The sequence below is a fragment of the Citrus sinensis genome, chromosome 3 (assembly GCF_022201045.2).
Source record: "Citrus sinensis cultivar Valencia sweet orange chromosome 3, DVS_A1.0, whole genome shotgun sequence".
Classification (NCBI taxonomy): domain Eukaryota; kingdom Viridiplantae; phylum Streptophyta; class Magnoliopsida; order Sapindales; family Rutaceae; genus Citrus; species Citrus sinensis.
In genome coordinates, this window is record NC_068558.1 from 14,003,773 (window position 1) to 14,116,383 (window position 112,611).

At 34.0% G+C, this 112,611-nt stretch overlaps 6 protein-coding genes, 1 long non-coding RNA gene, 2 other non-coding genes and 1 pseudogene across 23 annotated transcripts; 9 read left to right on the top strand and 1 right to left on the bottom strand.

Annotated features, from left to right (window-relative positions):
* Positions 1 to 6,451: 6,451 nt before the first annotated feature.
* Positions 6,452 to 8,989, top strand: LOC102616978 (protein SRG1). Its single transcript, XM_006477745.4, has 4 exons — positions 6,452 to 6,903; positions 7,794 to 8,041; positions 8,140 to 8,464; positions 8,538 to 8,989. Exons 1-4 carry the CDS (start codon positions 6,667 to 6,669, stop codon positions 8,793 to 8,795), a joined length of 1,068 nt encoding a protein of 355 aa, XP_006477808.2. The 5' UTR covers positions 6,452 to 6,666; the 3' UTR covers positions 8,796 to 8,989.
* A 961-nt stretch (positions 8,990 to 9,950) lies between these two features.
* LOC102613656 (protein SRG1-like) lies at positions 9,951 to 12,473 on the top strand. Its single transcript, XM_052436588.1, has 4 exons — positions 9,951 to 10,381; positions 11,188 to 11,435; positions 11,529 to 11,853; positions 11,932 to 12,473. The coding sequence occupies exons 1-4, from the start codon at positions 10,145 to 10,147 to the stop codon at positions 12,187 to 12,189; spliced, it is 1,068 nt and encodes a 355-aa protein (XP_052292548.1). The 5' UTR covers positions 9,951 to 10,144; the 3' UTR covers positions 12,190 to 12,473.
* Positions 12,474 to 13,749: 1,276 nt separating this feature from the next.
* Positions 13,750 to 14,553, top strand: LOC102617085 (protein SRG1-like; the record flags this gene model as incomplete). The annotated part of the gene is made up of 2 exons (XM_052435744.1): positions 13,750 to 14,043; positions 14,243 to 14,553. Coding segments are annotated over 2 exons (576 nt in total), but the record flags the coding sequence as incomplete, so codon positions are not given.
* Positions 14,554 to 26,612: 12,059 nt separating this feature from the next.
* LOC127900589 (uncharacterized) lies at positions 26,613 to 27,990 on the bottom strand. The gene is made up of 3 exons (XM_052435745.1): positions 27,921 to 27,990; positions 27,322 to 27,809; positions 26,613 to 27,233 (listed from the first exon to the last, which is right to left on the bottom strand). The coding sequence occupies exons 1-3, from the start codon at positions 27,988 to 27,990 to the stop codon at positions 26,613 to 26,615; spliced, it is 1,179 nt and encodes a 392-aa protein (XP_052291705.1).
* Positions 27,991 to 28,239: 249 nt separating this feature from the next.
* LOC112498490 (small nucleolar RNA R71) lies at positions 28,240 to 28,347 on the top strand. Its single transcript, XR_003065802.2, has one exon. It is a non-coding gene; the product is annotated as a small nucleolar RNA R71 (small nucleolar RNA).
* A 2,495-nt stretch (positions 28,348 to 30,842) lies between these two features.
* LOC102616390 (protein SRG1-like) lies at positions 30,843 to 77,688 on the top strand. Of its 4 annotated transcripts, none has more exons than XM_025099445.2 (4): positions 30,843 to 30,956; positions 46,035 to 46,282; positions 46,382 to 46,706; positions 46,785 to 47,283. In XM_025099445.2, exons 1-4 carry the CDS (start codon positions 30,873 to 30,875, stop codon positions 47,040 to 47,042), a joined length of 915 nt encoding a protein of 304 aa, XP_024955213.2. In that variant the 5' UTR covers positions 30,843 to 30,872; the 3' UTR covers positions 47,043 to 47,283. The 4 variants fall into 4 exon arrangements, with proteins under 4 accessions (XP_024955213.2, XP_052292546.1, XP_006477807.2 ...); XM_052436586.1 differs by lacking the exons at positions 46,035 to 46,282; positions 46,382 to 46,706; positions 46,785 to 47,283 and adding exons at positions 76,433 to 76,680; positions 76,780 to 77,104; positions 77,183 to 77,688 and having other exon boundaries at positions 30,846 to 30,956; XM_006477744.4 differs by lacking the exon at positions 30,843 to 30,956 and adding an exon at positions 44,808 to 45,214.
* LOC127900983 (uncharacterized) lies at positions 33,382 to 37,967 on the top strand. Of its 12 annotated transcripts, XR_008052908.1 has the most exons (12): positions 33,384 to 33,803; positions 34,025 to 34,151; positions 34,275 to 34,326; positions 34,412 to 35,173; positions 35,270 to 35,407; positions 35,495 to 36,011; positions 36,107 to 36,285; positions 36,463 to 36,526; positions 36,599 to 36,890; positions 36,975 to 37,112; positions 37,207 to 37,392; positions 37,488 to 37,967. It is a non-coding gene; the product is annotated as an uncharacterized LOC127900983 (long non-coding RNA). The 12 variants fall into 12 exon arrangements; XR_008052910.1 differs by having other exon boundaries at positions 33,382 to 33,803; positions 35,486 to 36,011; positions 36,107 to 36,526; XR_008052916.1 differs by having other exon boundaries at positions 33,382 to 33,803; positions 36,107 to 36,526; positions 37,286 to 37,392.
* LOC102617683 (protein SRG1-like) lies at positions 49,251 to 50,184 on the top strand (the record flags this gene model as incomplete). Its single annotated transcript, XM_015530050.3, has 2 exons — positions 49,251 to 49,544; positions 49,745 to 50,184. Coding segments are annotated over 2 exons (552 nt in total), but the record flags the coding sequence as incomplete, so codon positions are not given.
* Positions 67,289 to 67,395, top strand: LOC112497795 (small nucleolar RNA R71). Its single transcript, XR_003064777.2, has one exon. It is a non-coding gene; the product is annotated as a small nucleolar RNA R71 (small nucleolar RNA).
* On the top strand, positions 71,394 to 73,755 carry LOC127900982 (protein SRG1-like; annotated as a pseudogene).
* Positions 77,689 to 112,611: the final 34,923 nt, after the last annotated feature.

Sequence of the window (112,611 nt, forward strand, 5' to 3'; positions counted from 1 at the left end):
GATCTCTAAATTACTTTTGAGTTAACCCTTAAAAAAAAATTGTAAAATAAAAAAAAAAAAGAAAAAAGAAAAAGAAAAAAGAGTGTGTTGCTACATTTGGAGGCCCATCTAACTAGTAGATATGGAAGATTATTTAGAGCCCTAAAAGACGATGGAGAGGCCATCTTTGATCCGTTTGAGCCTTTCAAGCCATCCCTTTTATTTAATATCCATAGTTAACCCTTTTGAGCCTTTAAAAAAAAAAAAAAACTTTTCTTTGTCAACTTATCATCTTGACCCACTCCGATTTGAAGTATTACCCGATATCTTATAAGTTCCATCACCTATTTATGTTTGAGAAAATGTAAATAATTATTTTGTTCAGTGAAGTTATGCCAAATAAAAGCAAAAAAAAAAAGCAAAAAAAAAAACAAAAACAAAAACAAAAACAAAAGTTGTTGTTTCAAAAGAATAAAAATAGGTGAAATCCACCTTGCAACTTCCAAAAAAAAAAAAAAAAAAAAATTCTCTGCATTTTTCTCAAACATACACTTTGTTTTCCTTATTTTCCTTCTTTGTTAGCCATGTCCCTAGCCTACGTTTCGTCCTAATAAAAGTCCTTCTTGATTTTAGGGAACTATAGTTTGAAGTAGAAGCTAGTTATATGGGCTAAAAAGATGTAGTGATGCATAATTAAAAAAAAAAAAGATAAATAAAGTGGGTTGACTAACATTTTATTTGACTTGAGATCGTATTATTTCTAAGCTGAGGGCATATTTATTTCATCTTGGTGAGAGCATGTGATATCACTTCTTTATTATTTTCTCTCTCAATTACCATTCATTGGAGTGACTATTTTTATTGGGATTAATTTATTTGTGAGAGTGTCACTACTTCCAGTGAGATTTTGGGGTTTGACATGTCATTCTTGAGAGTAGCTAAAACAAAGTCTACTGGGCTAATTCATGTGGATGGTTGATGTGGGTGTGATGTTGCTTTAGACTGGAGATAATGCTTATACTTTTATTTGATTGCTATCATTAATCTGATGGAATAAATACGAGTGTTTCTATTAAAACAAAAAAAAAAATATTTTGAATTTGAATTTTGTTTTCGCTTTATTTGCTAGGGACTAGCAATAAGCTGGTTGGGGGGTGTGTTGAGTGTTAGAAAATGCATATTTATAAAGGAGAAAACCGTCATTTTACATTTTAAGTCTTACTAACAACCCTTACTTTTATATATTTAACCTTCTTGTGATTTAATTACATGTGTTTTATTTTAATTAAGTATTTTATGTATTTTAGGGGCATTATAGTCATTTCACAATAAAGGAGAGATCAGACGGCAAAACAGACATCACTTTTGAACTCAGGACGGTCGAAAACCTTAGGAGGAGCATAAAAGGAAAAATGGCACTATTCACATGTACGGTACTATTCACGTGTAAGCATATCAGTGGACAAAAAATCTCGCGTACGGTGCATGCATCACACAGGATTATTTTCAACCAAACCGCGTTACTGTTCAAAGTCGGGTCAAACAGTGTTACTGTTCATCCGCGTGGTCAAACCGTGGACTGTTGACTGATGACGTGGCGCAATCCTGAGCGTCCAAACTGTTTTTAATTCGATGGCCATGATTTACTCCATGTATCTATAAAAAGGGGGCCTCCCCCCCCTAATTTGATATCTCTGAATCCATTTTTGGGATCCATTTTCTGTAATTCCCTCTCCATCTTGTATTTTCTTCGTATTTTAATAAATTCCCATTTTGCCCCTAGTTCAACTATGAGTGGCTAATTTTCTTTCAAGCTTGGGTTGAAGGTGAAGTCTCAACATGTGTCATGGGCTTAATTTGGTAAATTTATTTTCTCTTCCCCTCTAATTTTTGTGGATGTTTTGACTTCTCGTCGACAAATAATAATAGTCTTGTCTAGATACCGCCTTGGTTACACCGACTCTCTAGTATAAGGTTATTATTATTTGGCACGATAAGCCCTTAGCACCATATTGATTAGAGCGTGGTTCATGAGGTGTGGATTCCCCCCTCATGATTTAATTGGCATTAATACGGATTATTTAGCCCATGATGCATGTTGATACGGATCCAGATACCCAAGTACGTCATTTCAATAGAATTCTCTTCAATTTCTTCTCGCCATTTCAATACCAATTTTAGAATTTATTCTCGCCATTTTAATTTAAGTTGTAGCATATTTCAAATCATTTCCACCATAATTCCAACCACCCATTTACAAAATTAATTCTATATATAATTAAAATCCACCTACTCGTGGGATCGACACTCGTCACCATTGATCTACACTACAACAGATTCGTGCGCTTGCGAGTACATTAAAATTTGCACAACAGCCACGAGTTGGTTCTGGGGTGGGCAAAAAAGTTCGGGCTGGCCCAGACCAGACCCGTAGGCTTTGGCCCGGGCCTCCCACATAAGGGCCTGGACACAGGTTAAAAAAAAGCCCTGGCGAGGTCAAGGCCCACTTTTTTAAAAAATAAATTTATAAATTAGAATAATAAATAAAAATTGAAAAAATAATAGAAAAATAAAAAAGAAAACTTAACTTCTTAATTCATATATAAATAATGATTCAAAAAAGTTAAAATTATAATACTAAACTCTCTTATGCGTTAATTAATTAAGAGAATATTTAAATTAGAGAATCCAATATTAAAAAGTTAAATATCTAAACTTTTATTTGCTTTATTTATTATTTTCTTTTAAAATATTCATTTTCTTTAATTTATTGTTAATTATAACAAAATGTTGATTTGGTAGTGTCGTTAAGGTGCACCAAATTTAAAACCTTACCACTAATATAAATAATTAGTACAGAGCGAGTAAGAATCGATCCCACAAAGACTATGTAGTTATATTTATTATCAACTCTAAAGCAAGATTTAAAATAAAATAATAGTAGTAATAATAATATAAATTAATCTAACTAAAGAAAATGCCAATTATAAATAAAAAGGGGGTTTATGAATTTTTTACTAAATAGTAAGAAGTAAAGAAATTAAAACTACGAACAAGAATTTAATAAAAACTCTAATTAAAGGAGAAAGAAATAATAATGATGAAAACTTTGGTTAAAAGATCATTCGCCACTACTAAACATGCACATAATATATCAATTCTATTATCTATTTATATTGAAACTATCAACCGTAGACAACAATAAGCTCTGTTAGTCTCAATATTTCCTTAGTGTGTCGTTAGACAAAATAAGCTCTTCACCTACTCTAACCATTAAATAATTTAAAACAAGCTCTTTAAATTTAAGATAATGGAAGCATCAAACAAAGAAAGATATTAGGTTGATCTAGGCAATAAACACACAAGCTCGGATTATTTAATCTAAGTTATGTTCTTCAATTGAAATCACTAATTCCAACCTGCTACTAATGATTAAAATATCAAGACAATTACGGATCAAGAATTTTAATCTAGCAATAAAATTTATTCAAGTCCTATCTAATTGGCCACCCAAATAAAACAAGAATAAACCATTAACATTAATTATAGAAGAACATAAACAATCTCAATTAAATAAATTGAATGATATAATTTAAATTTAATTGCATAGCATGTTTAGGGTTTTGAATTCACCCTCAACCAAATAAAAATCTAGCCTAACATAATTGAATTAGAAATAAGAGAATTGACAAAATCAATCATGAAAATTAATTCAAGCGGCTGCCTTTTTCTTCAATTAAATTCCGGCTGCTGATATTTTTCTTCTCCTCTTGCTGCCGAATTGGATCTGCCCTCCTCCTTTTATTCAAAAGCAAAACTCCCTTTTATATTGCTTGGCCACCTAATCCTATTGTGATTCTAATAACTAAACTAACTTTTACAAGTTAAAGCCCTAAGCTTGCCACGTAATTGAAAACAATAAAAGCCAAAAGCTATTGATTTCCTTCATTTATTCTACTTTGACTTTCCATTCAAAAGCTTAATTAAAAGCTTTGTTTTATGTGCTGCCCATTTTAGCTTTAACCTTCTTCTTTGTTTGCACGAACATGGAGAATTCAATTTATTGGCTTCGGTTTCTTCAAACAGAATTTCTTGCACATCTCCTTAATTACTTCCACAAATTGATTTGATCTTCAATGTTATCCAATCGTTATTCTTTACGTACTTTTCATCCATAATCTCTAATTAATTTCCTATGCAATAAAATAATTCAATTAATTAAAAATAACTAATAATTATATAATTATGAGTAAAATATGTATATATAAATTATGCTCATCATGATTATTAACTCATTTCAAATTTACAAAAATTTTAAAAAAAATTAAAGAATAGATGAAACCCTAGCCTGAGCCCGACTCAAGCCCGTTCCTTATGTTTATCCTACAGTGGGTTTTGGCCTGGACTTAGAAAATAATTTCTTTACACCTCTATGTTTATCGGAGGAACAAAAGCTTGATTGGGCTTACACTTTCATCATGAACACACTTCCAACCCATCTGAGGTAACCACACTTATTTTCTAAGCTCCCTCTTTCCCCTCAGGTCTAAAACACTCTTCCTCTCCGTCTGATGGTGATCATGCAGTTTTAGTCTGGATTGAGTCCTTGATTTTGATTTGCGAACAATGAGTACATATCTAACCTTCTAATGTTGCATCTTCTTTTTCTTGTAGAGACACCTTAATTGGAAGTTTACTCAATGAAGTTAGAACCTTTAGCCATGAATCCGATATCGCAAATGGGAAAAGTTTAAATATCAAAGATCAAGAATTGACGGATTTCTCTGAAAATGCAATGCAAACAGTAAGAATGAACTATTACCCTCAGTGTCCATAGCCAGAGAAGGTTATAGGCCTCACACCTCATTCTGATGGCTCTACTCTTACAATTCTACTACAAGTTTGTGAAGTAGAAGGTCTGTAGATAAAGAAGGATGGAAAGTGGACTCCCGTTATCCTACTTCGTAATGCTTCCATTGTCAATATCGGAGACATGTTTGAGGTATTAACTATAGTATATTACCTTAGCTTAGGCATTTACATTTATGACTTATCATGCATCACAATATCAGAATACAGTTTTTAGGTGATTCGTAATAGGAGAAGCAATATAACTAAATTACCCTTCAAAGGCTTGTTTTGACTGTTCGTTTTTCAAACTCCCTGAACTGTTGGCAAGAACGGTGCAATTTGAGCCTCAAGTTCAAGAATACTAATTTAGTAATTAACAATTGAAGAACGGATATGTGATAACTCATATGCTTTTAGAATTTTACATTGCGGTGTATAAACCAATGGGAAATACCGTAGCATCACAAGAAAGAATTTCCATCAGCACATTTTACAAAGCGAGATATGAAGAACACCCAGCATCCAGTTTGATCTCTGAAGAAACACCCGCGTTGTTTAGAAGAGTGACAGTTGAAGAATATCTCAGGGGCCGATTTGCTCGTGTGCTTAGGGAAAAGTCTTGCCTGGATGTCCTGAGAATTCAACATGGTCAAGGCTAGTACAAGTTTATCTGGACAGTGGCTAATAAAAGCGTGAGCAACTGGAAAGAAGAAATAAGTTCTATTATTGTAACCTGCTGCTTAGGTCATAGTGTTTGTGACACATTAATGTAAATTATATTACGTGAAATAATGAACAGACAATGTATAGAACAGGATGATCTGGAGTCAAAAGGCAAACCAGGTGAGGGCTCGCTGGTTATTACTATTAGGTTATGTTTGGGAGTTAGGATTATGTGTAGGATTGGAATAATTATTGAGATAAAATATTAATACCATGTTTGGCATGCTCACTTGGATTGAACTAATAGAATAAATTTAAAATTTAATCCTAAATTAATGGGATTGCTAATCCTAATTTTCATGTGGGTTTAGTTGGGACTAGATAATATCAAGAAAAATATTTGTCCATTTATAATGTCTTCCATAATTTATTAAACCATTTTATTTATAACTTAAAAATTATTTATTTATTATTTTTAATTAAGTAATTTATTTTTATTAATGATTTACTTAAAAGTTATTAATTAATTTATTATTTGAATAACTTTATTTATTTTATTTAATGAAATGATATATCTCATTTGAAATAACCTATAATTTAAATAATTTATACTTCTTTATTTGTGTACGTATATATTTCTTATTAGTTTTATTTTTAATTAATTATATTATTTCTTGTTAAGTATCTATAAATAGTTGATATTTAAATTCAAATATTAATGTAAATATTATTTAATTTTATGTAAATTTAATTTAGCATAATCCAATCCAATACCATACCAAACATAAGTCAGCACTATATATAATCTAATATAATTTAATCTATTTTAATTTAGTTCAATTTAATCCTGCGTGCCAAACATGACCTTAGGTGTAAGGTAACATGGGAATTACAAATAATTAATTGACTAGCTAATTTGTTGCTTCTGATTATCAATAATTGTCTTTCTTTCTCGTGCCCATATTTTACTATCATTTTGAATGGTCCCCTTGAAGTAATCCAGATCAGCCATTTGCATAAAAATATATGATGAATGGTTAGGCGGAGGGTGCTGATTTGTTAGAAAATAATTCTTTTTAACTCTTGCGATTGTCTGCAGTCTGCACCCTGCACTCTTCTCCTATAACCAATACAAAAGCTGTAGCAATCTTGAGAGGATTTTTGGAATAAAAGATGGCCAAGATTGGAGGTTCTCTGCTTGTTCCTTGTGTTCAAGAGTTGGTCAAGAATCCTATGTTAGTTGTCCCACCCAGATACATACGTCCGGATCAAGATTCACCAATCAATTCTGATGATACTTTGATTTCACAAATACCAGTTATTGACATGCAGAGCTTGCTTTCTGAAGAATCAATGGATTCTGAGTTAGCCAAGCTCGACTTCGCTTGCAAAGAATGGGGTTTTTTCCAGGTAAAATGATTTAGCAAAGTTTGAAAATTTTTTTAACTAGAACATGCTTGTCTGTGATTAAGAATAAAAAAAAAATCCTCGCAAAACTCTCAATCACAGTATTTATTTTAGAAATCCAGTCTCCATTGATGTTAGCATATCATGAGTTTTCAGTTTTTCCCATCTTGTTCTTTCGCTGTTTTCAGTACTTTTAGGACTGCAGCAGCTTGTGAGATGTGAAGGAAGTTGTCTCTGTGTTTGTTTGTACAAATTATGAGGAGATATGAGAAGAAAACACCCATCATTTATTTTTGAAACCCAGATTCCATTGATTTATTTGTTTTTGACTTTCTTTATTGCTTTACCTTTCCACCAGAGATGGATTGGGCTAGGATTAATTTGTGATTTTCTCATTCCTAAAAGTAACTGGGCAGTAAGTATGAAAAGATTCTCTTGACAAATTTCACCTACTCTGTCTCAATAACTTTTGGTAGCTAATGAGAAATATGCTTCTGTCAAAATGTGATAAAAGATATACTAATTTTATAAGATTCCTGGAGATTATTTGCTGTTACATGGTTTTGCAAATTCAATTTGTGAACCAAACTAGAAGAACTTCATGCTTATTATTGTTATTCAAGAATATTGAACTTTCTGCAAAACAATGAGTGAAAAACACTTGTAGAAACTAATCATTGGGAAGATATATAAGCAAATTAAGATTGGTGGTTCATGCAACAGCAATGTTCTAGGTTGAAATGCAACAAATGCTTTCAGCCATCTTTGACGGTAAATCTTCTCTAAATCAGTCAAATAAGTTGCAATCTGTCTCAGTAAAACACCTGGACCACTGTGAACTTAGTGGCATGAGTATTAAATCTTAGATGCTGTTCATTCCTGCATCATTTCAGCTGGTAAACCATGGAGTGAGCTCGGCATTTCTAGAGAAATTGAAGAAAGAGGTTCAGGGATTCTTCAATCTAAGCATGGAAGAAAAGAAAAAATATTGGCAGCATCCAGGAGATGTAGAAGGATTTGGACAAGCCTTTGTTGTATCTGAGGAACAAAAGCTTGATTGGGCTGACATTTTCTCCATGATCACTCTTCCAGTTCATCTGAGGAAGCCACACTTATTTCCTAAGCTTCCTCCTTTGCTCAGGTTCTCTCTGTTTGTGCTTGATATGGATTTGCAAACAAAAAGAGCAAATTAAACCTTCTATGATTCTATCTAATGCTTTATCTTCTTTTTTCTTCTAGAGACACCTTGGAAGTTTACTCGATGGAGTTAAAATCTCTGGCCATGAACCTGATATCGAAAATGGGAAAAGTTTTAAATATCAAAGATGAAGAATTGAGAGAATTCTTTGAAAATGGTTTCCAATCAATGAGGATGAACTATTACCCTCCATGTCCTCAGCCGGAGAAGGTTATGGGCCTCACCCCTCATTCTGATGGCTCTGCTCTTACCATTCTGCTACAAATCAATGAAGTAGAAGGTCTCCAGATCAAGAATGATGGAAAATGGATTCCTATCACACCGCTGCCAAATGCTTTCATTGTCAACATCGGAGACACATTGGAGGTAATAATTATGATTACTTTCCTTGGCATTTTTATGTCCCTTCTCATGTGCTCTAATATTTTTAACATTGCAGATTATAACCAATGGGACATACCGTAGCATTGAGCATCGTGCAATTGTAAACTCTTTACAAGAAAGACTTTCCATTGCCACATTTTACACAAAGAGATTAGATGGTGAAATATATCCAGCATCCAGTTTGATCTCTGAAAAAACTCCTGCATTGTTTCGAAGAGTGACAGTTGAAGAATACTTTAGGAACCGGTATGCTCGTGAGCTTAGGGGAAAATCTCAACTGGATGACCTGAGAATTCAAAATGGTCAAGGCTAGTACGATTATTTTGGATAATTGCAGATTTGTGCCTGGAATCTTCTGATGATAATTGTGCTTATTTTGGATCAGTATCTTTCATTTTTGAAATAGAATTTTTGCAGGCTAGTCATGTTTTTATGATATTTCAAGAACTATTTCACTTGCTTTCCGAGTTAAAGATGATTCAAATATGATAACGCTTGCATGTCCAATTACATCCTTATCAACAATATACTTTGTTACAATGTCACTGAAGTTGAATATATAACAACATACTTGGGTTATATGTTGTCATTTGGCTTAACCATCCGTCACATTAAGCAGATTGTTGTGATAATGTGTTTTACAACCTTCCCCAGTAGCATGCATGTTGTTAAAATAAGTAGTTTTTACCGAAAATATTCAGGGCAATAAATTGTAAAAAATTTTGTATTACTTGTAGCAACATTGTTCGAACATATCTTAAATGTTCCATAGCACACATTGCATGAGTACATAAGTTGTAACTTGTTACCAATAATAATAATAATAAATAGTAATAATAATTATCAATAACTAAAAATGAGACAGATGTTACTTACACAAGTGGAACCTCGATTCACAAGCAAAATATGAGGTTTTAATTGGTTGTTATCAGAGAAAAATATAAAGATAATTAATGCCTAAACATAAACAGCTATGAATGTATAAATGACTAATTGGCTACAATTTAAATCCTCTATTTTCTTAATAGTGCACAGTCAATTACAACACAACACCAGATTGCAGCGTGTTAGAAAAAGTTTTAGGTAATCATAGCATACTGTCATTTGTTCATTCATTTCTTATGACATATATGTTTTAATCAATTATGATAATTACCCTTGTAACAAGATTTGCATAGATAAAAAGTCAAGAGCAATGGTGGATGATAATCTTTTAACTGCAGACCCGCAATGGTGGATTACTCTCACAAGTTAAGAGCAAATGCTGACAAGCTCAAAATAATACATTTTAAACTGTTGCAATGCTCCAAGACCAATACCAAGTTGTGAAAGAAAAATAAAAAGGAGAAAAGACAACAAAACGCAGTATTGAAAATACCTTCACCTTTTGGGTTGATGACAAGGTGGGAACCACAAATAATTAATTGGCTGATGGTTTGTTATCGTTATCAATAGAGGATAGTTTTGACCTGCGAATATTTTATTATGCATTCGAAACATGTGCAAAAAATAAAAAAAATACTTCATGAATGGTTAGGTGGAGGAAGCTGATTAATTTCTTGGAAAAAGATTCCTTTTTACTTTTGTGATTGTCAGCACTCAGTCTTGTTCCAAAACCAATACAAAGCTGCAGCAATCTTGAAAGGATTTGAGGAACAAAAGATGGCCCAGATTGCAAGATCTCTCCTTGTGCCTTGTGTTCAAGAGTTGGTCAAGAATCCTGCGTTAGTTGTCCCCGACAGATACATACGTCCAGATCAAGATTCACCCCTCATTTCTGATGATACTTTGATTTCACAGATACCAGTTATTGACATGCAAAGCTTACTTTCTGGAGAATCAATGGATTCTGAGCTAGCCAAGCTCGACTTCGTTTGCAAAGAATGGGGTTTTTTCCAGGTATAATTCTTTAGCAAAATTAGAAAATTGTTTCGCCAGAACATGCTTGTTTGTGAACAAGAATCGAGAAATATGCAAATTCTCAATCAAATAGGCAAAATTAAAATTCATATTTATTTCTTAAACCCACGTATCATTGATGTTAGCAGATCATGGTTTCACTTTTCGGTGTTGTCAGTGGCTTAGGACTGCAGCTTGTGAAAAGAAGAACTTGTCTCTGGTTTATTTATTATTGACTTTCTATACTGCTTTACCTTTCCCCCTCCAGACATGGGTTAATTAGCTATTTCATTCCTAAATGTCAAACACGCAATATGTATTAAAAAGACGGTCTTGAGAAATTTCACCTCCTCTGCCTCAATAGCTTTTGGTACCTTATGAGAAATATGCTTCTGTCAAAATTTTAAAAGATATACTATAGTAAATTGTGTAAGACCTCTTAGAAAATGTACTCATTTCTGTATTCAATGTTGCAAATTTACTCTAATTTAAAGATAATTCGAAGTAACATTGAGATTATTTGCTGTTGTATGATTTTTCAAATTCTAGGTGTGAACAAACCACAAGAACTTCATGCTTATTATAGTTATTCTAGAATAACCGAAATTTCTCCGATAGAATGAGTAAAAACACCTGTGGAAACTAATTGTTGAGAAGATTTAAATGTACCAAATGCTTTTAGCTATCTTTGATGGTAAATCTTATCTCCAAATCAGTCAGATAAGTTGCAATCTGTCTTAATAAAACATCTGGACTCTTGTGAGCTTAGTGGCGCGATTATTAAATCTTTCCTGTATTTCTTTCAGCTGGTAAATCATGGAATGAGCACAGCATTTCTAGAGAAATTAAAGAAAGAGGTTGAGGGATTCTTCAATCTCAGCATGGAAGAAAAGAAAAAATATTGGCAGCATCCAGGAGATATAGAAGGATTTGGACAAGCCTTTGTTGTATCCGAGGAACAAAAGCTTGATTGGGCTGACCTTTTCTCCATGATGACTCTTCCAGTTCATCTGAGGAAGCCACACTTATTTCCTAAGCTCCCTCCTTCCCTCAGGCTCTCTCTCTCTCTCTCTCTCTCTCTGTTTCTACGTCAATGTCATTTTGATTTGCAAACAAATAAAGGATAGTGCATCTTCTTTTCCTGTAGAGAGACCTTGGAAGTTTACTCAATGGAATTAAAAACCCTAGCCGAGAACCTAATATCGAAAATGGGAGAAGTGTTAAATATCAAAGATGAAGAAATGAGAGAATTCTTTGAAAATGGAGTGCAAGCAATGAGGATGAATTATTACCCTCCATGTCCTCAGCCCGAGAAGGTTATGGGCCTGTCGCCGCATTCTGATGCAGCTGCACTTACCATTCTGCGACAACTTAATGAAGTGGAGGGTCTCCAGATAAAGAAGGATGGAAAGTGGATTCCTGTTACCCCACTCCCGGATGCTTTCATTGTCAACATTGGAGACACATTGGAGGTAATAATTATTATAAATTACCTTAACCTGGCATTTTTATGCGCTTGCTTATGTGCTTTAATAATTTTTGCATGGCAGATTATAACCAATGGGACATACCCTAGCATTGAGCATCGCGCAGTTGTAAACTCTGTACAGGAAAGACTTTCCATTGCCACAGCTTACTCACTGAGATATGATGGTGAAGTATATCCTGCCTCCAGTTTGATCTCTGAAAAAACTCCTCCTTTGTTTAGAAGAGTGAGAATTGAAGAATACTTTAGGAGCCGGTATGCTCGTGAGCTTAGGGGAAAATCTCAGCTGGATTCCCTGAGAATTCAACATAGTCAAGGCTAGTATAAGTTTATTTCGGATAACTAAAGAGTTTGGTACAAAAACTCTGAAGGACCTTGCTATTAAGATTGTGTGTGGAACTGAAAATAAGAAATACGTTCTATGAAGACTGTGGTATAACCTGCTATGCTAGGGTCGATGTGTTTCTAATAGCTCTATCATTTGAGATACTGAATAGACCATGTAATAATCTTATGCCTGGAATCTTCCGATGATATATAGTGGTGCTTATATCAGACCAGTATCTCTCTTTCTTGAAATAGAATTTTTACTCCTTTGCCAAGTTATTATTATTTTGCTTTTAAAGGATTTGCATGGAATGAGACCTCATCTACTAAATACCACCCTTTGTCCCATATTGTTACTCGAGCGCAGATATCTGCAAATTGCGAATTACGTTCACAACCAGCTAAGCTACACCTGCCGTGAGGCACCCAAGTTTGTACTTTTTCATTTGGACATGCTTGGTTTGTTAATAGTAGTCTGGCGTCAAGAATTAAGAAATCTGTATACTCTCAATCGAAGAGCACAGTCGATCAAATTCAGATTAGATTGTGTTTCATTCTTATAGGTCAAGTAGGCCACAAATTTGGCCTACTCTGTATCAATGCTTTCTTGCTCTGTAAGTTAGCAATAAGAAAGCTGTAACAAAATTTGAGTGTAGGTAGTCTTAACCAAGCCTGTTTAAGCACTCTTTTTTTTTTTTTTTGTCTGAGAATTGAGGGATGTAACTGACCTTGTTCGATTATGTATCCATCTAACTTGCTTTCTTTTATAGCTGAGACGAAAATCCTGCATTTAAAATTAAATTGTCTTTAATATCTTTCAGATGTGTAGGCTTACGGTAGTTTGAGAAGAACTATAAGCAAATTTATGATGGAGTATAATGCAAATGCGATGCTATTAGTTTATTAAAATCTAACAAATACTTTTATTCATCTCACTCAGTAAATTTTGCCTGAATTAGTCCAATAAGTTGTACTCTGTCTCAGCAAAATACCTTGACCAAAATAAATTTATCAAGCAAATTTATGATAGATTATTAATGTCTTAGCTGTTTTTCTGTTTCTGAATTGTTTCAGCTGGTAAATCATGGAGTGAGCTCTGCATTTCTAGAGAACGTAAAGAAAGAGATTCCAGAATTCTTCAATCTAAGCATGGAAAAAAAAAATTGGCAGTCTCCAGGAGATGTGGAAGGATTTGGACAAGCATTTGTTGTATCCGAGGAACAAAAGCTTGATTGGAATAACATTTTCTTCATGACAACTCTTCCAGTTCATCTGAGGAAACCCCACTTGTTTCATAAGCTCCCTCTTTCCCCCTCAAATTTCTCTCTCTCTCTCTCTCTCTCTAGTCAGTTATTTGATGATTGCAAATGCATTATGTTCAGAGAAAGATCCCAAGTCAGTTATATCTAGTAAAATTTGACAACCACTTATGATTTCGAAAGAATACTGCTAAATAATAACTTATTTAACAATCCACCACAATCATATACTAAACCTTCTAATTGCGTCTTCTTTTTTCTTGTAGGAAATCTTGGAATTTATTCAGTGGAGTTAAAAATCTCTGGCCATGAACCTGGTATCGAAAATGGGAAAAGTTTTAATTATCAAAGTTGAAGAATTGAGAGAATACTTTGAAAACGGTTTCCAATCAATAGGGATGAACTATTACCCTCCATGTCCTCAGCCGGAGAAGATTGTGGGCCTCACACCTCATTCTGATGACTCTGCTCTTACCATTCTGCTAGAAATCAATGAAGTAGAAGGTCTCCAGATCAAGAAGGATGGAAAGTGGATTCCTGTTACACCTTTCCCAAATGCTTTCGTTGTCAACATTGGAGTCGTGTTGGAGGTAATTATTATGATAAGTTATTTTAACTTGATATTCATATGAGCTAGCTAATGTGTGCTTTCATTAATTCCTGTTGCTCCACTCCCTAATGCTTTCATTGTCGACATTGGAGAGACAATGGAGGTAATAATTATAGTAAATTACTTAACTTGGCATTTATATGCGCCTGCTCATGTGATTTAATAATTTTTACATGCAGATTGTAACCAATGGGACATACCGTAGCATTGAGCATCGTGTAATTGTAAACTCTGTACAAGGAAGACTTTCCATTGGCACAATTTACTTAGTGATATATGATGGTGAAATGTACCCTGCGTCCAATTTGGTCGCTGAAAATAATCCTCCATTGTTTAAAAGAGTGCCAGTTGAAGAATACTTCAGGAACCTGTGTGCTCGTAAGCTTAGGGGAAAATCTCCTCTGGATGCCTTGAGAATTGAACATGTTCAAGACAAGTATAAGTTTATTTTGGATAACTAAAGAGTGCAGTACAAAAACCGTGGGGACCTTGCTATTACAATTGTGTGTGGAACTAAAAATAAAAAATGAGTATAAGAATAATAAATCATTTGGTGAAAATCATCACCTAAATTTAGGAATATGCATGTTCTATCACCAAGAATTAATAACAGAATATACGGCAGCGTACCTAAGATCATAATGCATAATTTGTCTCTAGAGTCTAGTAGTTTGTCTTCCAAATTAATAGGTTCTCCTAGACAATCCTTTAAACTTCTCTCTGCACTCTCTCTAATGATGAGATGTCAATAGAGAATAGAACGATATGTGCGACCTAGGGACAATAACTACTTATATAAACAAAATTTCATCTTGTCCTTATGTATTCTTATTCAAACCCATCATGGAAATAGAAATCAGTCTTAAGTCTCTGTACATTAAAGGCCCACAATCGATTAGATACATTAAAGCCCAAATTATTGAAAACCTTAATAGATCATTTTTAATTTGCCTTAATCTTATATAATAGTTCACAACATATAATTTGCCTTAATCTTATATAAACCTCTATTGTTCATGTTTCTTTTATGGATTATGAACTAAATTTATTTGTGGTTGAGTGATAAACGATCTTGATGGTCCATTGACTGTATAAATGTGTTGCTGTATGTTTACTGTAGTATTTTATTTTGATAATATTTATTTATATTCATTATTTTGGCTGACCACCCATTTAATGATACAAGCTAAGAAAGAGCCACAAAAGGGCTTATCTTAGTGTAACATATCAGAGTAATACTTCGTTTTAGATTGGGTTTATTGAGTTGAGTTTTACTTGAGTCCAAAAGGGCCATGCCTAATCCAAAATTAGTGATGAATTAGACAAAGAAATTCACATTGTAGGGTAAATAGAACCTAAATGTGTAATGTTATATCTTATGTTGGCATAACAATTGGTTACTGTTAGGTTGCATAAGGATATAAGACATCTAACATGCGACAGCTGAGGATACAATATAATTTTGCCCAGTGTTGCAACAAATGTTGTAGCAACTGAGCCAAAGATTAGAAGAAACAGTCAAAACCATTAAGAGAGTTTAATCACTCAACTACTCCATTCTCATTGGCTTTCTTCTCGTGTTTGACATGAGAATTTTATTTATTGCCTTTTTAGTTATTACATTTTATAGTTTAATTAGTTGTTTAGTCTCATTAATTATTTTGTCTTAATTTAGAATACAAGCTGCACTGTTAAGGATTGTTGTAGCAATTCTGATAACATCAATCCATGTGGAGACGATCTTCAATATTTATCATTATATTACTTGTTGTATACACTTGCAGATTGATACTAATAATACAAGGAAAAGTTGCAACAGATATCAGTTTTTTAGAAAATGAATTTTCTAGCATTGAAAAAGTGGATAATGATTTTCAATTTTATGAATTAGAAGATCTAAATGGGGTTATCACTTCTAATGTCGATATTGGCATTAGTGCGAATCCTCTAGAGATTGTTACTCTGAGTAGGAGTGAAACACTGGACACTTCGATTCCAATTAGGAAATTGACTCGAAAGAGTAGTCGTAAGCCAATTCCTTGTCGTTATTTTGAGATTGAGGGAGAAGTTTTATGATTACTTCACACGATAGTGAAGAGCCAAATACTTTTAATGAAGCTCTCACATCGTCTACTAGGGATTTATAGATGAAAGCAATTGAAGAAGAGATAGAATCTATGAAAGTTAATCAAGTTTGGGACTTACTTGAATTTCTGCCTAATCGTAAAACTATCGGAAACAAATGGGTTCTCCAAATAAAACGTAAAGTGGATGGGACAATCAAGAGATACAAAGTAAGATTAGTCGCTAAAGGCTATACCTAAGAGAAGGGAATAGACTATAAAGAAACCTTTTCTCCTATGGTAAGGTTTGCTTCTATACAGTTAATTTTGGTCATCATTGTACATCTAGACCTTGAATTACATCAGATGGATGTACATATTGCATTTCTCTAGATAATGGAACTGAGAGGTAGGCAAATTTGGTTTGGATCAGTTTGAGACAAATTATCAAACCTATCCAAACTGATATCGACCTAAATTTTTTTTAAACCAAACCATCTGGATTGGTTTTTTTCTTGGTTTGAGCTTATTAGCTAAAAGCTCACCTCTTTTATATTGTTGTACCTAAATTATTTGTTATTTTTTTGTGTCATAATCCAAATTGATATCTCTTTTATATTATTCGTATTTACATAACAATTCAAAGATACATCCATACAAGTTTATAACAGAATACATCCTAATAAAGAAGTTCTCAACCTGTTCATTCAAAACAAACTCACAAAATTAAAATAAACTTGAACAACATTTGACAATCAAAATATCGTGCATCTTGTCCGTCAAAACTTATGGCCCAATTAATTTTGATTTGTCAAAATCTGCATAAAATGACAAAAAATGATTAGTTAGAATGCTTAACTTAGAAAATAATATAATTATATTATATGTAAAGCATAGGTACCTTGCTCCACAGACGTACATAATTCCAAATCACTAAAGTATGATGATGATACTTCTACATCAAACTTCCTAATATAATTTTCATCCATACCAGTTGCTTTAAGCCATTGTTGACTATATATCAAAGCCTCTACCATTGTAGGGGTTAATGAACTTCGAAATGCATAGACTACACGACCTCCAGCACTAAAAGCAAATTCAGAAGCCACAGTAGATACATGAATTTCTAACACATCCTTTGCAATTTGTGACAGTCCCAAACCTTGCACTATTTGCAATCCACCAACCCAAAACATCAAACCAATCATCAGTTTCATCCTCGCTATGGTAGAACAAATACCTTTCAACCTCATTTTTCAAATAAATGGAATCTTTCTGCACTTTTAACTGCTTATATTGAGTCTTTGTATTAATAAATGCATAGACCTTGCCACTTTTCCTTCTTAAACCCACATCAATTGCGAAAACATCATTAGTAGATTGGCTACCATCACCAGAAGTAGATTCCACAAGACAGTAGGTTTTATATAGCTATGAAAATAAATTTAAGTAAATATGAATACATTTACAGAAAAAAATAAAGTAACTATTGTTATAACTGAATCTAATTTGAAAGTTTAAGAATACACCTTTAAAAGTAGCTTCTTAATGTTTGATGTAATTTCTTTCGCTTTCTCAAGATTATGCAATTTTTTAAAGCAAAATGACACATAATCCAATTTGTACCTTAGACAAGAAATAAATTGGAGTAAATAATTATCACAATTGATTTTATCATAAAAAATAAAAAATTCAAATGAAATAACAGATTTTTACCTTGGATCAAGTACCACAACAATGATCAACAACTGATATGTAGTGTCCACAGAACCCCAATACTTCTCACACTTTATTTTCATTTTTTCTACCCTTTTACTAAGAAGCACCTCCTCTTTTTCAATAAATAAATGCAACTAGGTTTGAATGGTGCAAAGATGATGAAAATACAAGTTAGATGTGACAGATAATGAAGCACTGAAATCAACTGTAACATTATTAAAAAAATTCAAAAACTCAATAAATATTTTAGCACTTTTCCAATCTTCTATTATGGGTAGCCTGATCTGTTCTACTTTCCTCTCATTGAAAAAACTCATATATGGTCCATTATATTCCTCTTCTTCCAAACTTTCAAAAGCTTTTTGAAAGTGTATAGCTCTGGACAACATAGTGTAGGTAGAATTCCTTTATATTCAATTTTCTCTCTCTCAACACATGATTTAAATTTATAATGATAACTCTATGAAATGAGAGTTATCATGGCACTTTGAGACTTAAATCATGATTACTTAGAGAGTAAATGATATGTTTTTATTGCATTTTAGTAATGTTTTGCATAAACATCCATCTTAGTTTACTTTTAATAAGTTTTGTTTGATTCAGAATAAATTGTGTGCTTAAATCATATGCATAATTGTAGGTGACCAGAAGTTTAAATTTCAAGTAAGGAATGCGGCTGCAATAGACTTGTAAAGATAAGGAAAGAACTTAATTAGAGAAGAATTGAAACAAGTCTGGAATAGTGCAGATACTGAAGCCATTGCTGTAGCACTGTTGTTGTAGCATCGTTGCTATAGCAATTATAGAGCATTGACAGAGAAGATTTCGCGCGAGATACTTTGAAGTTTGCGGTCTGGAGTTTCCTAAATTAGAAGCTGAATGCCCTAGGCTTCCAGTTGCCCTAATTTTAAGCTATAAAAAGAGCACACACGCAAAGAAAAGGGAGCTGTCATTGGAGAAGAAAAATAGATAAACAACACAAGAAAAAACAAAGATCAAGAGAGAGAATTGGGGGCTGTAACTAAGGAATTTGAGAAGAACATCAAGCGGATCGCACTCTTATTTTTTGTTCTCTTGTTTCTATCTCGTTATGATGAATTGTTTGATGGCTGAAACTATTTTACTTCTTGTTTTATCACAAATTATTAACTAAATTTACTTGTGGTTGAGTAATGAACAAACTTGATGGTTAATTGACTAATATTATGTGTTGTTGCATGTTTGCTATAGCACGTTGTTTTGATAATACTTATTTCAATTTACTATTTTGGTTGACCACCCATTTAGTGATACTCGTTAAGAAAGAGCCTAAAAAAGGCTTGTCTTAGTGGAACATATCAAAGCAATACTTGGTTTTAGATTGGGTTTCCTGAGTTAGGTTTAACTTGATTTGAAATGGGTCATGCTTAATATAAAATTAGTGATGAACTAGACATAGGGATTCACCTTGTAGGGTAATTAAAATCTAAAATGTGTAATGCTATATCTGATGTTAGCATAACAATTGGTCACTGTTAAGTTGCATTTAGATATAAGACATTCAACTTGCGACAGCTGAGGATACATAAGGATTCTGCCCAGTGCTGTAGCAAATGCTATAGCAATCGAGCCAACATTAGAAAAATAGTCATAACTATTAAGTGAGTTTAATCGCTCAAGTACTCTATTCCCCTTGGTAACATTCTTGTATTTACTATGGTATTTTACTTTATTGCATTTTTCTTATTGCGTTTTTATTTTTATTATTTCATTAGTTTAATAATTTATTTTAATTCTTGTTTAGAATAAAAATTGCACTGATAAAATTACTGTAGCAATTCCTATAACAACCTATTGAGACAATCTTGAGTACTCATCATTGTATTACTTATTGTGTACACTTGCACATTGACATCAATAGCATTAGAAAACCTACAACATGCAACCTCAAACCTGAAGACCTCACATACATAATTGCATTGCGAATGCTAGTAATTGAGTCATGCATCTCTTTCAGCCCTTCAGTCACAATTATATTAAAAATATGGGCACAACACCACAAATGTAAATAATCTCCATCTAAAATCATTGCATCACCCTTCTAATTTTTCAACTTTGTTTTCAAATAATTGATAGCAACATCATTAGCACTCGCATTATCAACTATAATAGTCATCACTTTTTCTATACCCCAATCAAGCAAGCATTTTTCAATAAGGTTGCCGATTAAGTCCCCTTTGTGGCTTGTTATTTGGAAAAAAAATTCAAAATTCTCTTATGCAATTTCCAATTATGATCAACCCAATGGGTTGTCATAACATATAATTAAAATTTTGTATGGAAGTCCAAATGTCTGCGGTAATAGAAACTCTATACTTATTTGCAATAAAAATATTTTTGAATGCCGCCTTCTCAACTAAATACAATTGATCTATATCTCTTACAAGTGTTCCCTTAGAAGGAGGGCCAAATCTAGGACAATGTTTGTCGCACAAAAGATGAAATCCATAAGACTCTACCTTCCTAAATGAACCCTCATTAAGAATAAAATACATACCCATATTCTTCCTACAATCCTCCTGACCAAACTTTCCAGCAAGCCCCAACCCAATACCATACACAATATTCCCAATGCCACTACCACTTGCCATATTAGACTTTTTTTTTCTTATCACGGAAGCGAGCTAGTTTAACTTGAGTCACATCATCTAAAGTAGCCCAATATTTTTCACATTGTTCTCTTAAGTGAGTCCACAAATTAAAAGTCTCATTAAACTTACTATCACACTTATACTACTTCCCACAATATTTGCACTTACATGTCCTATTCACTTAATCTTTGATATAATGAGGCCAAACTTTTGAACCCCTTTCATTGTCATGAAGACGACCACCCCTTGTTTTAGATTTCTTACTTTTAGGTTCTAGAAAATCATCCATCAATGTTTCTCCATCTTCTATGATATTATTCACATTGGAATTATCTTCCATGTTGAGAACTTCTATAATTCATGAAGATTAAAAAAAATTAGTTATGGAATCAATTAATCAAATAAATTATCATCAATTATACCAAAATCCATTTTAACTTTTGACTAAAATAAAATAAAATTGTAGCAAGAAAAATAAAATCAAAACATACCCTTATGTTTTGATTTTTAAAATTATGAATATGAGACTTGAGAATGAGCGATTGAGATTGAAAGAGTTGAGAATGATAGGAGGCACTTGAGGTGGAGGCAGCTGTTAGGTTTTTGTGTTTTTGTTTTTATAATAAGAAGTATGCTATTGTGTATGAAAGTGTACATTTCTTCTGTTAATAATCCAATAATAAATTGACACATCATATGTCTTAAAGCTTTTAAAATTTTATGGATTGGATAGGTTTGCTGAAATCCAAATTGAGTGATATCGGTTTGCAATCCAATAAACCGAAACTAGTTTTTTTACTAATGAAACCGATCCAAATGGTCGGTTTGGATATGTTCAGTTAAAATATGCCCACCTGTAATAGAACCTTAAATTCTATCAAGCTGTAGTTTCTTATAGCTTTAGGATGGTTAAGGAAGACCATTGTGTGTACATTAAGAGATATAAAGACGCTTTTGCGATATTTACTTTGTATGTGGACGATATATTATTGGTAGCAAATAGTAAAGAGTTTGTCAAAATTATTAAAGATTGGCTACATTCAAATTTTGACAAGAAAGATATCGGCGAAGCAACATATATCTTAGGGGTCAAAATTTTTAAGGATCGTTCAAGAAAATTTATGGCTCTGTCACAAGAGTCTTACATTAAGAAGATCATTGAAAGATTCAATGTGGCTGATTGTAAGCACAAGGATACCCCTATAGCTAAAGGACAATCTCTTAGTCTCGATATGTGCCCTAAGACTCCTCAAGAAAAGGAAAGAATAATTAGAGTTCCTTAGGCAAATGCCATTGGAAGTCTTAAGTGAGTCATAATGTGTACAAGGCTTGATATTAGTTATGTTATAGGACTAGTAAGTAGATACCAGTCTAATCCTGGTTAGAAGCATTGGAGTGCTGTTAAAAGGATTTTAACATATCTCAAATGCACTGCAAATTATTGTTTATGCTATCAAGGAGGTGGTTTGCGGCTTGTTGGATATTCAGACGCCGACTAGGGTGGTGATTTGGATTAGCACAAATCGGCTTCAAGATATGTATTCTTGCTAAACAGAGGAACAATTACATGGAGTAGCAAGAAACAAACATGCATGACTTAATCAACGATGGAAGCCGAATATATTGCATGTTCTGCAGCAGTGCAAGAAGTTATGTGACTTAAGAGATTTATAGAGGACTTAGAGATTAATATTAACAATGATAATCTAGTGACTATCTATTGTGACAATCAAGCTACTATCTTTTTCTCTAATAATGCTAAATACCATACCAAATCGAAACACATTGAGACTAAATACAATTTTGTAAGAGATATTTTGGCAAAGAAAGAAGTAGCCATACAATATATATCTACACATAGCATGATAGCTGATCCACTTACCAAAGCTGTAATAAGGGATGTATTTGCCTCTTATGCTAAATCATTGGGGCTGCGTAGATTATAAATTACTATTATTAAGATGTACTTATTTGTTATAAACATTTTCATTGCATAAGTTGTTTGAAAATGTAATAGTATCTCTTATTTCAATTTATTCCATGAAAGACATAATTACACATATATAAGAGTATGTCGTCAAGTCCAGACTAGTTTTCTTACACAAGTAGTCACCTCAATTGCTTTAAGAGCAAGCTGAGATGAGACAAGTAGAATAATAAAATAATGTTTTTGTTTGAGAGCCAAATAAAAAGCGTTATTCTACAAGTTTTGTCGCCTTGACTAGAATCAAGAGGTCTCACACGATTTTTTATTATAGACTGACTATGATATACCCCACCATCATGGAGACTTGATTGAAGTCAGATGTGAGATCTTACTTTTTACGCTAGAGGAGAGCATTCATTCTAAAAGAGTGACTGGACTAAGATCCATAGACCTAAAATGGAAGATTTACTGTAACACGTGCACCATACCACGTGTGCTTGGTAACCAAAATGGAAAATAAAAGAATCTTTCATCTTTCTCATTGTGTAAAAAGTCAATCCCAGTATCCTTATGACTATCAACTATGTTTTTGAGATCTCATAGTGGTGTCTGCTACTTTAGTATGTTATCTATGACCTTGACATTATTCGGTCTATGAAACATGACTAGGAAAGCGACTATTCTGAATTGATGAGCATGAGTGTGATAAGAAGATTTAATTTTTTTTATTTGATTCACTGGTTGACCAATTGTATAATATCTTTGGGATATTACAATTATGAATACATAAAGAGATTGTGCAATTTTAGCATACTAATGAGATTTAGTATGCTTGAGTATTAAAATAAATTAAATCTAGGATACAATGAACATATTTTTAAATTCTCTTGCATACGATTGCAATTGAGACATCTCTTGCCTGAGTTAGCAATCGAGATATGTTTTTGACTCACCAAATGAGTTTTTGGATATGTTCATGGTCACATGATATATCTACTTGTATGATTAAAGATATATGGATGTATGTAATGCTTAACCTTGTGCCCATTAACCTTGAATTCGTGGCCTGTTTGTTCATCTAAAAGATCAACAGCTCTATGAGGGTAGGATTTTAACAGCTTAAACGGGCCAGACCATCGTGACTTGAGCTTTCCCGGAAACAATCTTAGTCTTGTATTGTGGAGCAACACTAATTGACCAGGGGTGAACTTCCTGTGTTGAATATGCTTGTCACGCCAGTGTTTTGTTCTCTCTTTATAAATTCTTGCATTTTCATATGAAAATAGCCTTAATTCATCAAGCTCACAAAGTTGAAGCTTCATTTGTTCTGCTGCAGCATGAATGTCCCAATTTAGTTTCTTCAGTACCCAGTGTGCTTTATGCTCTAGCTCTAGGGGCAAATGACAAGCCTTGCCATAAACAATTCGGTAAGGAGACATGCCGAGTGGGGTTTTGTATGCTGTTCTATAGGCCCATAAAGAGTCATGCAAATGTAAAGACCAATCATTCCTTGTTGGGTTCACCACTTTTTCTAAGATCTTTTTAATTTCTCTGTTGGACACTTCAGCCTGACCATTGGCTTGTGGGTGATATGCTGTTGCTATCTTGTGTCGGACTCCATATTTCATCATTGCTGCAGCAAAGATTTTGTTGCAAAAATGTGCACCTTCATCACTAATTATTGCTCTAGGAGTGCCAAACCTGGAGAAACCATTTTTTTGAAGAAAGGTCACCACAGTTTAGCATCATTGGTAGGTAATGCTGTAGATTATGTCTCCAAGTGGGTGGAAGTAATCTACAGCAACAAGGATATATAAGTTCCCAAAGGATGGGGGAAAAGGTCCTATGAAATCTATTCCTCAAACTTCAAAAACTTCCACTTCCAGTATGTTGGTCAATGGCATCTCATGTTTGCTAGTTATGTTCCCTGTCCTTTGACACCTGTCACAACATTTAACAAATTCATAAGCATCTTTAAAAATAGTGGGCCAATAATAACTTGATTGCATAACTTTGACAGCTGTTCTGTGACCACCAAAATGTCTTCCATATGCTGCAGCATGACATGATTCCAGTATATGAGGTATTTCTTCTGCTGCAACACATTTTCTTATTACTTGATCTGAGCATAGCTTATATAAATGTGGGCCATCCCACTGGTAGCTTCTAACATCATGAAGAAATTTTTTTTTTCTCTTGAAACTTCAGCTCAGGTGGTAGTAACCCACTTACTAGATAGTTAACAAAGTCTGCATACCATGGAGATGCTGACTGCTGCAGTATTTGTGCTTGCTGTATTACCAACAGCTGTTCATGAGGAAAAGTTTTAGTGATGCCCTTCCTTGTCAATGTACTAGTGTCTGCTTCCAACCGTGACAAGTGGTCTGCCACTTGATTCTCAGCCCCTTTTCTATCTTTAATTTCCAGATCAAATTCTTGAAGCAATAAGATCCATTTGATTAGTCTTGGTTTGGCATCCTTCTTTGAAATTAAATATTTGATGGTTGCATGGTCTGTGTAAACAGTTACTTTAGTACCTACCAGGTAAGCTCTGAATTTGTCAAAAGTAAAAACTATTGTTAGCAATTCTTTCTCTGTAGTGGTGTAATTGATCTGAGTTGGAGTGAAAGTTTTGCTTGCATAGTATATGGAATGAAAAACCTTATCATTTCTTTGCCCTAATACTACTCCCACAGAATGATCACTATCATCACACATCAATTCAAATGGTAAATTCCAATATGGAGATATAACTACTGGAGCAGTGATAAGGATTTTCTTTAATTCGCCAAATGCTTGAAGGCATTCTTTGTCAAAGTGAAATGGTTTGTCATGCTCCAGCAATGAACATAGAGGCTTGTCTACTTTGGAAAAATCCTTAATGAATCTTCTGTAGAATCCAGCATGACCCAGAAAACTCCTAATACCCTTTACTGAAGTTGGGGGTGGCAGTTTATCTATTACCTCTATCTTGGCTTTATCTACCTCAATACTATTCTTGGATATTCTTGTGACCCAGCACTATTCCTTGCACCATCAAATGACACTTCTCCCAATTGAGTACTAGGTTGGTCATCTCACATCTTTTAAGAACTTCTTCCAAGTTGTGTAAACAATTACTATATGTTTCTCCAAAAACTGAGAAATCATCCATGAAAATTTCCAAAGTCTGCTCTACCATATCAGAAAATATAGACATCATGCATCTGTGAAAAGTTACTGGAGCATTGCATAGCCCAAATGGCATTTTTCTGAAGGCAAATGTTCCATAAGGACAAGTAAATGTAGTCTTCTCTTGATCCTCTGGTGCTATAACAATCTGGTTGTAGCCTGAATACCTATCTAAGAAACAGTAGTATTGCTTTCCAGCAAGTCTGTCCAGTATCTGATCTATAAATGGAAGTGGGAAATGGTATTTTATTGTGGCTTTGTTGAGCTTCCTATAATCCATACACACTCTCCATCCAGTCACTGTCCTTGTAGGAATAAGTTCATTCTTCTCATTAGCCATTACTGTTATCCCTCATTTCTTTGGAAAACAATGAACTAGGCTTACCCATGAATTGTCTGATATTGGGTATATGATTCCAACATCTAACCATTTGATGATTTCATTCTTCACCGCTTCTTTCATAATAGGATTCAGCCTTCTCTGGTGCTCCACCGAATTGCTGGAATAGTCTTCTAACAGGATCTTATGCATACAGATTGATGGGCTGATACCCTTTATATCTGCCATGGTCTAGCCAATTGCCCTTATGTATTTTCCCAGCAAGTCTACTAGGCTTTGTTCTTGACTTGCATCCAAAGTAGAAGAAATGATTACAGGGAGTGTGTTGTTTTGACCAAGATAAGTATACTTTAAATGTGAAGGTAACAGTTTTAATTCAAAACTAGGAGGTGATTCAATAGATGGTAAAGTTGTTTTTACTTCCCTGTCTGAAAGATTCAGGTGTTCAATAACCCTGTTGTGCCTATTAGATTGCTGTTTTTCTATGCAATCTGTTTGAATTTCTGCAACATCTTCCTCTTCAATCTCTTCAAAGGTGGTGACTTTGTTAAGTACATTACTGCAGCATCTGTCCATTCTATCTGCTACAACAAGATCCACTACACTTAGGAAATTGCACTCTTCTATTTCATCAGGGTTTCTCATAGCCTCTAGTACATTAAATGTGACTTGCTGATCATTCACTCTTATGGCCAGCTCTCATTTCTGCACATCTATCAGAGTCTTTCCAATTGCTAGAAAAGGTCTGCCAAGTATAATGGGTACCTCTTTGTCAGCTTCAAAGTCCAGCACAATGAAATCTACTGGAAAAATGAATTTATCAACCTTCACCAGTACATCCTCTATCTTTCCTTCAGGATATGCATGAAATCTGTGAGCTAATTGCAGAGTGACAATTGTTGGTCTGCACTCCCCTACTCCAAGCTGCTTAAATACAGATAATGACATCAAGTTAATACTAGCTCCCAAATCACAGAGTGCTCTGCCAGCATACCTATTCCCTATTGAGTAGGGTATTGTAAAACTCACTGGATCTTTCAATTTTGTGAGAATTTTACTCTGAAGCATATGACTGCTTTCTTGTGTTAGAGCAACAGTTTCAAACTCTCCCAGCCTTCTTTTTCGTGCCAAGATATCTTTTAGAAATTTCACATAATTTGGTATTTGCTCCAAAGTTTCCACAAAAGGTATGTTTATGTGCAATTGCTTCAGCACTTCTAGGAATTTGCTGAACTGCTTGTCTTGTTTTTGCTTCTGGAAGCTTTGAGGGAAGGGTGGTGGATGTCTAAACTGCTGGTTAGATTCAGGAGGTACCAAACTCTGTTTGTTTAAGTTGGTGCAGGTTGTGGCTACTGGTGTTGTAACTTTTTTTTTCAGCAAGATCTGGTTGAATTTCTTTTGCAGTTACTGTAACTGGGTCCCTTGCATCAGTGTCTTGATGGGGAGTCTGCTGTAACATGCTTCCCTTTTGAATTGGTTTTTGAGCTAAATTGTATTCCATCCCATTTTTGGTCACCTCAACTGGGATATCAACATGCTTTCCAGATCTCAGACTAATCACTTTGCAGTGTTCTTTGCTCTTTCTCCTAGGATCTTCTGTGTTGCTTGGTAAGCTTCCTTGAGTTCTACTGCTCATTGCTGTAGCTAATTGTCCCATTTGGTTCTCAAGATTTCTAAAGGACACAACTTGACTCTGCACAATTGCTTTATTCTTTGCAATGTACTCCTTGATTAACACTTCCAATGAAGTGATTGGATCCTGACTGATATGTTTTTGCCCTTGACTTTGTTGATGAAAACCAGGTGGTTGTGGTTGTGTGTTTCTACTTAGTCCATTCAATGCTGGAGCATTTCGATTCTGATTACTCCATGAGAAATTTGGGTGTTGCTTCCAGCCTGGGTTGTAAGTATTTGAATATGGGTTGTTCTGAGGTTGTCGATTGAAGTTACCCACATAATTTACTGAGGATGGATTTCCAGGACAATTATCAAAATCATGTTATTTACCACAGTAGACACAAGAAAGTTCAGTAACTTGCTTTACTGTTGCTGGAGCAGCTGTCATGGCTTTTACCATGTTAGTCAATGAAGTTACTGAGCTGATAAGGCTGTAATTGCATAAATGCTATGTACCCCTGCTGATCCTCTTGCTACTGGTTGCCTAGCTGAAGGCCACTGGTAATTATTATTGGCAATTCTTTCCAAAATTTCATAAGCTTCAGTGTAGGATTTGGATAACAGAGCTCCATTTGCTGAAGCATCCACCATTAACCTTGTACTTGGATTCAACCTATTATAGAAAGTTTCCAATTGAATGCAACAAGGAATACTATAATGAGGACACCTTCTGAGCAAGTCCTTGAACCTTTCCCAAGCCTCATACAAACTCTCATCTTCTAGTTGATGGAAGGAGGTAATCTCATTTCGTAATTTTGCATTTTTTTCGGTGGAAAATATTTCATTAGGAATTTATCAGCCAGTTCATTTCATGTAGTGATGGAATAAGATGGTAATGAATTTAACCATGCTCTTGCTCGATCTCTTAAGGAATAAGGAAAGAGCCTCAGCCTTAAGGCATCTTGCGTTGCTCCAGCAATCTTGAAAGCATCACTTACTTCCAAGAATAATTTAAGATGGAGATGAGGGTCTTCATTTGGCAATCCATTGAATTGCCCAACTGTTTGCAACATTTGAAACATCATTGGTTTTAACTCAAAGTTGGCAGCATCTACTTCAGGTCTGATGATGCCAGGATGGACAACTTGAGGAGTTAGTCCAGCATAATCTCTTATAACTTTATCTCTGTCATCAGCCATGTAAATAATATTGTTGTTGCCTGGCTGTCTCCCGTTAGCATGTTCATTATGCTCTTGTTGAATGTTGGCTGGTTGTAAAGGCCCGTAAGGGTTCAAATTTCCCTCATCTTGCAAATTATTCATGTCTGAAACAATCTTTGAATTTCTTTGTTCTCTTCACAATCTCCTGATAGTCCTTTCAATCTCAGGATCGAATTAAAATATCACAGATCTGTCCTTGAGCATACACGTACTGATCTGCCAATCAATAAAATGAATCAAGTTTAGTTTAGTGCTATCACGATTTACTTTACACTTAAAAAATAAACAATCTATCCTCGGCAACGGCGCCAAAAACTTGTTGGTTGATTTATATAATCAATTATTATCAATGCCAATGTGCAAATATACACAACAAGTAATAAAGTGATGAGTGTTCAAGATCGTCTCCACAGGGATTGATGTTTACTCAAAATGCTAAAGCAATCGCAATAATGCAAGTCAACTAAAGACCGAAACAAATAATTGCCAAATAATTCTATCATAACTAATAATTACGAGAGATGGAAATAAAACAATACCGTAATAAAATAAACTAAGTTAAATGTGTCTAAGGTTCAATTGAGAATATAGTAGTTGAATGATCAAACTCTCCTAATGGGGTGACTGTTGATTACCGAATTAGCACCAGTTGTTATAATAAGTGCTGTAGCACTGGGCAGAACCAATCTGCATCCGCAACTATCGCATGTTGAAAATCTCATACCTTTAAATCTACTAACAATGACCAGTTGCTTATAAATTTAATGTATGGCTTTATGATCTTTAATCTCTCTACCCTACAAGGTGAACACCTATTTCTATGATATCACAAATCTTAATTCAAGTATTCCCTTTATGGGATTTAAGTTAATCTAATCCAGGAAACTCGATTTAAGAACAAGTAATACTCTAATAATATCCGCTAAGACATGCCCTTTTGCTGCTCTATCTTAACTGAAACTATTAAATGGGTGGTCAACCGAAATAACAGTTATATTCATAAAAACTATTAGAGTATAATGCTACAGCATTATCATAACAACATATAAGAACAGTCAAGACCCCATTGGATTATTTGTCACTCAACTACAAGTAAATTCAGTTCATATTCTGAATGAGAAAAGTAAACATAAATATTCTGATCACAGAATACATCCAATCAATTAAAGGAAGAAAGATAATATGAGTTGAGCACGATGAAAGACTAATGATCCTCCTCGGTTCTTCAATGATGCCGAACAACACTCCTTAATCTTGATCTTCTTATTCTTCTTGCCTTTGTAATTGTTTTTGGATGATAATTCCTCTCCGCTTTCTATGTGGTGCATGCTTCCTTTATATATTGCAAATTAGGTTAAAACCAAAGTCTATGGGCGTGCATGTGTTTAAATTAGGAAACATGCAGATCGTGATTTAATTGCTGACCCGCGCTTATATTTTTTCCCGCATTGCTCCCAGATTGCTACAACACTGGTTGCTCTAACATTTGCAACAGCACTGTATTATTTCCGATTGTGCTTTTCTTCTTTTGTGGCCATCTTCTTTTCTCCTCTTTCTCATCTAATGTCTCCACATCCTTTCATGAATTTAAAACCTACAAATTAAAATATGTTTTTAGCACAAATTTCTATGATTCAAGCAAAACTTGTTAAAACTCAACTAAAATGAATGTTTATGCAAAAGGTCACCAAAATGTAATCAAAACACATTATTTGCTTTCTAAATGGCCTTTATTCACATCTAGAATAGATGTAATAACTCTCATTTCCGAGAGTTATCAGTCCCCTTAAAATAATCCAGATCAGTCATTTGCATAAAAATATATCATGAGCGGTTAGGTGGAGGATGCTGATTTGTTAGAAAATAATTGTTTTTAACTCTTGCGATTGTCTGCAGTCTGCACCCTGCACTCTTGTTCCAAAACCAATACAAAGCTGTAGCAATCTTAAGAGGATTTGTGGAACAAAAGATGGCCAAGATTGGAGGTTCTCTGCTTGTTCCTTGTGTTCAAGAGTTGGTCAAGAATCCTATGTTAGTTGTCCCTCCTAGATACATACGTCCAGATGAAGATTCACCACTCAATTCTGATGATGCTTTGATTTCATAGATACCAGTTATTGACATGCAGAGCTTGCTTTATGAAGAATCAATGGATTCTGAGTTAGCCAAGCTCGACTTCGCATGCAAAGAATGGGGTTTTTTCCAGGTAAAATGCTTTAGCAGAGTTAGAAAGATTTTTCATGCTTGTCTGTGATTTAAAAATCATGAAATCTGCAAAAATCTCAGTCACAAAATATCTATTTTTGAAACCCAGTTTCCATTGATTTAGCATGTCATGATTTCAAAATTTCCCATCTAGTCCTTTTGCTGCTTTCAGTGCTTCTAGGACCGCAGCTTGTGAAATGTCAAGGAAGTTGTCTCTTGTTTTATTGTACAATTTATGAGGCAATATGAAAAGAAAACACTCACCATTTATTTTTCTGAAACCCAGATTCCATTGATATATTTGTTTTTGACTTTATTTATTACTTTAGCTTTCCATATAGCCATAGATTTGTTAGTATAATTTGTATTAAAAGATGCCCATGACAAATTTCACCTATTTTGTCTCAATAGCTTTTGGTAGCTTATGAAAAAATATGCTTCTGTCAATATGTGATAAAAGATATAATTAATTGTATAAGACTCCCACAGATTATTAGCTGTTCTAGAATATTCAAATTTCTCCAAAACTATGAGTAAAAAACACTTGTAAAAACCAATCATTGATTAGATTTATAAACAAAATAAAATTGGTGTTTAATGCAACAACAATGTTTGCAGTTGAAATGTAACAAATGCTTTTAGCCATCAGTAACAACAAATCTTGTCTCTAAATCAGTCAAATAAGTTGCAATCTGTCTTCATAAAACGCCTGGACGATTGTGAACCTAGTGGCACGATTATCAAATCTTAGCTGCTTTTCATTCCTGCATAATTTCAGCTGGTAAACCATGGAGTAATCTCAGCATTTCTAGAGAAAGTAAAGAAAAAGGTTAAGGGCTTCTTCAATCTGAGCATGGAAGAAAAGAAAAAATATTGGCAGCATCCAGGAGATGTAGAAGGATTTGGACAAGCCTTTGTTGTATCTGAGGAACAAAAGCTTGATTGGGCTGGCATTTTCTCGATGATCACTCTTCCAGTTCATCAGAGGAAGCCACACTTATTTCCTAAGCTCCCTCCTTCCCTCAGGTTTTCTCTGTTTGTGCTTGATATGGATTTGCAAGCAAAAAGTGAAAATTAAACCTTCTATGATTCTATATAATGTTTTACCTTCTTTTTTCTTGTAGAGACACCTTGGAAGTTTACTCAATGGGAGCCAGTTTGCCAGTGAGCTTAGGGGAAAATCTCACCTGGATGACCTGAGAATTCAACATGGTCGAGGCTAGTACAATTATTTTGGATAATTACAGATTTGCGCTAGGAATTTTCTGATGATAATTGTGCTTATTTTGGATAAGTGTCTTTCATTTTTGGAATAGAATTTTTGCAGGCTTGTCATGTTTTTATAATATTTCAAGAACTATTTCACTTGCTTTCGGAGTTAAAGATGATTCAAATATGATATTAAATACTTAAGCATGCTATAACCTTTTATTCACATCCTTATCAACAATATACTTTGTTGCAATGTCACTGAAGTTGAATATATAACAACATGCTTGGGTTATATGTAGTCATTTGGCTTAACCATCCGTCACATTAAGCAGATTGTTGTGATAATGTGTTTTGCATGTTGTTAAAATAAGTAGTTTTTACCGAAAATATTCAGAGCAATAAATTGTAAAAAAATTTGTATTACTTGTAGCAACATTGTTCGAACATATCTTAAATGTTCTATAGCACACATTGCATGAGTACATAAGTTGTAACTTGTTACCAATAATAATAATAAAAAATAATAATAATAGTAATAATAATTATCAATAACTAAAAATGAGACAGATGTTACTTTCATAAGTGGAACTTGGATTCACAAGCAAAATATGAGGTTTTAATTGGTTGTTATCAGAAAAAAATATAAAGATAATTAATGCCTAAATATAAACAGCTATAATTGCATAAATGACTAATCGATTACAATTCGAATCCACTATTTTCTTAATAGTGCACAGTCAATTCCAACACAGCACCAGATTGCAGCGTGTTAGAAAAAAATTTAGGTAATCATATATATGTTTTAATCAATTATGATAATATGTTCACCCATATATCAAGATTTGAATAGATAAAAAGTAATACTCGAGAACCACCAAAGTCCTTTTAACTGCAGACACGCAATGGTGGATTACTCTCACAAGTCAAGAGCAAATGCTGACTAGCTCAAAATAATACATTTTAAATTGTTGCAATGCTCCGAGACCAATGCCAAGTTGTGAAAGAAAAATAAAAAGGGAAAAAGAAAACAAAACGCAGTATTGAAAATACCTTCACCTTTTGGGTTGATGACAAGGTGGGCACCACAAATAATTAATTGGCTGATGATTTGTTATCGTTATCAAGGCTGATGCTACAATACCTGCATGTATCAGATACATGCAGGTTTTATGGCCGTTGGATTCAATACAATGAATCCAACGGCCATAAATGAATTTAAACAATAAATAATTAAAAAAATATAAAAAACTTGAAACCTATAGAATCAGTCTCAACACACACCAAACCCCCTCAACACACATCAAACCCAGGCATATATATTTGTTGGGAAAAAAAACAAACAAAAGGCTCTCACCTCACGCGGGAAATCAATTTCTTCTTCCCTCCCTCCTCACTCACGGCTCATGACTCCCTCTCCCTCTCCCTCTTCACTCACCCTCACGGGTCCCTCTCCCTCTCCCTCTCCCTCGTCATTCACTCTCTCACCTGTAGTCCCAACGACGGCGCTTTCCGGCGAGGACACGCGGAGGTTGATCTCTATTGGCGGCAAGGATTTGTAGCTATAGATTCACAACCCACTCAATTCCCGTCAGCCCATTCTAAGTCGTTGTTAGGCCATCTCTGCAGTCCACCTACGGTAATGAGACATGGGTATCATGGGATTTGTTTGGTATCATTATATTTGTTGATCGAGTGTTTTATTTGATGTGGTAAGAAGAATCATTCGCCTCTCATATTTAAAAATTACAGCTTTTATCATGTAAGTTTATTAGTGCGTATTGTTGGGTAATGTAATAATTTACATGGATTTAGAATTCGTGGAGAGAGTTTGATGAAATTATCAGTGTGTATTGACAGGGGACATAATTTTTAGTGTACACAGTATAATGGGTAAGCGTAAGGCCAATGTCGCAGATGACATTAATATTCAGTCTAAGAAGCTGGATCCTCCGAGGCTGGGCAAGCATTCGTACATATACTACTTGTAAGAAACTAATTCATTGTTGAATTTTATTATTGACATTCTGTAGTCATTTCAGTTTAACACTGCAATAATTTTAATTGACATATAAGAAACTGATATTTGATATTATTTTTCTATCTACAGCAAGATAGAATCCCAAAAGTTAAAAGAGGAAGGTGTGAAGGTGGATGAAACGGTTTGTAGACAACTTTTCTATGTTGCAGCCTACTAACTAATAGTTTGGTTGATGATTGGCCAATGAATTTTTTTTTTGAGTGTAGGTTAAGGGGCGTATACGTGACAAATGGTTGAAACTTAGCGTGAAAGATAAAGCCGAATTCATCAACAGTTATAATGAAAAGGCTGAAATGAACTCGAGATTGGCCAGTGGATTGTTAAGTGAACCGATTCCAACAATGGAGAACAATTCTGATAAGGGTAATCACCTATGTCGATGTAGTGTTTTGCGGTTCTCCAACATTGTTTCTTCGTTATCTATTGAACAGCAAGATGCTGTGAGAGAAATTGGTTTTGGAAGCTTGTTAGGTTTAAAATGTGGGCGACTTAGGCAAGATTTATGTAGATTGTTAGTTAAGCAATGTAACGTAGATAAGCGGTCGATAACAGTCCATGGAAAGGAATACAAGCTTACTCCGGAAACTTTTACAAGCGTGATGGGTGTTGGTGACGGAGGAACACCGATTGTGCTTGGTGGTGAAGATAGTGAAATTACTGACTTATGAGCCAAGTATTGCTCAGGAAAGAAAGGCATCCCAATAGGTAGTTTAGATGAAATATTAAAGACAAATAGTTGTGCAGATGAAGATTTCTGTATTCTATTTAGTCTATTTGCGATTGGAACTATTTTGTGTCCAACTATAGCTACATACATCAACCCATCATACCTTTCTGCTTTAAAAGACGTGAGTAACATTCGCGACATAAATTGGGCCAGCTGGTCTTTCAATTTTTTATGGGAAGAAGTTTCAAAGTTCAACGAAAATAAAATTTCCTCGATGAGCGGATGCGTTATATTTTTAATGGTATGATTTATTTACTAATTTGTATTCTCGTTAGTTAAACGATTATGGTATTATCGATTATTATTTCCGTATTAACTAATTTTTTGTTGTTTGCAGTTGTTCTACATGTCATCAACTAAGTTTCAGCTTTCTTCTGTTGCCGAGAATGGATGTCCTCTTAGTGCATGGACTGATAGTGAAATAAAAAGATTCCTCAAGTGGCGACAAAAGTATGGTGACTTTGAGAGCAATGCGGTTTGTTCCCTTCTATAATTGTATAGTGTTTTGTAGTTATGTTATTAAATTGAATAGATTATTTATGGATATTTGTAGTTAATGCAGGTTCTGATGCGAGAAATCAGTTGCAGCTCATCAGGTGCTCAAAGTGAAGGACAAATTGACGATGGTGACGCCGCAAGGCAGCATCCATTTCATGCTATATTAGCAGTAATGGATAGAATGGAGGAACATATGAGAAGAAATAATGATTTAGTATAAAAAAATGGGCTTGAAAATGGATTCTCTTACTGAAAAGGTTGAAAAGTTAGAACGAGCATATTTTCGTCAAGAAGGAGCAAATGTCGCTGATAATAATCAATCACCTCCTACATATACTAGTGCCGAGGCAATTGATGATCCAATCTTTTCCTCTCCGAATATGGAGATGCACCCACCTATCCCTGCAGTTGTCACGCTTTCAGATCTAGTACGGAAAAAGCGTACGCCCATCGAAGTTAAAGAACGAAAAGCTTTGTACCTCATTACATCCACTGATGAAGAGGTTGTCCTAAAAGAAAAGTTGGCAGAAGTATTGCAAGACGCGATGAAGCCTAAATTAGTGCCAGAACTTTAAGATGAGGTATACATAGAGTAATAATTTGTTAACTTTTGTCTAAACTATATATGATTTAGTCTAATATTTTTATTCTTTCTTTGTCTTGAATAAATATGTAGTCTTTCGCGCAACAAGAGAAGAAATGCAACAGCCGCAAGATTTTAATCCGCTGTCTTTAGGCCCTCCTCGGCCATACAGAAATTGAAAACCAGGGCAGTACCAATTGTCCCCGTATGATCAAGTCTCACGCAGTCCAAAGCCAAAATATTGAGCGGGCCCTTTTTTCTTGAATGAGCCGGTAACCCTCGATCAATTGAAGATGCTCCAATATGGATTTGACAAAAGTGCTAGCCTAGAGTAACAATACCTTCATGGCCACTCATCAAGCTCTTTTCGTTTAATATATTGCCATAGTTATTTGATTTTGTTAATATATCATGTGATTAACATACTGTGAAATAATTGTGCGATCAAGTCATGAGGATATCACTTGGCGAGGCTTGTTATCACTTTTGCCCGATGCATCACTTGATGATGAGGTTTGTTCGTAATTTGACTTTAATGATGAAATTGTAATTAATAAAACCAATTATAATTGTTCTTGTGTTTAGATTTTTGCATGATGAGTGATTACCTTACACGACGTGAGTCGTGCAAAAGCCACGGGCAACCAATTAGCTAGTTCCTACCAACAAGATATGCAGTTGCTGATCCGTTCCTGTCTTTGTTTTTCATATCCTTTTTCTCATCATTAACTACGGTAATTTCAGTTGTGTTTTATATGAATTTGATGTGATGAATATGTAGCAATTTGCTACAATGCCAAATGCACATTTAGATGGTTTTAAGGTTGCCTCATAATACCGCAAACGTTACATGTATGACCTGCACCGGTGCCATCAGGTAGCGTGTGTGTTTGTTAAAATGATTTTTCGTTATGTTCGATATTATGTATGGTAAAAGTGACCCAAAGTTGTTCTTGCATAGATCTTTGTTCCCATGCACGATGGTGGCCACCATTGATTTATGTTGTTGGTTAAAATTAAAGACAAACAAGCGGAGATCTGGGATCCACTACCGGATGCACGACGGACACGAGATCGAGAAATCCAAGTGAATAGTATTGTAAGTCCAACTAATGTTTGATAAAAACGATGAGTTTAGTTTTCTGGCTATTGTGTTATTAATACATGTGATGTATTTTTGCACTTGAAAATAGTTACACTTGGTGGATGCTATACTTCATGCCGTTGTGGATGCTACATATTCAGTATCTTGGAGTTTCTTGTCATTTGTAGTGACCCATGGGGAAGGAGTTCCACGGCAATCTAACGGTTTTGATTGTGGAGTTTACGTCATCAAATTTATGGATACTCCTGGAATCATCACTAACAAATCGTATATAGTACGCTCCCTTATTCGCCTTATGTGGTTTCTTGGTTTATTTAACTACTGTTGTTGGGCCACTGACATGATGAAAGTGCATGATTATTTCCGCAGCATGACTCACAGAATGTTCGGGTGCAACTTGCGTTACAACTTATAGACTCTCCGTTCAACGAACAACGCGATCAATTATTGACGTTGGCTAATGCACACTACAGTAACGCTGCAACATACATAAATGAATCGAAGCTTGCATCAACAGTGAAGGCTCGTAATGTGTCCACCAGAAAAGGTCATAAGAACAGTTGCACAAAACGTCGTTTCAGGCAGAAGGTCTGAGATTGTTGTGAACATAGATTATGATAATTTTTTTGCTGACTTCATCCACAACTCTAAACTTTTGCTAAATTTACCTTGTAACTGGATTGACATACGAGTCATGTAAATTGTTTTGATGATCCAAAGGCGTAGAGGGATTAATGGGGCAATTATGATTTTTTCCTTCGACAACTGGTTGTCTTAATTAATACATGTTGAAAGGAAGATAATTGTTGTAAATGTTGCTATTATCACTAAGTACGCAAAATATATTATTACATTGTCATTGTTCACTTCTTACATGATAATATAACTCAATGATTTCCAAAAAGTTCGTTCTGCCCCCTCGGTTCAGATCCAAAAAGTGCATCATTAGCAATCATCCCCCATCCTCCAAGTATGTGTACCGTCCTCAACTAAGCATAATGTAAATTTGAGTTAGTTAAACAACGTAAGAAAGTTTGCCAAGCAAATTCATATATCATGGGAAATCACTTACAAGTTATTATGAGGCCACCAATTATAGTATGTGCTTGCATCGGTTTGTGTATGGGTGCTCACTGGAAGGGAAACGTGTAGCCTCTAAAATTGTGGAGGCTAGCCGTTACTCTATGAGTGCTCACTAGAGGGGAAATGACTAGCCTCTAAAATTTAAGAGGCTAGCCTATTTCGCGTTGGGGCTCACTGGAGGGGAAACGGCTAGCCTAAAAAATTTAAGAGGCTAGCTTTTTTCGCGTTGGGGCTCACTGGAGGGGAAACGACTAGCCTCTAAATTTGTGGAGGCTAGCCGTTTGTGTATGGATGCTCACCATTAGCGAAAACGGCTAACCTTTAAACTTTAGAGGCTAGCCGTTTTCGCTTTTGGTGCTCTTTGGACATTAAACGACTAGCCTCTAAAAATAAAAGGCTAGCCATTTTCTCTTACTAGAGTTTCTGGAACATGAACGGCCACCCTATTATTTTGTAAAGGTTAGTCAGGTTCAAAGCAATAAAACTGTTCATCTTCGCCTTCACAAAACCGGTCAGCCACTTCTATCTCTAAAAGCCGAATCCTCTTTCCCACGTTCTCAACCGAAAGATCCACCGTTTATAATCAGTTCATAGCCCAAATTCAACCTTAGAAATCATATCCCACCATTTGCTCTTGCTAAATTTAACCCTCGAAACCGAAAAACCCTAGGTTGTAAACCCCTTTGACTTCGGCAAATGTTTACCGAAATTGAACCCACTTCAAGGCCATGTAGAGCGAAAGACAAAGGGAAAGAGGCGATTCTAGCGCCCAAACGGACACGGAAGGATGGCGGCCCTATAGAACAACTGATTTTGAATCAAGACACTTCCTGGACAAGCGTTTGGCCACCCGTTTTCGCCAAAGATTCATGACCCATAAGGTACTTGATACGTTCTATATTGTGCCTGATTGTCTTCGTAGCCTTAGTATTAGCAATGGTAATTTATTGCAATTGTTGGAGGAAGTTAGTTGGATTAATGCGCTTACGATTAATGAGAATGTGTATCCTGACTTGGTGAAAGTATTTTACTCGAATATGGATACTTCCGCGGAGAAAGAGAATCGAGTAATCACCAACGTTAGAGGAGTTTTGATTGAATTTGATGATATTGAATTGAATTCTATCCTAGGAACCTCCGAAGATGGGTTAGAAATATATTCTGCTAGGAAAGTTCCTAGTATTGATAACTTTGTTCATGTTGATGCCGTTAAAAACATTTGTAGGCTCATTGATCTTTCTGATGAGGTCTGTACAATTCATTTCTGTGCTCAATGTCTATGCCTTCAATCGCGTATTTTACATCGTATAATTTAGAATATTGTCCTTCCTAGGTCGGGCCACTTAGATGATGTTACCCACATGGATGTTGCTTTGATTGATTCTATCCTCAGGCATCGGTCGGTTAGCCTCGGATAAACTATTATACGCACCATGCTTTCCATACCTAACTTAATCAGTCGTACTCTTCCATATGGAAATTTCATCACGCAAATCCTTAAATACTTTAGGGTGCCCATAAACGAACCGTCTTGTAAACCCTGTAGGAGTATAGGAGATGAGGCCGTGTATGCCTTAGGATTTGAGTGGCGTAATGGAGCATGGGTGAAGTATACTGAAGCTAAGTACACAATGCTTGCTCCGAGTGATGATCGTCCTTTGAATTTTGTAGTTCCTACTGATCAGCTGCCTGATTTTTCACTTCCTTTCCGGGGTTAGCGTAGACGTGAGGACCCTCCTACTTGTGAACCTGATCATGATGCTTCTGCATCTGTCGTACCACCTGCAGAGTCACATGACTTCGGCGAAGTTACTCTTCAACAACTTATGGACGAGGTGAGGACACTTTCTGTACAGCAGACTAGCTTTCAGCATCACGTTCTGGAGGAGCACTGGCGTTTGTCAGAGCAGCATCAGTAGCTCCTTCACGGACAACGCCTCCTGTTCGAGCACTTTGGCATTCCTTATCCGTTTCCACCTCCAACACCACCATCCCCGCCGCCTCAGTAGTTTTCATTTCTTTATGCCATTAGGTATGTTTAGATGTTAGTTTTAAGTTTGGATGATTGTTTTATATGTTCGGATGGTTGTTTTATATGTTCGGAAATTTTATTTGACAAGTTCGGAAGTTTCTTTTATATGTTCAGAAATTTGTTTTATATGTTTGGATGGTTGTTTTACATGTTCGGAAGTATATTTTACATGTTCGAAAATTTGTTTTATATGCCACCATGGCCGCTGCTTATTATAGCAATAGCTACCAGCTGTAGCTGTTGCTGGTTATACAATTGCCTACTGCTGCATAAGCAGCAGCAATAGGCAACTGGATGCAGCAGCAGCTGCTGGCAACTAAATGCAGCAGGAGCTGCTGCTGGTGTTGTTTCTGCAGTTGCTGCTTATGCAGCAACAGCTGGTGCCAGCAAAAGCAACAATTGGTAGCTGCTGTTGTTGCTGAATAAGCAGCAGCTGGATGCAGCAGCTACTGCTTATGCAGCAACAGTAGCTGGTGCTTGCAAAAACAACAGGTACCAGTTGCTGCTGTTGCTGGTTCTGCAGCTGCCTGTTGCAGCAGCAGCTGCTGGCAGCTAGATGCAGAAGCAGCTGCTGCTGGTGTTGTTACTGTAGCTGGTGCCTGCAAAAGCAGCAATTGGTAGTTGCTGCTGTTGCTGGTTCTGCAGGCACCTGTTGCTGCATAAGCAGCAGCTGCTAGCAGCTACAAGCAATAGCATTCCTACTGGTGTTGTTATTGTGCTGCTGCATAAGCAACAACAGCTGCTCGCTGCTTTTGTAGTAGCTGGTGCTTGCATAAGTACCAACTGGTGGCTACTGCTGTTGCTGGTTCTGCAGCTAGTGGCTGTTGCTATTGCTGGTGGCTGCTGCTGTGGCTGGTTCAGCTGCAACTGCAGTTGCTGGCTGCTTATGCCAACAGCAGCAGCAACTGAAATCCCCAAAATAAGCATTATCAGTAGGGCCATTAGTAGCTGCAACAGCTGGCATAATTAATTACACACATTGATTTCAAACCATTTTGCATGCTATTTAATCAGTTTATCTTAACCTAAAACACAATATTTGTTATTCAGCGGAAGCAAAGGAAACTAAATGAACATTAAATCATTAACTTCGAACATGCGATCATTAACTTGCACTATGGAAATCATACAGTTATTGGACCAATAAACATGAGATCAGCACCATTAACTTGATACCGGGACCATTAAACTTGATACCGGGAGGAACCTGAAACTTAGGGCAATGAACATAAAACATGTGATCATTAACTTGCAACCTAAAAAATTATATAATTAATGGACTAATAAACATGAAATCATGACCATTAACGTGATACATAAACCAATAAACGTGAAACTAGTGAACTTGAAACTTAAGGCAATAGACCTGAAATATGAGATCATTAACTTGCAACTATAAAAATTATTAAATTAATGAACTTAAAACTTATGGCAATCAACATGAAACATATGATCATTAACTTGCAACCTAAAAAATTACATAATTAATGGACCAATAAACATGAAATCATGACCATTAACGTGATATCTAAACCAATGAACTTGAAACCAGTGAACTTTAAACTTAAGGCAATAGACCTAAAATATGATATCATTAACTTGCAACCATAAAAATTATTAAATTAATGAACTTGAAACTTAGGGCAATAAACATGAAACATATGATCATTAACTTGCAACCTAAAAACTTATCTAATTAATGGACCAATGAACATGAAATCATGACCATTAACGTGATATTTAAACCAATAAACTTGAAACCAGTGAACTTGAAACTTAAGACAATAAACCTGAAATATGAGATCATTAACTTGCAACCATTAAAATTATTAAATTAATGAACTTGAAACTTAGGGTAATGAACATGAAACATATGATCATTAACTTGCAACCTAAAAAATTATATAATTAATGGACCAATGAACATGAAATCATGACCATTAACGTGATATCTAAACCAATAAACTTGAAACCAGTGAACTTGAAACTTAAGGCAATAAACCTGAAATATGAGATCATTAACATGCAACCATAAAAATGATTAAATTAATGAACTTGAAACTTAGGGTAATGAACATGAAACATGTAATCATTAACTTGCAACCTAAAAAATTATATAATTAATGGACCAATGAACATGAAATCATGACCATTAACGTGATATCTAAACCAATAAACTTGAAACCAGTGAACTTGAAACTTAGGGCAATAAACCTGAAATATGAGATCATTAACTTGCAACCATTAAAATATTAAATTAATGAACTTGAAACTTAGGGCAATAAACATGAAACATATGATCATTAACTTGCAACCTAAAAAATTATATAATTAATGGACCAATGAACATGAAATCATGACCATTAACGTGATATTTAAACCAGTAAACTTGAAACCAGTAAACTTGAAACTTAAGGCGATAAACCTAAAATATGAGATCATTAACTTGCAACCATAAAAATGATTAAATTAATGAACTTGAAACTTAGGGCAATGAACTTGAAACTTAGGGCAATGAACATGAAATATCGAATCATTAACTTGCAACATAAAAAATTATATAATTAATGGACCAATAAACATGAAATCATGACCATTAACGTGATACCAAAACCAATAAACTTGAAACCAGTGAACTTGAAACTTAGGGCAATAAACCTGAAATATGAGATCATTAACTTGCAACCATTAAAATTATTTAATTAATGAACTTGAAACTTAGGGCAATGAACATGAAATATCGAATCATTAACTTGCAACCTGAAAAATTATATAATTAATGGACCAATAAACATGAAATCATGACCATTAACGTGATACCAAAACCAATAAACTTGAAACCAGTGAACTTGAAACTTAAGGCAATAAACCTGAAATATGAGATCATTAACTTGCAACCATTAAAATTATGTAATTAATGGATCAATAAACATGAAAGCATAACCATTAACTTGATACCCGAACCATTAAACATGTTACGAAAGGAACATGAAACAGAGGGCAATAAACATGCAATATGTTATCATTAACTTGCAACCATGAAAATCATTAAATTAATGGACCAATGAACATGAAATCGTGACCATTAAGTTGATACCTTGACCATTAAACGTGAAACTAAAGGAAATTGAAACTTAAGGCAATAAACATGAAACGTGAGATCATTAACTCGCAACCATGAAAATAATGAAATTAATGGACCAATAAACATGAAATCAAGACCATTAACTGAAGGAACATTAAACGTGAAACTGAAGGAAACTGAAGGAACATGAAACATAGGACAATAAATATGCAATATGTTATTATTAACTTGTAACCATGAAAATTGTTAAATTAATGGACCAATGAACATGAAACTGTGACCATTAAGTTAATACCTTGACCATTAAACGTGAAACTGAAGGAAATTGAAACTTAGGGCAATAAACATGAAACGTGAGATCATTAACTCTCAACCATGAAAATAATAAAATTAATGGACCAATAAACATGAAATCAGAACTATTAACTTGATATTTATACCATTAAACTTAAAACTTCTTTTTTATTATTATAAATATTATTTTTTTTGTCTTGTTCTTTAATATTAAAATAATGAATATTTTATTTCTTTTAATTAAATATTATTATTTAATTTATTCAAGGGGCAACCGGTTGCTCCCAGTTTTTTTTTTTTTTTTTTGCAACTGTAAAGATGGACCAACTGTAAACCGGTTGCAAAAACCGTCACATTAAGCAGATTGTTGTGATAATGTGTTTTACAACCTTCCCCAGTAGCATGAATGTAGTTAAAATAAGTAGTTTTTACCGAAAATATTCAAGGCAATAAATTGTAACAAATTTTGTATTGCTTGTAGCAACATTGTTCTCCATAGCACACATTGCATGAGTACATAAGTTGTAACTTGTTACCAATAATAATAATAATAAATAATAATAATAGTAATAATAATTATCAATAACTAAAAATGAGACAGATGTTACTTTCATAAGTGGAACTTGGATTCACAAGCAAAATATGAGGTTTTAATTGGTTGTTATCAGAAAAAAATATAAAGATAATTAATGCCTAAATATAAACAGCTATAATTGCATAAATGACTAATCGATTACAATTCGAATCCACTATTTTCTTAATAGTGCACAGTCAATTCCAACACAGCACCAGATTGCAGCGTGTTAGAAAAAAATTTAGGTAATCATATATATGTTTTAATCAATTATGATAATATGTTCACCCATATATCAAGATTTGAATAGATAAAAAGTAATACTCGAGAACCACCAAAGTCCTTTTAACTGCAGACACGCAATGGTGGATTACTCTCACAAGTCAAGAGCAAATGCTGACAAGCTCAAAATAATACATTTTAAACTGTTGCAATGCTCCGAGACCAATACCAAGTTGTGAAAGAAAAAAAAAAGGGAAAAAGACAACAAAACGCAGTATTGAAAATACCTTCACCTTTTGGGTTGATGACAAGGTGGGCACCACAAATAATTAATTGGCTGATGATTTGTTATCCTTATCAATAGAGGATAGTTTTGACCTGCGAATATTTTATTATGCATTCTAAACATGTGCAAAAAATTAAAAATACTTCATGAATGGTTAGGTGGAGGATGCTGATTAATTTCTTGGAAAAAGATTCTTTTTTACTTTTGTGATTGTCGGCACTCAGTCTTGTTCCAAAATCAATACAAAGCTGCAGCAATCTTGAAAGGATTTGAGGAACAAAAGATGGCCCAGATTGGAAGTTCTCTCCTTGTGCCTTGTGTTCAAGAGTTGGTCAAGAATCCGGCGTTAGTTGTCCCCGACAGATACATACGTCCAGATCAAGATTCACCCCTCATTTCTGATGATACTTTGATTTCACAGATACCAGTTATTGACATGCAAAGCTTACATTCTGAAGAATCAATGGATTCTGAGTTAGCCAAGCTCGACTTCGTATGCAAAGAATGGGGTTTTTTCCAGGTATAATGCTTTAGCAAAGTTAGAAAATTGTTTCGCCAGAACATGCTTGTTTGTGATCAAGAATCGAGAAATATGCAAATTCTCAATCAAATAGGCAAAATTAAAATTCATATTTATTTCTTAAACCCACGTATCATTGATGTTAGCAGATCATGGTTTCACTTTCCGGTGTTGTCTGTGGCTTAGGACTGCAGCTTGTGAAAAGAAAAACTTGTCTCTGGTTTATTTATTATTGACTTTCTATACTGCTTTACCTTTCCCCCTCCAGACATGGGTTAATTAGCTATTTCATTCCTAAATGTCAAACACGCAATATGTATTAAAAAGACGGTCTTGAGAAATTTCACCTCCTCTGCCTCAATAGCTTTTGGTACCTTATGAGAAATATGCTTCTGTCAAAATTTTAAAAGATATACTATCGTAAATTGTGTAAGACCTCTTAGAAAATGTACTCATTTCTGTAGTCAATGTTGCAAATTTACTTTAATTTAAAGACAATTAGAAGGAACATTGAGATTATTTGCTGTTGTATGATTTTTCAAATTCTAGGTGTGAACAAACCACAAGAACTTTATGCTCATTATAGTTATTCTAGAATAACCGAAATTTCTCCGATAGAATGAATAGAAAACACCTGTGGAAACTAATTGTTGAGAAGATTTAAATGTAACAAATGCTTTTAGCCATCTTTGATTGTAAATCTTATCTCTAAATCAGTCAGATAAGTTGCAATCTGTCTTAATAAAACACCTGGACTATTGTGAGCTTAGTGGCACGATTATTAAATCTTTGCCACATTTCGTTCCTGTATTTTTTTCAGCTGGTAAATCATGGAATGAGCACAGCATTTCTAGAGAAATTAAAGAAAGAGGTTGAGGGATTCTTCAATCTCAGCATGGAAGAAAAGAAAAAATATTGGCAGCGTCCAGGAGATATGGAAGGATTTGGACAAGCCTTTGTTGTATCTGAGGAACAAAAGCTTGATTGGGCTGACCTTTTCTCCATGATGACTCTTCCAGTTCATCTGAGGAAACCACATTTATTTCCTAAGCTCCCTCCTTCCCTCAGGTTCTCTCTCTCTCTCTCTCTCTCTCTCTCTCTCTCTCTATGTCAATGTCATTTTGATTTGCAAACAAATAAAGGATGGTGCATCTTCTTTTCCTGTAGAGAGACCTTGGAAGTTTACTCAATGGAATTAAAAACCCTAGCCGAGAACCTAATATCGAAAATGGGAGAAGTGTTAAATATCAAAGATGAAGAAATGAGAGAATTCTTTGAAAATGGACTGCAAGGAATGAGGATGAATTATTACCCTCCATGTCCTCAGCCCGAGAAGGTTATGGGCCTGTCGCCGCATTCTGATGCGGCTGCACTTACCATTCTGCTACAACTTAATGAAGTGGAGGGTCTCCAGGTAAAGAAGGATGGAAAGTGGATTCCTGTTACCCCACTCCCGGATGCTTTCATTGTCAACATTGGAGACACATTGGAGGTAATAATTATAATAAATTACCTTAACCTGGCATTTTTATGCGCTTGCTTATGTGCTTTACTAATTTTTACATGGCAGATTATAACCAATGGGACATACCGCAGCATTGAGCATCGTGCAGTTGTAAACTCTGTACAGGAAAGACTTTCCGTTGCCACAGTTTACTCAGTGAGATATGATGGTGAAGTATATCCTGCCTCCAGTTTGATCTCTGAAAAAACTCCTCCTTTGTTTAGAAGAGTGAGAATTGAAGAATACTTTAGGAGCCGGTATGCTCGTGAGCTTAGGGGAAAATCTCAGCTGGATTCCCTGAGAATTCAACATGGTCAAGGCTAGTATAAGTTTATTTCGGATAACTAAAGAGTTTGGTACAAAAACTCTGAAGGACCTTGCTATTGAGATTGTGTGTGGAACTGAAAATAAGAAATAAGTTCTATGAATACTGTGGTATAACCTGCCATGCTGGGATCGTTGTGTAGCTCTATCATTTGAGATACTGAATAGAACATGTAAGAATCTTAAGAATTGCAGACTTATGCCTGGAATCTTCCGATGATATATGGTGGTGCTTATATCAGATCAGTATCTTTCTTTTTTGAAATAGAATTTTTGCATACCTGACTTGTTTTTAATGAGATTTCAAGGACTATATGACTTGGTTTCCAAATTTTTATGATACATACAGATAATATTACCACAGAACCAGTGTAGTTTCTGTATCAGCCGTTATAGTTTTCAGTTAATAGTAACAAGTTTTTGATTTTTAACAAGAATGTTGTCCTTCCACGTCTTAAATATTCCATTCCATAACACAGAGTGTGACGAATACATAACTTGTTACCATTAACGAAAAATTTTGCCATCAATAGCTGAAAATAGATGTTAGTTACAGAAGCTGCAAAGCTATAACTTTGGATTTCTTATTGAGATTGTCCCTCTTAAAGTTGAACTTGGAACTACGGTTGATGATCTAAGATTTTGCTGAGAAAAATACAAGATTTTGATTGGTTGTCATCAGATAATGTAAACAAAATTAGCATGGGATCCAAATTCTTGAGAGTTTGAGAAGGCAATGCACTATATTTTTTTATAACTCGCAGTAGACAGCAACCTAACAGCAGACTGCAACTGTCATATTCACAAAATATCTATGGGCCAACCCTAGACCCGCAATGGTGGATTAGTCTCACACAAGGCCACAGCAAATAATGACTTGTTGAAAATAATACATTTTCAACATTTGCTTTGTCAATAAAAATCTGTAGCATTATTGTTGAGAGAATTTGTGGAACAAAAAGAAGGCCAAGTTCGGAGGTTCTCTGCCTGTGCCTTGTGTTCAAGAGTTGGCCAAGAATCCTATGTTAGCTATCCCTCCCAGATACATACGACCAGGCCAAGATTTAACCACAATTTCTGATAATAATTTGGATTCACGGGTATTGCAGAGCTTGTTTTCTGAAGAGTCAATGGATTCTGAGTTGTCCAGGCTCCACTTCGCTTGCAAAGAATGGGCTTCTTTCTAGGTAAACTCCCTTGCCAAGTCATTATTATTTTGCTTTTAAAGGATTTGCTTGGGATGAGACCTCATCTACTAAATACCACCCTTTGTCCCATATTGTTACTCGAGCGCAGATATCTGCAAATTGCGAATTACATTCACAACCAGCTAAGCTACACCTGCCGTGAGGCACCCAAGTTTGTATTTTTTCATTTGGACATGCTTGGTTTATTAATAGTAGTCTGGCGTCAAGAATTAAGAAATCTGTATACTCTCAATCAAAGAGCACAGTCGATCAAATTCAGATTAGATTGCGTTTCATTCTTATAGGTCAAGTAGGCCACAAATTTGGCCTACTCTGTATCAATGCTTTCTTACTCTGTAAGTTAGCAATAAGAAAGCTGTAACAAAATTTGAGTCTAGATAGTCTTAACCAAGCCGGTTTAAGCACTCCTTTTTTTTTTTTTTTGAAAATTGAGGGATGTAACTGACCTTGTCCGATTATGGACCATCTAACTTGCTTTCTTGTATAGCTGAGAAGACAAACCTGCATTCTTGAAAATTAAATTGTCTTTAATATCTTTCAGATGTCTAGGCTTACGGTAGCTTGAGAAGAACTATAAGCAAATTTATGATGGAGTATAATGCAAATGTGATTCTATTAGTTTATTGAAATCTAACAAATATGGAAGGATTTGGACAAGCATGTGTTATATCCGAGGAACAAAAGGTTGATTGGATTGACATTTTCTTCATGACAACTCTTCCAATTCATCTGAGGAAACCCCACTTGTTTCCTAAGCTCCCTCTTTACCCCTCAGGTTTCTCTTTTTCTCTCTCTAGTCAGTTATTTGATGATTGCAAATGTATTATGTTCAGAGAAAGATCCCAAGTCAGTTATATTTAGTAAAATTTGACAACCAAACATGAAAGAATACTGTTAAATAATAACTTGTTTAACAATCCACCACAATCATGTACTAAACCTTTTAATTGCATCTTCTTTTTTCTTGTAGGAAATCTTGGAATTTATTCAGTGGAGTTAAAAATCTCTGGCCACGAACCTGGTATTGAAAATGGGAAAAGTTCTAAATATCAAAGATGAAGAATTGAGAGAATACTTTGAAAATGGTTTCCAATCAATGGGGATGAACTATTACCCTCCATGTCCTCAGCCGGAGAAGGTTGTGGGCCTCACAACTCATTCAGATGACTCTGTTCTTACCATTCTGCTGGAAATCAATGAAGTAGAAGGTCTCCAGATCAAGAAGGATGGAAAGTGGATTCCTGTTACACCTTTTCCAAATGCTTTCGTTGTCAACATTGGAGTCGTGTTGGAGGTAATTATTATGATAAGTTATTTTAACTTGACATTCATATGAGCTAGCTAATGTGTGCTTTCATTAATTCCTGTTGCTCCACTCCCTAATGCTTTCATTGTCGACATTGGAGACACACTGGAGGTAATAATTATAGTAAAATACTTAACTTGGCATTTATATGAGCCTGCTCATGTGCTTTAATAATTTTTACATGGCAGATTGTAACCAATGGGACATACCGTAGCATTGAGCATCGTGTAATTGTAAACTCTATACAAGGAAGACTTTCCATTGGCACAGTTTACTTAGTGATATATGATGGTGAAATGTACCCTACGTCCAATTTGGTCTCTGAAAATAATCCTCTATTGTTTAAAAGAGTGACAGTTGAAGAATACTTCAGGAACTTGTGTGCTCGCAAGCTTAGGGGCAAATCTCCTCTGGATGCCTTGAGAATTGAACATGTTCAAGACTAGTATAATGCACAATTTGTCTCTAGAGTCTAGTAGTTTGTCTTCCAAATTAACAGATTCTCCTAGAGAATCCTTTAAACTTCTCTGTGCACTCTCTCTAATGATGAGATGTCAACAGAGAATAGAACGATACGTGTGACCTACGGACAATAACTACTTATATAAACAAATTTTTCTTTTGTCTTTATGTATTCTTATTCCAACCCATCATGGAAATAGAAATTAGTCTTAAGTCTCTGTACATTAAAGGCCCACAATTGATTAGATACATTAAAGCCCAAATTATCGAAAACCTTAATAGATCATTTTTAATTTGTCTTAATCTTATATAATAGTTCACAACATATAATTATTCACATATAAACCCAACATTGGATCAAGGATCTAACAATGCTAGATTAAAGATCCAACAACCTTTCTCTTGGGCTATATATGTAACCTTATAATTATACTTTGCAAAAATAACCATATGAGCTCAACTTTACTGTCATTACTAAACTGTATCTATAGTCAATTCGGTCCATCAATCATATCAACAAAGGATCAAAACGACCTTTGTTACAACTATCGTAACTTGACCCATCAATGCTCACTATGCCAATATAACTGAATGACATAGATCATGATATGGGCGTGTAGGATGGAAATTTCATGTAATGTGATCTTAACATGCCTATTTCCAATTGATCCGCCTTAAACTTTAGTGAGATCAAATCATATAAAAATTAGTGTGAATGAATAAACCAAAACTTTATTTCTACAGAAAATAACCTTAAATATCCCTAAACCGAAAAATGTTTATATCATAAGAACATTTGAAATTTACAAAATCCCATTAAAAATGAATATCCTTTAATGACACGACACCTATATGAACGGTGTACTTATGAAAAATTTTAGATGGTATTCCCTTAGTAAGCGAATCCGTGATCATGAATTTTGTACCATTATGCTTTATAGACAATTTTCCACTCTGAATTCTTTATTTAACAACTAGGAACTTGATGTTTATATACTGTGACTTCGTCGAGCTCCTATTGTTATTGGAATATAGCACTGCTAACTTATTGTCACATAATAACTTAAGTGGTCCATCAATAACATCTAAAATGTGTAACTCTGTGACGTAATTCCTTAGCCATATTCTGTGATTGGATGTCTCGTTACATGCTATGAACTCCGCTACTATAGTAGAAGAGGCTATAAGAGACTGCTCAACAGATGTGGCTCGCTCTAAAAGATAAGTTCAGTGGCACTTCGACTACTAAATTGCGAGGCTTATGACCAAGTTTGATTCTTCTCGGAATTGCCAAAATCATATTATGAGGCAGCAGCTGAGGGAGAGGTCAAACATGATTTGCGAACTTAAGGCTGCTGGACATATTTTGACTGATGAACAACAAGTCCAGGAAGTAATAAGATCTCTACCTGATTCTTGGCTGCACATGATGGTGAATATGACTCATAATGAAAGTATTAGAACTTTTAATGACATAGAACATCACCTAGAATTAGAAGTAAAGCGCCTTGAGGCAACTAAGCTTTTTGATCGTGTTTATATGACCGAATCAAATTCGCACAAAGCTTCAAGCTTCAAGTACAAAAGGGTCATAATTATAACCAGAAGGGTAAGAAATCTGATCCTAATAAGAGGAATTCAGATGCTAAGAAGCGCCCAAGGGGTAGACGCACTAACAAGAAAAATGACAAATCTAAGATGAAATACTATAATTGTAGTGAGCCCGGTCACTTTGCTCGCGAGTGCACTGAGCCCAACTCCACTTTATTAAATTTTGTGTTAGTTATGAGTTATGTACTCCTAATTGATTCTCGTCCTATGTAGACTGTAGACTCAGGATCAACAGACTATATAGCTCGTGATCAAAATGCGTTTGTAGAGTATCACCAAATTAGTCAAGGGACTAAATGGATATACGTGGGCAACAACTCCAGGGTTGAAGCAAAAGGAATAGACACCTACAAATTGACTTTGCATGGTGGACGTATTCTTTTATTACACGATGTCCTATATGCACTAGAGATTCGATGAAACTTGGTTTCTATTCTTGTTCTTCTTGAATTAGGATATAATTTAAACTTTTATGATTTTTTTTTGGAGATTTTCTTAAATTTAGTCCTTATTAGAACTGGCATTTCGTTAATGGTTTTATTATATTAGATACAATACCTGATAATTCAAGTTATGATAATAATTATTTTTCATATGCTACTTCTTTAAGTAATAATAAAATAGATGTTATTACTTGGCATGCTTGATTAGGTCACATAGGGCAAAAAAGAATGAATAGACTTACGAGAAAGGGCATATTGGGTTTACTTACCAAGGTTGAATTGCCCATATGTGAGAATTGTTTAGCTGAAAAAACAACTAGAAAACCATTTGACAAAGGAATTAGAGTTGAAAAATCATTACAATTAATCCATTCTAACATCTGTGATACAATGAATGTAAGGGCTAAACATGGAGCCTCATATTTTATAACATTCATTGATGATTATTCAAGTTTCGGTCATGTCTACTTGATTTCTTATAAATCAGAAGCATTGGATTGCTTTAGATTATATCTAAACATGGTAGAGAATCAAATAGATAATAATGTTAAAGTTCTAAGGACTGACTGATGACATGAATACCTTTCAAAATAGTTCAAGGAACTGTGTAGTGAGAAATGAATAAATAGACAGTTGACTATTCTTGAAACTCTGCAACAAAATGGTATGGCGGAAAGAAGGAATATAACTTTTTTAGAAATGGTTAGGTCAATAATGGCACACTCAAATATTCCAATATCATATTAGGGAGATGCATTGTTAACTGCTGCCTGTATATTTAACCTAGTTCCTTCAAAATCAGTTAGTTCTACTCATATGAGTTATAGACGGCTAGGAAACCTGACCTATTTCATTTGTGACCTTGGGGGTCTGCAGCTTATGTTTATAACTCCATTCATAAGTTTGGGAAATTAGGAGCTAGAAGTAAAAAGCGTATCTTTATTAGATACTCAGAACACTCCAAACAATATGTGTTCATTGGTGAACATGAAAGTGGATTTTTAACTGAACTGGAATCACGAGATGTTAATAACTTTATGAAATGAAGTTATCATTGCATTTTTAGACTTAAATCAAGATTTATTAGAGAGTAAATAATGTGTTTTTATTACATTTTAATGATATTTTGCATTAACAGCCATTTTAGTTTAATTCTAGTAAATTTTGTTTGGGTTTGAATAATCGTGTGCTTAAATCACATACATAAGTGTGGGTAATTGGAAGTTTGAATTTCAAGGAAAAGATGTTGTTGCAATGAGCTTGCAAAATGAATGAAAGAACATGGCTGCAGAAGAATTAAAACAAGTCTGGAATAATGCAGATGTTGCAGACATTGTTGTAGCAATGTTAGAGCATTGACAGAGAAGATTTCATGTGAGGCACTTAAAAGATTGAGATATGGAGTTTCCAAATCTGGAAGATACACACCCTAGACTTTCAGTTGCCCTAATTTTTATCTATAAAAAGAGCACACATGCAAAGGAAGAGAGAGGCCGTCAACCAAGAACAAAAACCGAAAAGAAATAAAAGAAAAACATAATTCAAGAGCAAAATTAAGGGCTGCATCAGAGGAGAATTTACAGAAATCAATCGGGAACTCAGTCTTTCTTAGTCTTCTCTTGTTTTCTTGTTTATTCTTTAATCATGAGAATGCATTTGATGACCAAAACTCTATTGTTCATGTTTCTTTTACGGATTATAAACTAAATTTATTTGTGGTTGAGTGATAAATAATCTTGATGGTCCATTGACTGTATAAATGTGTTGTTGTATGCTTGCTATAGCATTTTATTTTGATGATATTTAATTATATTCATTATTTCGGCTGACCACTCATTTTAATGATACAAGCTAAGAAAGAGCTACAAAAGGGCTTATCTTAATGTAACATATCAGAGTAATACTTGGTTTTAGATTGGGTTTCTTGAGTTGAGTTGAGTTTTACTTGATTCCAAAAGGGCCATGCCTAATCCAAAATTAGTGATGAATTAGACATACGAATTCACATTGTAGGGTAAATAGAACCTAAATGTGTAATGTTATATCTTATATTACCATAACAATTGGTCACTATTAGGTTGCATAAGGATATAAGACATCCAACATGCGACAGTTGAGGATACAATATGATTTTGCCCAGTGCTGTAACAAATGTTGTAGCAACCAGGCCAAAGATTAGAAGAAACAGTCAAAATCATTAAGAGAGTTTAATCCTTCAACTACTCTATTCTCATTGGCTTTATTCTTGTGTTTGACATGAAAATTTTATTTATTGCCTTTTTAGTTATTACATTTTATAGTTTAATTAGTTATTTAGTCTCATTAATTATTTAGTCTTAATTTAGAACACAAGTTGCACTGTTCAGGATTGTTTTAGCAATTCTGATAACATCAATCCATGTGAAGACGATCTTGAATATTTATCATTATATTACTTACTGTGTACACTTGCACATTGATACTAATAATACAAGAAAAAGTTGCAACAAATGTCAGTTTTTTAGAAAATGAATTTTCTAGCATTAAAGAAGTGGATAAGGATTTTCAATTTTATGAATTAGAAGATCCAAATGGGGTTATCACTTCTAATGTTGATATTGGCATTAGTGCGAATCCTCTGGGGATTGTTACTCTGAGTGGGAGTGAAACATCGGACACTTCGATTCGAATTAGGGAATCAACTCAGAAGAGTAGTCGTAAGTCAATTCCTTGTCGTCATTTTGAGATTGAGGGAGACGTTTTATGATTACTTCACACGATAGTGAAGAGCCAAATACTTTTAATAAAGCTCTCACATCGTCTGCTAAGGATTTATAGATGAAAGCAATGGAAGAAGAGATAGAATCTATGAACGTTAATCAAGTTTGGGACTTGCTTGAATTTCTGCCTAATCATAAAACTATCGGAAATAAATGGGTTCTCCATATAAAACGTAAAGTGGATGGGACAATCGAGAGATACAAAGTAAGATTAGTCGCTAAAGGCTATACCCAAAAGGAGGGAATAAACTATAAAGAAACCTTTTCTCCTATGGTAAGGTTTGCTTCTATACAATTAATTTTGGTCATTATTGTACATCTAGACCTTGAATTACATCAGATGGATGTAAATATTGCATTTCTCTAGATAATGGAACTGAGAGGTAGGCAAATTTGGTTTGGATCAATTTGAGACAAATTATCAAACCGATCTAAACTGATATCGACCGAAAATTTTTTTAAACCAAACCGACTGGATTGGTTTTTTTCTTGGTTTGAGATTATTAGCTAAAAGCCCACCTCTTTTATATTGTTGTACCTAAATTATTTGTTATTTTTTGTGTCCATAATCTAAATTGATATCTCTTTTATATTATTCATATCTACATAACAATTCAAAGATACATCCATACAAGTTCACAACAGAATACATCATAATAAAGAAGTTCTCAACCTGTTCATTCAAAACAAACTCACAAAATTAAAATAAACTTGAACAACATTTGACAATCAAAATATCGTGCATCTTGTCCATTAAAACTTATGGCCCAATTACTTTTGATTTGTCAAAATCTGCATAAAATGACAAAATGATTGGTTAGATTGCTTAACTTAGAAAATAATATAATTATACTATATGTAAAACATAGGTACCTTGCTCCACAGACGTACATAATTCCAAATCACTAAAGTATGATGCTAATACTTCTACATCAAACTTCCTAATATATTTTTCATCCATACCAGATGCTTTAAGCCATTGTTGACTATATATCAAAGTCTCAACCATTGTAGGGGTTAATGAACTTCGAAATGCATAGACTACACGACCTCCAGTATTAAAAGTAGATTCAGAAGCCACAGTAGATACAGGAATTGCTAACACATCCTTTGCAATTTGTGACAAAGTCCCAAACCTTGCACTATTTGCAATCCACTAACCCAAAACATCAAACCAATCATTAGTTTCATCCTCGCTAGGTTAGAACAAATACCTTTCTACCTCATTTTTCAAATCAATGGAATCTTTCTGCACTTTTAACTGCTTATATTGAGTCTTTGTATTAATAAATGCATAGACCTTGCCACTTTTCCTTCATAAACCCACATCAATTGCCAAAACATCATTAGTAGATTGGCTACCATCACCAGAAGTAGATTCTACAAGACAATAGGTTTTATATAGCTATGAAAATAAATTTAAGTAAATATGAATACATTTTACAGAAAAAAATAAAGTAACTATTGTTATAACTGAATCTAATTTGAAAGTTTAAGAATGTTAACATATATGTTTTCATAATGTTGATTTTGATGATAACAAACAAGATTAAGAATGATTAATCTTTTAAGCTCAAATTATTTTTTATACATTTTAAATAAATCATTATTTTTACACTATAAAGGTTTTATATTTAATGAAAAAATGATTTTATGAAATTAGTTGTTTTTCAAGTTTATGATTTAATTGAAAGAGTTTTGAAAACTTTGAAATCAACAAGTATTGTTTGAAATTTTAGAGAAAGACTTGTTTGAAAAGTGTCATAGCATTTTAGGCTATACCATAATTTCAAAAAGTTTTGAGATTAACAAAGCATTGCTTAGAAATTCTAAAATTGAACCTATTTGTAAATTTTCATAACGTTTTAGGCCATAATACAATTACGAAAAGTTTTGGGGCCAAACAGTAATTTTAAAAAATAGTTCACTGTAGCAATCATTGTAGCAAGTGCCTTACCGGATATGGTAAACGGCAATCTAGATTTTGGGCAGTAAGCTTCTAGAGCATAAACGGCTATCCGGATTTCGCAAGCGGCAATCCGGATTTCAAAAGTGGCTTACTGGATATGAAATGCGGCTTACCGGATATTTTGAAATTCAAATTTTTGCCTTAACGGTAACATAAAAGCAGCTTACCGGATTCCTAAATGGTAAGCCGGTTATGACCAAAATGTGCATAACGGCTAGTTTTTTGAGTTCAAACTATATAAACTCAAAACCAATTCAATTTTGGAAATCTTGGCAAGCAAAAACAAGTGCACACAACATATATTGAGCTTCAATTTCGTAAATCATCATTTATTAAATCATCTTTGTTCTTCAATTTGTATATCCACTCTTAAAGAGAGTTTCATTGTTGTAATTTTCATTTCTCATCAAATTGTGAGTGTACAAGTGTGAGAAACACTTGGGGTGAAGAGATTGGAGAGATAATATTTTGTTGTAAAGGTTCATTGACACCTTGAAGTCAATTGTAAACATTTGAAGCCTTGGAAAGACTCGGATAGTGAAATCCTCAAGCCCGGTGTGCTTGGAGGCGTGGACGTAGGCGGGGATTGCCGAACCACGTAAAAATCCTTGAGTTTTTTTTCTCTTCCCTTGCTCATTTATTATTGTGCTTTCATTGAATTTATTGTTTTCGAATTTATTAAGGCATTAGATTGGATTGTTGTGTGGTTTGCTTAGCTTAATTTTTAAAATCCCAATTCACCCCCTTCTTGGGTTGCCTAGTTAGTATTTCAAAGAATACACCTTTAAAAGTAGCTTCTTAATGTTTGATGTAATTTCTTTCGCTTTCTCAGGATTATGCAAATTTTCAAAGCAAAATGACACATAATCCAATTTGTACCTTAGATATGAAATGAATTGGAGTAAATAATTATCACAATTGATTTTATCATAAAAAATAAAAAATCAAATGAAATAACAGATTTTTACCTTAGATCAAGTACCACAACAATGATAAACAGCTGATATATAGTGTCCACAGAACCCCAATACTTTTCATACTTTATTTTCATTTTTTCTGCCCTTTTACTAAGAAGCACCTCCTTTTTTTCAATAAATGAATGCAACTAGGTTTGAATGGTGCAAAGATGATGAAAATACAAGTTAGACATGACAGATAATAAAGCATTGTAATCAATTGTAAAATTATTCACAAATTTCAAAAACTTGATAAATATTGCAGCATTTTCCAATCTTCAGCTGTGGGTGGCCTGATATGTTCTGCTTTCCTCTCATTGAAAAAAGCTTTGGTCCATCATATTCCTCTTCTTCCAGACTTTCAAAAGCTTTCTGAAAGTTTATAGCTCTGGACAACATAGTGTAGATATAATTCCATCTAGTGGGCACATCATATGCTAAAAGCCCTTTATATTCAAATTTCTCTCTCTCAACACATGATTTAAATTTATAATGATAACTCTATGAAATGAGAGTTATCATGACACTTTGAGACTTAAATCATGATTACTTAGAGAGTAAATGACATATTTTTGTTGCATTTTAGTAATGTTTTGGATAAACATCCATTTTAGTTTACTTTTAATAAGTTTTGTTTGATTCAGAATAAATTGTGTACTTAAATCATATGCATAATTATAGGTGACCGAAAGCTCAAATTTCAAGAAAGGAATACGGTTGCAATAGGCTTGTAAAGATAAGGAAAGAACTTAATTAGAGAAGAATTGAAACAAGTCTAGAACAATGCAGATGCTGAAGCCATTGTTGTAGCACTGTTGTTGTAGCATCGTTGTTATAGCAATTCTAGAGCATTGACAGAGAAGATTTCGCGCGAGATACTTTGAAGTTTGCAGTCTGGAGTTTTCTAAATTAGAAGATGCACGTCCTAGGCTTCCAGTTGCCCTAATTCTAAGCTATAAAAGGAGCACACATGCAAAGAAAAGGGAGCCGTCATTGGAGAAGAAAAATAGATAAACAACACAAGAAAAAACAAAGATCAAGAGAGAGAATTGGGGGCTGCAACTAAGGAATTCGAGAAGAACATCAAGCGGATCTCACTCTTATTTTTTGTTCTCTTGTTTCTATCTCGTTATGATGAATTGTTTGATGGCTGAAACTATTTTACTTCTTGTTTTATCAAAAATTATGAACTAAATTTACTTGTGGTTGAGTAATGAACAAACTTGATGGTTAATTGACTAATATTCTGTGTTGTTGCATATTTGCTATAGCACGTTGTTTTGATAATACTTATTTCAATTTACTATTTCGGTTGACCACCCATTTAGTGATACTAGTTAAGAAAGAGCTTAAAAAAGACTTGTCTTAGTGGAACATATCAAAGCAATACTTGGTTTTAGATTGAGTTTCCTGAGTTGGGTTTAACTTGATTTGAAAAGGGTCATGCTTAATATAAAATTAGTGATGAACTAGATATAGGGATTCACCTTGTAGAGTAATTAGAATTTAAAATGTGTAATGCTATATCTGACGTTAGCATAACAATTGGTCACTGTTAAGTTGCATTTAGATATAAGCTATCCAACATGCGACAGCTGAGGATACATAAGGATTCCGCCCAGTGCTGTAGCAAATGCTATAGCAATCGAGCCAACATTAGAAAAATAGTCAAAACCATTAAGTGAGTTTAATCGCTCAACTACTCCATTCCCCTTGGGAACATCCTTGTATTTGCTGTGGTATTTTACTTTATTGCATTTTTCTTATTGCATTTTTATTTTTATTATTTCATTAGTTTAATAATTTGTTTTAATTCTTGTTTAGGATAAAAATTGTACTAATAAAATTGTTGTAGCAATTCCTATAACAACATATGGAGACAATCTTGAATTCTCATCATTATATTACTTATTGTGTACACTTGCACATTGACATCAATAGCATTAGAAAACCTACAACATGCAACCTCAAACCAAAAGACCTCACATATATAATTGCATTGCAAATGCTAGAAATTGAGTCATGCATCTCTTTCAGCCCTTCAGTCACAATTATATTAACAATATGGGCACAACACCACAAATGTGAATAATCTCCATCTAAAATCATTGCATCACCCTTCCAATTTTTCAATTTTTTTTTTCAAATAATTGATAGCAACATCATTAGAACTCACATTATCAACTATAACAGTCATCACTTTTTCTATACCTCAATCAAGTAAGCATTTTTCAATAAGGTTGCCGATTAAGTCCCCTTTGTGGCTTGTTATTTGGAAAAAAAATTCAAAATTTTCTTATGCAATTTCCAATTATGATCAACCCAATGGGTTGTCACAACATATAATTAAAATTTTGTATGAAAGTCCAAATGTTTGTGGTAATAGAAACTCTATACTTATTTGCAATAAAAATATTTTTTAATGCTGCATTCTCAACTAAATACAGTTGATATATATCTCTAACAAGTGTTCCCCTAGAAGGTGGGCCAAATCTAGGACAAAGTTTATCGCACAAAATATGAAACCCATAAGACTCTACCTTCCTAAATGAAACCTCATTAAGAATAAAATATATAGCCACATTCTTCCTACAATCCTCATGATCAAACTTTCCAGCAAGCCCCAACCCAATACCATACACAATATTCCTAGTGCCACTACCACTTGCCATATTAGACTTTTTTTTCTTATCACGGAAGCGAGCTAGTTTAACTTGAGTCACATAATCTAAAGTAGCCCAATATTTTTCACATTGTTCTCTTAAGTGAGTCCACAAATTAAAAGTCTCATTAAACTTACTATCACACTTATACTACTTCCCACAATATTTGCACTTACATGTCCTATTCACTTAATCTTTGATATAATGAGGCCAAACTTTTGAACCCCTTTCACTGTCATGAAGACGACCACCCCATGTTCTAGATTTCTTACTTTTAGGTTCTAGAAAATCATCCATCACTATTTCTCCATTTTCTATGATATTATTCACATTGGAATTATCTTCCATGTTGAGAGCTTCTTTAATTAATAAAGATTAAAAAAAATTAGCTATGGAATCAATTAATCAAATAAATTATCATCAATTATACCAAAATCCACTTTAACTTTTGACTAAAATAAAATAAAATTGTAGCAAGAAAAATAAAATCAAAACATGCCCTTTTGTTCCGATTTTTAAAATTATGACTCTGAGACTTGAGAATGAGCGATTGAGATTGAGAGAGTTGAGAATGATAGGAGGCACTGGAGGTGAAGGCAGCTGTGAGTGTTGGACAATTAGGTTTTTGTGTTTTTGTTTTTATAATAAGAAGTGTGCTATTGTGTATGAAAGTGTACATTTCTTCTGTTAATAATCCAATAATAAATTGACACATCATATGTCTTAAAGCTTTTTAAATTTTCTAGATTGGATCGGTTTGCTGAAATCCAAATCGAGTGATGTCGGTTTGCAATCTAATAAACCAAAACTAGTTTTTTTACTAATGAAACCGATCCAAATGGTCGGGATCGGTTTGGATAGGTTTAGTTAAAATATGCCCACTTGTAATAGAACCTTAAATTCTATCAAGCTATAGTTTCTTAGCTTTAGGATGGTTAAGGAAGACCATTGTGTGTACATTAAGAGACATAAAGACGCTTTTACGATATTGACTTTGTATATGGACGATATATTATTGGCAGCAAATAGTAAAGAGTTTGTCAAAATTATTAAAGATTGGCTACATTCAAATTTTGACAAGAAAGATATCGGCGAAGCAACTTATATCTTATGGGTCAAAATTTTTAAGGATCGTTCAAGGAAAATTATGGCTCTGTCACAAGAGTCTTACATTAAGAAGATCATTGAAAGATTCAATGTGGCTGATTGTAAGCACAAGGATACCCCTATAGCTAAAGGACAATCTCTTAGTCTCGATATGTGTCCCAAGACTCCTCAAGAAAAAGAAAGAATGATTAGAGTTCCTTTTGCAAATGCCATTGGAAGTCTTAAGTGTGTCATAATGTGTACAATGCCTGATATTAGTTATGTTGTAGGACTAGTAGGTAGATACCAGTCTAATCCTGGTCAGAAGCATTGGAGTGCTGTTAAAAGGATTTTAGCATATCTCAAATGCACTGCAAATTATTGTTTATGCTATCAAGGAGGTCGTTTGCGGCTTGTTGGATATTCAGACACCGACTAGGGTGGTGATCTGGATTAGCGTAAATCAGCTTCAAAATATGTATTCCTACTAAATAGAGGAACGATTACATGGAGTAGCAAGAAGCAAACATGCACGACTTTATCAACGGTGGAAGCCGAATATATTGCATGTTCTGCAACAGTGCAAAAAGTTATGTGACTTAAGAGATTTATAGAGAACTTAGAGACTAATATTATCAATGATAATCTAGTGACTATCTATTGTGACAATCAAGCTACTATCCATTTCTCTAATAATGCTAAATACCATACCAAATCGAAACACATTGAGACTAAATACAATTTTGTAAGAGATATTTTGGCAAAGAAAGAAGTAGTTGTTGGTGTATAAATACTAATGCTATTGGTGTCAATGTGCAAGTGTACACAACAAGTAATAAAATGATGAGTATTCAAGATCGTCTCCACAGGGATTGATGTTATCAGATTTGCTATAGCAATCTTAACAGTGCAGGTTTTGTGCTAAAATAAAATAAACAATTACTGAAACTAATGTACTAATTAAAATAAAAACACAATAAATAAAATGCAATAAAGTAAATTATCACGTCAAACTCAAGGATAAAACTAATGGGAGTATATAGTAGTTGAGTGAATAAACTCTCTTAATGGTATTGACTATTTTTCTAATGTTTGGCTCGGTTGCTGCAGCATCTGCTATAGCACTGGGCAGAATCCTTATGTATCCTCAACCGTCGCATGTTGGATATCTTATATCTATATGCAACCTAACAGTGATCAATTGTTATGCCAACATAAGATATAGCATTACACGCTTAGGTTCTATTTATCCTACAAGGTGAATCCCTATGTCTAGTTCATCACTAATATTAAATTAAGCATGGCCCTTTTGGGACTCAAGTAAAACTCAATTCGGGAAACTGAATTTAAGATCAAGTATTGTTCTGATATGTTCCACTAAGATAGGCCATTTTGCTGCTCTCTCCTAACTTGTATTATTAAATGGGTGATCAACCGAAATAATGAATAAAATAAATACTATCAAAATAAACTACTACAGCAAACATGCAGCAACACATATATTCAGTCAATAAACCATCAAGATTGTTTATCACTCAACCACAAATAAATTTAGTTCATGGTTTGTAAAAGAAAAATAAAGAACAAAGTTTCAGCCATGAAACACATCCCCATAAATAAATAGAAAATGAGAAAATAAGAGAAGAATAAGAAGGATTGAGCTCCCAATTGATTTCTGCAAATTCTCCTCTTGTGCAGCCTTTAATCTCTCTCTTGAATCTTGTTTTTCTTTTATTTCTTTTTGTTTTCCTCCTTGGGTGACGGCTCTCTTTAATCCTTATAATGTGTGCTTCTTTTATAGTTAAAAATTAGGGTAAACGGAAGCCCAGGGCGCGCATAAGTCAGATTAGGAAACTGCAGATCGCAATTCTGCAAGTATCCCGCGCGGAATTTTCTCCGTCGTTGTTCCAGGATTGCTATAGCAATGGCTATAGTAATGGTTGCTACAGCAACTGTACTGTTCCAAATTTGTTTCAATTCTTTTATAGCCATGCTCTTCCTTATTTTTGCAAGCCTATTGCATAGCATTCCTTTCATGAGTTATAAGCTTCTAGAAACCTACAATTATTCACACAATTTGAGCACAAATTACTTTAAATCGAGCAAAACTTATTAAGACTGACTAAAATGATTATTTATGCAAAATGTAACAAAAATGCAATAGAAACACATAATTTACTCTCTAAGTAGTATTGATTTAAGCCTAAAAGTCCCATGATAACTTTCATTTCATAGAGTTATCACACCCCTAAACTTAAACCCTTACTTGTCCTCAAGTAATGACAATAATGCTAACACTTCAATCACACAATCATGCAACAAATAACTTAGCTCTGTCATCAGATTTGCAAGGATTCTTCCACCCTCAGATCACACTCTTAATCATGCAAAATAGCCATAGCAATCTAGTTCTAGACTTAGGCTTCATTCTGTCCAGAGTGTGTGTGTGCCACTTTGATCAAATTCCAGAGGTGCTACAACATTACATAGACATATAATTCATAGATAGAACCAAAGATATTCACATATAGGGGAGTAGAATTCACAAATAAACTCAAACTGTGCTACAATAATAATACTTGTTTTTTCCAGTTAAACCTTTCAATGCAACATTGAGCTTTCATGTGAATGCCTATCACTTGTAATGACGACACCCAATTACTCATTCAAAGTACATGTCGGAGTTGCTACAGCAACGCATTTGGGATGTTATATCTAGGTCATACCTTTGGACACCTTTGACTCAAGGCTGAACATGGGACTTATGAACAGACCAGGTTACTCAGTATCCTAGGTAGCGGACCTCTTTATCATCATTTTTTTTTTGCTTTTGCTGCAGCACTGCTCGTAGCTCGTGTTGCCTTTGGACTCAAGTTTGCATATAGGGTGCATACTTAACCCTGGTTACTCAGCAACTTAAACCATTGGAGCAGAATTTATTTCATAACAGGCACAGTCCAACAAAAATTTTCCCCCAAACTTGAGATATTTTCTACTCTTTTTTTTTCCTGGTTCTACTACAGCATTCTCATAAAACTCAACCAAAGTCTAAGTGTTGGGACAGAAGTTCAACCTTTATCTATAACTATCTCTACTTGGCTTTCTCATAAATACTGAATAACACTCAATTTATCTTCATTAGGTTTTCAAATCCATACACAAATATTAGATAACAGAGCTTCACACAACACAAGCACATGCACTAAAAAACACAACCCCCCCAAACTTGAGTGGTGTTGTGTCCTCACAAGCACACAAAACAAAACCACATAAACCAGACATGCATACACTAAATAAAAAGACATGCAGAATGAATCAGAAAATTAAAACTAAATTAAAGAAAAGTTTTACAGAAAGAAGTAAAATAAACTAGTGGGTAAGGGTACTCCCCTGTTGCTGGAAGCATTGCTATAGCATAGGCTGTAAAGGGTCACTTTTTCTTTGATATACTTCTCAAACACTCCTTATCATAAAAATCTGATCAATCCATTTGCTGCTGCAAAAGCAAGAAATGCCTCTGTTGTTTGAGAATCTTCTGTTATATGTCATGCTGTAAGTGATGCGGCAGCAATTCCCTCCTGCTCTTTTTGCCCACATTTTGTTTACTTGCTGCAATGTAACATAAAGACATAAAAAATTAAATGCATACTTAAAATAATAAAAAGACAAATTAAATAATTTAAAAGCTAAATTCAATGCCATAAAAACTTAAAACAACTTCCCTTATTGGGTTGCCTCCCAATTAGCGCTTGATTTTAGGTCTTTTAGTCTGACCTTTCTTGTTTGCTCATCCTGAATCATTCAAGAACATATTCGTCTTTAGGTTGTTCACATCATCTCTCATATAGTGCTTCACTCTTGGCCCATTAACCTTGAATTCTTGTTGGTCTGGCGTGAGTTCCATTTGCTGGATTTGCTCGTCAATTATGAGGGGTTGCTTCTCTCCTGACCATGCTATGTTAGCTACTCCATGATCTTCATCATCAAGTTCTTCAAATGTCACAACAATGATTTCTTCCTTACTGCAGCAACTGTGTAATCTCTCTGCTACAACAAAGTCCACAACACTGATAAAATCATAATATTCAATCTCATCGGGACTCTTCATAGCATCCAGCACATTGAATGTCACTTGCTGTTCATTCACCCTCATGGTTAATTCTCCTTTTTGAACATCAATTAAAGTCTTTCCCGTGGCTAAGAAAGGTCTCCCTAGAATGATTGGCACTTCTTTGTCTGCCTCAAAGTCTAGCACAATGAAATCCACTAGAAAAATAAATTTATCCACCTTCACCAACACATTTTCAATCTTCCCTTCTCGATATGCATGAGACCTGTCAACAAGTTGTAAAGTCACTGTTGTTGGTCTACATTCACCAACTCCCAATTGCTTAAGCACTGATAAAGGCATGAGATTGATGTTAGCCCCCAAATCACAAAGTGCTTTGCCACAATATTTAGTGCCTATGGAGCAAGGGATTGTGAAGCTTTCTGGATCCTTCATCTTTTGCGGTATCTTACTCTGAAGCATTCGGCTGCACTCTTGTGTTAGAGCAACTGTCTCAAATTCTCCAAATCTTCTTTTCTTTGTCAAGATATCCTTAAAAAATTTCGCATAATTTGGCATTTGTTCTAGAGCTTCCACAAAAGGGATATTGATATGTAGTTGTTTCAGCACTCCTAAGATTTTATTGAACTGCTTGTCTTGTTGTTGCTTCTGAAATCTTTGAGGGAAGGGTGGTGGGTGTCTAAACTATTGTGCTGCAGTAGGTTGTGCAGACTGCTTCTCTTTTGCTCTACTCAGGTCTGTTGCTGTTGGTGTTGTAGCTTCCTCACTACCAGGTGTTGGATCATAACTTTCTGCAGATGTTGTAGCAGAACTGTATTGATTTGCATTCTGAAAAGTGGAAGATTGTGACTCTTTCTCTACTTGAGTGTCTTCTTGGCCTTGGGTGGACTCAATTCTTCTTTTTGGTACACCAACGGGACTATAAACATCCTTTCCAGATCTTAAGTTAATCACTTTGCAGTGCTCTTTCCCTTCTCTTCTTGGGTTCTCTGTATTACCGGGTAAACTACCTTGAGGTCTGTTGCTCAATGCTGTAGCAAGCTGTCCAATTTGATTTTCCATGTTTCTCAACGATACAGTATGACTTTGGACAACTGCTTCATTCCTTATAATATAATCCTTAATCAAACCTTCAAGGGAGCTGAATTGATCATTGTTGATGCTTCTTTGCTCTTGATTTTGCTGATAAAATCCAGGTGGTTGAGCAGGTCTGTTCTGTCCACTAGGTGCTGCAGCAGTCTGGTTCTAATAACTCTATGAAAATTTTGTGTGCTGTCTCCATCCAAGGTTGTGAGTGTTTGAATATGGATTGTCTTGGTTCTGTCTATTGAAGCTGCCCATATAGTTAACCGAAGCTGGATTACCAGGACAATTGTCAAATATATGCCATTCTCTACAATAAACGCAAGACATATAAGATATTTGGTTAACAGTTGCTGGAGCAGTAGTCATAGCCTTTACCATTTTTGTTAATGAAGTTACTTGGGCTGACAATGCTGTCAAGGCATCTATGTTATGAACTCCTGCTGTTCCTCTTGCTGCAACTTGTCTGGTTGATGGCCACTGATAGTTATTGTTGGCTATCCTCTCCAAAATTTCATAAGCCTCATTGTAAGACTTAGATAACAATGCCCCATTTACTGAAGCGTCCACCATCAATCTAGTGCTTGGGTTGAGACCATTATAGAAAGTTTCCAACTGCATACAGCAAGGAATACCATGATGAGGATATTTTCTGAGTAACTCCTTAAATCTCTCCCATGCATCACACAAGCTTTCATCTTCAAGTTGATGGAAATACGTGATCTCGTTCCTCAACTTTGCATTCTTGGTTAGCGGGAGGTATTTCATAAAAAATTTGTCAGCCAAATCATTCCATGTAGTGATAGAATCTGGTGGTAGAGAATTCAACCATGCTCTTGCTCGATCTCTAAAAAAAAATGGAAAAAGTCTGAGTCTCAATGCTTCTTACGATGCTCCAGCAATCTTGAAAGGATTACTTACTTCCAAAAATAACTTAAGGTGTAGATGAGGATCTTCGGATGGCACACCATTAAATTGCCCCACTGTTTGAAGCATCTGAAACATCACGGGTTTGAGTTCAAAATTTTCAGCTTGAACGTCGGGTCTAACTATTCTTGAATGTATGGCCTGAGGAGTCAACACTGCGTAGTCTCGAATGGCTCTATCTCTATCGTTCGCCATGTGAATAATGTTGTTGTTCCCTGGTTGCCTTTGAACACATTGTCCATTCAGACCTTCATGTACATTGACTGGTTGTATCCCCTCTTTACAGTTCAAGTTTCTCAAATTTTGCAAATCATCCATTGCTACAGCAGCTTGTAATTCCCGATGCTCTCTTCTCAATCTCCTTGCAGTTCTTTCAATTTCTGGATCAAACTGGAAGTCAACAGATTTATATTTGCGCATGCGAGGGTTGCTAGATCACTTATTTCAACAAAATAAACAAATTAAAATAAAATAAAAAATTAGCACTGTTAAAACTAATTTCACAAATCACAATTAACAATCAATCCCTGGCAACGACGCCAAAAACTTGTTGGTGTATAAATACTAATGTTATTGGTGTCAATGTGCAAGTATACACAACAAGTAATAAAATAATGAGTATTCAAGATCGTCTCCACAGGGATTGATGTTATCAGATTTGCTACAGAAATCTTAACAGTGCAGATTTTGTGCTAAAATAAAATAAACAATTAATGAAACTAATGTACTAATTAAAATAAAAACACAATAAATAAAATGCAACAAAGTAAATTATCACGTCAAACTCAAGGATAAAACTAATGGGAGTATATAGTAGCTGAGTGAATAAACTCTCTTAATGGTATTGACTATTTTTCTAATGTTTGGCTTGGTTGCTGCAGCATCTGCTATAGCACTGGACAGAATCCTTATGTATCCTCAGCCGTCGCATGTTGGATATTTTATATCTATATGCAACCTAACAGTGATCAATTGTTATGCCAACATAAGATATAACATTACACGCTTAGGTTCTATTTACCCTACAAGGTGAATCCCTATGTCTAGTTCATCACTAATCTTAAATCAAGCATGGCCCTTTTGGGACTCAAGTAAAACTCAATCCGGGAAGTTCAATTTAAGATCAAGTATTGTTCTGATATGTTCCACTAAGATAGACCATTTTGCTACTCTCTCCTAACTTGTACTATCAAAACAAACTGCTACAGTAAACATGCAGCAACACATATATTCAGTCAATAAACCATCAAGATTGTTTATCACTCAACCACAAATAAATTTAGTTCATGGTTTGTAAAAGAAAAATAAAGAACAAAGTTTCAGCAATGAAACACAATCCCATAAATAAATAGAAAACAAGAAAACAAGAGAAGAATAAGAAGGATTGAGCTCTCAATTGATTTATGCAAATTCTCCTCTTGTGCAGCCTTTAATCTCTCTCTTGAATCTTGTTTTTCTTTTGTTTCTTTTTTTTTTCTCCTTGGGTGACGGCTCTCTTTAATCCTTATGATGTGTGCTTCTTTTATAGTTGAAAATTAGGGTAAACAGAAGCCTAAAGCGCGCATAAGTCAGATTAGGAAACTACAGATTGCAATTCTGCAAGTATCCCGCACAGAATTTTCTTCGTCGTTGTTCCAAGATTGCTACAGCAATGGCTAAAGCAATGGTTGCTACAGCAACTGTACTGTTCCAGATTTGTTTCAATTCTTTTATAGCCATGTTCTTCTTTATTTTTGCAAGCCTATTGCATAGCATTCCTTCCATGAATTATAAACTTCTGGAAACCTACAATTATTCACACAATTTGAGCACAAATTACTTTAAATCAAGCAAAACTTATTAAGACTGACTAAAATGATTATTTATGCAAAATGTAACAAAAATGCAATAGAAACACATAATTTACTTTCTAATTAGTATTGATTTAAGCTTAAAAGTGCCATGATAACTCTCATTTCATAGAGTTATCAGTAGCCATACAATATATATCTACACATAGCATGATAACTGATCCACTTACCAAAGCTGTAATAAGGGATGTATTCGCCTCTTATGCTAAATCATTAGGGCTACGTAGATTATAAATTACTATTATTAAGATGCACTTATTTGTTATAAACATCTTCATTACATAAGTTGTTTGAAAATGTAATAGTATCTCTTATTTCAATTTATTCCATGAAAGACATAATTACACATATATAAGAGTATGTCGTCAGGTCCAGACTAGTTTTCTTACACAAGCGGTCACCTCAATTGCTTTAGGAGCAAGCTGAGATGAGACAAGTAGAATAATAAAACCATGTTTTTGTTTGAGAGCCAAATAAACAGCGTTATTCTACAAGTTTTTTTACCTTGACTAGAATCAAGAGGTCTCACACGATTTTTCGACTTGATTATCAATGATGGTCTATTTCCTGCCCATATTATAGACTGACTATGATATACCCCACCATCATGGAGACTTGATTGAAGCCAGATGTGAGATCTTACGTTTTACGCTAAAGGAGAGCGTTCATTCTAAAAGAGTGACTAGACTAAGATCTATAGTCCTGAAATGGAAAATTTACTGTAACACGTGTATCATACCACGCGTGCTTGGTACCCAAAATGGAAAATGAAATAATCTTCCATCTTTCTCATTGTGTAAATTCTATATAACTTTTTATAAGTCAATCCCGATATCCTTATGACTATCAACTATATTTTTGAGATCTCAGAGTGGTGTCTGCTACTTTAGTATGTTATCTATGACCTTTTACATTATTCGGTCTATGAAACATGACTAGGAAAGCGACTATTCTGAATTGATGAACATGAGTGTGATAAAAAGATTTAATTTTTCTTTTATGTGATTCACTGGTCGACCAATTGTATAATATCTTTGGGATATTACAATTGTGAATACATAAAGAGATTGTGCAATTTTAGCATACTAATGGGATTTAGTATGCTTGAGTATTAAAATAAATTAAATCTAGGATACAATGAACATATTTTTAAATTCTCTTGCATACGATTGCAATTGAGACATCTTTTGCCTGAGTTAGCAATCGAGATATGTTTTTGACTCACCAAATGGATTTTTAGATATGTTCATGGTCACTTGATATATCTACCTGTATGATTAAAGATATGTGGTTGTTCATTATTTCTATGTTCACTGCTCTGCTGTTTCGATGTCATCCCATCATGTACGAATGGGAGATATGGGATGGGTGGATCACCCATGATGGGCCGAGCCAATCCGACCCGCACATGGTAACTACCATGTAGTTACATGTACAGTTTATGGAAATTGAGAGGGAAGTTGAGTTTAAATTAACTTCTTCCACTTTGAATAAAATCTCTCTAATAATAAGAACAAGAAAGACGTAAAAATTGCTAAATCAACTTCTTCTCTTCTTCGTGAAGATTAAAATTAAGAACATTGAACAATCCATAAAAAGGGCATTTATATTGTGATCAGATAAGGATTTCCACTTGCGATTTCTTTTGACCATTAACATAATCCAATATTCGATTACTCCGCTGCTGAATTCAATAAGAAAAATATTTCTAGAATTTTCATTTTTCCTTCAGACCATGTAAGAAGCATACGAACAGGATGATTCGGAGTCAAAAGGTGAACGAGGTGAGGGCTCGTCCGTTAGTACTATTAATGTATTAGGTAATATGGGAATTACTAATAATTAATCGACTAGCTGATTTGTTAGTTGTGATTATCAATGATGGTCTATTTCCTGCCCATATTTTACCATGCTGTTGAATGGTCCCCTTAAAATAATCCAGATCAGTCATTTGCATAAAAATATATCATGAGCGGTTAGGTGGAGGATGCTGATTTGTTAGAAAATAATTGTTTTCAACTCTTGCGATTGTCTGCACCCTGCACTCTTGTTCCAAAACCAATACAAAGCTGTAGCAATCTTAAGAGGATTTGTGGAACAAAAGATGGCCAAGATTGGAGGTTCTCTGCTTGTTCCTTGTGTTCAAGAGTGGGTCAAGAATCCTATGTTAGTTGTCCCTCCTAGATACATACGTCCGGACGAAGATTCACCACTCAATTCTGATGATACTTTGATTTCACAGATACCAATTATTGACATGCAGAGCTTGCTTTCTGAAGAATCAATGGATTCTGAGTTAGCCAAGCTCGACTTCGCTTGCAAAGAATGAGGTTTTTACCAGGTAAAATGCTTTAGCAGAGTTAGAAAGATTTTTCATGCTTGTCTGTGATTTAAGAATCATGAAATCTGCAAAACTCTCAGTCACAAAATATCTATTTTTGAAACCCAGTTTCCGTTGATTTAGCATGTCATGATTTCAAATTTTCCCATCTAGTCCTTTTGCTGCTTTCAGTGCTTCTAGGACCGCAGCTTGTGAAATGTCAAGGAAGTTGTCTCTTGTTTTATTGTACAATTTGAGGCGATATGAGAAGAAAACACTCACCATTTATTTCTGAAACCCAGATTCCATTGATATATTTGTTTTTGACTTTCTTTATTACTTTACCTTTACATATAGCCATAGATTTGTTAGTATAATTTGTATTAAAAGATGCCCATGACAAATTTCACCTACTTTGTCTCAATAGCTTTTGGTAGCTTATGAGAAATATGCTTCTGTCAATATGTGATAAACGATATAGTAAATTGTATAAGACTCCCGCAGATTATTAGCTGTTCTAGAATATTCAAATTTCTCCAAAACTATGAGTAAAAAACACTTGTAAAAATCAATCATTGATTAGATTTATAAACAAAATAAAATTGGTGTTTAATGCAACAGCAATGTTCTCAGTTGAAATGTAACAAATGCTTTTAGCCATCTTTGACAGCAAATCTTGTCTCTAAATCAGTCAAATAAGTTGCAATCTGTCTTCATAAAACGCCTGGACGGTTGTGAACCTAGTGGCACGATTATCAAATCTTAGCTGCTGTTCATTCCTGCATAATTTCAGCTGGTAAACCATGGAGTAAGCTCAGCATTTCTAGAGAAAGTGAAGAAAGAGGTTAAGGGCTTCTTCAATCTCAGCATGGAAGAAAAGAAAAAATATTGGCAGCATCCAGGAGATGTAGAAGGATTTGGACAAGCCTTTGTTGTATCTGAGGAACAAAAGCTTGATTGGGCTGACATGTTCTCCATGATCACTCTTCCAGTTCATATGAGGAAGCCACACTTATTTCCTAAGCTCCCTCCTTCCCTCAGGTTCTCTCTGTTTGTGCTTGATATGGATTTGCAAACAAAAAGAGAAAATTAAACCTTCTATGATTCTATCTAATGTTTTACCTTCTTTTTTCTTGTAGAGACACCTTGGAAGTTTACTCAATGGAGTTAAAATCTTTGGCCATGAACCTGATATCGAAAATGGGAAAAGTTTTAAATATCAAAGATGAAGAATTGAGAGAATTCTTTGACAATGGTTTCCAATCAATGAGGATGAACTATTACCCTCCATGTCCTCAGCCAGAAAAGGTTATGGGCCTCACCCCTCATTCTGATGGCTCTGCTCTTACCATTCTGCTACAAATCAATGAAGTAGAAGGTCTCCAGATCAAGAACGATGGAAAATGGATTCCTATCACACCGCTGCCAAATGCTTTCATTGTCAACATCGGAGACACATTAGAGGTAATAATTATGATTACTTTCCTTGGCATTTTTATGTCCCTTCTCATGTGCTCTAATATTTTTAACACTGCAAATTATAACCAATGGGACATACTGTAGCATTGAGCATCGTGCAATTGTGAACTCTATACAAGAAAGACTTTCCATTGCCACATTTTACACAAAGAGATTAGATGGTGAAATATATCCAGCATCCAGTTTGATATCTGAAAAAACTCCTGCATTGTTTCGAAGAGTGACAGTTGAAGAATACTTTAGGAGCCGATTTGCTCGTGAGCTTAGGGGAAAATCTCACCTGGATGACCTGAGAATTCAACATGGTCGAGGCTAGCATAATTATTTTGGATAATTGCAGATTTGTGCCAGGAATTTTCTGATGATAATTGTGCTTATTTTGGATCAGTGTCTTTCATTTTTGGAATAGAATTTTTGCAGGCTTGTCATGTTTTTATCAGATTTCAAGAACTATTTCACTTGCTTTCGGAGTTAAAGATGATTCAAATATGATATTAAATACTTAAGCATGCCATTCTAACGCTTGCTTGTCCAATTACATCCTTATCAACAATATATTTTGTTACAATGTCACTGAAGTTGAATAGATAACAACATGCTTGGGTTATATGTTGTCATTTGGCTTAACCATCCGTCACATTAAGCAGATTGTTGTGATAATTTGTTTTACAACCTTCCCCAGTAGCATGCATGTAGTTAAAATAAGTAGTTTTTACCGAAAATATTCAAGACAATAAATTGTAACAAATTTTGTATTGCTTGTAGCAACATTGTTCTCCATAGAACACATTGCATGAGTACATAAGTTGTAACTTGTTACCAATAATAATAATAAAAAATAATAATAATAGTAATAATAATTATCAATAATTAAAAATGAGACAGATGTTACTTTCGTAAGTGGAACTTGGATTCGCAAGCAAAATATGAGGTTTTAATTGGTTGTTATCAGATAAAAATATAAAGATAATTAATGCCTAAATATAAACAGCTATAATTGTATAAATGACTAATCGATTACAATTGGAACCCACTGTTTTCTTAATAGTGCACAGTCAATTCCAACACAGCACCAGATTGCAGCGTGTTAGAAAAAATTTTAAGAAGTCCTTTTAACTGCAGACACGCAATGGTGGATTACTCGCACAAGTCAAGCGCAAATGCTCCGAGATCAATGCCAAGTTGTGAAAGAAAAATAGAAAGGGAAAAAGAAAACAAAACGCAGTATTGAAAATACCTTTGCCTTTTGGGTTGATGACAAGGTGGGAACCACAAATAATTAATTGGGATAATTTTTAAAAATCTCCACTGAGGTTTGGACTTGTTGCAAGCAGATAGCGAGAATCTGTTTATTTATAAAAAATCCCTTACCGTCAGTTAATTTTAACATTGACCGTTAGTTGACTGTGCAAAGACAATATTACCCTCAACAATAGCTTGTAGACGGAAATAACTAAAAAAAAATTAAAATTGTTGGCGCGAAAAGCACAAACCCTATTTTTTTACAATTTTATCCTTGTCAATTCCAAAAATTTACAATATCATAGGTAAAGATTATAACTATTTTATTTTCAAGTTTTTAATTTTATCTTTTTTGTAGAAACTTTAAGAAAATATCAATAATTTAAAGAGAATTTTTAAAATTTTTAATTTTATCTTTCTTATAGGAACTTTAAGAAAATATCAATAATTTAAAGAGGGTAAAATAATTAATAATTTTAATTTTTTTATAGTTATTTCTGTCTATAAATTATTGTTAAGGGTAATATTGTCTTTGCACAGTCAACTAACGGTCAATGTTAAAATTAACTTACAATAGAGAATTTTTTACAAATAAATTAATTCTCATCATCTACTTACAACAAACCCAAATCTCAGGAGAGGTTTTTAAAAATTACCCTAATTAATTGGCTGATGATTTGTTATCCTTATCAATAGAGGATAGTTTTGACCTGCGAATATTTTATTATGCATTCTAAACATGTGCAAAAAATTAAAAATACTTCATGAATGGTTAGGTGGAGGATGCTGATTAATTTCTTGGAAAAAGATTCTTTTTTACTTTTGTGATTGTCGGCACTCAGTCTTGTTCCAAAATCAATACAAAGCTGCAGCAATCTTGAAAGGATTTGAGGAACAAAAGATGGCCCAGATTGGAAGTTCTCTCCTTGTGCCTTGTGTTCAAGAGTTGGTCAAGAATCCTGCGTTAGTTGTCCCCGACAGATACATACGTCCAGATCAAGATTCACCACTCATTTCTGATGATACTTTGATTTCACAGATACCAGTTATTGACATGCAAAGCTTACTTTCTGAAGAATCAATGGATTCTGAGCTAGCCAAGCTCGACTTCGCATGCAAAGAATGGGGTTTTTTCCAGGTATAATGCTTTAGCAAAGTTAGAAAATTGTTTCGCCAGAACATGCTTGTTTGTGAACAAGAATCGAGAAATATGCAAATTCTCAATCCAATAGGCAAAATTAAAATTCATATTTATTTCTTAAACCCACGTATCATTGATGTTAGCAGATCATGGTTTCACTTTTCGGTGTTGTCCGTGGCTTAGGACTGCAGCTTGTGAAAAGAAGAACTTGTCTCTGGTTTATTTATTATTGACTTTCTATACTGCTTTACCTTTCCCCCTCCAGACATGGGTTAATTAGCTATTTCATTCCTAAATGTCAAACACGCAATATGTATGAAAAAGACGGTCTTGAGAAATTTCCCCTCCTCTGCCTCAATGGCTTTTGGTACCTTATGAGAAATATGCTTCTGTCAAAATTTTAAAAGATATACTATCGTAAATTGTTTAAGACCTCTTAGAAAATGTACTCATTTCTGTAGTCAATGTTGCAAATTACTCTGATTTAAAGACAATTCGAAGTAACATTGAGATTATTTGCTGTTGTATGATTTTTCAAATTCTAGGTGTGAACAAACCACAAGAACTTCATGCTCGTTATAGTTATTCTAGAATAACCGAAATTTCTCCAATAGAATGAATAAAAAACACCTGTGGAAACTAATTGTTGAGAAGATTTAAATGTAACAAATGCTTTTAGCTATCTTTGATGGTAAATCTTATCTCTAAATCAGTCAGATAAGTTGCAATCTGTCTTCATAAAACACCTGGACTATTGTGAGCTTAGTGGCACGATTATTAAATCTTTGCTGCATTTCGTTCCTGTATTTTTTTCAGCTGGTAAATCATGGAATGAGCACAGCATTTCTAGAGAAATTAAAGAAAGAGGTTGAGGGATTCTTCAATCTCAGCATGGAAGAAAAGAAAAAATATTGGCAGCATCCAGGAGATATGGAAGGCTTTGGACAAGCCTTTGTTGTATCTGAGGAACAAAAGCTTGATTGGGCTGACCTTTTCTCCATGCTGACTCTTCCAGTTCATCTGAGGAAGCCACACTTATTTCCTAAGCTCCCTCCTTCCCTCAGGTTCTCTCTCTCTCTCTCTCTCTCTCTCTCTCTCTCTCTATGTCAATGTCATTTTGATTTGCAAACAAATAAAGGATAGTGCATCTTCTTTTCCTGTAGAGAGACCTTGGAAGTTTACTCAATGGAATTAAAATCCCTAGCCGAGAACCTAATATCGAAAATGGGAGAAGTGTTAAATATCAAAGATGAAGAAATGAGAGAATTCTTTGAAAATGGAGTGCAAGCAATGAGGATGAATTATTACCCTCCATGTCCTCAGCCCGAGAAGGTTATGGGCCTGTCGCCACATTCTGATGCAGCTGCACTTACCATTCTGCTACAACTTAATGAAGTGGAGGGTCTCCAGGTAAAGAAGGATGGAAAGTGGATTCCTGTTACCCCACTCCCGGATGCTTTCATTGTCAACATTGGAGACACATTGGAGGTAATAATTATAATAAATTACCTTAACCTGGCATTTTTATGCGCTTGCTTATGTGCTTTAATAAGTTTTACATGGCAGATTATAACCAATGGGACATACCGTAGCATTGAGCATCGTGCAGTTGTAAACTCTGTACAGGAAAGACTTTCCGTTGCCACAGTTTACTCAGTGAGATATGATGGTGAAGTGTATCCTGCCTCCAGTTTGATCTCTGAAAAAACTCCTCCTTTGTTTAGAAGAATGAGAATTGAAGAATACTTTAGGAGCCGGTATGCTCGTGAGCTTAGGGGAAAATCTCAGCTGGATTCCCTGAGAATTCAACATGGTCAAGGCTAGTATAAGTTTATTTCGGATAACTAAAGAGTTTGGTACAAAAACTCTGAAGGGCCTTGCCATTAAGATTGTGTGTGGAACTGAAAATAAGAAATAAGTTCTATGAATACTGTGGTATAACCTGCTATGCTAGGGTCGTTGTGTTTCTAATAGCTCTATCATTTGAGATACTGAATAGACCATGTAAGAATCTTAAGAATTGCAGACTTATGCCTGGAATCTTCCCATGATATATAGTGGTGCTTATATCAGAGCAGTATCTTTCTTTCTTGAAATAGAATTTTTGCATACCTGACTTGTTTTTAATGAGATTTCAAGGACTATATGACTTGGTTTCCAAATTTTTATGATACATACAGATAATATTACCAAAGAACCAGTGTAGTTTCTGTATCAGCCGTTATGGTTTTCAGTTAATAGTAACAAGTGTTTGATTATTAACAACAATGTTGTCCTTCCACGTCTTAAATATTCCATTCCATAACACACATTGTGACGAATACATAACTTGTTACCACTAACGAAAAATTTTGCCATCAATAGCTGAAAATAGATGTTAGTTACACAAGCTGCAAAGCTATAACTTTGGATTTCATATTCAGATCGTCTCTCTCAAAGTTGAACTTGGAACTACGGTTGATGATCAGCTATTATGCTGAGAAAAATACAAGATTTTGATTGGTTGTCATCAGACCATGTAAAAGAAATTAGCATGGTATCCAAATTCTTAAGAGTTTGTGAAGGCAATGCACTATCTTTTTTATAATTCGCAGCAGACAGCAACACAACAGCAGACTGCAACTGTCATATTCACAAAATATCTATGGGCCAACCCTAGACCCGCAATGGTGGATTAGTCTCACACAAGGCCACAGCAAATAATGACTTGTTGAAAATAATACATTTTCAACATTTGCTTTGTCAATAAAACTCTGGAGCATTATTGTTGAGAGAATTTGTGGAACAAAAAGAAGGCCAAGTTCGGAGGTTCTCTGCCTGTGCCTTGTGTTCAAGAGTCGGCCAAGAATCCTATGTTAGCTATCCCTCCCAGATACATACGACCAGGCCAAGATTTAACCACAATTTCTGATAATAATTTGGATTCACGGGTATTGCAGAGCTTGTTTTCTGAAGAGTCAATGGATTCTGAGTTGTCCAGGCTCCACTTCGCTTGCAAAGAATGGGCTTCTTTCTAGGTAAACTCCTTTGCCGAGTTATTATTATTTTGCTTTTAAAGGATTTGCTTGGGATGAGACCTCATCTAGTAAATACCACCGTTTGTCCCATATTGTTACTCGAGCGCAGATATCTGCAAATTGCGAATTACATTCACAACCAGCTAAGCTACACCTGTCGTGAGGCACCCAAGTTTGTATTTTTTCATTTGGACATGCTTGGTTTATTAATAGTAGTCTGGCGTCAAGAATTAAGAAATCTATATACTCTCAATCAAAAAGTACAGTCGATCAAATTCAGATTAGATTGTGTTTCATTCTTATAGGTCAAGTAGGCCACAAATTTGGCCTACTCTGTATCAATGCTTTCTTACTCTGTAAGTTAGCAATAAGAAAGCTGTAACAAAATTTGAGTCTAGATAGTCTTAACCAAGCCGGTTTAAGCACTCCTTTTTTTTTTTTTTTGAAAATTGGGGGATGTAACTGACCTTGTCCGATTATGGACCATCTAACTTGCTTTCTTGTATAGATGAGAAGACAAACCTGCATTCTTGAAAATTAAATTGTCTTTAATATCTTTCAGATGTCTAGGCTTACGGTAGCTTGAGAAGAACTATAAGCAAATTTATGATGGAGTATAATGCAAATGCGATTCTATTAGTTTATTGAAATCTAACAAATATGGAAGGATTTGGACAAGCATTTGTTATATCCGAGGAACAAAAGGTTGATTGGATTGACATTTTCTTCATGACTACTCTTCCAATTCATCTGAGGAAACCCCACTTGTTTCCTAAGCTCCCTCTTTACCCCTCAGGTTTCTCTTTCTCTCTCTCTAGTCAGTTATTTGATGATTGCAAATGTATTATGTTCAGAGAAAGATCCCAAGTCAGTTATATCTAGTAAAATTTGACAACCACTTATGATTTTGAAAGAATACTGCTAAATAATAACTTATTTAACAATCCACCACAATCATATACTAAACCTTCTAATTGCGTCTTCTTTTTTCTTATAGGAAATCTTGGAATTTATTCAGTGGAGTTAAAACTCTCTGGCCATGAACCTGGTATCGAAAATGGGAAAAGTTTTAAATATCAAAGATGAAGAATTGAGAGAATACTTTGAAAATGGTTTCCAATCAATGGGGATGAACTATTACCCTCCATGTCCTTAGCCGGAGAAGGTTGTGGGCCTCTCAACTCATTCTGATGACTCTGCACTTGCAATTCTGTTGGAAATCAATGAAGTAGAAGGTCTCCAGATCAAGAAGGATGGAAAGTGGATTCATATTACACCTTTCCCAAATGCTTTCGTTGTCAACGTTGGAAATGTGTTGGAGGTAATTATTATGATAAGTTGTTTTGACTTGACATTCATATGAGCTAGCTAATGTGTGCTTTCATTAATTCCTGTTGCTCCACTTCCTAATGCTTTCATTGTCGACATTGGAGACTCATTGGAGGTAATAATTATAGTAAATTACTTAACTTGGCATTTATATGCGCCTGCTTATGTGCTTTAATAATTTTTACATGGCATATTATATCCAATGGGACATACCGTAGCATTGAGCATCGTGTAATTGTAAACTCTGTACAAAGGAAGACTTTCCATTGGCACAATTTACTCAGTGAGATATGATGGTGAAATGTACCCTGCGTCCAATTTGGTCTCTGAAAACACTCCTCCATTGTTTAAAAGAGTGACAGTTGAAGAATACTTCGGGAATCTGTGTGCTCGTAAGCTTAGGGGAAAATCTCATCTGGATGCCTTGAGAATTGAACATATTCAAGATTAGTATAAGTTCATTTTGGATAACTAAGGAGTGTAGTACAAAAACCGTGGGGGACCTTGCTATTACAATTGTGTGTGGAATTAAAAATAAGTAATAAGTGTAAGAACAATAAATTCTTTGGTGAAAATCATCACCTAAATTTAGGAACATGTATGTTGTATCACCAAGAATTAATAACAAAATATGCGACAGTGTACCTAAGTTCATAATGCACAATTGCTCTCTAGAGTCGAGTAGTTTGTCTTCCAAATCAACAGGTTCTCCTAGAGAATCCTTGAAACTTCTTTATACACTCTCTCTAATGATGAGATGTCAATAGAGAATAGAACGATATGTGTGACCTAGGGACAGTAACTACTTATATAGATGGATTTTCCTTTTGTTTTTAGGTATTCTTATTTCAACCCATCATAAAAATTGAAATTAGTCTTAAGTCTCTATACATTAAAGGCCCATAATCTATTAGATACATTAAAGCCCAAATTACGTAAACCTTTAGATAAATTTTAATTTGGCTTAATCTTATATGACAATTAACAACATAAAATTATTCACATATAAGCCCAACATTGGATAAAGGATCCAACAATGCTAGATTAAAGATCCAACAACCTCTCACTTGGGCTATATATGTAACTTTATAATTATACTTTACAAAAATAATCATATGAGCTCAACTTTACTGTCGTTACCAAAATGCATCTATAGCCAATTCGGTCCATCAATCATACCAACATAGGATCAAAACGGCCCTTGTTACAAATATCGTAACTTGACGCATCAATGCTCACTATGCCAATATGACTGAATGGCATAGATCATGATATGGGTGTGTAGGATGAAAATTTCATGTAATGTGATCTTAACATGCCTATTTCCAATTGATCCACCTTAAACTTTAATGAGATCAAATCATACAAAATTAGAGTGTGAATAAACCAAAATTTTATTTCTACAGAAAATAACCTTAAATATCCCTAAACCGAAAAATGTTTATATCATAAAAGCATTTAAAAGTTACAAACTCCCATTAAAAATGAATATCCTTAAATGACACGATACCCATATGAACAATGCGCTCATGAAACATTTTAAATGGCATTCCCTTAGTAAACGGATCTGTAATCATGGAGTTTGTACTATTATACTTTATAGACAATTGTCCACTCTGAATTCCTTAGAAACTTGATGTCTATATACTGTGACATCGTCGAACTCTTATTGTTATTGGAATATAGCACTACTGACTTATTGTCAGAAAATAGCTTAAGTGGTCTATCCATTTAAAATGTGTAACTCTGTGACGAAATTTCGTAGCCATATTTCGTGAATGGATGTTTCGTAACAAGCTATGAACTCCGGTGCTATAGTAGAAAAGGTTATAAGAGACTGTTTAGCACTCTTCCAGGAAACAACACCCCTATCTAGTAGATAGATGTAACCAAAAGTAGATTTCATATTATCTTGGGATCTAACAAAATCAGAGTTAGTATATCCAACGATCTCAAGCTGATCTAACTTACGATACGTGCACATGTAGTCTTTTGTTCTCTGTAAATATTGCAAGACCCGTTTGGGTATTTCCCAATAGTTTACCCCTGGATTACTTAAATGTCTATCCAACATTCCAGTAATGTATGCAATATTCAGTTGTATACAAATCTAAGCATACATCAGACTTTCTACTACTGATGTATAAGGAATCTTCTGCATTTATTATTCCTTAAAATCATCATTAGGGCACTAATTGTGTAACATCCATTATTTTGTTTTATTTATTTATTTATTTATATTATTATTATTATTATTATTATATCTATTTTAGAAATATAGTATTTTAGGCTAATGATTTTTAAGTGTGTTTTATTTTTTCTTTATTTATTTGATTTACCAATTTATTAAATACCTTATTAAAAAAAGGAAATAAATTCCTAAATATGTAAGGATGTTAAAAGGCTTGGCTTTATAAAAGCTCCTCTTGCGTTTGTTTCTCAAAATCCTAGAGGCTAATGAAAAAAAAAAAAGAATATAGCAGCACACACAAGAGTAAACTTATGTTCTTTTTTTTAAGAAGAGAAGTAGATTTTGATTGGTTTTTTTCTTTTCCATAAAGAAATTATTGAGTTTCAATTTTGTTTTGAAGGTAGGTAAGAATTTATAATCATTTAGCCTTTTGGTTTTATTTGTGATTTTATGTGATTGATTGAATGATTTTGTGTGTATTATATTGATAAAATGGTGAAAGCATGATCATCTATTGATTTATGTTGTTATTGAGTGAAAGTGGTGCTATTATTTTATCTTGAAAATAGTGAACAATAGAGATTCAATGTTATATGACTACTGTTTTCATTAAGTCTCATGCATGAAATTTTATAATTTATTAAACTAGACATCTTTATCTTTCTATTTAAATGTTTATCATTCAAAACTCATTGTATATTAATTGTTTTGATTTTTCAAAATTAGAACACTAGTGTTGGAAAATTCCAATTTTCAGTAGTAGTTCTTGTTACTATAATTTATTTGGTAACTCAAACGATTTCTAAAAATTCTAGGAATGTTTTTCATTTTACACACACACACATATATATATATATACGGCTTTATATAAAAATAATTAAAAAATCATAGAGCTAGGCTGCCACAATCTTGGAAATTGTTTTCTAGAATTGCGAGGGTTGATATTGAAGCGAGTTTGGGTTACTTTTTCATAGTGAACGCCTTATAAATTTAACTTTTATATTCAATGCAAACATGTTCGCAATAGTTTTTTGTAATATTTCTGATTTTTCTAACATAATTATAGCTTGTTAGAAATCAACTCCTATAAGACGGTCGAGTGTAGTTTAGTGAATTGATGTGCTTTAGTAAGAGTAAATGGTTTAAGGATATTTTGGCTTTCTTATCAAGGTCAAAATTGAAAAAAAACAATTATTGATAAGAATCTTATCTTGATAATTATAGGCCAAGAGCGAGCTCGTGTGATTGAGGTTATTGTTGATTGCTTCGTATTGAGTTAAGTGAACTCATACATGATGTTAATTATAGTTATATATGTAAATATCTAGAAAAGAATAATGTTGTTCATATAAATTGACATTTTATGGTTTTGAAGTTATTTTACTCTTATATTTTATGATAATAAATAATTTTTTGATTAAAACTTTATTTAAAATATTTTCTTAAACTATTTAAAAAATGACTTTAAAATAATTGTCTTTCCATAAATTGGTTTCCTTAAAAATATTTGTTAAGCTTTCCAATTCAATGTCTTATAAGAGTATTTTATCATAATATTACTGAATGATTGATATTGAAAGATTGAAACTGTATTTAAGATTTTGGCTCATTGACCGTAGTTACTGTTACTGATATAACCGAACATTAGCTATATTTTGTGCACATATTGATGATTATAGTTGGGTAACGTACCCTGATTGAACTACTAACCAAGTCATCAGGGTTACAGGTGACTTACTAAACTAATACCGGGTCACTGGGGTTACAGGTGACTTACTGAACCACTGGCTGGGTCACCAGAAGTATAGGCGACATTATATGGCATGAGCAATTGAATAAATGAATGGTTTTATTGATAAATGATTTCCTAAATGATTATTTATTAAAAATGATTATTACATTATGATTTAACTAATTATGAGTTTTACCGTACATATGTATTAGGTTATAAATGTTTACTAGGTTCTAACTTATGGTACTTTATAATGATTGTTTTGTATTTTATCGTTATTAGTAACCTTATGCATGAGTTTGCTTATCGAATTGACAGCTCACTCTTCATCTCCAACATTTTGCAGATTGATTTTAGAGATGTGGGTTTTTGGGTCTAAAGAAGAGGATTTGTTAGGTCAGAAACTTTGGCGTTTTCTAAATGAATAAGTTGTTGCTACTTTGGTTATTGTTTAGACTTGAATTTTGTTTTAGAGAATTATTGTTATATTTATTATTTTAGAGACTATGTTTCGACTATAGCTATTTTCGTTTAGGAATAGCAATAAGATTAATGTTAGGAGGTTTCGTTCTAAATTTCTCTTGAAATTCTTAGGTGAATTTGGAGTGTTATAGTTTTGGTATCAAAGAAAATGGTTATAAGATTTTGTAGACATTTAAGGTCAATGACCAATAGCTTAAGATTGAAATCCTATAGAGGTCTTGCACACTTTTAGGAATGTAGCGATTTATGATAGGTAAAATATGGGGTTGATTATAGGTATGTCCGAAAATTTATTTTCACTGATTGAATTGTATGAATCATTTCAATGTTTCACATTTTTGCTCTTGTTAAAGAGTTTGACTTTCAAGTTATTGATTTATTCATATGTGTATAGGTAGATGATCTTATCTGTAATTTGAAAGAAATGCAATATTCAATTTTTCTACATGTATATGCTTAATGACCAACAAGATAATGTCTCCTAGCAACGATACTAGTTGAACCCTACCACACGGGAGTGATAGAGTAGCTCAAGGGTAATTGGTCCTTGGATTAGGGTTGATCCTGGTACTGCCTAATGTATTATGGTGGTGGTTGAGGTTGAGACGAGTAATCTGCAGGGAGTAATTAAGAGGAAAGCCCCACCCTTCATGAAATGGCTCAAAATGCTAACCTGAAAATGCAGATATTATTTCGATAATGGATTGATTAGTAACCTATCGTGCTAGTGTTGAGTATTTCTCAAAGGAGATTGTATTTAAAATTTTGGAGATATAGAATTTCAGTTTAGAGGCAACCAAAAAAATTATGAGGGGCTAATATTTGTACTTAAGGCTAACAAGATATTAGCAAAAGGATGTGAGGGCTTTTTACCGTATGTAGTGACCGATAATAATAGTGAAGTTTGACTGATAATAATAGTGAAGCTTCCCTTCGGGATATCAAGTGGTTAGGGAATTTTTAGATGTATTTCCTGAGGATTTGCCTAATTTGCCTCCTGATCAAGAAATTGAATTTTCTATTAATTTATTGCCTGGCACTGCACGTATCTCCAAAGCACCTTACCATATGGCACCTCTTGAGTTGAAGGAATTAAAGGTTCAACTACAGAAAGTTGTTCATAAAGTTTTTATTCGCCCTAATTTATCTCTTTTGGGAGCTCTGATATTGTTTACAAAAAAAAATGGTTCTATTATTAGCCTATATGGCTATAAAATGTTGATTTTGATTATAATAAATCACATGTTTTGACTAAACAAAAAATTAAACATTATGTTTTTATAACAAGAGAATAATTTTATGAAATTAGTTATTTTTCAAGATATGAACTAAAATGAAAAAAATTTGTCATCTTTGATTTTAATAAGTATTGTTTTGAACTCTGGATTTGCATCTATTTGTAACTATTTGAAACGTTTTGCACTATACTATAATTTCTATAAATTCTGCGCTATCTCATAATTTTAGTAAGTTTTGGGAACGGCAAGCATTATTTAGAAATTCTAAAATTGGAACTTTTTATAAATTTTTATGACATTTGGGTCATAGTATAATTTTATAAAGTTTGGGGGTAAAACAATAATTTTAAAAAATAATTGTTTCACTTTAGCAAGCGGCTAGCCGGATTTATCAAGTGGCAAACTGGTTATGGATAGAAGCTCTCTGGAATAAAAGCGGCCTACCGGAAATGAAAGCCGGCATGCTGGATGTGCAAAATTTCAAATCTTTAAATATAACGGTAACATAAAGCAGCAAGCCGGATTCACAAAGCGGCAAGTCAGTTATCACCAGAAAGTCTATAACAACTAGTTTTTGGGCTGAAACTATATAAACTCAAATTCAATTCATTTTTAGAACCTCTTGCAAGTAAAAATAAAAGCATACAACATATATTGAGCTTCCATTTCGTAAATCATCTTAGATTAAATGTTCATTGAGCTTTTATTTGTATATTCACTTTTAAAAGAGTTTTTATTGTAATCTTTATTTTCTTATCAAATCTGTGAGTGTATAAGTGTGAGAAACACTTGGGTGAAGAGATTGAGAGATAATCTCTTTGTTGTAAAAGTCCATTAATACCTTGGAAGTCAATTGTAAGCATTTGAAGTCTTGGGAGGCTTGGACAGTGAAATCCTCAAGCTTGGTTTGCTTGAAGATGTGGACGTAGGCGGGGATTGCCGAACCACGTAAAACTCATTGTGTTTGCTCTCTCTTCCCTTACTCTTTTATTATTGTGCTTTATTAAATTTATTATTTTTTATTTCATTAAGGCAATAAATTGAATTGTTGTACGATTTGTTTAGCTTAAGTTTTAAAATCCCAATTCACCCCTCTCTTGGGTTGCATAACTAGCATTTCATCTATGTGGTTATGCAATGGCTACCGACAATTGAATTTGGTTTCCATCAAGAACAAATATTCATTTCTTCACATTGATGATTTTTTTGATCAACTAGTAGGTGCAGTAGTATTCTCTAAAATTTATTTATGGTCTATGTATCATCAGCTGAAAGTGAAAAATGAGGACGTGTTACAGCGTTTCGAACATGATATAGGCATTATGAATTCCTTATGATGCCTTTTGATTAACCAATGCTCCAGCAGCTTTTATGGATTTGATGAATAGAGTCTTCTAACTTTTCGTTAATTGATTTGTCAATGTTTTCATCGATGACATTTTGGTGTACTCTAAAACCATGGAGGAACATGAGGAATATTTAAATGTGGTTTTTCAAACACTCCAAGAAGGGAAACTCTATACGAAGTTCAAAAAGTGTGAGTTTTGGCTCAACTAAAACTCTGTACGAAGTTCAAGAAGTGTGAGTTTTTTGGGGCATGTTGTTACTAAGGAGGGCTTATCTGTTGATCCATCCAAGGTTGAGGTCATTGTAAATTGGCCAAAACCATTTAATGTTATTATGATTAGAAGTTTTCTGGGTTTGGCTGGCTATTACAGGCGATTCGTGAATGGATTATCTAGTCTTACAACTCCATTATTAAAGTTGACTAGGAAGAACATCAAGATTGAATGGAGTGATGAATGCTAGAAGAGCTTCAAAGAATTAAAAAATAAATTAGTTTTTACTCCTATTTTGACAGTTCCTTCTAATGGTGGTGGCTATGTCATTTATAGTGATGCTTCTAGAAAGGGACTAAGATACGTATTAATGCATTATGGTAAAGTAGTTGCATATTCATCATGACAATTAAAGAGTTATGTGCAGAATTATTGCACTCATGACTTAAGTTAGCAGTTGTAGTCTTTGCCTTAGTGATAGAAGACATTATCTTTATCATGAAACTTGCGAAATCTATACAAATCACAAGAGTTTGAAATACTTGTTCACCCATAAAGAATTAAACTTAAGGCAAAAGGGATGATTAGATATGGTGAAAGATTATAATTGTTCGATTAATTATCATCTTGGTAAGGCGAATACAGTGGCTGATGCTCTTAGTAGAAAGTCATCGGGTTGCTTGGCATGTATGATTACTGCTCAAGGTCACATACTAGAGGATTTGAAGAAGTATTGAAGTTGTTTCACACGGGCAAACTGAGGTTTTATCTCATTTGAAGGTTCCACTTGCCTGGATTGATATAATTAAGGTCGCATATAGTGAGGATCCATAATTCAAAAATAAATTTAAGGAGTGAAGGCTAGATATTATGAGTTCAGACTTGATAAGAACGGTATTTTGTTATTTGGATAGAGACTTTGTGTACCAACAAAGGATGAGCTAAAAAGAGATATTATGCAAGAGGGCCATGACTCAAGTTTTAATGTTCATCTTGGAAGCATTAAAATGTGTCGAAACTTGAAGGAAAAAATTTTTGGTGGAGGAATATGAGAGTGATATTGCTAATTATGCTTTGAAATGCTTGGTATGTCAGCAAGTGAAGATAGAGCATTAATAGGCTTGGCAATTTAGTCTAACCTTATTTTTTCCCCGACTGACCCAACCTTAATTTTTAGGGTTTTGACCCGAATTTTTGGGTTTCGGGTTGGGTTCGGGCCAAAATTTTAAGCCCCGAACAAAGTTCGGGTCAGGGTCGGGCTTAAAGCCGACCCGACCCGACCCAACCCCACCCTATTTAAAAAAAAAAAGCTAACACAAGTTAACACAAGCATACATCACAACATCACACACGCCCACAACACATATCTCATCTGCATGACATACACACACAACACATATGACAAATCACACACGCACACTTCAGTCTAAACCGTAAATCACACACACCATATACACTTACACAAATTCACAAAAACCCTAAGTCAGCTGAACGCCAGCCAATCAACCATTTTTCTCACTGTCGGGTGCTGCCTGTAGCTTGCTCCAACTCCAGCCGCAATCAGCTATGCGACGCCGCAAAGTGAACCAGCCGCCTTCTGTTGCCGTCCTACCGCGTCCGCTTGCCAGCCAACGGCCAACGTACACGTTTAGCTGCCATGCACACGTTCTGCCGTCGGCATTAGCTATTTAGCTTTGGTAATTTTAATTTCATAAATATTAATTAATGTTTTTCACTTAAGCTTATAATTGAATCTATAATTTAATAATTTTATCTAAATATATTCATGTTAATTAATTCATTCATTATGTAGTTGCTGTAAATTTATATTGTGGCTACATATAAGGCTATATATAAGGTTTTTTTAATTATTATGTTATGATTGTAAATGAACTTTAATTATATCTTAAGTTTATAATTTCATAAATATTAATTAATTTTTTATTTAAGCTTATAAATTTATTTATAATTTTAGCTAATTATATTCATAATGATTATGTAGTACTATAGATATTATATTTTAGCTAAATATAGCCTTATATAAGATTGTAAATATTAATTATTATGTTGTAATTGTAAATTAAGTTTAATCATATTTTGAGTTTATAAAATTAACTTAAAATTTATAAGTTCAATCATATTTTAAGTCGATAAATTAATTGCAACTTGTTACACATTTAATTTAGGTCATTATGTTAAATTCACGTGAGGATTCTCATGTTGGCGAAGAGAATAGAAATGATGCCATTCCTCTTGAAGGGGTCCAAGAAGTTGAAGGAGTTGAAGAAGCATCCTGTGGTGATGATGGGGTAAAACAAAGTAGTAATAAAAAAAAGCGAGGTGTGCGAGAACCTTCTTATGTTTGGGGACACTTTACCAAGGTAACCATTAATGGTGAATTGAAGGCGAAATGTAATGATTGTCAAGCTAAGTTGGTAGCATCTGGTCATAATGGAACCTCACATTTGGATAGACATTCGAAAAGATCATGTAAGGCAAAGGGTGTTGCCTCAATTCTTGATAGCTTACAAAAAACTCTTAGCGTGACGAGGAAAGATGATGGAACAATTTGTATTGAGACGAGAGAATTTGATCCAATTGTTTCTCGGCAAAAGATAGCAACCTTGGTTGTAAAGCATGAGCTACTACTTAATTTTGTGGAATATGAGGCATTTAGGGATTTGATGTCTTATGTCAACCCTTTGGTGAATAATTTGAGTAGAAACACTTTAAAGAGTGAGATTCTTAAATTGTATCAAGCTGAAAAGGCAAAAGCAATGGCTTTGTTGGAGAATAATGATAGTAGGGTGGCAATTACTACAAATATGTGGACTGCGAGTAATAAAAAGAAGGGGTACATGGTTGTTACGAGACATTTTGTGGACAAGTCTTGGCGGTTACAAAGTCAAATTTTAAGGTACTTTTCTTATTAATTGATATTTATTTTAATTCAATTTAATTAATTATAAATTTTAGATTTTTGGTGATGAATAGGTTCATATATTAGCAAAGTCAATATTATGTTTACTTATTTCTAATTCAATTTAATTAATTCTAAAATTTAGTTTTTTTGGTAATGAATAGGTTCATATATTTGTTGGCTCCACATACTGCTGAATTTCTTTCTGAAGCATTTTTTAAATGTATGTTGGATTGGAATGTGGTAAAAGGATAACGGTTGTAACTTTAGATAATTGCTCTACAAATGATGCTATGGTTGATAGGTTGATAGGATTGATTCCAGTTGATTCTATGCTAATGGGTGGGGATTTTTTTCATATGAGGTGTGTGGCTTATATTTTAAACCTAATTGTGAAGGAGGGGATGAAAGTGATTGAGGAGTGGATTAAAAAGATTAGGGATAGTGTGGCTTATTGGACGGGCACACCAAAGAGGGTAGAAACTTTTGAGATGGCTGCGCGGAAATTACAAGTTAAGTGTGAGAAAAAGTTGGTACTTGATTGTGTAACTAAATGGAATTCTACATATGTTATGCTTGATGTTGCTGTGAAATATAAAACAGTCTTTTCTAGACTGCAATAGCGCGATAAACACTACACCTCTTTGCCAACAAATGAGGAATGAGAGATGGATGAAAAGATGTTGGAATATTTGCTGTCGTTTTACTCGATGACAGAGTTATTTTCAGGTACGCAATATCCCACACCTAATCTTTTTTTCCAATGATATGTGAAATGAGGATTAATTTGGATGAATGGGAACTTTCTGATGTGCCTGTGGTTAGAGAAATGGCTGGTCAAATTATTATGAAATTTGATAAATATTGGGCCCAAATTCATGGGATTTTGGTGATGGCAATTATTCTTTATCTGAGGTTAAGATGCAATTGGTTAATTATTATTTTCCACAAATTTATGGTGAGGGTACTGCAAATGAGATTTAAAGGGTACGCAATTTAAGAAACGATTTGGTTATGTTTTATGAAGGTAAGAATAGGAATGTGAGTGATGCGGTTGTTGGTGAATCTTTTTTGGTCAATGTTCGTTTTAATTTTACTGTAGGAACTAGCCGTAAATTTTTTTTATATAAGTAAGTTTGAGACATTTGCAAGCCAAAATGGTGAGACCATGGTATTGAAGTCTGACCTTGAGAGATATTTAGAAGAGCCTTTAATCAAATCCACTCCGAACTTTGATATTTTGAATTGGTGGAAGGTGAAACAAGGCAAATACCCTATTTTGGCTCAAATGGCCAAGGATATCTTAGCTGTTCCCGTGACAACCGTTGCCTTTGAATCTGCGTTTAGCACTGAAGGTAGAGTATTGACTCCACATCGGAGTAGACTTCATCCTACGACATTGGAAGCGCTTATGTGCACTCAACATTGGCTATGGGCAAACTCCAAAGGTATGAATACAAATAATGTACAAAATATTTAAATAATTGGTTTAGTAATAATTTTATAAACTTAAATTATTCTCACTTTCTTTTTCTTTTCTTTTTATAGGTAAAATTCTCGAAAGTGAAATTTTTAGTGGAGAGGAATTTGTGGATGAAGATGAAATGGCCCGAAGTGTTGGAGTAGTTCTTTTTAAAAAAAAATGTTTGGTTGTGGAATTGAATTATGAGCTTTTATTTGTGTAAGACATTTTTTTAATGTTGGGTTGTGGAACTAAATTGTGTGTTTTTATTTGTATAAGGCATGAGTTTTTTTCTTTTTCTTTTTCTTTTTTTTTTATGTTGGGTTGTTGAATTGAATTGTGTATGGTTAAAATGATTGTGGAATTACATTGTGTGTTTTTCATGTTGGATTTTGGAATTGATTTATGTGTGGGGTTGAAATGGTTGTGGAATTGAATTGTGTTTGAAATGGTTGTGGAATTGGTTGAAATGGTTGTGGAATTGAATTTTGTTTGAAATTGTTGTGGAATTGGTTGAAATGGTTGTGGAAAGTGGAATTGATTTGTATTTAAAATGGTTGAGGAATTGCTAAATTGGTTGAAATAGTTGTGGGAATTGAATTGTGGGGTTAACTATTTCGGTAGGGTTGGGTTGGGCCAACCCGATCTTAACCCGATTCGGGTCGGGCCCAACCCGACCCTAACTATAAAGTGTTTAGGTGTTTTTTAGGGTCGAGTTTTAATTTTTTTTTTATCTGGTCAGGTTGGGCTTGGCCAACCCCGAGCTCGACCCGACCTTTTGTCATTCCTAAGCATTAAAGACCGGTTGGGTATAGCGCAAAGTAGGCAGAAGATTTATGCTAATTAATGTAGACGTGATCTGGAGTTCCAAGTTGGGGATTATGTTTTCTTGAAAGTCTCATCTTGGAAATGAGTTTTCTGTTTTAGGAGGAGAGGTAAATTTAGCGTTAGGTTTATTGGGCCTCTTGAGATTCTGAAGAGAATTGGCACAATGACATATTGAGTGGCTTTGCCACCGAACCTTTCAAGACTTCACAATGTATTTCATGTGTCAATGTTCAAAAAGTACATGGTTGATTCTTCTCACGTCTTGGATTACTTACCTATCCAAATCTCAAATGATATGTCATATGAGGAGCAACCGTTGGGGATCCTAGACAGGAAGAAACAAGTTTTAAGAAGAAAAGTCATATGTTTAGTGAATGTTCACTAGGCGAATCATTCTATAGAGGAAAGCTGCATGAGAATGAGAGGCAGAGATTAAGGAGAACTACCATCAACATTTGGAGAAATAAGGTGGAGTCTTAAATTTCAAGGACGAAATTTCTTTTAAGGGGGGGAGAAATTGTAACATCCGTTATTTTTGTTTTATTATTATTATTATTATTATATATCTATTTTATAGAATATAGTATTTTAGGATGAGGATTTTAAGAGTGTTTTAATTTTTCTTTATTTATTTGTATTTATTTGATTTACCAATCTATCAAATACCTTATTAAAAAAGGAAATAAATTCCTTAATTGGTAAGGGTATTAAAAGGCTTGGTTTTATATAAAAAAAAAAAAAAAAACTCCTCTTACTTGCTTTGTTTCTCAAAATCCTAGAGGCTAATAAAAAAGCAAAAAAAGAAGAATAACACACACAGGAATAAACTTACGTTTTTATAAAAAAAGAGGAGAAGATTTTTATTATATTTTTCTTTTTCTATAAAAGAAGTTATTGAGTTTTGATTCTTTTTAAGGTAGGTAAGAATTTATAATCTCTTAAACTTCTTGTTTGATTTTGATTTTATGTGATTGATTGAATAATTTTATGTGTGTTATATTTATAAAATTATGAAAGCATGATCATATATTGATTTATGTTGTTATTAATTGAAAGTAGTGCTATTATGTTATCTTGAAAATTTTAAATAGTATAGATTTAATGCTACACTACTTCTATTTTCAATAAGTTTCATGCATAAAACTCTATAATTTATTAAAGTAGACATCTTTATCTTTCTATCTGTATGTTTATTGTTCAAAAACTCATTGTATATTAATTGTTTTGATTTTTTGAAATTGGAACACTAGTATTAGAAAATTCTGATTTTCAACAGCAATTCTCACTTCTATAATTTAGTTGATAACTCAAATGACCTCTGAAAATTCTGAGAATTTTTATTATTGTATGTATATATGTATATTTCTGTACATTTAAATTCATAATATTTAGTTTTATATAAAAATCATTAATAATCATAGAGTTGGGCTGACGTAATCTTGGAAATTGCCTTCTAGAATTGCGAGGGTTGATATTAAAGCGAGTTTGGGTTACTTTTTCATCAGTAAATGCCTTACAAATTTTAATTCTGATTCTTTAACTCTAATCATCAAATCTTGAATCACTATTTTGACCATGTATGACTAAAGTTATGAATTTTTGAATTGGCAGTCCTCTGTTTTTTTCACTACTGGACAGTTTTGATGTTTTTGCAAAAAATCAGTTTTCAAAGATGTTCATTAACTCTAATTAATTTGGTTAACTTTTATATGAAATGACATCATGTTCATAGTAGTTTTTTTTGTAGTATTTGTGATTTTCCTGATATAACTATAGCTTTTTAGAAATCAGCTCCTATAAGATAGTCTAGTGTAGTTTAGTGAATTGATTTGTTTAAATAAGAGTAAATTGTTTAAGGATTTTTGGGTTTTCTCATCAAGGTTAGAATTGAAAAAAAATATTGATAAGAATCTTATCTTGTTAATTATACGTCAAGAGTGGGCTTGTGTGATTGGTATTATTGTTGATTACATCGCATCGAAGTAAGTAAATCCAAGCATAATGTTTATCATGGTTATATATGTAAATATCTATGAAAAGAGTGATGTTGTTAATATGGATTGTCATTTTATGGTTTTGAAGTTATTTTACTCTTATAATTTATAATAATAAATTATATTTTCATCAGAACCTTATTTAAAATATTTTCTTAAATTGTTTTAAAAATGACTTTAAAGTAATTGTCTTGCCATAAATTGTTTTCGTTAAAAATATTTGTAAAACTCTTCCAATTCAATGTCTTATAAGAGCATTTTACCAAAATATTACTGAATGATTGATATTGAAAGATTGAAAACAATATTTAAGGTCTTGGCTCTTTGTCTGTAGTTATCATTACTGATATAACTGAACAACTAGTTATTTTGTGCGCATGTATTGATGATTATAGAGGGTAATGTACCCTAATTGAACTACTGACCGAGTCATCAGGGTTACATGTGATTTATTGAACTACTGATTGGATCGTCGGGGTCACAGGTGACTTACTGAACTATTGGTCAGGTTACCGGGAGTACATGTGACACTATATGACATGAGGAATTGAACAAATGAAAGGTTTTATTGATAAATGATTTCCTAAATGATTTCCTAAATGATTATTTATTAAAAATGATTATTGCATTATGACTTAACTGATTATTTTTTTTACCATATATATGTATTAGATTATAAAATATTTACTGGTTTCTAACTTATGGTACTTCATAGTGATTATTATGTATTTTATCGTTATTAGTACTATTATGCATAATTTTACTTACCAAGTTGACAATTCATCACTCGTCTCCAATATATTTGCAAATTGATTTTAGAGATGTGGACTTTTTGGTCTAGAGAAGAAGATTTGTTACCTGAGAAACTTTAGCGTTTTCTAGATGAATAAATTGTTGTTACTTTGGTTATTGTTTAGAGCTAAATTTTTATTTTGGAGGATTATTATTATATTTATTATTTTAGATATTATGTTTCGACTATAACTATTTTCTTTTAGGAATAACAATAAGATTAATGTTATGAGGTTTCATTCCAAATTCTCTGAGACTCTTGGGTGAATTTAAGGTGTTATAGATTCAGTCTAAACTTGTCTCCTTTAGCCACATGAGTATCACTTGGTTTGCAATCTTACATGCAATATCACTTGAGAACCTTTTCAATATAGCTCTTTTGTGATAGTCCTAAAATACCATGGGAGGTCTTAGTGTATCGGTTTTGTGATAGTCCTAACAATATTAAGTCTATATTGTTGTTGGCAAGCAAAATGTTATCAACATAAAGAACAAGAAAATTAAACTTACTCCCAAAGAACTTATGAGTATATGCAATTATCAACCAAATTCGTATCAAAATCAAATGAGATGATCACTTGATGAAACTTAAAATACCATTGTCGAGATGCTTGCTTAAGCTTACATATGGATTTCTTAAGTTTGGAATCTATATTCTTTGTGTCTTCTGACACAAAATTTTTTGCTTGCACAATATAGATTATCTCATCAATGTCACCATTGAGAAATATTATCTTTACATCCATATGATGTAACTCAAGATTGAATACCCCACTAATGCCATTATGATCTTGAAAGAGTCTTTTGAAGAAACTAGAGAGAAAATCTCTTTGTAGTGTATGTCTTCTTCATAATCATCATACACATGTGATTTGATTTCTCCCATCTTTATATTTTTCTTTTGTCATTAAGAGTACTCTCATCCGTAAGAGGTGAGGGAGAATCAACCCTTAACGCAAGGTCGAGATTCATGACTGCGAGAACTATTAAAAAGTTCTCTTGCCATGAATTGAAATTAGAGTCATTTAGAATAGGAAAGGAATTGATGTTGGCATTAATAGTAGCAAAAGTCATAACTGAATAGAGAACAACAAACAATTAATGCAAGCTTATATAAGTCTTAAAAACAAAAATAAATTCAAATAAAGGTAAACCCCGTCTCAAGATACTAGAACTCCATTAATATTTCATCCTTAGAAAAAATTTTAACTTGTAAGTGATATGTTGTGCAATAATGAAACACTGATTGTAAGAATATGTCAAATAATAAAGTGTCTTTTGAGTTGATTTATTATTCACGTGTAAAACCAAATAATCATCATGCGTCTATTACCACAGGTGCACATACAATTCTCTCAAATATGGACCTTACTTTGAGCCAAACGATATTCACAAAAATGACATGCACATAGCTGTTTATATTTCAAAATAAATTAATTTCCATAAGAGAGGTCACTTTGGTGACATATTGCTTCAATTAATTCATCTAAAAAAATATATAAACATACCAATATTTATATTTAAAATTGTATTAAAATTACCCTTTAAAAAAAAATTAAGTTAAAAGTTGGTCTACAGTCAATGGTCAATTATTGAAGGGACAATCTTTGATCGAATCAGGCTAGATCGGGCCAAACCAACCCGGATCTTAAACTAGCCAATTGCCTTAATTGGGTTAGGGTTAGACCGGTTGCGTCAACTAGACCTGGACCCTAAACCACCCTAATCCTAATTGTTTCTTTTTTCCTTCTTCTTGGTGAGGCAGCCATGGTCGCCCCTTTCACAATTTGCTGCAGCCAATCTTGCCTTGCCGATGGCCAGAAGGCGTCCCTTTTTTTCTTTTTTTCTTTTTTTCACCACCATTTTCCTCAATCTGCCACAACCTATGACCAAGGACATAGCAAGGAATTTAATTGAGCTGGGGCACAGTTAAAATCACAATTATAATATAAATTAATAATAAATTTACTTATTACAATTGTTCTAATCGAGAATTCCTCGACGGGATTTCATGTGTTGAAAATGTTGTACAATAGTTTCATTATCAATACAATCAAATACATCTATTTCAATGTACACAACTAGGTTATCATTCAACCATTCATCTCCCATTCGACTTCGTAGTCGATTCTTCACATAATTCATTGCTGAAAAAACTCTTTCAACAGTGGTAGTGGCAATTGGTAAAAATAATGCTAATGTGACTAATAAATAGACTAATGAAAATACTTTGTGCTTGTTAGTCTCAACCATTTTTTTTGTGCAAGATCACCAATCCCATTTAATCCAGAAAACCCAACACTAGACTGCATATCCATTATATAAACTTAAGTTGAGTATTTAGTGCAATGAGATTAACTGGAGAAAACTCTTTTGGATAAAGTTGAGCAAGGCGCAATAACATTTCTTTATTGAAAGCCGCAAATGAATCTTTTGGACATAAACAAGCCAAGCAAAGTAGTAATTCATTGTTTACCTTATTAAAACGATTGTTTAACTCTTGAAGCTACATTTCCAAAATAGCATAAAATAGGTCAATGTGATAATGGTGCATATTTGTGATCTCTTGAGGTCTGCGCCTTGATTTTCTAGGAGTTAGAAATATATTTTCCATGATAGGAACACTAATAAAATGCTTCTCACAAAATGAAGAAACTTGACTAAGCAAAGAATTCCATCCATGTTCCCTTATCCTTTGTAGACATAGTTTGCAAATGCTGACTAATTTCATGGAATTCATAGTATCTTGATCTTTCCTTTGTAATGCTTGCGAAAATTCATTTGCAAAACCAAGAATATTTTTCATTAAGTATAAAGTAAACACAAAATCAAATGTTTGCCTGAACTTCAAGGTTGAATTTGCTTCAAATCTTTCCTCAGAATTTGATGCATCATTTGCAATAATCTCAAGCACATCAATTATGGATGAGAACATAGTAACAATGCTTATTAATGTACCGTGATGTGAGCTCCACCGTGTGTCACCAGAACGATTTAAAGTAATCTCTTGATTCATACTTTATCTACTTTTAAGCTTGCTTGTTTTAAGAGCTTCAATAACTGCAATAGCATGCTTTTCTCTAAGAAAATCAAATTGTTTAGATGAGGCTGCAACAATATTAATAACTTTAGCAACTAAATTGAACAAGTCATTAACTTCTTGGTGCTTTTTTACCACAGAAAAAAAGGCCAACTATAATTGATGGGCAAAACAATGAATGAAATAAGCAGATTTATTCTCTTTCAGAATGAGTATTTTTAAACCATTAAGTTCACCTTGCATGTTATTAGCACCATCATATCCTTGCCCACGCAACCTAGACATGCTTAATCTATGTCTAGCAAATAGTGTGTCACGTAACGCTTTAAGAGAGACAACTTTGGTATCAATAACATGTTCAATACTAATAAAACGCTCAATCACATGTCCTGTTTTATCCATGTAACACAACACAACTACCATTTGCTCTTTCGTGGATATGTCACATGACTCATCAATCATAATAGAAAATAAAGAGTCACCAATTTCTTTAATGATAGCTCGAGAAGTTTTAGATGAACAATCATTTACAATTTGTTTTTTAATATTAGGAGATGTCATTTGGAGATTTGTTGGAGCATTGTTGAAAATAACACCTTTAATTTTCTCATTGTGATTAGCAAGAAAGTTTCCTCTATTATTTGAACTTTGAGATTCATTATTACCACAGAATGCAAAGCCTTGTCTCAAAAGAAATCGAATGCAATCAATTATAGCTGTTAAACAAACGCGATACTCCCTTTAAAGTTTTTTAGAGTTGTTAAAGAAAAATGTAGCAACATGTGCCTTCTGATTCGTCAATGATTCACAACTATGCCTTGCTATGTTATGAGCACTATTTGCACCACTAACATGTTGTCTCAACATTTCTTTTTTCTTTCAATTTCTAAACCTTCACTAGTAAAGCATGGACCACCCCCTTGATTACCATTTTCTTCTATGAAAACATAACATTAAAGACAAAAAATTGCATCCTTTACTATGTTATATTCTAACCAATCAGGATAATTATCGAACCAACTCTGAACAAATCATCCTGATTTTTCTCCTAACGACCTAGTAGGAAAATCATGGCTCTAAGGTTGAAAAGGATCCATTTGCAAGTATGCTCTCCGAACTTTGTTTTGAATATTAGGATCTTACTTTAAAATTGCCGTTCATAAACCGAGATCCTGTGGAAGATTATGCAAATTAAGTCTAACTTTTTCTTTTGAACTACCACTCATTTTTCCTAGTGAGGTTGTAATTGTTGAATTCTTTCTTAAATATTTATCAATGGCGTTCAAAGAAATATATTTATTGAATAAATATGATACTTATTGTTCAAAGAAAAATGTCAACACAAATAAAAAAATATACATGAAAATTACATTTTACAGAACTAGACAAAATATTATGGTTCTTGATTACAAATTTTGTGTACAGTGTATTGATCTTAATAACTTAATTTGTTCTTAAATCTTTTAATGATGGCAAAAATATTCATCTATGGCAACACGAAAATCAAACATGAATATATAATAAAATTAGGGATTTTAAAATGAAAAAACAAAAAATAATAAAAAATTAGAATTAATAAACTTACAATTTTAAAACATTAGACTATACAAATGAAGAAAAGTGAGAAGACATCCACGCACACGGTGACACACACTGCTAATCGCCTAATCTGCTATGGAGTCTACACTTTATTCCACGAAAGAGACGAAAGAAAGAGTAAAGTTTAGATTTCTTTTGTTTTAATTGATCTTTTAATTGATTTCATTTTATAAAGGCGGCTCTCTTCTTGTCTTTATTAATTTTCATGAAATTATAATAGCTAATCAAACTATTTAGAATTAGACATTTAAGTTAGGGGAAGCATGAAATTTTTTTTAAAATTATGTGTGGCACTTTCAGAATTTCGTAATTCACTTGGGGCATTTTTATAAGTAATAAATAAAAAATATTTTTTTTAAGATAACCATAAAAAAAAAAATTTAAGAGCCGGCTGGGGCACGGTCCTATGCTAGCTACGCCCCCTATTGGTGGCCACAGCTTGTTTACACATAGCCCAAGTGCCACACCTCTCCCCTTTTTGTTTTTTGTTTTTTGTTTTGATGCCTTACATGGCAGCCGTTAAGCAGCCTATTTGCTTTTGCCACGAGATTCAGTTGTAGTTATTCCTTCTGATGCAGCCATGGCCTAGGCCAGCGACGTTGTTGCCAATAGTGGAATGGGCTGTCGCCGGCCTAAACGCACAATGTTAAAAACTGAATTTTTCGAATCTTAAAAAAAATAACAAAATATATTGAAACCAAATTTCATAATATTTATCTCAATATTAGAAGATAACCACAAATTTGTTCTTAAACTCAATAATATGGGAATTATTAAATTCGAGGACACCAAAGATTTAATCAGTAATAAAAAAAATTATATTCTCAATGATTCAACATGAAGAGGTTGTGATACTACTTGTAAGAATAATAAATACTTTGGTAAAAACTATCACCTTAATCTATGAATATTCATGTCGTGCCACCAAGAATTAATAACAAAATATGTGGAAGTGCATCTAAATTTATAATTTGCAATTGCTCTCTAAAGTTGTGTGGTCTGTTTTCCAAATCAACACGTTCTCTTAAAGAATTCTTTAAACTTCTCTTTGCACTCTCTATGATGATGGGATGTCATTTGAGAATAGAACGATACATATGACTTGGGGACCATAACCACTTATATAGACAACTTTTCATGTTGTTTTTAAGTATTCTTATTTCAGTCCATCATAAAAATAGAAATTACCCTTAAGTCTCTACACATTAAAAGACCACACCCTATTAGATACATTAAAGTCTAATTTATTGATATCCTTAATAAATCATTTTTAATTGGGTTAACCTTATATTATAGTCCACAATACATAATTATTCACATATAAGTCTAACATTGGATTAAGGATCCAACAATGTTGGATTAAAGATCTAGCAATAAGTTCTATAAATATTGTGGTATAACCTGTTATGTTGTGGTCATTGTGTTTTTAATGGCTATATCATGTAAAATACTAAATAGACCATGTAAGAATCTTAAGAATTGCATATTTATGCTTGGAATCTTTTGATGATTAATAGTGCTTATATTGGATTAGTATCTTTCTTTCTTGAAATAGCATTTTTACAAACCTATCTTGTTTTTAATGAGATTTCAACAACTATGTGACTTGATTTCAAATTTTTTATGATATATGAAAAAAATATTAGCAAAGAACTAATGTAGTTTCTGTACCAGCCGTTGAAATTTTCTATTATTAGTAAGAATTTTTTAATTAGTGGTAACAACATTGTTTTTACATCTCTTAAATGTTCCATACACATATTGTGCAATAACGAAAAATATTATTATTAATAACTGAAAATGGATGTTAGTTAAACATGCTCCAAGGCTATAACTTTGAATTTCATATTCAGGTTGAATCTCTCAAAGTTGACTTGGAATCACGGTTGATGATCTGATATCACGCTGAGAGAAATACAAGATTTTGATTGGTGGTCGTCAAATAATGTAAAACAATTATCATGAGAATTATATAATTCAATGCACTATATTTTTTAATAATGCATTTCCAATCACAACACAAGAGCAGACTGCCATGTGTCATATTCACAAAATATCTATTGAGTATTGACAAACGGCAGACCATTATTTTCACACAAGTCCAGAGCAAGTAATGACTTTTTGAAAATGTATTATTTGCAACTTTTTCTTTGAAAATAAAAATCTGTAGCATTATTGTTGAGAGAATTTGTGGGACAAAAAGATTTCCAAGTTGGGAGGTTCTCTGCTTGTGCCTTGTGTTCAAGAGTTGGCCAAAAATCCTACGTTAGCTATCCCTCCTAGATATATATGATCAGGCCAAGATTTTTTGGATCTTTAATGAGATGTTGGGCTCATAAGTGAATGATTATGTGTTGTGAATTGTCATATAAAATTAAGTTCAATTAAAAGTGATCTATTAATCTTTTTGTTAATTTAAATTTTAATGTATCTGATAGCATGTGGGCCTTTAATACACAGAGAGAAAGTTAAAGAAAGTGCAAAGAGAAAGTTAAAGAATTTTCTAAGAAAATGTGTTGATCTGTAAGACAAACCACACAATTCTAGAAGGCAATTAAGCAATATTGATTCAGGAACGCTTTTGCATATTTGATTATTTATTCTTGGTGATACAATATGAATAGTCCTGAATTTTAAATGATGGTTTTCAATAAAAGATTATTTTTAACAGATTTAACTATAATTTCTTATTATAATTTAGATCTATAAATACTCTTTATTGACTTGTAGAGCTTGTTTTCTCAAGAGTCTATGGATTCTGAGTCATCCAAGCTCTACTTAGCTTGCAAAGAATGGGCTTTTTTTTTTCTAAGTGAACTCCTTTTGCCAAGTTATTATTATTTTGCTTATGAAAGATTTAGCTCGTATAAGATCTCATTCATGAAATATCAACTTTTATCTCTTATTATTACTTGAACTTAAATAACCACAAGCATGAATTATATTCACAATCAGCTAAGCTACACCTATGCGCCTTGAGGCATTCAAGTTTATAATTTTTCATTTGGACATGCTTATTGTGTTAATAGTTGTTTGAGGTCAAGAATTAAGAAATTTGTATGCTCTCAATAAAAGTGCACAGTCTATCAAATTCAGATTAGATTATGTTTCATTCTTAAAGATCAAGTAGGCCACAAGTATGGAAAAGAACCATTTCACAAATTTGGCCTACTCTACATCAATATATTTTTACACAGTAAGTTAGCAATACGAAAGCTGTAACAAAATTTAAGTCTAGATAGTCTTATTCAAGCCTGTTCAAGCACCCATTCTTTTAAGAATTGAGGGATGCAACTGACCTTGTTAGCTTATGTACCCATCAAACTTGCTTTCTTATATAGCTAAGAAGAAAAGTCTTCATTCTTGAAAATTATATTGTCTTTAATATCTTATCATTTCTAAAGAGGGACGGCAATGGCCAAGCCCGAGCCAGACTCGATCACTGAAACAAAAGGCACGACTTGAAAAAAGTGTGGCCCTTTGAATTTCATGTAAGGATTGGGTCGGCTTTTTTTGAGCCCCAGCATAATTTTTTTTTATTTTTAAGTAATTTAAATTTAAAAAATGGAATTAAAATTTAAAAACTTTAGAACTTGTTTAAAGTAACATAAACATGATAATTACTCAAGAACTCAACCATATAATTATATAAATAAACATAAACATATTTTTAAAAAAAGTTTTAAGGTCGAGTAAGGTCAGGGCAGGTAGGGCCCAACCTTAACCTGAATTTAATCGGGCCCAAATATTTAGGCCCGAGCTCGACCCAATGACCTTTAAGTTTAGATCCAAGTCTAAAAAATTTGAATCGGGTCTCAGCCAAAATTCTGCCCAGGTCTCCTTACCATGTATATTTCTAGGCTTACAGTAGCTTTAGCAAAACTATAAGCAAATTTATAATGGTGTATAATGCAAATGCAATGCTTTTGGCTTATTGAAATGTAACAAATGCTTTTATTCATATATGCAATGTAGGAAGCGTATGAGGTAAAACAAATTAGAAATTATAATATTTGAGTTAATTTAGTATTTAGTATTTTATTAGAATTTATCTTATTTGATTAAGTTTATTTAAATCATATTTTGTAATTAAACTAGGATTTTAGATAATTTATCTTATTTGAGAAGAATTAGGATTTAATAGCTATTAGTATAAAATAGGGTTATTATTTTAGTTAATGAATCATTTATTCACCAAAGTAGCAACAATTTATTCAACAAGGGAAATGTCAAAGTTTTCAGTTAACAAATCATCTTCCTTAAACCAAAAAGCCCTCATCTCTAAAATCAATCTATAAAATATTAGAGATGGGGTGAACCATCAACTCGGTAAGCAAACTTATGCATAAAGTTACTAATAACGATAAAGTACACAATAATCATAAATTAGAAAACAATAATTATTTTACAATCTAATACATATGTATAATAAAACTCATAGTAAGTTAAATTATAACGTAATAATCATTCTATATATAATTGATTAAGAAATTATTTAATAATAAAATCTTTTATTCATTTAGTTGCTCATGCTACATAGTGTCATCTGTACTCCTGATGACCCAGCCATTCAATATATCACCTATAATCCCAGTGAGTCAGCCAATAAATCAATCAGGGTATTGTACTCCGTAATAATTGTTGTGCAAATTTTAATGTACTCGCAAGCGCACGAATCTATTGTAGTATAGACTAATGGTGACGAGTGTCGATCCCACGAGGAGGTGGATTTTAATTATATGTAGAATTAATTTTGTAAATGAGTGGTTGGATTTATGGTGGAAACGATTTGGAATATGCTAAGACTTAAATTAAAATGGCGAGAATAAATTCTAAAATTGAAATTGCAATAGAGAGAATAAATTGAAGAGAAAATCTATTAAATTGACGTACTTGGGTATCTGGATCCGTATCAACATGCATCATGGGCTAAATAATCCGTATTAATGCCAATTAAATCATGAGGGGGGAATCCACACCTCATGAACCACGCTCTAATCAATATGGTGCTAAGGGCTTATCGTGCCAAATAATAATAACCTTATACTAGAGAGCCGGTGTAACCAAGGCGGTATCTAGACAAGACTATTATTATTTGTCGACGAGAAGTCAAAACATCCACAAAAATTAGAGGGGAAGAGAAAATAAATTTACCAAATTAAGCCCATGACACATGTTGAGACTTCACCTTCAACCCAAGCTTGAAAGAAAATTAGCCACTCATAGTTGAACTAGGGGCAAAATGGAAATTTATTAAAATACGAAGAAAATACAAGATGGAGAGGGAATTACAGAAAATGGATCCCAAAAATGGATTCAGAGATATCAAATTAGGGGGGAGAGGCCCCCTTTTTATAGATACATGGAGTAAATCATGACCATCGGATTAAAAACAGTTTGGACGCTCAGGATTGCGCCACGTCATCAGTCAACAATCCACGGTTTGACCATGCGGATGAACAGTAACACGGTTTGACCCGACTTTGAACAGTAATGCGGTTTGACCCGGATGAACAGTAACGCGGTTTGGTTGAAAATAATCCTGTGTGATGCATGCACCGTATGCGAGATTTTTCGTCCACTGATATGCTGCCATGTCACTATCAACAGTATATAAGAATTTTAGTCCAACAGGATCGTGACACCTCATCAGTCAATGCCACGTCATCGGTCCGTCTATGTGAACAGTGTCGTGAACAGTACCGTACACGTGAATAGTACCGTACAAGTGAACAGTGCCATTTTTCCTTTTATGCTGCTTCTAAGGTTTTCGACCGTCCTATGTTCAAAAGTGATGTCCGTTTTGCCATCTGATTTCTCGTTTATTGTGAAATGACTATGATGCCCCTAAAATATATAAAATACTTAATTAAAATAAAACACATGTAATTAAATCACAAGAAGGTTAAATACATAAAAGTAAGGGTTGTTAGTAAGACTTGAAATGTAAAATGATGGTTTTCTCCTTTATAAATATGCATTTTCTAACACTCAACACACTCCCCAACCAGCTTATTGCTAGTCCCTAGCAAATGAAGCGAAAATAAAATTCAAATTCAAAATGATTTTTTTTTTAAATTAGAAACACTCGTGTTTATTCAATCAGATTAATGATAGCAATCAAATAAAAGTATAAGCATTATCTCCAGTCTAAAGTAACATCACACCCACATCAACCATCCACATGAATCAGCCCAGTAGACTTTGTTATAGCTACTTTCAAGAATGACATGTCAAACCCCAAAATCTCACTGGAAGTAGTGACACTCTCACAAAGAAATTAAACCCAATAAAAATAGTCACTCCAATGAATGATAATTGAGAGAAAATAATGAAGAAGTGATATCACATGCTCTCACCAAGATGAAATAAATATGCCCTCAGCTTAAAAATAATACGATCTCATTCAAATAAAAACTGTTAATCAACCCAATTTATTTATTTATTTTTTTTATATGCACCACTACATCTTTGTAGCCCATATAACTAGCTTCTACTTCAGATTATAGTTCCCTAAAATCAGGAAGGACTTTTATTAAGATGTAACGTAGGCTAGGGACATGGTTAACAAAGAAAGGAAATACGGAAAACAAAGTGTATGTTTGAGAAAAATGCAGAGAATTTTTTTTTTTTTTTGGAAGTTGCAATGTGGATTTCACCTATTATTGTTATTTTTATTCTTTTGAAACAACAACTTTTGTTTTGTTGTTGTTGTTGTTTTTTTTTTTTTTTTTTGCTATAACTTCACTGATCAACATAATTATTTACATTTTCTCAAACATAAATAGGTGATGGAACTTATAAGATATCGGGTAATACTCCAAATCGGAGTGGGTCAAGATGATAAGTTGACAAAGAAAATGTTTTTTTTTTAAAGGCTCAAAAGGGTTAACTATGGATATTTAATAAAAGAGATGGCTAGAAAGGCTCAAACGGATCAAAGATGGCATTTCCATCGTCTTTTAGGGCTCTAAATAACCTTCCATATCTACTAGTTAGATGGGCCTCCAAATGTAGCAACACACTTTTTTTTTCTCTTTTTTTTTCTTTTTATTAAGGGTTAACTCAAAAGAAATCTAGAGATCGTGTATAAAATAATAAACTGCTAAGCTGTATAAAGAGTGGGCAAAAGGGTTATTCTCCAAGAAAAATAATAGGCTCAAAAACTCACTTGGTACTTATTATGACATGTTCATTCCTTCAAGCAACTCATATTTGTCTCCGACATCAACATGTAGAGTAGCAAACATAATGTAACATCACTTAAGACCAAAGATAATACAAATACTAAAATTTGAAATTAATCATGTCATCTAATGTTAAAACAAATCACATAATTTTTTTTTTTTTAAAACAACATTCTACCCCCCAACCTATTCTAAACATGAAAGGAAAATATGTATGCAGAGATATGAAAATGATGCATAAAAACTAATTAGAAAAGTTACACTTAAAATGATAGAAAACGAAAAATGGTTTTTTTTTTTTAGAAGATGCGTTTCTAGAGGCACTACTCTTCATATTCAGCCATCTTCGACTCAAAAGTTGGAAAATGTATATTTATAGAGGAGAAATTAAAAAGAAGAAAAATAAACATAAACATATAAAAAAGAAAATGTCTGAAATTTTTTTTTAGTTTTTTAATTTTTTTTTTTTTACGATGAAGATGCGTTTCTAGAGTCACTACACTCCATATTCAGCCATCACAAAAAGTTAGCAACAGTTAGTTTCTACAACAAAAAATTAGTAAAAACTTAACCAAAATTCCACAATTGTCGACTATTCCCTCCCCCCAACCAGAACGAAACATTGTCCTCAATGTTTGAAATGAAAGAAGTAGAGTTTAGAAGACATCACCTGGGTGGTGCAACACAGAAGAAAATATTTACAGGCGGAGAGTTAAATCTAATTTGTACTTCTTACTGCGGCTACTGTTACCATCATTATTTGGGCGCTCCAACACAAAGGTCCAGGGGTCTGGCTCCGGTTTATAAGCTTATAACAGATCAAGTAGCTCATTAGTAGTGTGAGCACAAATAAAGAGTTTTTTCACATTAGCGGGAATGAAATAGTTTTTTATTGCATGGTTAAGAAATGCGATAAAGCCATCATAAAAGTTATTGACATTTAACAAACCGATGGGTTTTTGGTGGATGTGCAGATGGGCCCAAGATGCTAGCGTGATAAGTGCCTCTAGTGTTGCAAGATCTCCTGGAAGGAAAATAAAAGCATCAGCATGATTAAGCATTTCAGTTATTCTTTCTTGCATACCTGAGACGACTAACTCTTCTCCAGTTGATGAGTCAGACGAACTGCCCAATGGTTTTAGGACTCTTGGGATGATGCCTAACACTTGACTTCCTCTGATAAAAGCTGCTTCTGAGACCATTTTTGATAACCCTCGGTTACCTCCTCCATACACCAAGTGTAATTTTCTCTCTGCTATACGTCGACCAAGATCGATGGCTGCCTCAACGAACTCTTTATGTTTGCCATATGTAAATCCAGAAAGCACACAAATGTTCTTGAATTGTCTATTGAGAGTAGCTGCCATTGCAATACTTCTCAAAAATAATTTGTGAGTGCTTGACAAAAGATATCACATTTAAGAGTCTTGGTGATAGTGGGTCATGGTTGTGTATGAGGTAATATGTCAGTGTCAAATAACGCGTAAAGCACGTGGCTCGCAAGTCAAAAAGAAAACAGTAAAAAGGAAAAAGCAAACAATAATAAAATTATTAAAGACAATAATGCAAACAATAAGACAATAGTGAAATAATAAAGTAAAAGGATATTTACAGGTAGTTGCGACTGTGGCTCACATCTTCCTCTGGTTTTACGTCCAGAAACGGCTTGAACGCCCTCTATGGGTCGAGGATAGGCTTCCTATCCAGCTTTCTTATAAACTGGCAAACATGGTCGTTTATAGTCAGATTCCCAAGACTGTATCGTGCATACTCTTTCTGGAATAATGGTCATAACTAGAGAATCGCTCCTTGCACATATCCACTGGGATGCGTTTCAAGAGACAAAAGGATATCATCCAATGACTCCTTATTCAAGCCATCCCTAATGAATTGAATCTTATCTTCCCTGTTATCAGACACCATTCCTAAAGAACATGGGTTTTTATTGCAACTCATTCTGGCACACTTATGACAAGCAACAGAAATTCTTCGAGCTCATCGTTTTCTTGCATAATTTCCTTTACCACAACCAGGCATGAATGCAATAAATTTTAGAGGTAACTCACCTGCCGATCGTACTTTAGCCTCGATTAACCAACGGATGTCAGCAGGTATGTTATTCCTCATGAGTAATCGCATGCGTTCGGACCGAGCTTTATAGATCGTAAGGAGGGCATTCTGAGGAAGTGAAGGGAATCGCTTGTGAAGCTTCGCTAGAATCTCATTTCTGTCCATACTTTCGCCTCAGAATATCAGTTATTATGGGAAACTGAAGTAACCGACTTGATTGTCACGGAGTACCGTTATCCGCCACTTCACCGGGGTAATAAACTAAAGCACACAAACAGAAAAACAAATTAAAACACACAAAGAAAATTAAAATCGTCCTCTTATTGAATTTACCTCAAGCTCCAACTGGATGTCATAAACACTTCTCTCAATGTCTCTGAGTTGGCGTTCTAAACCCTCAACATAGGCTACTAACTCTGGTGGTTGTAGAGCCCAAATGCGTTGTGTTTTACAAAATTGAATCTGCCTTTTGAGATGAGTTTTGACACGTTGAAGTGGTTTAAGAATGTTCAGGAGGAACGGTCTAAGTATGAGACTCATGATTAAAAATGATAAGAGAAAACTTAATGGTAAAATAAACACACTTATGCAAAAACAATTTCAATTAGCAAAAGAATAATAATAAAAAGAAAGAAAGAAAAATCAAATCAACGAAAAGAAAAAAAAATCAATTCAAATTTGGTGGGTCACTCAAATTTATTTCGGTGTGTTCTTCATGTGGTTGGTACTCTAGATATGGCTTTAATCTTTGACCATTAACTTTAAACGTGACACCGTTCTTTGGGTCTTTAATTTCAATTGCCCCATGTGGAAAAACAGTATGAACAATAAATGGGCCAGACCAACGAGAGCGTAACTTACCTGGGAATAGGTGCAAGCGAGAATTGAATAAAAGCACTTTCTGACCTGGAGTGAACGATTTTCTCATAATTTGCTTATCATGGAAGACTTTCATTCGTTGCTTGTAAATCTTGGCATTTTCGTATGCATCATTGCGAATTTCTTCAAGTTCTGCCAGCTGTAATCTTCTTTCTGAGCTGGCTTGCTGCATGTCAAAATTGAATTTCTTGATGGCCCAATACGCACGATGCTCGAGTTCCACAGGTAGGTGGCAAGCTTTTCCATACACTAGCCTGTAAGGTGACATCCCAATCGGGGTCTTGAAAGCCGTTCTATATGCCCATAAGGCATCATCAAGTCTTAATGACCAATCTTTTCTGTCCGGCCTCACCGTCTTTTCTAATATGTGCTTTATTTCTCGATTGGATATCTCAACTTGGCCACTGGTTTGCGGATGATACGGAGTTGCCACTTTGTGTGTGATTGAATACTTTGTCAAAAGAGCTTTGAATGTTTTGTTACAAAAGTGGGCACCACCATCACTGATTATCGCTCGAGGGAATCCAAAGTGTGAAACAATATTGCTTTTCAAAAATGCTATCACCACTTTGTGATCATTAGTTCTGCATGAAATTGCTTCTACCCATTTGGATACGTAGTCAACAACAATCAATATGTATTGATGGCCAAAAGACGGGGGAAAGGGTCCCATGAAGTCGATACCCCATACGTCAAAAATCTCAACCACTAAAATTGGATTTAGTGGCATCATGTTCCTTCGTGTAATGCTCCCCATTCGTTGACACCTATCACATGAAGAACAGAAAGTGTAAGCGTCTCGAAATATAGATGGCCAATAGAAACCACATTGTAAAACTTTAGTCGCTGTTTTCTTAGCACTGAAATGGCCTCCACAAGCTTGTTCATGGCAGAATGAAAGAATATTCTGAATTTCATTTTCTGGGACACATCGTCTAACAATTTGATCAGCACAATACTTGAACAAATACGGGTCATCCCAAAAGAAATTCTTTATCTCTGCAAAGAATTTAGCCTTATCTTGCTTGGTCCAATGCTCTGGAAGTTTACCTGTAACAAGATAATTAACTATATCAGCATACCAAGGTAATACTTCCACACTCATTAATTGTTCATCTGGAAATGACTCATTTAATGGTAATTGTTCTATAATTGTGTCAAAATGGAGACGAGAGAAATGGTCCGCCACAACATTTTCTGTCCCTTTTTTATCTTTGAATTCCAAGTCAAATTCCTGCAAAAGTAACACCCAACGAATTAGTCTGGCTTTTGCATCTTTCTTTGTGAGAAGATATTTAAGAGCAGCATGATCCGTGAATATAATTATTTTACAACCAATGAGATATGATCGAAATTTTTCCAATGCAAACACTACTGCTAGCATTTCTTTTTCAGTAGTTGAATAGTTCGACTGTGCATCATTCAATGTCATACTAGCATAGTAAATGACATGGGGAATTCGATCAACTCTTTGTCCTAATACTGCTCCTACTGCATAATCAGATGCATCACACATGAGTTCAAATGGTAAGCTCCAGTTCGGGGGCTGAATGATGGGTGATGATGTCAACAAATGCTTTAATTTTTCAAACGCAACAAGACATGAATCATTAAAGATAAAAGGTACATCCTTAGCAAGTAAATTGCATAAGGGTCTAGAAACTTTGCTAAAATCTTTAATGAAACGTCTATAGAAACCAGCATGCCCAAGGAAAGATCTTACTTCTCTGACTGTTTTGGGTGGAGGAAGATTAGAAATGAGATCCACCTTGGCTTTGTCAACCTCAATACCTTTGCTCGAAATGATGTGACCGAGAACAATACCTTGTTTTACCATAAAATGACATTTCTCCCAATTTAAGACCAAGTTCTTCTCGATACATCTCTGCAGAACTAGTGTTAGATGATGTAAACATTGATCAAACGAATCACCAAAGACAGAAAAGTCATCCATAAAGACTTCAAGGAATCGTTCAACCATATCAGAAAAAATGCTTAACATGCATCGTTGAAATGTAGCAGGTGCATTACATAATCCAAATGGCATTCTCCTATATGAAAATATGCCAAAAGGGCAAGTGAAAGTAGTTTTCTCTTGATCTTTTGGTGCTATGGGAATTTGATTATATCCTGAGTAGCCATCTAGAAAGCAATAAAATTCATGGCCTGCTAATCTATCAAGCATTTGATCAATAAATGGTAAAGGAAAATGGTCTTTACGTGTGACAGAATTCAACTTTCTATAATCAATGCATACACGCCATCCTGTAGTTACTCTAGTGGGTATCAATTCATTATCAGCATTCGTAACTACTGTGACTCCTGACTTTTTGGGGACAACTTGTACAGGATGACCCATGAACTATCAGAAATGGGGTAAATGATACCTGCGTCTAATAGCTTAAGGACTTCTGTTCTAACAACTTCTTTCATGTTAGGATTTAACCGACGTTGCATCTCCCTAGTAGTTTTAGCATTTTCATCAAGGTGAATGTAATGCATGCAGTCTACTGGGTTTATACCTTTTATGTCTGCTATGGTCCATCCTAATGCCCCTTTATGCTCTTTTAAAACATCTAACAACTTACCTTTTTATTCGTCATTGAGGGATGATGAGATGATTACCGGCAGAGTGCTTTCTTCTCCCAAAAATGCATATTCCAAAGTGTTGGGCA

Bases quoted from the DNA above. Each gene is read 5' to 3' on its own strand.
- LOC102616978 (XM_006477745.4), top strand. From the start codon at position 6,667: ATGGCCAAGATTGGAGGTTCTCTGCTTGTTCCTTGTGTTCAAGAGTTG. The intron at 6,904-7,793 runs GTAAAATGATTT...GCATCATTTCAG, and splicing joins AAGAATGGGGTTTTTTCCAG to CTGGTAAACCATGGAGTGAG. The intron at 8,042-8,139 runs GTTCTCTCTGTT...TTTTTCTTCTAG, and splicing joins AAGCTTCCTCCTTTGCTCAG to AGACACCTTGGAAGTTTACT.
- LOC102613656 (XM_052436588.1), top strand. From the start codon at position 10,145: ATGGCCCAGATTGCAAGATCTCTCCTTGTGCCTTGTGTTCAAGAGTTG. The intron at 11,436-11,528 runs GCTCTCTCTCTC...CTTTTCCTGTAG, and splicing joins AAGCTCCCTCCTTCCCTCAG to AGAGACCTTGGAAGTTTACT. The intron at 11,854-11,931 runs GTAATAATTATT...TTTGCATGGCAG, and splicing joins ACATTGGAGACACATTGGAG to ATTATAACCAATGGGACATA.
- LOC127900589 (XM_052435745.1), bottom strand. From the start codon at position 27,990: ATGGTAAAAGCCATGACAGCTGCTCCAGCAACAGTAAAGCAAGTTACT. The intron at 27,810-27,920 runs GTAAATAACATG...CTTACAACCCAG, and splicing joins ACTTTCTTGTGTCTACTGTG to GCTGGAAGCAACACCCAAAT. The intron at 27,234-27,321 runs GTAACTGCAAAA...TTAAACAAACAG, and splicing joins ATGCAAGGGACCCAGTTACA to AGTTTGGTACCTCCTGAATC.
- LOC102616390 (XM_006477744.4), top strand. From the start codon at position 44,978: ATGGCCCAGATTGGAAGTTCTCTCCTTGTGCCTTGTGTTCAAGAGTTG. The intron at 45,215-46,034 runs GTATAATGCTTT...TATTTTTTTCAG, and splicing joins AAGAATGGGGTTTTTTCCAG to CTGGTAAATCATGGAATGAG. The intron at 46,707-46,784 runs GTAATAATTATA...TTTACATGGCAG, and splicing joins ACATTGGAGACACATTGGAG to ATTATAACCAATGGGACATA.